Genomic DNA, 144,179 nt, shown 5'->3' with positions numbered 1-144,179 from the left:
TGCAATTTATTGCCCTGGCCACATCTCCAGTCCTCATGCCTCCTTGCAGCATGCTTAAGGCACATTCACGCAGATGAGCAGGGACCCTGGGCATCTTTCTTTTGGTGTTTTCAGAGTCAGTAGAAAGGCCTCTAGTGTCCTAAGTTTTAATAACCGTGACCTTAATTGTCTAATTGCCTAGTGTCTTAACGACCGTTCCACAGGTGCATGTCCATTATTTATGGTTCATTGAACAAGCGTGGGAAACCCTATACAATGAAGATCTGTGAAGTTTTTGGGATTTTTACGAATTATCTTTTAAAGACAGGAGCCTGAAAAAGGGACGTTTCTTTTTTTTGCTGAGTTTATTTGAAAACTATCATGTTTATCTCATAGGAAGGAAAAAGGTTCTCTCTGCTTTTAGAAATCTTGCTCTATTAAATATTGGCCTGCACTAATACACTGCTCAAAAAAATAAAGGGAACACTTAAACAACACAATGTAACTCCAAGTCAATCACACTTCTGTGAAATCAAACTGTCCATTTAGGAAGCAACACTGATTGACAATAAATTTCACATGCTGTTGTGCAAATGGAATAGACAAAAGGTGGAAATTATAGGCAATTAGCAAGACACCCCCCAATAAAGGAGTGGTTCTGCAGGTGGTGACCACAGTGTCACGCTGAATGACGCTGGAGAGACGAAGCAGGTACGGGGAGTAACATTTAATAAATGACGGACATATAACGAGACAAGCACAGCGTCAGCAAACAGAAACTTAGACAAGAAACAATCAATGCAGCAGCAGGGAACAGAGCAAGGGAACAGACAAATATAGGGGAGGAAATTAACATGTAATAAGTGAGTCCAGGTGAGTCCATTAACGCTGATGCGAGTGACGAGGGAAGGCAGGTGTGGGTGATGGATGGCAGGAGCGTGTGATGCAGGGTAATCTGGCGCCCTCAAGCGCCAGGGGAAGGGAAGAGCGGGAGCAAACATGACACACAGACCACTTCTCAGTTCCTATGCTTCCTGGCTGATGTTTTGGTCACTTTTGAATGCTGGCGGTGCACTCACTCTAGTGGTAGCATGAGACGGAGTATACAACCCACACAAGTGGCTCAGGTAGTGCAGTTCATCCAGGACGGCACATCAATGCGAGCTGTGGCAAAAAGGTGTGCTGTGTCTGTCAGCGTAGTGTCCAGAGCATGGAGGCGCTACCAGGAGAAAGGCCAGTACATCAGGAGACGTGGAGGAGGCCGTAGGAGGGCAACAACCCAGCAGCAGGACCGCTACCTCCGCCTTTGTGCAAGGAGGTGCACTGCCAGAGCCCTGCAAAATGACCTCCAGCAGGCCACAAATGTGCATGTGTCAGCATATGGTCTCACAAGGGGTCTGAAGATCTCATCTCGGTACCTATTGGCAGTCAGGCTACCTCTGGCGAGCACATGGAGGGCTGTGCGGCCCCACAAAGAAATGCCACCCCACACCATGACTGACCCATCGCCAAACCGGTCATGCTGGAGGATGTTGCAGGCAGCAGAACGTTCTCCACGGCGTCTCCAGACTCTGTCACGTCTGTCACGTGCTCATGTGCTCAGTGTGAACCTGCTTTCATCTGTGAAGAGCACAGGGCGCCAGTGGCGAATTTGCCAATCTTGGTGTTCTCTGGCAAATGCCAAACGTCCTGCACGGTGTTGGGCTGTAAACACAACCCCCACCTGTGGACGTCGGGCCCTCATACCACCCTCATGGAGTCTGTTTCTGACCGTTTGAGCAGACACATGCACATTTGTGGCCTGCTGGAGGTCATTTTGCAGGGCTCTGGCAGTGCTCCTCCTGCTCAAAGGCGGAGGTAGCAGTCCTGCTGCTGGGTTGTTGCCCTCCTACGGCCTCCCCCACGTCTCCTGATGTACTGGCCTGTCTCCTGGTAGCGCCTCCATGCTCTGGACACTACGCTGACAGACACAGCAAACCTTCTTGCCACAGCTCGCATTGATGTGCCATCCTGGATGAACTGCACTACCTGAGCCACTTGTGTGGGTTGTAGACTCCGTCTCATGCTACCACTAGAGTGAGAGCACCGCCAGCATTCAAAAGTGACCAAAACATCAGCCAGGAAGCATAGGAACTGAGAAGTGGTCTGTGGTCACCATCTGCAGAATCACTCCTTTTTTGGGGGTGTCTTGTTAATTGCCTATAATTTCCACCTTTTGTCTATTCCATTTGCACAACAGCATGTGAAATTTATTGTGAATCAGTGTTGCTTCCTAAGTGGACAGTTTGATTTCACAGAAGTGTGATTGACTTGGAGTTACATTGTGTTGTTTAAGTGTTCCCTTTATTTTTTTGAGCAGTGTATATATATATATAGTTGACGTCGGAAGTTTACATACACTTAGATTGGAGTCATTAAAACTCATTTTTCAACGACTCCACAAACTTCTTGTTAAACTATAGTTTTGGCAAGTCGGTTAGGACCTCTACTTGGTGCATGACACAAGTCATTTTTCCAACAATTGTTTACAGACAGATTATTTCACTTATAATTCACTGTATCACAATTCCAGAGGGTCAGAAGTTTACATACACTAAGTTGACTGTGCCTTTAAACAGCTTGGAAAATTCCAGAAAATGATGTCATGGCTTTAGAAGCTTCTGATAGGCTAATTGACATCATTTGAGTCAATTGGAGGTGTACCTGTGAATGTATTTCAAGGCCTACCTTCAAACTCACTGCCTCTTTGCTTGACATCATGGGAAAATCAAAACAAATCTGTCAAGATCTCAGAAAAACAATTGTAGACCTCCAAGTCTGGTTCATCCTTAGGAGCAATTTCCAAACGCCTGAAGGTACTACGTTAATCTGCACAAACAATAGTATGCAAGTATAAACACCATGGGACCACGCAGCCGTCTTACCGCTCAGGAAGGAGACGCGTTCTGTCTCCTAGAGATGAACATACTTTGGTGCGAAAAGTGTAAATCAATCCCAGAACAACAGCAAAGGACCTTGTGGAGATGCTGGAGGAAACAGGTACAAAAATATCTATATCCACAATAAAACGAGTCCTATATCGATATAACCTGAAAGGCCGCTCAGCAAGGAAGAAGCCACTGCTCCAAAACCGTCATAAAAAAAGCCAGACTACGGTTTGCAACTGCACATGGGAAGAAATATGGTACTTTTTGGAGAAATGTCCTCTGGTCTGATGAAACAAAAAATAGAACTGTTTGGCCATAATGACCATTGTTATGTTTGGAGGAAAAATGTTTGAAGGAAAAAGGGGGAGGCTTGCAAGCCGAAGAACACCATCCCAACCGTGAAGAACGGGGGTGGCAGCATCGTGTTGTGGGGGGCTTTGCTGCAGGAGGGACTGGTGCACTTCACAAAATAGATGGCATCATGAGGATGGAAAAATATGTGGATATATTGAAGCAACATCTCAAGACATCAGTCAGGAAGTTAAAGCTTGGGCACAAAAGCTTGGTCACTTCCAAATGGACAATGACCCCAAGCATACTTCCAAAGTTGTGGCAAAATGGCTTAAGGACAACAAAGTCAATGTATTGGAGTGGCCATCACAAAGCCCTGACCTCAGGGGCAGATCTGAAAAAGTGTGTGTGAGCAAGGAGGCCTACAAACCTGACTCAGTTACACCAGCTCTGTCAGGAGGAATGGACCAAAATTCACCCAACTTATTGTGGGAAGCTTGTGGAAGGCTACACAAAACATTTGACCCACGTTAAACAATTTAAAGGCAAATCTACCAAATACTAATTGAGTGTATGTTAACTTCTGACCCACTTGGAATGTGATGAAAGAAATAATAGCGGAAATAAAATCACTCTACTATTATTCTGACATTTCACATTCTTAAAATAAAGTGGTGATGCCAACTGACCTAAGAGGGAATTTTTACAAGAATTAAATGTCGAGTAGTTTTTCAGTCTTTAAATGTATTTGGTAAACTTCCGACTTCAACTGTATATATAAACCAACGTCATGCTATTTGTCCATAAAACCTATTTTGTGTGTTTCCACAGATTAAGTGTTGTAGATCCCACTGAACTTTGCCTAGCAGTGACACAGCAAAAACTACCATCCTGGCCAAGGAGGTTGCAGTCCTTAGATCAAACCCTTTGGCTCCCTGTTTCCCAACATATTGATTACAAGATCCTCCTCCTGACCTACAATGCTCTTCACCACCATCCCCCTCCTTAGCTCTCTGACCTTTGTCTTGGCTACCAACTTCCACACTCACTCCGTTCTGCCACAGCAGGCCACCTTGTCGCTCCTAGGTCCACACTAGAGAGCTTTGGTGACTGGGCCTTCTCCAGCGTTGCTCTATATTTTTTAAAAACTTTTTTTGTGAAGGTAATGGATTTGATCCAGTGGGTTGTATCTAAGGATTGCAAACACCCCTGCTCTATCACTCATACACTGACACATCACCCTTTCCCCATTTAAGCTTGACCACCTTCACCTTGTTCAAGTTTTGGTTTCTTTGTGTGTGTCAACTTTGGGTCGTTGAAAAATGCCTTTTTAAGTACCCATATATAATATTTATTACAATCTCTGCTTTAGACTGCCGTTTATCTTCAAGGATGCTGACAACCTAGGTCTCTGAAGAATCACCACATTAAGCATTATCCTCTTAACATTATGATGATATCCTGGCCTTAAGATTACTTTTCCTTTTCAGGCTCCTTTGACAATTTCATGTTCAATGTGGTAATTCTTTGGACTGGTGGCTTCAATGTCCTCCTTCCTCCGACAGGGGGGACATCCTTTCTCTGTCATGATGATGGTGCCGACCTGTAAGCGAGAGGGAGATATTAAAGAAACAACTGAGTGTCGTCTCATCAATATTAGAAATCAACAAGTGTCCAGTAACAATTGTCTTTCAAGTTTCTCTTGTTACCTACCTTTAATGAGCAATAAATGACCTCATTCTTTATCTCATGGTATAATAGTACATTGTTGAACAGAAGTGTCACATTGCAGCATATACTCTTGGGAAACACTTGCATTTTCAAATCAGAACATTTGAATAGATATTGCAATTGATATTACTGTGATGAGCTCTATTATCAAAATGTCACCATAGTTGATACATGCTCACCAACAGTAACAATGTCCTTCCCTCCACCAGAAGTGGAGGTAGATCGCCCTGGTTGAGCTGTGCAGGGTGTTGCTTGCCTTCTAAAGTACTTTGGTAAATGCCCCTGAGGTTCTAGGGATATTACAGCGTGATTTATGTTAGCTAGCCACATTGTCATGCACATCAGGCCTACTACATTGTTTTATTCATGTCTTTGTGTATATGGCGACATCTAGTGGACTGAAGTGCCTAGCAGGCAAGTTCAACAACAAATAGTACCTAATGGAGAATTCAGTAATGCATTATGCAAGCAGTACCTTTTCTGTCTTTTATCATCAACTTAAACTACGCAGCAGGAAAAAAGGACTCAATTATCTTTACTTTTATTTAAGTATCAAAAGTAAAAGTATAAATCATTTCACATTCCTTACATTAAGCAAACCAGACAGCACGGTTTTCTTGTTTAAAATTTTACAGATAGCCAGGGGCACACTTCAATACTCGGACATAATTTACAAAGCATTTGTTTAGTGAGTCTGCCAGATCAGAGGCAGTAGGGATGACCAGGAAGGTAATCTTGATAAGTGTGTGAATTGGACCATTTTCCTGTCCTGCTAAGCATTTGAAATGCAACAAGTACTTTTGGGTCTCAAAATGTATGGAGTAAAATTGACATTATTTTATTTAGGAATGTAGTGGAGTAAAAGATGTCATAAATATAAACAGTAAAGTGTAGATACCCCCAAAAAACAACTTAAGTAGTACATTAAAGTAATTTACTTAAGATCTTTACACCACTGCGTAAATGCCAGTCAGTGTTCGTCTTGCTGCTGTCATGACGTTGGCCTGGGGGTAGGTTTATGACAGTCATAAATACCTCTCCCCCCCTTTTTCCTCTCTCTACCCTACTGATGTGACATTTGAAAATCCCTTGGTTAACATAGAGATTCTGGGAACATCAGAAGGTGGGGGGAAATGAACCATGTTTTGGTAATCCGACCAGTTTAACATATGGGTTGGTACTTAATGAATATGGTGTCAGTTCGGTTGTCATCTGAGACATTCTCATCAATGACAGGATGACATAAACTCTACAGTGGAAATTGGGCAATTTAAATGTTTGAATATAAAATTATTGGTGAAAAGATGAAATGTAATTTTAGCTTCCAAATGAGAGATTTGGGTTTTCATAAGGTTAGGGCTCTGCTCAATCAGTGGCCCGCCCCTGTGAAGAGACATGGGTGATAAAACTATGAAGACACACCCTTCTCTCTCCACTATATAAAGCCTTGACGAAAATGTAGCCTCCTGTTCCAAGTACGTGAGGTCTGCAGCCTCTGCGTTAAAAGGGCAAATAACTTGCTGTTCCGGGTACATTAGGATGACGATCCGATGTCAGAATGGTTCAGATAATAACTACAGAACTAAGCCAACCTCAGCGTGAGCTTTGGTTGCGAATGGTATGAACTTTGAACTCTTATTCACTACAGAAGTGATACCTCCTAGCCGTTGAGTTAGCAACAGCAGCTGCAAACGTGGGCTAGGGAAGAACAGACAGAGTATCCCGTCTACCACACAACGACGTTACTACAACATATCCAATTTACCAGCAGAGACTTTCTTCAAAGGACTCTGTTGGGCAACACGGCCTTCCATCTACCACCAACCTACCGAAGCACAGCTCAGAGTAAATATTTATTGCATTTTCCTTTTCCAAATGGGCGGTAATTTAGAATGCATAAGATTCTGTATTTACGATAGAGTAGCGGCCTACGGCCCGATAGAGACATCGCTTCTCCCTTTGTTCTTCAGTCTTCCCGCTCTTTCACTCAAACCCAACCCATTTTCCTTTGTGTAACCAGCTGTCATACCTGCTCCGTCCGATAGGGACGTTTTCATTTATGACATAATTTGTAATCAAGGTATGATTCATTCTATGTATATGTAATTCTGTGTGATTAGTTAGGTATTTAGTAAATAAATAATTAAACCCAATTTTGTATTGCTGATTCAACTTGTTAGCCAGGGTTCGTGAAGATAACCAAGAATTTACAACTTTCAGATGAGACTGAAATAAGGTGACGATTAATATTGACTGAGATTGATGAAAAATATTACTAGGTCTTTAAGAGTTTATTCGGAAGATAACAGCTCTATAAATATTATTTCGTGGTGCCCCGACTTTCTAGTTAATTACATTTACATGATTAGCTCAATCAGGTAATATTAATTACAGAGAAAGGATTTTATAGAATAGCATGTTATATCACTTAATCCGGCAGAGCCAAAGACACGACACTGCCATCAAACTGAATGAAGAAGATCATAATAATGAAAATATGGGTAATAATATTACAATAATATCATGTAAACTATGACATAAATAAATCCAAATCTAGAGGCACATTTTTTATGGTGTTACATATGGAAAAAGTATAGCATATAGGCCAATGCATATACTGTATGTTTGCAAAGGCAGCCCACAGAAAATGTTTTGAGACTGCAATTAAGCAGAAGGCAGTAAAATCCTAAGGGGCAGGCAACAATGACTGAAAATGTTTGTCTGTACTAAGGTAACTTTTTTTTAACAAAAGTTATAAATTATCTTTACCATTTAACATGCAATCACTTCCCTTTAGTGGTGTTATGGTAGAACTTGCCTCAAAAGTCATATTATATCATGTTAATCACCAATGGCGGAAAACTGACTAAAAGGATATTTTGTGAGTAAAATACACAAAATCGTGTCAACTATTATTGAAAAAGATCCCTCATGGTTGAAATTCTCCAAATTATACCGCCATTCTGTCCTTTAGTAGTTGTATGGTAGAAATTGCCTCAAAAGTCATGTTATATCATGTTAACAAGTGGTTGAAAACTTTTGGAAATTATGTTTTGCTGTTAAAACTTGTCAAATTGATGTCCTCAAATATTGAAAAAGATCTCTGTTAGTAAAACGTTTACTGTTGACAGGAGAACAAGAGGAGACAATAGGACGAGGTGGATAATTTTATAATAAGGCCGTTTAATCACATGTAAAGATATCTTAGTAAAATCTTGCAGCAAGGCTCTTTCTGTCTGACTCCTAGTGAATCGTCCGGGAAAGAGGCCAGTTTCCAGAATTGTACAGTACTATATAGACAACAAGCAAAGTAGGTAGATCTGCGAGTCCGGCCTTCCGATTGGTCGATCTGGGTCTTGGGTAGTCCTGATCAGGCCTGGTGTCCACGTTCCATTGGTTCCTGAGAGTTCTTTGTCCTGAGGTCCAACCATGGGTTGGGTGTGTCTGTGTGATTGTCATGGGGGAGGGGAGTTGTGGGTGTCGTGTATATGTCCAATGTGTCCAGCATATGTCCAAGAGAAAGAGGGGGTGTGTATGTTGTGTCAACTATAGCTAATGTTGAGAAGTTGTTAAAACAAGTTACCAATATCTAATACAATTTCTTACAAATCCCCCTCTTCACGTCTCACAAGAGACGTGACATAAAAGTATATAAAAAGACAAAACTAAAGGATAAAATTTGTCAGAAGACAAATTTTTAATTCCCTCTCTTCACGTCTCACAAGAGACGTGACATAAAAGTATAAAAAGACAAAGCTAAGGGATAAAATTTGTCAGAAGACAAATTTTTTAATTCCCTCTCTTCACGTCTCACAAGAGACGTGACATAAAAGTATAAAAAGACAAAGCTAAGGGATAAAATTTGTCAGAAGACAAATTTTTTAATTCCCTCTCTTCACGTCTCACAAGAGACGTGACATAAAAGTATCTTAGTCCTCAAATATATAGACAGGTCCAGCTTCCCCATCCTCAAGCAATGGGAACATTTGGGCCCTTTCCTGATTAGGGTCTATGGCGGCAGTTATAACACGGCTAACAAGCGTGCGCGCACATGGAATGCAACAGCATCCACAAAGTACAAGAATGGCCGCAAAAACAGAAATTGATACTAGGATGGAAGAAACCAGCGTCTTATATTTACCAAAAGCATCCATCCATGAGTCCCACATAGTAGTGTCCACTCCAGAATGCTGTTTCATCTTACCATTAAGGGTACGAAGTCCCTCCAATGCTACAGTCAGACTCCCATCCGTAGCTGTGTTATTGGGAATGAAAGTACAACACTGTTCACCAAACATTGCACAGACCCCCCCCGTTCAGCCAATAACATATCAACCGCGATTCTATTTTGAAATGCCATCAGGGACGTAGCTGCCAATTGTCCATGGACCGCCTCGAAGCCTTGTTGAGTCCAATTGCCCAGTTTCTGGACATTAAAATGAATGTAGTTAATTCTGTCCACATTTTTATTAACTGTACACCACCAACAAAATTATGATTCAAACCCAGCTGTCACTTGGTACACCAGTTTATATTCATCTGGCACCCCCTAGGGACACCAATAGCATCAATGTAAGTTGAGTCGTAAATGAGCAAGGACCAAAAAGGAGACCACTCCAATAACTACACCTGGAGTGGCCAACCACACATTAGTAAACCAAAAAACGAGAATATGTTAAACCCTCAGGTCCATCCCTCTATACAACCTGTACCAGGTGGGCTCGTCGCCACCCGGGAACTTCAAACCTTCACAACAGGGAGGACAAACATCACCTTTTATTCATTCAACAACATCAACTACAGCAAACCAAGGGTCCTCCTCTGTCAGCCCACTCTCCTGCGGAAGCTCGTTTTCGTATCAGCCTCTCCAACTGGAGCATCAAGCAACGGTATCATACTAGAGGCCCCTTACACATCTGTAACAAACTTCTTCAAACAAGGTATGATACAGGCAACACAGGAATGAAAAACAACAACTAGTGTCAGAAATCCAGTAATCATCATTGCAGTGTACTTACCAAAACAACCACCCAGCCAGGGGAACAGTCCACTCTCCTCCACACCTGCAAGACCCTTCATCTCCACTGATAACCTTGCCAACCCACTCAGAGCTTTTGAAATGCTCCCATCCGGACTAGTATTGTTAGGAACAAACGTGCAACACTGTTCTACAATCTTTTTACATACACCTCCCTGGTTGGCCAGACTTATGTCCAGTGTTAGTCTATTGTGTCTACTGGTTTGTGAGGCAGCATCCAATTGTTCAGCCATCCCAGTAAGTCCTGTGTGGGTGTGTTTATAATTGATCCAGACCTTTTGTTTTAACATCAACAATAGCTGGGCCAATGATGGGCATCTGATGCCACAGGCCATCATTCCTGGTTAATGTCTGGAATTCGTGGGGGACCCCTATTGGGACCCCCAACAGGTTGGTGTGCATGTTATCTGTACCCTCGGACCAAGGAGCGTCACGTTTCTGCCGTCTCCTGGGTTGGTCCCAAGCCTCTGTGTCCTGTGTAGCTCCCAGAAGTTGATTAGCTATAATAATAGGCAACGGTGGTATCAGACTGGCCAAAACACATGAGCAACGACAATTTCCTTTCAAAAATGGGGTCAACCGCCTGGCAGGTCCACACATCCACCATACATCAGCAACACCTCTAGTTCCTAGTGGTATTAGTGATGCAGGTAGTAGCAGGGAGCCTTCCATAGTCTATACCGCTACCTGTGCCAGGGATACAGCTGTTATATCCCCCATATGCCTTAACTCCCCACGGTACCTTCTGGGGAGGGACCACTGGGAACACAAGACTCAGAGTTTTACACAGGGTTGAATTTGGCTCGAACTTTTCCAATATGCACATCCAACCTTCCCCATTACTTAGGACAAATGGGTGAGCAGCCAGAATAGGTCTGGCATGTCCACATACGACACAGTCCTTTCTATTAAGTGTTTTGTAGGCCAACCACATATTCTCCCTTTCCTCATAACCAGTTTCAGTCCCCAAATGTTCACTATCTGAGATGTCTTTTATATTTATTATCTGTACCAGATTGGAGAGCTTAGGTGATGGCGTGGGACTTGGTCTTGAAGTGGTGGAGGAGGCCGGCTGAACCCTGGTCCGTTGGAACTGGTGGTGGTTCTGGCAGCACTGCGATGGTATCATCCCCATCGTATCCTGATCAGACAGCTCAGGACTACAAGCAGTCCTGTAAAACCCCACCCTCTCCCAGAGAACACATCATCAGCCAGAGACCAAGCAACACTTTCACTTCTATGAACGAACACAGTGAGGAAAGGTCGGGGGCAGGGAATTCTTCATTAAGGAGTTGATCCCCGAGCTCTATTAGCAACGGTTCTTCTCCTTAACTCTGTGATCATTCGGCAGTGTCAGTGTGTCTCACCCTCCAAGTGCGATATGCCCCCAGGTCGAGTGATTCACCTTCTCCCTTAATTCACCTGCAATGTATAAACTCTTGGACATACAGGTTTGGTTAGCAAACAGTTCCTCATTTGTTCTTTCTGATTATATATTTAACTTCTATGCCTAATTTTTTTTAGCTATAAATGTTTAATTTTAAATAAGTTTATTATCCAATAGGCCCCATCCTTTCCTAGTCCACAATGTACCCTCCTTCGTTTGATACCTGGCTCTGGCCAGGTATCAACCTTACCTACTCTAAATAATAACTTAGTACATCATATTCTAGGAACGTCCCTTTTATTCCCCGCATATCCAATTCTCCCTTGGGCGTACATTCATATCTATTCTTTTCCAATTCTCTGTCAAGTGACTTATCTACTTTGAAATGTATCTGTGCTGCTTATATATGTTAACCCCTTTCTCTCCTATCTTATTTCACAGCCTACCTTGCTCATTTCCTGGTCCACCCTCCCCACTCTGCTCTCAAACCTTCAAGGTCTCAACAGTGCGGGGTAGACCCATCTGTCTGCCTTTTTCTATGTGTTCCTTTACAATATTAACTAAGTGTCTCACTGTTTTGACTTTATCTGCATGGATTTAAAAATAACAACAGGTCTTATAGTGTCAATCTTTAAAGTCCTAACATAACCTTAATTAACCTATCTCTATCTTCTAATGGACAATACAAATGCTTACCTTACGGTCAAGAGTTATAAACTCTATTATAATCAATTTACCTCAAAACTAGTATCCCAAATGACACAATCTCATTATTCTCACTACATTTCCCCGCGAGTGATCAAGTCGCCGGAAAATGCAATGGAAACAGAAAACAGGTCAAAATGTTACACCTACATTCGTGTTCCATATCTAGACATACCAAAAGAACCCTTTATCTTCTCAAAGTCCCTTGCCTAAAATAAAACTCAGAAAGTAAAACTCCTATTCCCATATGAGTGTATTCTTTTAAGATATCTTATCTCTGGGTACACGGAAACCCTTAACCTTAATGTTTACTCCAAAAAACAAAATTATGTCACCAGCATTCAACCAGGCCCCCCCGTCGGCTGGGAGACCATTGGGTGCTGCAATACTGCCATCTTCTGTCCATTCTCTGCACAGCTCTCCACCCACTCTTATTCAACCTTCTCAATTTGAGCAATGTTAGTTCCTTATTTTAACTATTGTTTTCCAAATTTTTAATTTTTTTAATTTTTTAATCTATTATTATCTAGTTAGACTAGAGTGTCCGTGACATACATCCATGGGGATCCGGTTATAGTTATTCTATTAACCATGTGAAAGTGCCCAGGGACACCCCAAATATCAGTAGGAATATCACAAATAAGGGGCCAGATATCCCTAGCCTTGCCCAGGGAGGGAGAAATATCCCTCTAACTGGGCGAGGTTCCTTTATCAGGGGAGGCGGAGTTTGATTCCGCATCACCTGAGTCAGAAATGTCTTCATTTGGAATCGAATTTAAGCTGTTTAAATCAGCTCTGACTTCTGTCAGTGTTCTAGAAGGGATTGGGGCTGGAGTGCAATGTGTAAGGTGGTGCCAAGGTGCGCCTGATTTACCTTTGACCTGGACTGAGTGTGAAGTAATCTCCCTCACTTCGTACTGTCCAGTCCACCTGGGTTCTAGCCACTTTCTCTTGTGGACATTAACCCCACCCAGTCACCAATTTTTACCTTCCGTGTGCCAGATCTCCCTTCTGCTTCCCCGTTGGACCTTGTGAATCTGTGTGGAGAGAGCTGCAGAAAGTTCCGTCAATTATCAAACATTACAATTTGTTGTACATCAAGGGCGGGCGTATGACCTCCCTTCCTTGGTGAACCCAGCATGACTCCTCCAGCCATTGTCTCATGAGGAGAGAGATGGGTGCCTGCACCTGGAGAGGCTATCATGGCCAGCAACGCCAGGGGCAGGACTTTAACCCAAATCAACTTCAAACCTGCACATACATTTGATTGGCGCGTTCCACGAGACTTATGAGATTGTGGCCTGTACACTAACCCCATCATTAAACAACATCCATTAATCAGTTGACATTTACACATCCGACCCTATTGGTACATGGAGCGTTTGTCATTACACAATACACATTAATCAGTTGACATTTACACATCCGACCCTATTGGTACATGGAGCGTTTGTCATTAAACAACACACATGAGTTCGGTTCGCAGCCACTTAATGACCTATTTTGCATCCTCCCCTGCTGTTGGTATTGCCTCAACCCATTTAGAGAACCTGTCTACCATAACTAACAGGTACCTTTTTCCATTTGTCACATTGTCTTTCCCCATATCTGTGTGTGTTGGTGAGTGGTTCGTTGTCCAGGTCAGGTCTCCGTTTCAGTTCCTGTGCAGCTCTTTCTGCACAGGAGTGGGGTAGACCTTCAGCATTGAGTGCGTCTGCCATGTTTTTGTCAGTGTTGACAAATGTGATGTGTGATTGTGTGCATTTATTCTGGATTTTCGTTTTCCTTTCAGCGCTGAACGTGAATTCTTTGCTCATCAGATATGCTGCAACCCCATGGTGGGTGTGGATTTCCAATGGATGGCCCATTATCATGTGGGCTGTTTTTCCAATAGCTTTTGCCACTGCAGCCACATACCTGGAGCATGTGGTTTGTCCTTCTTCAATGTGGTCCAGTTTGGAGGAGTGATACCTCAACACTCTACTCTCCCCCTCTAGGTTCTGGAAAAGGATGGATGATGTAAATCCTTCCTTTTCAGAAACATCCAGATGGAACTTGTTTTTTTTTAGTCAGGTGCTGTTAAGGCTACTGCCACTTAGAGATCTGTTTTCAAGAGTGCAAAAGCCTTTGATGCTTCAGTAGTCCAGGTCAATGATGAGTGTAGGTTAGTGGTGAGCAGCTTCAGGGCCATGGAGCATATTCGTCAGACATGCCCTGGAAAGGGGGAGGTGATTGCTGAGTGAATGGATTTTGAAAATAGGGAGGTGGTGCTTTTTTCTCTCCCTGAGGCAGTTCTGGGTATAGATGGGTGGGGGCCGATGGGGTTGCTGTGGTGGTAGGTGGGCCATCATTATTATTGGGCCTGCCCTCTTTGGTGTCAGTTGGTGCTCCAGTGACCACTCCCATCGTATCAGGTTTCCGGTAAGGGAGAGCTTTCCTAATTTCCTCAATTGCCCATAATCCTATTCTCATCTCAGCCTGTGCCTTTTCCCTTTGCTTTGTCCCTTCTTTTTTTAAATAAGTGACTCTTATTCTTATCAACTTCACATTCTATCCCTTGCTTCACTGCTTCCTCCAATTCTTTCTCCAAAATGAGGAGTTGCCCTTTTGATGGGGCGACTCCACTAAGGAAGCCTGCTTGAATCCATCTCAGCCTCACTTCTTCCCAAATTCTTTTAACGGGTTTATAGTGTAATTTCCCGCCTGCTCTGTCTTTCATTCTCTGATCTAAATATTCGTTGAATTTGTATTTGGGGACGATAGTCGTGGTCATTTTGTCGTTAAGCTATGTCTGGGTTTATCTTTGTATACTTTAGCCCGTCACTGATCGAAACCAGCGATGTATTTTTCTTCCTCTAACCTCCCCCAGTCTCGTGTCCGACTCGCGTGGACAAAGGATTTTATTGCCGTGTATTCGATGAATTATTTTCGTTTTCCAACAATATTTCAGCTATATCTCTTTGAAACAATATACGAATATATTCACGCGCTCCTGTTATAATTGGAATGACAGTTTTAGGTACTTATAATAAAAAATATTATTGCTTTTCGCTAATTTAATTAATTAAATACTTAGGCAAAATATTTCAGAAGTTTCCTTTGGGGACAATATACTAGTAATTCAGGCGCTCCTGATATAATTGGAATGGCAATTATATGATATATAATTCGAAAGATATTATTTCTATTAACTTTTCCGATTTAATTTGAACTTTTTCCGATTAATTAAATACTTTGCCAAAACATTTCAGAAATTTCCTTTGGGGACTATATACTAGTAATTCACGCGCTTCTATAATAATTTTCAAATTGATTCTCACCCTTAGGGATTTATCAACCGCACAAGAGGGGAAAAGCAGGTCAACTCATCAGCAGAAAATAGTTGCTTCACAGCAATATATACACATCGACACGGCGGTCACTTTAGCACAGCCTCAACTAGCATATGGCTAGTTAGTAGCAATTGGTCTCGTGGAACGTTCAATCCCCCACATTGCGACAACACAACTTACACATACAATTACAACACAACTTACACATGCAATATCACATTAGATTCCTCACGTAACACCTAGCTAAGTATAGCTACTGCACGACTATTTGAATCGTATGGATTCTTCACGGTACCCCTATCTGATCGACTGTCAAATATGGCCCGACTGTGTGAATCGTTATATATTTTTATTTGTATTTTTTATGGGTCTTCACGGTAACACTTAGCTGATTTGCCAAATCTAACTACTGCCCGGCTATATGGATCCCATCTTTTAATTGTGGATTCTTCACGGTAACCCCTATCTGATCGACTGTCAAATATGGCCCGACTATGTGAATCGTTATAAAGCTTATCCTTCACTGTACACCTACTCGATCAGCATACCGCGTAGTGCCAGACTATGTGAATAAGTCTTTGACCTATTAATACTTAGATATCTGTACACAATGCCTTAAATTCTAAACAATTCCACATAAATTTAGCAACAATTCACACTCACCACAGTACTCCTGATCATTGAATTTAGATATTGGCTATAATACAATATACAGATTTTGGTTAAACGGGCATCTGCTCACCTCTTTAGTTTCGAGCTCTCTGATCAGTTTCCTGTGTGGGTTGAATCGCGATTCTCCCTCGAAAAGGTCACCTCTCCTCTGGATAAATTTCTCCCTCTCGTCTCCTGTCCGATGAATTTTCTATTGGGCCGAATACAAATATGTTTTGACCATCCTCTGCTTCCAAGTTTGTTAGTAAAACGTTTACTGTTGACAGGAGAACAAGAGGAGACAATAGGACGAGGTGGATAATTTTATAATAAGGCCGTTTAATCACATGTAAAGATATCTTAGTAAAATCTTGCAGCAAGGCTCTTTCTGTCTGACTCCTAGTGAATCGTCCGGGAAAGAGGCCAGTTTCCAGAATTGTACAGTACTATATAGACAACAAGCAAAGTAGGTAGATCTGCGAGTCCGGCCTTCCGATTGGTCGATCTGGGTCTTGGGTAGTCCTGATCAGGCCTGGTGTCCACGTTCCATTGGTTCCTGAGAGTTCTTTGTCCTGAGGTCCAACCATGGGTTGGGTGTGTCTGTGTGATTGTCATGGGGGAGGGGAGTTGTGGGTGTCGTGTATATGTCCAATGTGTCCAGCATATGTCCAAGAGAAAGAGGGGGTGTGTATGTTGTGTCAACTATAGCTAATGTTGAGAAGTTGTTAAAACAAGTTACCAATATCTAATACAATTTCTTACATCTCCAAGGTTGAAATTCTCCATAAGACATTTCCTTTCAGTCTTGTTGTAAGTCTCTCCAAGATGGCGTAGCAGTCAGACGTCTTTGTCCTTTGTCTTGCCGTGTCCCATGTGTATATATCTTTTTAGATATTTTTCTTCGTATATCTTTTTATATTTTTCTAAACCTCAACTTCAAAATACTCTCCTGCAACCCGCCTCACCCAATGTGGTGTGGATCTGTTTTTTCTAAAGTATTTTTATTTACCTCGGAACCGGAATCCCCCAACAGAAGCTAGCCAGCTCACTAGCTACTAGCTAGTAGTAAGCTAACCACTGCTAGCGGTCATCAACTTACCTTTAGCTCGGAAAGCTCTAGCCAGTTTGTGCAACGCGACTCAAACCAGAGCATACCGGACCTATTTTCTCTCCATATCCCTGGATTCCTACCGCAAGCTCTGAACCTTTTCACCTGGAACATCGCAGCTAGCTAGCTGCAATCCGAGTGACTACTCCTGGCTAACATATGTCCCGAAGCAAGCACCAATTAGCCTGGAGCTAGCCCATGCTAGGCCCATTCTCCCGGCTAGCTGAAGAGGCCCATCAGCCACTCCTGGGCTACAATACCCGGACCCCTTCTACTGCCGGTACGGGGCACGGAACTCCGCTGATCCTTCACGACTGGACTACCAACGTAATCTGCTCAAGGGGGTACTCAACTGGCCTCTACGTCGCGACGTCCCCTGAATTTCCATCTGCTAGCCGCGGCCCGCTAGCTGTCTAGAGAATATTGGACTGTTAGCTGAATAGATCCACTGGCAAATTTCTTGGGCCACTATACCTATTTTGCCAATTGGACTTGGACCCCTCCGCTACTCGGAACCCTAATAATCCATCACGACTGGTCTATCGATGTCACCGCACGAGGAGGCTAAAACAGACTTTCCTCCACCGCGACATCCCTCCAAGGCCCTTCTGCTAGCTTGCTAGCCCCGGCCTGCTAGCTGTCTGAATTGCCGTGACTCCAGCCAGCCCAACCACTCACTGGACCCCAATGATCACTTGGCTACGCATGCCTCTGCCTAATATCAATATGCCTTGTCCATTACTGTCCTGGTTAGTGATTACTGTCTTATTTTACTGTAGAGCCTCTAGCCCTGCTCAATATGCCTTAACCAACCATTTAGTTACACCTCCCACATATGCGGTGACATCACCTGGTTGAAAGAACTCTAGAGACAATATCTCTCTCATCATTACTCAATGCCTAGGTTTACCTCCAATGTACTCACATCCTACCATACGTCTGTCTGTACATTATGCCTTGAATCTATTCTATCGCACCCAGAAACCTGCTCTTTTACTCTCTGTTCCGGACGTACTAGTTCTGATAGCCTTTGGCCGTACCCTTATCCTACTCCTCCTCTGTTCCTCTGGTTATGTAGAGGTTAATCCAGGCCCTGCAGTGCCTAGCTCCACTCCTACTCCCCAGGTGCTCTCATTTTTTGACTTCTGTAACTGTAAAAGCCTTGGTTTCATGCATGTTAACATTAGAAGCCTCCTCCCCAAGTTTGTTTTATTCACTGCTTTAGCCCACTCTGTCAACCCGGATGTCCTAGCCGTGTCTGAATCCTAGCTTAGGAAGACCACCAAAAACCCTGAAATTTCCATCCCTAACTATAAAAAGGTAAGTGTATGTGTGGCCGGTGGACATGGAGGGGTTGAAAAGGGATCCAATTGAACATTTTTTAAAAGGGGGGATAATACATCAAAGGCAAATGTATTAGCCAGGGATCAGACCCCAATTCATATCAGATGGGATCAAATTCCATGTCAAACAAAGTCAATTCATGAATTGAATGAAACGTGTCTTACAGCCATTTTACACTGTTGTGCTACCCAATCCGAAGGACCACTTCTGACCACTGAGGCACAGATCCCCTATTTTTAGAATGGAGCATTTGGCCTGCCATGTATGGGGAGAGTTGAGGGAGGGGCAGAGGTAGGGAGGTTCAGGAAGCATGGCCCATGAAACACACATTACAATGTATTTAATATAATAAAGCCTTGAATAAGGCCTACTTATTCATCTTGAAATATCAGTAGAAAATATATAGTTCTGTTCGATATGTTATTGGAAACAGATCCAGATGAGAATGTTCTTTAAAAGCATGCACATAATGGAATGGCATATTCCCTTTAGTATGAAAAATATTACAGCTTATAAGTAAACATGTTAACTGTGACAATAGAGTTACGAGACACATAAAATCATCATGGCCTTGGCCACATCTGAGTCAGTCACTCGTGTGACTATTGTCCTGGTCCACAATAGTCATTGTAAAACCCATGGGGACGTTCAGTGTATACATTTTGGGATAACAGCAACACGAGGCAGGAGAGAGACCATGGACACATGATAGGCTACCCGGTAATTATCTATCAATAAATTATCCATCAATAAAATCACTTACCTCTTGGTATCGGTCATTCTAACCCTTGAAGTGTAAACACACGTTACTGAATGACTCTTCTTGCGGAGTTTGCTTGAGTCGCAGACTCCTTTGAGTCGCTATGGAGTTTAACATTTTTTTAATGATTATTATCGTATTTACAATGACGGCCTGCCAGGGAGCAGTGGGTTAACTGCCTTGTTCAGGGGCAGAATGACAGGTTTTTACATTGTCAGCTCAGGGATTCGATTCAACAACCTTTCAGTTACTGGCCCAACGCTCTAACCACTAGGCTACATGCCACCCTACTGTCGATGCTTCAAAATGTAAATTCTTAAACCCTTACGTGTACCTATGTTAGCTCTCTGTTGTTGCGTGCCTTTCGTGTGCCTTTCGTTTGATTACATTTTTATAATAAACATGTAATCAAATACAAACACAGACTGTTTCCTTGTTGAGATTCAATTGACACGTGTATTAGCGCTGATTAGGAAGCAGGTGGTTGCATTTGATTAAGGATTTATTAAACAATATGGATTTCGGCAAACAAAGAAAGTCACGTAACAACAGTGGACAGACATAGGTACATGGTAAAGGTTAATCAAAATGTGCATTTTTAAAGTATCGACTGCATAGTGACTCGAAGGAGCCAGAACTGGAATCTGCGCTCAAATCCGTGGATGAAATCATCGTGGAGTTGAGGTACCTGGAAAGATTTTTTATGTGCTTTACATAATCTCCAGTTTAGATCTTTTTTTTTCTGTAGGCCTAAATACCCTTAGTGAACCTTTTTAAAATAGCCATTTTAAAATTGTACTTTATCAGATAGATAGGATTTTTGACCGTATACAAGAGTGCATTTACGATTTTAATCCACTAGAGAGAGATGTAGATCTATTCAAGATTGAGTCAATGTGATGGAATGGATACCACTCCTCGCTTTCGACACAGAATGATTCATAATTCAACTTCAGATAACAATGGGCAATTTTCACACTTTTGGAACGTTCACTTGTTTGTGTAAGATGTTTATAGTATAAAAAAACCCATGCATAAATGTTTTAAGTTTCACTATTCAGACGCAAATAACATAACGTGTAGGCTTTAATAGCAAACAAAGTGAATGATTAAGTATTAAAACTAAATGCACAGGCACCACAAAGGTACAGAGCTTCATTAGTTTATCATACACAAAATATACAATGGAGATGAACACTATGAGATGGGAACAGGGGCATCGTTCCCCCATTATTTTCTTTTTATGTGGGGTCTCTGCGTCAGGCTCCATCTTTGCCATGATGATGTCACTATTTACTCCTTCATTAGCTGTCAACCTGACCTCTCTCTATTTTTCTCTGGGGAGAGCAGGGGACCATTGGAACAACAGGCACTTCTTCCGGTTGGATCTGTAGCAGGTCGATATGTCAACCATTACTCCGTTCTACCTCACTGTGCTTTGGATGTGGAACAAGACTATCTGTTTACAGAGACGTTTCACGGCCAGGAGCATGGATAATGGAGGAGCCACTGTTTCACAACCCACTTATCGGGACCAGAGTGGTGACCTCTGCCAGCTTGCTGGCCAGGCTTGTGAGAGCAGGGCTCACTGAGGGGTGACCTCTAAGAAATGGCTGGGTGGAAATCTGCCGGCGACATGGCTTCCGCCATAAAGTCGACCAGGCTGCTGCAGCAGGTGGTTTAATGGGTACTCGCTGCACTGCCAGGATCGTTCAGAGAGCTGCTGAGGAGTAGGCAGAGACTGATGGCGCCAAAGAGGATGGCTGACATTTTACATGCTCCTAACCAACTGTGCTATTTTGTTATTTGTTTTTGCATTGTTTGTAACTTATTAAAACATTTATTTTGCACATAAAGTTGTTGCTACCATCTCTTATGACCGGAAAAAACTTCTGGACATCAGAACAGCGACTACTCACCTTGAACTGGAAGAAGTTTTTTACTTTAACGAGTTCGACGAGAAGGATATACTGCTTTCCTGGGAACAAGCCCAAATCCCTGTCATTTGCGTGAAGAAAAGACGGAACAAAAGGGGGCGCAGGTCGGGCTGCCTTCTGAGAATCCGTAGGGGAACGAGTAAACTCCCACTGCCATCCGTTCTACTGGCAGCATGCAATCATTGAAAAATACAATTGATGACCTATGATTACGATTATCCTACCAACGGGACATTAAAAACTGTAATATCTTATGTTTCACCGAGTCGTGGCGACGACACGGATAATATAGAGCAGGCGGGATTTTCCATGCACTGGCAGAACAGAGAAGAAGTTACGACTGGTAAGACGAGGGGTGGGAGTGTGAGTCTATTTGTCAATAACAGCTGGTGCGCGATGTCCAATATTCAAGAGGTCTCGAGGTATAGATCGCCAGAGGTAGAGTATCTTATGATAAGCTGTAGACCACACCATCTACCAAGAGAGTTCTCATCTATATTATTCGTAGCCGTCTATTTACCACAACAGATCAATGCTGGCACTAAGACTGCACTCAACCAACTCTTTAAGGCAATAAGCAAACAAGAAAATGCTCATCCAGAAGTGGCGCTTTTAGTGGCAGGGAACTTTAATGCAGATAAACTTAAATCAGTTTTGCCAAATTTTTACCAGCATGTTACATGTGCCATCAGATGAAGAAAAAAAAACTCTAGACCACCTTTACTCCACATATACAAAATCTCTCCCCCACTCTTCATTTGGCAAATCTGACCATAATTCCATTCTCCTGATTCCTGATTATAAGCAAAAACTAAAGCAGGAAGTAGCAGTGACTTGCTCAATACGGAAGTGGTCAGATGATGTGGATGCTACGCTACAGGACTGTTTTGCTAGCACAGACTGGAATATGTTCCAGGATTTATCCAATGGCATTGAGGAGTATACCACCTCAGTCATCGGGTTCATCAACAAGTGCATCGACGACATCGTCCCCATAGTGACCATACGTACAGAACATATCCCAACCAGAAGCCATGGATTACAGGCAACATCCGCATCGAGCAAAAGGATAGAGCTGCCGCTTTCAAGGAGCGGGACACTAATTAGGACGCTTATAAGAAATCCCGCTATGCCCTCCGACAAACCATCAAACAAGCAAAGCGTCAATACAGGATTAAGATGGAATCCTACTACAATGGCTCTGACGCTCGTCGGATGTGGCAGGGCTAGAAAACTATTACGGACTACAAAGAGAAACGCAGACGCGAGCTGCCCCGTGACGTGAGCCAACCAGACGAGCTAAATGCCTTTTATGCTCGCTTTGAGGCAAGCAACACTGAAGCATGCACGAGAGCACCAGCTGTTCTGGATGACTGTGATAACGCTCTCTGTACCCGATGTGAGCAAGACCTTAAAAAAGGTCAACATTCACAAAGCTTCGGGGCCAGACGGATTACCAGGACGTGTACTCAAAGCATGCGCGGACCAACTGGCAAGTGTCTTCACTGACATTTTCAACCTCTCCCTGACCGACTCTGTATTACCTACATGTTACAAGCAGACACCATAGTCCCTGTGCTCAAGGAAGTGGAGGTAACCTGCCTAAATGATTACCTCCCGTAGCACTCACGTCAGTAGTTATGAAGTGGTTTGAAAGGCTGGTCATGGCTCACATTAACAGCATCCTCCCGGATACCCTAGACCCACTCCAATTCACATACCGCCCCAACAGATCCACAGATGGCGCAATCTCAAATCGCATTCCACACTGCCCTTTCCCAACTGGACAAAAGGGTTACATATGTGACTGCTGTTCATTGACTACAGCTCAGCGTTCAACACCATAGGGCTCACGAAGATCATCACTAAGCTAAGGACCCTGGTACTAAACACCTCCTTCTGCAACTAGATCCTGGACTTCCTGATGGATGGCCCCCAGGTGGTAAGGATATGCAACAGCACGTGTGCCACACTGATCCTCAACACAGGGGCTCCTCATGTGTGTGTACTTAGTCCCTTCCTGTACTCCCTATTCACCCACGACTGCGTGGCCAAACACGACTCCACCACCATCATTAAGTTTGTTGACGACACAACAGTGGTAGGCCTGATCACCAACAACGATGAGACAGCCTATAGGGAGGAGGTCAGAGAACTGGCAGTGCGGTGCCAGGACAACAACCTCTTCCTCAATGTGATCAAGACAAAGGAGCTGATCATGGACTACAGGAAAAGGCGAGCCGAACAGGCCCCCATTAACATCGTCAGGGCTGTAGTGGAGCGGGTCGAGAGTTTCAAGTTCCTTGGTGTCCACATCACCAACGAACTATCATGGTCTAAACACACCAAGACAGTCGTGAAGAGGGCACTACAAAACATTTCCCCCATCAGGAGACTGAAAAGATTTGGCATGGGTCCCCAGATCCTCAAAAAGTTCTACAGCTGCACCATTGAGAGCATCCTGACCGGTTGCATCACCGCCTGATATGCCAACTGCTCGTCATCTGGCCATAAGGCGCTACAGAGGGTGGTGCGTGAGGCCAAGTACATCACTGGGGCCAAGCTTCCTGCCATCCAGGACATACAGTTGAAGTCGGAAGTTTACATACACACATACACATCATTTTTCCAACAATTGTTTACAGGCAGATTATTTCACTTAATCACAATTCCAGTGCATCAGAAGTTTACATACACTAAACTGACTACCTTTAAACAGCTCGTAAAATTCCAGAAAATTATGTCATGGCTTTAGAAGCTTCTGATCGGCTAATTGACATCATTTGAGTGAATTGGAGGTGTACCTGTGGATGTATTTCAAAGCCTACCTTCAAACTCGGTTTGCAACTGCGCACGGGGACAAAGATTGTACTTTTTTGAGAAATGTCCTCTGGTCTAATGCTGGAGGAAACAGGTACAAAAGTATCTATATCCACAGTAAAATGAGTCCTATCGACATAACCTGAAAGGCCGCTCAGCAAGGAAGAAGCCACTGCTCCAAAACCGCCATCAAAAAACCAGACTACGGTTTGCAACTGCACATGGGGACAAAGATCGTACTTTTAGGAAAAATGCCCTCTGGTCTGATGAAAGAAAAATAGAACTGTTTGGTCATAATGACCCTCGATATGTATGGAGTTAAAAGTAGGAGGCTTGCAAGCCGAAGAACACCATCCCAACCGTGTGAAGCATGGGGGTGGCAGCATCATGTTGTGGGGGTGCTTTTCTGCAGGAGGGACTGGTGCACTTCACAAAATAGATGGCATCATGAGGATGGAAAATTATGTGGATATATTGAAGCAACATCTCAAGACATCAGTGATGAAGTTAAAGCTTGGTCGCAAATGGGTCTTCCAAGTGGACAATGACCCCAAGCATACTTCCAAAGTTGTGGCAAAATGGCTTAAAGACAACAAAGTCAAGGTATTGGAGTGGCCATCACAAAGCCCTGACCTCAATCCTATAGAAAATGTGTGGGCAGAACTGAAAAAGTGTGTGCTAGGAAGGAGGTCTATAAACCTGACTCAGTTACACCAGCTCTGTCAGGAGGAATGGGCCAAAATTCACCCAACTTGTTGTAGAAGGCTACCTGAAACGTTTGACCCAAGTTAATCAATTGAAAGGCACTGCACCAAATACGAATTGAGTGTATGTCAACTTCTGACCCACTGGGAATGTGATGAAAGAAATAAAAGCGGAAATAAATCATTCTCTCTACTATTATTCTGACATTTCACATTCTTAAAATAAAGTGGTGATCTTAACTGACATAAGACAGGGAATTTTTACTAGGATTTGAATGTCAAGAATTGTGATAAACTGAGTTTAAATGTATTTGGCTAAGGTGTATGTCAACTTCCGACTTCAACTGTATATAATAGGCAGTGTCAGAGGGAAGCCCATAACCTTTGTCAGAGATTCCAGTCACCCAAGCCATAGACTGTTTTCTCTGCTACCGCATGGCAAGCGGTACCGGAGCGCCAAGTCTAGGACCAAAAGGCTCCTTAACAGCTTCAACCCCCAAGCCAAACAAATGCTGAACAATGAATCAAATGGCCACCGGAATATTTACATTGACCCCTCCCCTCCATTTGTTTTGTACATTGCTGCTACTCACTGTTTATTATCTATATATAGTCACTTCACCTCTACCTACATGTACAAATTACCTCAACTGACATGTACCCCCGCACACTGACACAGTATCGTTAACCCCTGTATATAGCCTCGTTATTGTGATTTTATTGTGTTACTTTTCATAATTTTTTACTTTTGTTTTTTGGTAAATATTTTCTTCACTCTTTTTGAACCGTATTGTTGGTTAAGGGCTGGTAAGTAACCATTTCACGTTAAGGTCTACACTTGTTGTATTCGGCACATGTGACAAATACATTTTGATTTGATTTTGACTCGATTGTCTAACCCTGAATGACACTGACCTACCTACCTCCTTTCACCATAAGGCGTGGAAGACCAGGAAACATGAGTGGTGTACAGCTCCATACCTCAGTGCTCTTAGCTAGCTCGGCAAATAGCCTTCCCGTCGACTGAGCCGTCCGCATGGTCCTAAAACCAACCTACCAATCACGCTAAACTTCATTTGCCTTCTAATCGGGATTCGATTGTTTTTAGTAGCCAGTCAAATTAATTCAGAAATTATTGCACTCACACAAATACGCTTCCTCCCCACACAGATCTCTCTTCTCCCTCTCACACCAATTTTTCAGTTTACTCTCCATAATGGTTGTCACTAGTTCAAACAGCCACAAAGTCATAATTATAGCTAAACCCTGCCCATTTCTACAATTTCTTCTTAAAATCAGATTGTAATCCTAACCTTAAATTAAGACCAAAAAGCATTTTTGTTGTTGCCAGTTTTTACTTTGTGGCTGTGACATCTGACTTTGTGGCTGTGATATCTAGTGGAAACCCTCCAAAATCCAACTTGCTCTCTCAACTGCTGACTGTCATCACAGATGATCCATTATATTGACCGGACACTTGTGGCTGCTCTAACAACTATATCGTTAAAAAAAACATTTAAACCAAAATTTGCTTTTAAGGTTAGGCATAAGGTTGGCAGTGTGGTTCAGGTTAGGGGTAGAATCACATTTGAAGAAGATCAATTGCAGAAATAGGCTTATAGGTTTATGAATTTGTGGCTGTGGTAACTACGTAGTGACGATCAGGCACTCCGTTATAAAATGTTTTTTCTCAAAGTTGCCTGGGATGTTACGTGTCCTACTTATATCAGTACACTCATAACAACCTAATCATTACGAAACTTCTATTCGATCAAATTAGCCACACTTAGAAGATAAGGCATGCCTTTTTTTTTGTTAACCAAATTTGACACTCATTGTCCTCCATGCAAAAAATGCCACCGGCTGGAGAAGACGGATTTTGGTCTCAGTTATGCCTCTCGCTTCGCCTCGTCCTGTCTGCCATGACTTTATAACAGGGGGAAATTCTAGCTAATGAACATACCCAGTAGCAGCAGTCTACTGAAACACAGTTGGTCAGGCTCTCTTACAGGATTTTTGACCACAGAAGATGAAAGGGGTCGTTGAAAGGTGAACAATCGCTGACAATACAGAGGTAAGTTCGATTGCGTTTAAGTAGAGAAACCAACCAACTAGCTAGCTTATCAACTATGATTTCAAAGTTGAAATTGAAGTAGGTAGATATTTATTAAAGCAGGCTATTGATTAGGCAAGCTAGGTGAACGTCAGCTAGCTAGGAAGCGAACTAGGTAACGTTTAACTGGATAAAACCTGTGGTTTAACCAAAGATGGTTTTGTTTGCTATACCGTCTTTGGTTGAACTAATAGCATTATAGCTAGGTCAACGAGGAGTTTAGTAGAGGAATACTACTGGGAAAGAGTGGCAGAGGAAGGGGGAGGTATTGTGAAAATAGACAGGGAAGGCAGTCACTGTGGAAGAGGGCCGTGATTGAGGAGGGGGAGCCAAGAGATGTCAGGCTCTGACCCAAATAATAGCCAATATTGTAAACTGGTAACTGCATACTTTGGAATAGTCATATTGAAATACAGATTTGATCACTTTTACTGTGTCAGTTTTTGTGCAGCATTTTGTGTATGCCAGTGACCCAAAATCTCAAATAATCTATTTTAAATTCAGGCTGTAGCACAACAAAATGTGGGTAAAGTCAAGGGGTGGGTCTACTTTCGGGAAGGCACCGTAAACTGAAGGGCGGTAACTGGGTCTCCCCTATCCTATTCTTTCCTATTCGGATGCACTGATGACAGAGTTCACCTAACAGGATGGCAATACCCTGGTAATGGAAACCCTGGAGAACAGAGCTCCATTAGGGAACAGCAGGAGATACCTCAGAAATGAAGCGACCAGCCTGTGGCCCTTGACGCCAAATCCCAACTGCAACATTGAGTCAATTGCATTAGCGTGTGTAGCATCTTGCAGGGTGTGTACTGTCAATATCAATATAAGGGTGTATTGTCAGTCTCTAGACCCACCTGCAAAGGTTTACATGACTGTATTACAATCTATACACTAAATATATACATAGATTTATTCAGAGAATTACAGGGATATGCCAAAAATATAGAGCATCAATTTATAAAGATTTTTTATTAATTTTATTTTTGTGGAGTGCATTCTATATAGTATTTATTACAGAGTACATAACATGCATAAAACTTATGTTGTAAGTTATTCTGTAAAATACAAATCACCTTTACCTATAATAATCACATTGTAATAAGAAAGTTATATTTCTACACAGTATTAGAAAATACATTTACATTATGCCGTGCAATATACTGTATATTTTGATATTTATTGCTCTCTTAGTGGTGAACATGAGAGGGTACACCCTGAGAAAGATGTCTTGAAACTCTATATTTGACAGGACTGGCTCCAAAAGCACTGCAGAAGTGAATTAAAGGCTAAAGTAACTTGACATGCTCTGGAGTATACGTCTACCCACATACTGGCTATACCGTGTAGGCCTGTGTAACTTTGAACTGTATAGAGGTACAGAAGTTCATTTCTGGAACCTCACATACAGTTTCAAAGAAGTGTGAAACGGTGTATCTTAGTCAGAATAAGACATATTCATATGCAAAAAAATGCATTGCATAATTAATTCAAAAGGATCAAGGCACAAGGCGAAACAGTGTTTATTCATCCAAAGGGGTAGGCAAGAGAACGGTCGTGGACAGGCAAAAAGGTCAAAACCAGATCAGAGTCCAGGAGGTACAGTGGCAGACAGTCTCGTGGTCAAGACAGCCAGAATGGTCAGGCAGGCGGGTACAAAGTCCAGAAACAGGCAAGGGTCAAAACCGGGAGGACTAGAAAAAAGAGAATACAAAAAACAGGTAGAATGGGGAAAATGCTGGTTGACTTGGAAACATACAAGACGAACTGGCACAGAGAGACAGGAAACACAGGGATAAATACACAGGGGAAAATAAGCGACATCTGGAGGGGGTGGAGACAATAACAGGAACAGGTGAAACAGATCAGGGTGTGACAAAACTAGATTTTTCCACCCTGAAAAAACCCTGGTCCTATCATTAATTGAGCCAAATTGAAATAACTACAGTATATTAGTATTTTTCATATCTACAGGGCACAAGGAGAGCAAAGCATATTACATTTCCCACAAGAAGAAGTTTTATTTCTCAAGTGACCACGAAGTTGATACAATAGTCTAAAATCACTACAGACAGGCTGTCCATTTTAAATCGCTAAACACATTTCTGTCCTGAACCACTATGCAGACAAATTATAACAATGCTGGGAAACTTGTAAACCAACCAAAATGTACAATACCTGGTCAGGTCTGTTTCAGAGGAAAGTGGTCTAGACTTTTCTTCTTCACTTGGTCTCTTTCTAGTCTCTTCCTCACTCGAGACTGCTCCTCAGGTTAGGTGGTGGTTGTGCAACGCTACCACCAAACAGTGGGGCCGGTAGTGAAAACCTATTCCCCTCCGAGCTGGGCTGGGGGGCAAGGCAAAGCGCTGAAGCCTGAGCTTTGAGGTTCAGTGACAAACAGGGGCGGAGGTTGGGAGGGGTAGACGGTAAGAGGGTTGTTAGGGGGTTAAGTGGTTTGGGAAGGGGTTCTGGGTGACATATGACCTCGTGTTCATGGTTATCAAGGCACATTCCTCTGCCCCAGTCTCACATGCTGAGGTGCTTTCTAGTGGACAAAGGAAGAAGAGTAGGGCAACTGATTCTGACGAGCAAAGTGCACATGTCTTCGAACTGTGGCCAGTAAAAACAGAGAATAATATTGACATATGCTATAAACGTACTGCAGCCAAATGTACAATGCATGCAGACATTTTGACTACATGTACTCTCTGAAGAGAAAGCTGATACATAAGTAGAGGGACATATTAAGGAACTAACAGTTGTATTTTTTTAAAATAGTTTTTATTTATTTGGTCCATCGGAACCTGAGATGAAAAATTAAACATACATCGTTTTTTTTTATTTTTAGATATAGATTTCTCCTCAAAATCAATAAAATACTCTATACAGTATATAACATTCCTGCCCAAATAAGAAGTTTTTTTGTTACAGCAATATGTTGGATTAAAACGGTCGGTTCACTGTATCAGTTGGTGTGGATTATAGCGTTGAAGTCTGTACAGTTTACAACGAAAGAACCAGATAGATAGACAGAGACTGTGAATCGTCAAAGGGTCGGTATTTCCACATAGTCCACACCACTGGCCATAGCCTACAGAGAACACCAGGGTCACCCCTTCTGCAAGGAAGAGTCACTACGCCCACAACTCAACACGAGGCGAATAGAATGATCCAATGGAACAACACAGAGACCGAGAGAGAAAAAGCGAGAGAACACAAACAATAAAAACATTTATCAACAACAACAAAAACATGTAAGCACACAACATGTAAAGTGAAGTCACAGAGCTTCATGACGCTGACATTTGAGGTGCCTTTGATTTCAGACATTTTTCAGTGCAGCTTTCAGTTTCTGACAAAAGCCAGTCCCACTCGGCTAAAATATATAAACATTCATTTTTCTGTCACCTATCAATCAATCAATGGCTGTACTCGTCATATCCACAGATTACGCACTCATGCATGTACAGTATGTATCCCATCTTACTTGCACACGTTTTACATTTGCGATACAGCAGGTTCTCTTGTGCTTTGATCAAATCCGTTCTTACTATAATAAATGAACACACACAGAATGGAAATCTACACGGCTGAAATCACAGAGAGCGAACCAACATGATCCTGAAAGTGTTCTGATACATGTTAGAATTTGACTAAAACAGTGGACTACATGAACTATAGTATGGTCATAATGCCTACAGTACTGACAATGTCATGAGTACGCTATTTAGGCAACTAGTTGGCTATGCAACAAGTTAGAAGTAGTTTTATTGCACGAGACAGCATGTATCATGATGACGTTGTCAGGCTATTTATTTGCCATGACTGGTGTCAAAACAGCCATATTGTTAAATCACGGTGAAGACTTGGTCAGCTCAAGATCTTATTCCATAATTCCATTATTTCCTGGGACACTACATTCGAACACATGCAAAGTTTATAGAAATCATTACCCCCCCCCCCCCTGTTTTAGAATTTCTCCTCTTTCAACCTCTGGCAGGAGAAGGAACAATTGAATTGTTTCAGCTTATAATGTGGGATTTCTGTTGTGAAGTCTGATAGCCTGGTTAAACCAAAGTGAACACTGTACAGTGTCAAACAGGCTAGAAGTCTGATGACTACAGCGTAAAACAGGAATAATAGTTGTGACATCACATTGTCTCACATCCCTCACTGCTCCCTGTGCATCCTGGGAATTATGGCACACAACGCACCAAGATTGCCGGAGAGGGAAGAAAACACTACATTCCGCCATTGCATCACCATTTTGCAGGGGCCTATTCAGTGTATGTGTGTGTGTGAGAGAGAGAGAGAGAGAGAGAGAAAGTGTGTGTGTGTGTGTGTGCATGTCCAATAAAACATCTAATTTGTTATTAAAAAGCAACATCTGTTCTCTAATGTGTTGGCGCGTCCCTTAGGGACAGCAGTGCAGATGCTCTGTTATCGGAGGTTGACGCACCAACCTAACTAAACGCTCAAACAACTCCCCCAACGCTAAAACAAACTCACTTCCTCTTCAAGATCCTGTTCATTAGAACGGGCAATGAAAAACGGAAATGATCATTCCTTATTGGACAAGTCCAGGTAGTCCCTCCCCGTTTCAGTACATTTTCTTCCATCTGATGCCTACTAATTATATATGTATGTTAGTACGTCTTCTCCTTAAACTGGAGACTAGTAACAATTCAGGAAGACCTACAATGGAGACTTGAAATATGACAATGATCCATTGACCTCCACAGTTGTATTTTCCCAACGGGACTTTAAACTAGCTTTGTGTATCTGAAGAGTTGGATGTTAATGCCGGAGCGAGACTTGATGTACATGTACCAAATGTGAGCAGACAGGCGGACTGAATCTGCAAAGTCAATCAACCTCGGGGAGACAGAGCAGGAGATTGGGAAAATTATCTTGCCTCCTCCGACATTGATTGCTTAACCGAGGGAGAAAGTAAGACGAGGAAGAAAGAGAGAAAATAGGAGGCTAAGAGGTTACATTTCCTCTTTTCCACGACACCCAGATAGACTCGATTTGCTGATCTGTACCATAAGCTCTCTCTCTACCTCTCTTCCCCTGTACTCAAAACTAACAGCTAACACGGATGAAAAGCAGCTACCTTCCCAAACCCGTCGCCTCATCCGGAGTGACGGATGGCATGGATAACGAACGGCAGTGTGTCTGAGTTAAAATAGCGAGGTCCCAACAACTTGAAGGTTCCAGCCATGCTATATGTACTGTACAGCTAACTGTACGTGGAAAACTGCACATGAAACACATTGATTCTGTAAAATGTCAAATCAAAGTCCAGCTTTTATGTGAAGTGGATGGGATTAGCCTTGCGTTTGAGAAATAATAACGGAGCATTTCAACAGCAGAGAAACTGGGGAGGGATCGGATAGATGGCCGTCAGACAGACAGACAGGAAACAGAGAGATGGGACACAAGATGGCTTGTTAAACGATTCAAGCACACATACAAAATACAGTAAAAAAAAAAAAAAAAAAAAAAAGACACTGGCAACGACAACATGGCTTCTAAAAAATGTAAATGATTATGGTAAAATTGGTAGTCGGGTATGGCTCACGTAGTACCAGAGTGTAGAATAGAGGATCAGAATTGTACCCCGTCCCCATCCTGTTGATAGTTGTCAGCTCCACAGGTGCAGGGTGCAGGAGGCAGGACAGGAGCCTGGGGGAGAGAGCACCTAACCCTCTACCTCCCTCCATCCCAAACCAAACCGCACACAGCAGAACCTATTGGGAGTAGGACACAGTTTCCCCTAGGCCTAGACGCTGATCTAAGGTACATTTTTGCAGTTCTTCCGCCAATGGTAAAGGTTAGGCTATAAAGAGGGGAAGCTGATCCGAGATCAGCTCAAGGCAACTTCTACCTTGAGTATGGTGAGTTGGGTCCATAGACCAAGAACAGTGGGTTCAGGTGGTCAGGTCACGTAGTGGATTGGCTCAGTGGGGGATCAGCCCCAAGGTGGCTCAGTAGCTACATCCCTCCACCCTCACCTCTGAATGACATTTAACCTTTGAGATGTGGGGTCAACAGTCAGTCTTCCTGGGCATTCATTGACATCTGTTGGGGGGTTAGGGAAGGAACAGGCGCAGTTCTGGGCTGGTTAGGGTGTCTGTCTGTGTAAAATACAGTTGAAGTCGGAGGTTTACATACACTTAGGTTGGTGTCATTAAAACTAGTTTTTCAACCACTCCACAAATTTGTTGTTAACAAACTATAGTTTTGGCAAGTCGATTAGGACATCGACTTTGTGCATGACACAAGTAATTTTTCCAACAGTTGTTAACAGACAGATTATTTCACTTATAATTCACTGTATCACAATTCCAGTGGGTCAGAAGTTTACATACACTAAGTTGATTGTGCCTTTACACAGCTTAGAAAATTCCAGAAAATTGTCATGGCTTTAGAAGCTTCTGATAGGCTAATTGACATAATTTGAGTCAATTGGAGGTGCACCTATGGATGTATTACAAGACCTACCTTCAAACTCAGTGCCTCTTTGCTTGACATCATGGGGAAATCAAAAGAAATCGGCCAAGACCTCAGAAAAAAATTGTAGACCTCCACAAGTCTGGTTGATCCTTGTGAGCAATTTCCAAACGCTTGAAGGTACTACGTTCATCTGTACAAACAATAGTACCAAGTACAAACACCATGGGACCACGCAGCCGTCATACCGCTCAGGAGGGACAAGCGTTCTGTCTCCTAGAGATGAACGTACTTTGATGTGAAAAGTGCAAATCAATCCTAGAACAACAGCAAAGGACCGTGTGAAGATGCTGGATGAAACAGGTACAAAAGTATCTATAGCCACAGTAAAACGAGTCCTATTGACATAACCTGAAAGGCGGCTCAGCAAGGAAGAAGCCACTGCTCCAAAACCGCCATAAAAAAGCCAGACTACGGTTTGCAACTTTTATGAAAAATGTTCTCGGTTCTGATGAAACAAAAATAGAACTGTTTGGCCATAATGACCATCGTCAAGCTGAAGAACACCATCCCAAACGTGTGAAGCACGGGGGTGGCAGCATCATGTTGTGGGGGTGCTTTGCTGCAGGAGGGTCTGGTGCTCTTCACAAAAAGATGGCATCATGAGGGAGGAAAATTATGTGGATATATTGAAGCAACATCTCAAGACATCAGTCAGGAAGTTAAAGCTTGGTCACAAATGGGTCTTCCAAATGGACAATGACCACAAGCATACTTCCAAAGTTGTGGCAAAATGGCTCAAGGACAACAAAGTCAAGGTATTGGAGTGGTCATCACAAAGCCCTGACCTCAATCCCATAGAAAATGTGTGGGCAGAACTGAAAACGCGTGTGCGAGGAAGGAGGCTTACAAACCTGATTCAGTTACACCAGCTTTGTCAGGAGGAATGGGCCAAAATTCACCCAACTTATTGTGGGAAGCTTGTGGAAGGCTACACAAAACATTTGACCCAAGTTAAACAATTTAAAGGCAATGCTACCAAATAATAATTGAATGCATGTCAACTTCTGACCCACTGGGAAGGTGAAATAAAAGCTGAAATAAATAATTCTCTCAACTATTATTCTGACTAACTGACCTAAAACAGGGAATTTTTACTGGGATTAAATGTCAGGAATTGTGAGAAACTGAGTTTAAATGTATTTGGCTAAGGTGTATGTAAACTTCCCGACTTCAACTGTAACTGGTTCATAGTTAGACATACGTACAGCGTTGTAGTTGACAAGGCTAGATATATCGTTCTTCATTGTTGGTTGGAGGTTGAAGGATCTCAGGCTCAGGACCCCTCTAGTCACCCAGAAATGCCGATTTAACCAAAATGGCACATCAATCCACCCCCTTCTCCTAATTCCCAACTGGATCCAGGTGCGTTTGGCAGGGTTGAGTCCTCATCCTTCAGGGATCGAGGAATTCGAGGAAAAGGTGGAGGAGGAAAACCACCCGTACTCTGTCCAGTCATCCTCCCCAGCCATGTCTCCACAATTACCCCCTCTCTCCAAATGTTATGTGTGTATTCCAGCTTGATACAGCCCCCTCTTTCCGCACGTGTTCACGTACGCGTGTGTGTCATTAGCTTGTGTGTGTGAGGGGGGAGGGGGGGGGCCTTGGTCATAGGGGCCGTGGCCGGTGCAGGCCGTCAATGTCGGGGGTGAGCTGGGGGCTGTGCGTGGCCTTGGTGGGGGTCCAGTCCCCTAGGGATGCCTGTGCGGCCTTGCGGTGGGCCAGCCGGTGGGTGATGGAGAAGCCTGCGTTACCCTCCAACTGGGATAGCACCACCAGCACCTGCCTGCAGGGGGAGACAGTCAGAAAACACAGTCAGAAAACACGGTCAGGAAACATGGTCATGCATGACCGTCTTCAACAGGAAGATGTGGTATAGGAATAGTGGAGAATATGACCGGGAGAGAACATTGGCCAGAAAACATTGCAATCATTCCGTGAACAGTGAGATGGTATATAACGAAGTATGGATTCTAAAAATGTATCTCTAAGGAATGAAGAAAACTATAGGCTACTCATTTTTAGGAGGTACAGTTCTTTGGAAAGATAACTGCCCCGTGCTTCCCCGCCCATGCATAGCCAGCCTACTCTATTTCATTGAGACCACACATATACTAGGTGTACTTGATGTCACGCGCCCAACTAAGAGAAGAGAGGTAGGCTACTTAACTTGAAGCGGTGAATTCGGAGTGTGTGAATGTGACAAAAATGTGTTTTTAATACAATCGGCTAACGCACACAAAGCAGAAAGATGACTATTTTCAAACAATCTGCAGGACAACTAAAATATTTGAATCTCAAAAATGGTCTGATCTGACCTTCCGCTCCCAACGCCGACCACACCGACCTCTGTCGGGAAAGAAGGTCTACACCTGGGGCCTCATTTATAACCATACATTTACCACTAAATATCCGCGTGCACCATTTCTGAAAACACTGCACACGCACAGAAATATCCGATTTATAAACTTGGCGAACCCCATACAGAACATACCCATGTATCCATTATAAATTAGACCTGCACGCGTGAACGAGCATTAGATCTCAGCCAGAAAACGCCCATCATTCACCTTTTATGGTGTATAGTTTGAAAGTATTGGAATTAGACAAAGACAGTATCTAAAGGAAATAGCAAAGGCAAACTTGATCAAATGTCTTTGGAGGTCATGGCAGAATGTTTTCTTTTGCAGTGTCCACTTCTGAAAGACAAAAAACAATTGCAAATTGTTGTGGACCTGTAAACAGATTCTTTGAATGCAATAATGTTTTGCATCCATTTTTTCCCGAACCTAAATATGCCTCACTGCCCGCGAATTCTGAAACATTGTCTACTCTAAAAGAAAAAGAGAAATACAGTAGGCCTACTTACAGTGGTAGCCTACACACTTCAATGAAACATATCAACTGTCTGTTCACCTGCTAAATTCTACTGTATGTTATAAACTGTGCTCCCTGTCGGATGCATAGAGCAAAAACGTGAAAATATAATAGCCAAACTAATAGTACCAATTAATTGAGAGATGCGCATGGTAATTTGGTGTATGGCTACTATGGGAATATCAACTCATGGCCAGAACAGGGGAGGAATTTATTCTGCAATGGTTATGATATACAGTGGGGAGAACAAGTATTTGACACACTGCCGATTTTGCAGGTTTTCCTACTTACAAAGCATCTAGAGGTCTGTAATTTTGTATCATAGGTACACTTCAACTGTGAGAGACAGAATCTAAAACAAAAATCCAGAAAATCACATGGTGTTCAGAGCAGCGTTTGGCAGTGGCAACAAGTTGACCCTGGGCCGGCTGCTGGCCCACAGCCGGCCCACAGACCTCTACATGCTTTCTAAGTACGAAAACCTGCAAAATCGGCAGTGTCTCCAATAGTTTTTCTCCCCACTGTATGTATTATGTTCATAAATGAAATATTGCTTATGCTAGAAATTAACTTACATTTACGTCATTTAGCAGACGCTCTTATCCAGAGCGACTTACAAATTGGAAAGTTCATACATATTCATCCTGGTCCCCCCGTGGGAATTGAACCCACAACCCTGGCGTTGCAAGCGCCATGCTCTACCAACTGAGCGACACGGGACCTTGACAGTACTCATATGTAGCCTACAAACATCAATGGAAAAGGTGAACCGTCTGTTCTACCATTAAACTGCGCTTAAGATCGGATCGCATAGAGCAAAAAAGACTACTTGAAATAGATGATCTATTTACTACTGTGAAGTGGGTCGAATGGGAGATGGGACGAATGCTAACCTATCCTAACTTGTGTGCCTATAGGCTATTTTGCGAGTAGCCTATGAAACCATCACAGTCCGAAAAGGTGAGGAATTTATTCTGCAATGATCATGGACATGAAATAAATAGTAGGAAATATGCCTATTTAAAATGATTTTAGAATTCAAAGATAAATCGATTTGCTTTTCTCAATAATGACGAATGATTGAATCTTGTGATTTAGCTAGGCCTACCTGTTCTTTTGTTATCAATAAGAGTGTCATCTTATATTCCGCATTTACACAAGGACACTTTTTTTGCCTTCTTGCAATGCAATACTTCAACCACGAGAAACTGTGCATACCCATAGTCTAAAGTTTGCGGGAGGATAAACACATTCTCACGTCAAGTTAGTTTGATATAAATGCCAACTTTTGTGTGAAAACTGGTGCACGCATGTTTTGGGGCCGCTTCTGATTTCATTGATCCTTTTCATATTTCCGATAGGTCTAGTTTGGGTGAGTTAAAATTATATACTTCAGTGGTGATACTGGCTATATGTCTAAAGATGGCTGTAACATCGCACAACCTTCAATACTTATGGGATGAAGATGTAACATTCTGGCGAATTAATGATATTATTTCTGAGGAAGAAAAAGTCTACAGACAGATCACGTTTCCCATCCGATCCTGCAACCTCCGCTGCACAGGCCCACAGGTAGGCCATATGATCCTGTTTGCTCTGGACTGACAACGTGACATGATATTCCTAGTTGAAATTGACTGCTAACATCAATGACTTTCTACTCAAAACGCAGGTGTAAAACGCAGTTTATTTTTTCTCTATCTTGCTTTTTGAAAATGGTTTACCGTTTTATGGCTGCTACATTTGGGCAGCGATTGCATGCGCGTGATCGCCCTGTGCACGTGTGCGGGGGTCGCAAGCTTTGAACCACTCCTTTTTGGGGGGTTTCGGGTCAGAAAGCTTTAAAACCACTGAGCTAATAACCAGATTGCTGATTTGATGACCAGTTATAGGATCAGATGAAGCGCAAACATCAAATTGTAGGGAGAGAGGATTACCATAAATGAATATGCAGCTCCAAAAATGGTTTGGTGATCAAGAATATGAACCGTTTACTTTGCTAGTTCACCAGCAAATGGGGCATCAAGCAACAATTACTAGCACAGGTCTACTGATCATTTGCTATGTCAAAATTGCTTGAAATTGATCATTTACTTATGATGCTTGCATTTTGAATTTGTTGGTAAAATGTATTATTATATAATCAAAATGTGTTGTCGACAAAATAATGAAAAGGGCCGTCTTGTAGCCTCAATACATAGACACAGATTTGTAGTTGAATAAGTCATTGCCTGTAGCCTATAGTTTTTTTAACTTGACTTGAAAAAAACTTGTGACTCGACTCGATCTTAGAATGCACGACTTGGACTTGACTCGAGACTCGACCGGTTGTACTTGGGACTCGACTTGAGACTTGGACCTTGTGACTTGAGACTTGCTTATGACTCGAATAATAGTGACTTGGTCCCACCTCTGCCTACTAGCACCTGTGTAAGCTTACATTCTAAAAATGCCTATATAAACAATGTACTGTGTGGTGTACAGTAGTACCTGTGTAGAGGCGGTACACTGTCGATGGTCTTGAGGCTGCCGCGGGTGGACACTACATTGAAGCTGTCTGTACAGTCACATGACACGTGGAGGTAGTACTTGGGGTGGCGGTTCTCCACCACTACGATCAGTCCCGCCCAGCCGTGGGTCAGGTAGTAGCATGTCATCCCCTCGCGACCCTGCAGAGACATACAGAGACAGAGAGACAGCACGCACACAGGAACAGAGAGGCAGACACACACAAAAAAAAATGCAGACAGACAGAAACAAAGATACGGACAGTAACACAAACAGACAGACACAAATACATTGTAAATAGTACATACATAAGATGCCATTTGAGTTACACATAAGCCTGTGACACAGTCTCTCTCTATTAAATCCACCTACTATGTTTAGGTAATGCCCGTTTCTGATTTCTATAACTGGACGTGTTTCGTCTCCAGTAGGGAAATGCCCTCTTTGCCGTCGCTGTGCGAGTGTGAGTGTGTGTCTGTTACAGAGTATGTGTATGTGCGGTATGCTACTCCCTCCTCACCTCGTGTCTCTCCCCCTTGTTCTCGGTCAGTAGGATGATGGCGTCGGCCAGCGTGGTAGCGGTAGCCTCCACCTGCTCCACCATCACCTGACGGGAGCTGTAGATGGCCAGAATGTAGCCTGGGAAGTCTTGGCTGGGACGCCGTGCACTTGTGGGGCTCGACACTAAAAGAAGACGCGAGAAGATTCCATTTTGTTTCCCATTGTGATTGGCTAGGTTCAATCCGCAAGCTAGCAGGTTAACTACAGGTGTAAGCATTAGCACTTATGGAATGGACAACATAGCTTGTTTTTGACAATACATGGTCCTTGGGAGTCTATAATAGATGAATCAGTCCATAGGCATATTCTCCCTATTCGGAACGTCTATGTTGATTTTGAATATGTGTGTGTGAATGTTTGTGTATGTGAAAATGGAAATGTATGCGAGAACACAAATTTGTGTGTGTGTGCGTTAGCTTGTGTGAACCTAGTGTGGGCAGTACTCCTCCACCATCCAATCATGCTAATCTGTAGAGGGATATACTGTATGTATGTGTGTGTGTACCTGGTGTGGGCAGCCCCACTCCGCTGATATTCATCTGCCAGTGGTTAAAGGCGCAGCACACCATGGCGTACTCGCCCGGCTCCAGCATCACTTCACAGCCCACAAACTTCTTAACGGCCCGCTTGCTGTGGGCCAGCAGCCGGCCCAGGGTCAACTTGTTGCCACTGCCAAACGATGCCCTGAACACCATGATACACAGGTCCAACAGGTGGCTGTCTGCTGTGTCCGACCGCCTAGAGGACGGAGGGAAATAGAAATTCAGAAGTTTAAAATATGTAATTTTCATTCCAACAGGTGCCTGTCGAGAAAGAGAAAAAGAGAGAGAGAGAGAGTAGAGAAAGAGAGAGAGCGAGAGTACCTGCTGCCCTCCTGGAAGAGGGCGAACTCCAGCGCGGTCCTCTCCAGCACGGTCAGAGCCGTGACCGTAACAGGACCAAAGGCTCTGCTGGGGAAACAGCCCTGTAACCGCACCTCCTGCCAATCCGAATGGATCTTACAGATGTCCACCGAGTCAAAGTACCTGTGGGGAGAAACAAAAAAAATACACTGTTAGACAGGATTAGAATCTCTGACTGTGTAACAGAGTCAGTTCAATCCTGACCAGGACGTGATCTTACAACCTTATGCACACACACGTCGCTCAAAGCCAATTGCGCTGTTGTTAATGGCGCCAGAGGGGATGGCTGCCGTTTTACTAGCTCCTAACCAATTGTGCTATTTTGTGTTTTTTCCCCGCATTGTTTGTAACTTAGTTTGTACAGAATGTTGCTGCTACTGTGTCGAAAAGAGCTTCTGGATATCAGAACAGAGACAAAGATTTTTTTTCTTTAATGAGTATGATGCAAAGGATATACTGTTTCTCCCGGACCAGGCCCAAATCCACGTCACTTGCATGAAGAAAAGACAGAGGTACTGTGGGCGCAGATCCGGGTCCCTTGTGAGAATTCATCCGCGCGTGGGTGGCCCGTGTCTACCTTCCGTTCTATTAGCCAACATGCAATCACTGGAGAATAAACTGGATGAGCTTCGTTTGAGACTATCCTACCAACGGGACATTAAAAACTGTAATATCTTACGTTTCACTGAGTCGTGGCTGAACGACGACACGGATAATATACAGCTGGCTGGGTTTTTCGTGCATCGGCAGGACAAAACAGCTGCGTCTGGTAAGACGAGGGGTGGTGGTGTGTGTCTATCCCTCTCTCTGGTTTCAAAGCTGAAAGTAAGCGCAAGGGCACATGTGGAGAGATTTTGATCTCTTTCACCTCCTTCCATCTTATCCCTCACTTCTTCTGGGAAAACGAAAAAGAAAAGCAGACAGATGACTGACTAAGAGGAAAATAGGGAGAGATACCTCCTCCTCTTCTAAATCATTGTTCTCTTCTGGGCATCTGAAAAAATCTGATGTATGACTTGTTGGGCACTGAAACGTGCACTCATGGCTTCAGCAAAGAGAGAACTGGGGGGACTGTCATCTGCAGCACCTATATAGCCTTTGACTGCATTCTCCATTAGTAAACAAGAAATATTTATTTGGTCTGAAATTGTTTTTATTTTGTCTGTGAACTTGAGTCATGTGTGGGGTCGTGGAGGGGTCGTGGAGGGGAGATGCTGCACATGCACAAGAAAGTTTTAGGTTTTGTCTGAGTTCAATCAGTAGCACAGAGTCTCAATTTCTCATTGTGTGTGTGTGTGTGTGTGTTTTTGTGGTGTGTAAATGATTTTAACTACCGGGTCAACAATGACCCTAAGCCAATCTTTATACCCTGGTGGTGTAAAGCTTTCATGGAAATATGAACAAAGGCGATGTTTCACTTTTTCTAATGTTGGGGTCACTCTAGGAAAAGATGTCAAATTTCAAGTTGAAAAAAATATAATTTAGGGGGTTTTGTCTGCTGTTTAACATAGTGGGTCATTTTTTACCCTTAAGACAACACAAAGGTTAATCCTATCAGTCCCGAAAGCCCAGCAAAAATCGGGTTTTCATTTATCTGCATGTCCAGCCTTTACAGTTGAAGTCGGAAGTTTACATACACTTAGGTTGGAGTCTTTAAAACTCATTTTTCAACCACTCCACACATTTCTTGACAGCAAACTATAGTTTTGGCAAGTCGGTTAGGACATCTACATTGTGCATGACACAAGTAATTTTTCCAACAATTGTTTACAGATAGATTATTTCACTTACAACTCACTGTATCACAATTCCAGTGGGTCAGAAGTTTACATTCACTAAGTTGACTGTGCCATTAAACAGCTTGGAAAATTCCAGAAAATTATGTCATGGCTTTAGAAGCTTCTGATAGGCGAATTTACATCATTGAGTCAAATGGAGGTGTACCTGTGGATGTATTTCAAGGCCTACTTTCAAACTCAGTGCCTCTTTGCTTGACATCATGGGAAAATCAAAAGAAATCAGCCAAGACCTCAGAAAAAACATTGTAGACCTCCACAAGTCTGGTTCATCCTTGGGAGCAATTTCCAAATGCCTGAAGGTACCATGTTCATCTGTACAAACAATAGTATGCAAGTATAAACACCATGAGACCACGCAGCCGTCATACCGCTCAGGAAGGAGATGCGTTCTCCTAGAGATGAACATACTTAGGTGCGAAAAGTGCAAATCAATCCCAGAACAACAGCAAAGGACCGTGTGAAGATTCTGGAGGAAACAGGTACACAATTATCTATATCTACAGTAAAACGAGTCCTATATCGACATAACCTGAAAGGCTGTTTAGTAAGGAAGAAGCCACTGCTCCAAAACCGCCATAAAAAAGCCAGACTACAGTTTGCAACTGCACACGGGGACAAAGACCGTACATCTTGGAGGAATGTCCTCTGGTCTGATGAAACAAAAATAGAATTGTTTGGCCATAATGACCATTGTTATGATTGGAGGAGGGGAGGCTTGCAAGCCGAAGAACACCATCCCAACCGTGAAGCACGGGGGTGGCAGCATCATGTTGTGGGGGTGCTTTGCTGCAGGAGATACTGGTGCACTTCACAAAATAGATGGCATTGTGAGAAAGGTAAATTATGTGGATATATTGAAGCAACAGCACAAGACATCAGTCAGGAAGTTAAAGCTTGGTCGCAAATGGGTCTTCTAAATGGACAATGATACTTCCAAAGTTGTGGCAAAATGGCCTAAGGACAACAATGTCAAGGTATTGGAGTGGCCATCACAAAGCCCTGACTTCAATCCTATAGAACATTTGTGGGCAGAACTGGAAAAGCGTGTGTGAGCAAGGAGGCCTACAAACCTGACTCAGTTACACTAGCTCTGTCAGGAGGAATAGGCCAAAATGCACGCAACTTATTGTGGGAAGCTTATGGAAGGCTACCCAAAACGTTTGACGCAAGTTAAACAATTTAAAGGCAATGCTACCAAGTACTAATTGAGTGTATTTCAACTTCTGACCCACTGGGAATGTGATGAAGGAAATAAAATCTGAAATAAATAATTCTCTCTACTATTATTCTGACATTTCAAATTCTTAAAATAGAGTGGTGATCCTAAATGACCTAAGACAGGCAATTTGTACTTAGATTAAATGTCAGGAATTGTGAAAAACTGAGTTTAAATGTATTTGGCTAAGGTGTATGTAAACTTCCGACTTCAACTGTATATTTACCTCTCTTATCCTACCTCATTTGCACATGCTGTATGTCACGCCCTGACCGTAGAGAGCTTTTTATGTCTCTATTTTGGTTTGGTCAGGGTGTGATTTGGGTGGGCATTCTATGTTCCGTTTTCTATGATTTTTATTTCTGTGTGTTTGGCCGGGTGTGGTTCTCAATCTGAGGCAGCCGTCTATCGTTGTCTCTGATTGAGAACCATACTTAGGTTGCCTTTTCCCAAATATATATGTGGGTAGTTGTTTTCTGTTTTGTGTCTTCACCAGACAGAACTGTTTTCGTGTTGTTCTATTTTTGGTTATTTTGTCTGTGTTCAGTTTTAATAAAAAAATCATGAATACTTACCACGCTGCGCTTTGGTCCACAACTTCTTCAACAGACGACCGATACACTGTATATAGATTTTCCTACTGCATTATTGATTATGTTTTGTTTATTCCATGTGTAACTCTGTGTTGTTGTATGTGTCGAACTGCTTTGCTTGATCTTGGCCAGGTTGCAGTTGCAAATGAGAACTTGTTCTCAACTAGCCTACCTGGTTAAATAAAGGTGAAATAAAAATAAATAAATCAATTTAGCCTGACAATTACATTTTTTATAATTTTCTTTTCATGACCAGGGCCAAGTAGAACCGAAAACAATTTGACATGAACAGTTGCATTGATGAGTTTTATTGACAAAGCAAATCCCTGATCAAAATGAATTTTTATGAATGCTGTAAGTACAGAAACTGTTTGCTCAGTGGGAAATGAATATCCAACTAGTCAGTGACAAATGTGCAGAGTTTGGCGTTTGTGACAGCAACAATATTACAGTATTATAGAGTCTATGGAACTAGGAACATAAGCATTTCGCTACACCCACAATAACATCTGCTAAATATGTGCATGTGACCAATAACATTTGATTTGATTTTATGTCCTTGGATTTCCTATTATCTGTCACGCCCTGACCTTAGAGAGCCTTTTTATGTCTCTAGTTGGTTTGGTCAGGATGTGATTTTTTGGTGGGCATTCTATGTTTTGTTTTCTATGTTTTGGCTGGGTATGGTTCTCAATCAGGGACAGCTGTCTATCGTTGTCTCTGATTGAGAACCATACTTAGGTAGCCCTTTTCCCTCCTTTCAGTGTGGGAGGTTATCTTTGTTAGTGGCACTTAGCCCTGTAAGCTTCACGGTTGTTTTTCATTTGTTATTTTGTTGGCGACATTTTAAATAAAAAGAGAAATGTACTTTCACCACGCTGCACTTTGGTCCACTTCTTTTGACGGCCGTGACATTATCTTCTATGTTGAAGAACCCCTTACCTTCCAATTACTTTTGTGTAGCTTGTGAGCGTCATGTTACGTGTGCGTGTTCGTCAGAGTCTCAGCTTTTCATATATGGCTTGGAATAGTTCTAGCTCAAATTATTCGGACTCAATAGACTTTTTTTGTAAAAAGACCCAGCCCGGGGCCCTTTGGGATCTGCCCTCGTCTCACAAACACTGATCTACCTCAGCTCTCGTTAATCACACAGACGAATGGTTGGTACCAACGGACGCAGAAGAAAAAGACAAATCCAGTGGTACAGTGTGTTTCAAAAGGGGTTAGAAGTCCAAATTGCGCCGGGGTCGATGTGGGACTCATTGAGTTAAACGCTGCGAGGACTTCACCTTGCTTGTCCGCCATTTATTCGTCTGTCAAGTACTCTTTACCTTGCTGTATGCTGAGCAGAGTTACTGGGTTCTCTCTCTCTCTCTCTTCTTTCAGATACAGTATATAGACAGACTCTAGATTCCATTGCTCATTTACTTAACGGAGAAGATGAATTTAACAAAGACAGGCAGACAGACAGCACAGAGCATTGGGCCTTGTACCCTACGTTGCAACGTTCCCTTAATTGACAGAAAGGAAAACAAGCTGAGAGTCAGGTGCATCCTTGTTGCACCATTCACTTGTTGGACTACCAGGCACTAAGTTCAACTCATGCTACTCAACAAGCTAGCTAACCACACCAAAAAAACTGAATCAACCAACCAAATAAAACAAAAACACTTGGCATTAACAAGGCAAGCAGGACAGGAGTGGGTCAGTGCCTCTCAGTTTAAGTCTTACACACTAATGATTATCTGCTGAGCCAGCTAATTAACTACCAATTCGTCCATTACCTGAAATACCGTCTAATTGACTCTTGTGAACGGCACTTGTTGGTTTTAGTGAGAGCACGCCCAGTGGGTCTCCAACATCGTAGACAACCATCCCTGACCTCGTCCTGGGGTGATTGGCACATTAAGACGGGACCTACTTGATGAAGTCTCCGTACTCCATCCAGAAGACGCCCTCGCTGCTGCCGTGGGCCATGAGCTCGTGGCGGAGGAGCTGCGGCCAATCCGGCCACTCGTCTGACCAGCTGCCGTTCCACGAGAAGCGACCCCACGGGTTCCTCAACCGCAGAAGTCTGAGAGGGAGAGCGAGAGCATGTCGTCAGCTGAAGCAATTAAAAGGAACGCAATTGGGAAGGACTCTTATCAGGGTTTGATAAGGTTCTTACAACTACCCGTGGTAAAAATGTAAAGTATAACAATAACGGGATTACCCGAAAAAGAAAGACACATGGCCCTTTTCAACAATAACGTATTAGCCCCACCCCCTTATCACGTGTGACCAATTAGCCACACGCCGTCCCACCAATAACCCAATCAGCTCTCACCTGTAGCCCTGTACGTCCCGCACGTCCAGGATAGAGTAGGCATGGCGAGGGCGGAGGCCCAACGACTCATACACCACATCATCCACCTTCATGTTCCCTCCGCCGCATGATGCCCCCATCAGAAACCTACCCACCACACACACCACATAGATAGAGACGCATTCGAATAAGTCAGAGTCCATTTCCATCACCTTAAACTTGGGGCAGTTGCCAAAGTGGACCCAGATATAAGCCTACTCTTGGACTAAAAAAAGTATTCTCCATTGAACATGCTTGTTAGTCAAGGAGTAAGCGTAATCAGGGCCCATTCAATAAGCCTCTTCATGTCTTTTCAAATGAATGATTTGTTATTGACCGAGACCAGGGATGGGCAACTCTTTTATAGGCACGCGGACCAATAAAACACCGACCGGCATGGGGCCCATAATTCGAATTTATTAGGGATCCCCATTAGCCGTTGCCAAGGCAGCAGTTACTCTTCCTGGTGTCCAAACACATTAAGGCACTTACATTTCCTATAGAACAAAAGATAAAACAGTACATCATATAACATTATTACACCACTCCATATCTACAATGCAAAATGCATAATACCACCATGCAACAACATTACAATGTACGTGTGTGTAAAGTGCGTGTGCTAGCAGTTGTGTGCGTATGCGTGTCTGTACCTTTGTGTGTGTCTCTTCAGGTGTATTTTTCCCCTGATTCTACTGTTTGCATCAGTTACCTGATGTGGAATAGAGTTCCATGTAGTCATGGCTCTATGTAGTACTGTGCACCTCCCATAGTCTGTTCTGGACTTGGGGACTGTGAAGAGACCTCTGTTGGCATCTTCTGTGGGGCATGGGTGTCCGAGCCGTGTGCTAGTAGTTTAAACAGACAGCTCGGTGCATTCAGCTTGTCAACCCTTCTTAAAAAAACAAGTAGTGATGAAGTCAATCTCTCTTCCACTTTGAGCCATGAGAGATTGACATGCATATCATTAATGTTAGCTCCCCGTGTACGGTTAAGGGCCAAGCGTGCTGCCCTGTTCTGAGCCAATGACCACACGACTGAACAGTAGTCCAGGTGCAACAAAACTAGGGCCTGTAGGACCTGCCTTGTTGATCGTGTTGTTAAGAAGGCAGAGCAGTGCTTTATTATGGACTGACTCCTCCCCATCATAGCTACTGTTGTATCAATATGTTTTGACACCAAGCAGTTTAGTCACCTCAACGTGCTCAATTTCCACATTATTCATTACAATATTTAGTTGAGGTTTAGGGTTTAGTGAATGATTTGTCCCAAATACAATGCTTTTAGTTTTAGAAATATTTAGGACTAACATATTCTTTCCCACCCATTGCAGTCATTTCAGTCGCTGTAGAAGCTGACCTCTGTGTTTTGTTAGACAGGTAACTCTTTATCCACAAAATAGCAGAGGGTGTAAAGCCATAATACATATGTTTTTCCAGCAGCAGACTACGATCTAAGTTCCAGCAGACTAAGTCTAACAAAACTGCCCTGACAATCTTTTAATCATCAATTTCTCTCAGCCAATCATCAGTCATTTGTCTAAGTGCTGTGCTTTTGAACATCCTTCCCTACTGGTAACTGATTGGTATACTATTTGAGCCAATAAAGGAGGCTTTACTATTCTTGGGTAGCGGAATTACTTTTGAGGGCACACACTTTATATTAGGCTTAAATTGAAGATATGGAAAATAGGAGCGGCAATTTCGTCAACTATTATCCGTTGTAATTTTCGATCCAGGTTGTCAGACCTCTGTGTCTTGTCATTGTTGACAATAACGATCATTTGTTCACCTCTTCCACACTCACTTTACGGAATTCAAAAGTACAATGCTTATCTTTCACAATTTGGTCAGATACACTTGGACGTGTAGTGTCATTGATAATCAGTTACATAAAAAAACTGCAAACATTTGCCTTCATCCTATGGCAAAATGTGTAGAATTGCAGGAAATGTGCTTTAAAACTGCGTAATTTTTCTCTCCATGGGGGGGGGAGTATGGATATGGGTACACAGACACACAAGCCACTACAGCCCCCCATGATGAGTTCCGAGTAATTACTTCTTTCCTTGTCCCATTTGTGCACATCATGATACATCTCAGAGAATTATTGACTTTCTCCAAAGACAAATCTCCTCTATTCCACTCACCCGGCCTCCTTGGAACTGAGCATCTTGGCCCAGATGAGGTCCGTGTCGATGGGCTCCTCGCGGGGGTTGGTGGAGCTGACCTGCAGCATGAGGGAGTCGCACGGTGCCCCTGTCAGCGTGGCCAGGCCCTCGATGGCGCGCCCTGCCTGCAGGGCAAAGTAGGAGCCGTGGAGCTTGGCAAGGGCCTTCTCTATCAGGGCCACCCAGAGTTGCTTACGCTGGGCCTAGGAAGGGAGAGAGAAAGGAGCGAGGGAAGGAGAAAGGAAGAAGGAAATAGAAAGAGAAGAAAATAGGGATAGTAAGAGGGAGAGGGGGATATAGGTGGATAAGAAGGGAGGATGGAGAAAGGAAGGTGATAGAGGGAGGGTGGCGAAAGGGAGGGAGAAAGGTAGTGAAGGGGATAGAGGGAAAGGAGAGAGAAGACAGAGGGAGAGAGAGAGAAACAGAGAGAGCAAGATAGAGAAGGATAGATAGAAGGAAGGATTGGGATAGAAGGAGAGAGTAGGATGAGATAGAGAGAGTAGGATGGAGAAAGGGTGGGAAGGGGATAGAGAGAGAGAGAGAGAGAGAGAGAGAAAGGGAAGAGGTCAAATGTTTGTGTAATGAATGAACATACAGGGAAGAAAACATTCAGAGTTCATAAAAGCTGTGAAGGTCTATTCCATTTCTGTAGCCTTAGGTCAAATGTCATTAAATAGAGAGAAATTATCTTCTCCAATAACAATAATAAGACCTTCAGTGGTTCATTAAATGTCCCTACATTTACATTTTAGTCATTTAGCAGACGCTCCTATCCAGACTGCATTCATTTTAAGATTGATAGGTGGTTGTCCCACCTAGCTCAGTCATACACTATCGTTCAACAGTTTGGGGTCACTTAGAAATACCCTTGTTTTTGAAAAAGCTATTTTTTGGTCCATTAAAATGACATCAAATTGATCAGAAATACAGTGTAGACATTGTTAATGTTGTAAATGACTATTGTAGCTGGAAACGGCTGATTTTTAATGGAATATCTACATAGGCGTACAGAGGCCCATTATCAGCAACCATCACTTCTGTGGTCCAATGGCACGTTGTGTTAGCTAATCCAAGTTTATAATTTTAAAAGGCTAATTGATCATTAGAAAACCATTTTGCAATTATGTTAGCACAGCTGAAAACTGTTGTTCTGATTAAAGAAGCAATAAAACTGATTAAAGAAGTAATAAAAAGTCTATGTAGATATTCCATAAGAAAATCTGCCATTTCCAGCTACAATAGTCATTTACAACATTAACAATGTCTACACTGCATTTCTGATCAATTTGATGTTATTTGAATGGATGAAAAATGTGCTTTTCTTTCAAAAACAAGGACTTTTCTTAGTGACCCCAAACTTTTGAACGGTAGCGTAGCTACTTTATTGAAGAAATAATGACCTACTATCAGGAAAAAAGTAAAGTGGGAGTGTTAGTTTACGAGGGGGGTGACGTGGGATTATTAAAATGCTCTTTGAAGAGGTAGGGTTTCCCCTCTCTTCATTATTTCCTCTAGGACATTTCTGAGAACCTCTGTCTCCACCACAGGTGATATTTGAAAACCTTGGAATGAACTGAACGAGTGTGTGCGTGTGTGTGTTTACTCACCAGTTGGAATATCAGGTTGCTATATTCACTGCATAACAGTGTGTGTGTGTGTGTGTGTGTATGACTAATGACAGTGTTTGAAAATCTGTGTGTGTGTGTGTGTGTGTGTGTTTTCACTCAACCATAAAAGTATTAGGTTGCTATAGTCACTACATGACAATTCACTGCATGATCATTTGTTTGTGTGTGAGTGTGTGTGTATGCGAGTTTGAGAGAGACAGAGAGTGAGTGACTAGACTAGATATAGTTATGTGTATGTATACAGTGTGTCTGCGTGCATACTATAGCCATAACCCCCTACCCCCCCCTCACCTGGGAGAAGAGCAGGTATCCATACTCGTCGCAGGGCAGCATGTCGTCCACTAGGACGGTTATCCAGGTACCATCCTTACACAGCCTGACCTGGTAAGCCCCCTCCTGGCAGATGCCCCTGGTGATCATCACCCTCTCCACCAGCTCTGGACGCTCTGCCAGCACCGCCAACGCACTAAGGAACCTACAGGGCGGGCAATAAGATAGACAGTCAATTAAACTAGGTGATAGGAGAAAAAAAATCGATCCAGTATCGCAATATCATTTCCTCCCGATATTATAAATCAATTCTATGGCTCCGTTTAATGTTAAAAAGCACTAGTCGGCTGTACCTGGGACAAAACTCCAATATTTCTCCTTCTATAGCTTGTTCTCCATCTTCTTCTCGAAATGGTGAGCCAACATGTTTTCAGCACTTTTCTTTTCATGACTGATCAAAACTCGTTTTCTCATGGCTCTCTATGGTCCCTCTGCAGCAAATATATAGTGAGCAATATGTTTGCAATACATATATAAATCAGAATGTATACAATCGCAATACATATCATGTCGTGATAATATCGTATGGCGAGGTCCCTGGCAAATTCCCAGCCCTACAATCATTCAATCAGTCAGTCATTCAATTATTAAATTAATCAGTTAGAAAGTTCATAAATATCAAGTAATTCTGCAAATTGTATTCATAGCTATTTGTAGTGGAGGTAAGCTGGTCTCACCTTCTGTACATCACCTTCCGTGACAGAACCACTGACCTTTTATGTCTCGTCATGTGGTACTGATGGTGGACTTAACAGCAACTGTAAAGGGCAAGTGGAGGCGACAGTAGCCAGAAGAAACCTCTACATGTCGGAAGACAACAGTCTGAGGAAGCAGACTAGAGCAGGCCTGGGCAAAGGTCGATTCAACGCGGCCCGCGGAATCAAGCTCAGATCACATAAAGAATTTGCGATAGTAAAGTTTTGAAAAACGTATTTGTTATTCAAATTAAAAGCCCAATGAATACTCGCCTTTGTGTAATGATTCAACTCCCACCGCTTGTGGGACATTTATTTTGAAGGAACGCATAAATAACAACGGCACGAGGACAGAGTGACTGACAGGCTGACACACACACGTCACAGTTACAAATAGTACTGTCCCACAAGACAGGAAAAAACATTGGCCTTTTGAAAAGGATACAAGATCAAGTAGCTGAACGATTATTTTCCTGCATTGCATTATTCATCAGGAGATGCTCTGTAAATGTGTTCTGAAAATGAGCCATGTTGTGGATACAGTCACTAAAGTGGTAAACTTCATAAGAGCAAAATCTTTAAACCACAGGCAGTTTGTCTCACTGTTGGAGGAGACAGAGTCGGGTCATGCAGATCTCCCTTCCCACACAAATGTGAGATGGCTGAGTTTTGGGAAGGTGCTTAAAAGGGTGTGGGACCTGAAGTCGGAGATTGCTGAGTTTTTGCAAATGAAAGGAAAATATGTGGATTTCCCTCAACTGCAAGATAAAGAATGGTTGGCTGATTTTGCCTTCACCGTGGACATCATGGCCCTCATGAATGAACTGAATTCCAAACTATAAGGGAAGGGCCTTTTTGCATATCAGACGTACAGCCTTGTCAAAGCCTTCAAGGGACAATTACTCCTCCTTTTCCGCCAAGTAGAAGCCAACAATCTCACCCACCTTCCGACACTACTAGTCTGTTCTCTATCAGATGACCAGCAGGAGAAATATACATCGCTGCTGCGTGCTTTGAACGATGAGTTTTCTCAACGTTTTGAGGATTTCAAGGTGTTGGAAAATGACATGCTGTTGGTTTCCTCTCCTTTCACCTTCAATGTGGATAACGCTCCCACTGACCTGCAACTTGAGCTTATCGATCTTCAGTCTGATGCAGTGATTGGAGAACTCTTCAAAACAATGTCACTGATGAGGTTCTATGCATCTCTCGATGAACAACATTTCCATGCTCAGAAGATGTTTGTACTGTTTGGGTCGACCTATGCATGTGAACAGACATTTTCACTGATGAAATATAACAAGTCAAGGCACAGATCATCTCTTACTGACTCTCACCAATCCTGCGCATAGCGACGTCAGAAACTATACCTGACTTCACTGCTCTAGTCAATGCCCATCGAGACTTCCCTCCTCACACTGATTGACTAGTTTAAATGTAATGTTGAGCTCTCTCTCTCTCTCTCTTGTGCTTTTGTGCATACCCGTTAACAAGAGCTCTGTCCGTGGTGCTGAATGCACAGTGTACTTTTCCCTCCGTTTGGCTCACTGCATGTTTAATAATGAAAATACCTACCAAAAGGAGACCATGGATGTGGTTTATTTCTGTGCATGTTAAAACAGTAAAATAAGTAGCATATCTGGACGTGATTTACAGTAGATATATCTGTCAACACAGTCATACACGATGTACAATTCTGTAATATGATTCTGGCCCGGGATGGCAAAAATATATTCTAATGTGGCCATCCATGGAAAATAATTGCCTGCTCTAGACGGAGGTTCGGGGAAGCTGAAAATCTCTTTGCAAATCTCTCCTTCCTAGTGCAAAGCTCCATTTATTTGAGGCCTTACTCAACACCTTACTGAACAAGCACCTCGCCACATGACCTGAGATGTTTGTGTGAGAATTTGTGTGTGTGTGTGTGTGTGTGTGTGTGTGTGTGTGTGTGTGTGTGTATAGGGATGATGACAAGGCCCAAGGACAACCAAAACAAGTACATGGAGAGAACTGTCTGTGTCCAGACCTACATTCTTCTGAATAATCCCCCAGTCAGGTGATGTATCAGTACATCTGGCCGCCTCACCCCTCCTCTCTCTCTTTCTCTTTCTTTCTCTCCCCAGTTCTTTCTTGGTTTATTCTCTCTGTCTCTATCTATCTCGCTCTCCCTTAAACCTTGGCTTACAATGGCCCGAGGAAATCTAATTAACATAATACAAAACAAATCCCCATAAAAATCTTTTTAAACTAGACGCAGTATGCAGGTACAGAGGACACAGAGCGGGTAGCCTCGTGAGGATCCGCAGAAGGCGAGTGGGAAAGCTGCCGTTACCGTCAATATTACTCGCCAACGCGCAATCATTGGACAATAAATTAGACGAGGTACGATCACGAATATCCTACCAACGGGACATCAAAAACTGTAGTATCCTATGTTTCACGGAATCGTGGCTGAATGATGACATGGATATTCAGCTAGGGGGATATACGCTGCACCGGCAAGATAGAACAGCACACTCCGGTAAGACGAGGGGGGGCGGTCTGAATGTTTGTAAACAACAGCCGGTGCACGAAATCTGAGGAAGTCTCTAGACTTTGCTCGCCTGAAGTAGAGTATATTGTGATAAATTGCAGGCCACACTACTTGCCTAGAGAGTTTTCAGCTATACTTTTCGTGGCTGTTTATTTACCACCACAGACAGATGCTGGCACTAAGACCACACTCAGTCAGCTGTATAAGGAAATAAGCAAACAGGAAACCACTCACCCAGAGGCGGTGCTCCTAGTGGCCGGAGACTTTAATGCAGGGAAACTTAAATCAGTTCTACCAAATTTCTATCAACATGTTAAATGTGCAACCAAAGGGAAAAAAATTCTACATCACCTGTACTCCACACACAGAGATGCATACAAAGCTCTCCCTCGCCCTCCATTTGGCAAATCCAACCACAACTCTATCCTCCTCATTCCTGCTTACAAGCAAAAATGAAAGCAGGAAGCACCAGTGACTCAGTCTATTAAAAAAGTGGTCAGATGAAGCAGATGCTAAACTACAGGACTGTTTTGCTAGCACAGACTGGAATATGCTCCGGGATTCTTCTGATGACATTGAGGAGTACACCACATCAGTCACTGGCTTTATTAATAAGTGCATCGAGAACGTCGTCCCCACAGTGACTGTAAATACATACCCCAACCAGAAGCCATGGATTACAGGCAACATTCACACTGAGCTAAAGGGTAGAGCTGCCGCTTTCAAGGTGCGGGACTCTAACCCGGAAGCTTATAAGAAAATTCCATTCCTGCTATGCGCTGCGACGAACCATCAAACAGGCAAAGCGTCAATACAGGGCTAAGATTGAATCATACAACACCGTCTTATGTGGCAGGGCTAGCAAATTATTACAGACTACAAAGGGAAGCACAGCCGCGAGCTGCCCAGTGACACGAGCCTACCAGACGAGCTAAATCACTTCTATGCTCGCTTCGAAGCAAATCAACACTGAGGCATGCATGAGAACAACAGCTGTTCCGGACGACTGTGTGATCACGCTCTCCGTAGCCGACGTGAGTATGACCTTTAAACAGGTCAACATTCACAAGACCGCAGGGCCAGACGGATTACCAGGATGTGTGCTCCGGACATGTGCTGACCAACTGGCAGGTGTCTTCACTGACATTTTCAACATGTACCTGATTGAATCTGTAATACCAACATGTTTCAAGCAGGCCACCATAGTCCCTGTGCCCAAGAACACAAAGGCAACCTGCCTAAATGACTACAGACCCGTAGCACTCACGTCCGTAGCCATGAAGTGCTTTGAAAGGCTGGTAATGGCTCACATCAACACCATTATCCCAGAAACCCTAGACCCACTCCAATTTGCATACCGCCCAAAAAGATCCACAGATGATGCAATCTCTATTGCACTCCACACTGCCCTTTCCCACCTGGACAAAAGGAACACCTATGTGAGAATGCTATTCATTGACTACAGCTCAGCGTTCAACATCATAGTACCCTCAAAGCTCGTCACTAAGCTAAGGATCCTGGGACTTAACACCTCCCTCTGCAACTGGATCCTGGACTTCCTGACGGGTTGCCCCCCAGGTGGTGAGGGTAGGTAGCAACACATCTGCCACGCTGATCCTCAACACTGGAGCCCCCCAGGGGTGAGTGCTCAGTCCCCCCCTGTTCACCCACGACTGCATGGCCAGGCACGACTCCAACACCATCATTAAGTTTGCAGACGACACAACAGTGGTAGGCCTGATCACAGACAATGACGAGACAGCCTATAGGGAGGAGGTCAGAGACCTGACCATGTGGTGCCAGAATAACAACCTATCCCTCAGCGTAACCAAGACTAAAGAGATGATTATGGACTACTGGAAAAGATGGACCGAGCATTCCCCCATTCTCATTGACGGGGCTGTAGTGGAGCAGGTTGAGAGCTTCAAGTTCCTTGGTGTCCACATCACCAACAAACTAGAAGGTGATTGACCGTCATCTTGACCTTCTTCCATTTTCTAATAATTGCGCCAACAGTTGTTGCCTTCTCACCAAGCTGCTTGCCTATTGTCCTGTAGCCCATCCCAGCCTTGTGCAGGTCTACAATTTTATCCCTGATGTCCTTACACTCCTCTCTGGTCTTGGCCATTGTGGAGAGGTTGGAGTCTGTTTGATTGAGTGTGTGGACAGGTGTCTTTTATACAGGTAACGAGTTCAAACAGGTGCAGTTAATACAGGTAATGAGTAGAGAACAGGAGGGCTTCTTAAAGAAAAACTAACAGGTCTGTGAGAGCCGGAATTCTTACTGGTTGGTAGGTGATCAAATACTTATGTCATGCAATAAAATGCAAATTAATTACGTAAAGGTCATACAATGTGATTTTCTGGATTTTTGTTTTAGATTCCGTCTCTCACAGTTGAAGTGTACCTATGATATGAAGTACATACCTCTACATGCCTTGTAAGTAGGAAAACCTGCAAAATCGGCAGTGTATCAAATACTTGTTCTCCCCACTGTATGCATAGTCACTGTAACTATACATTCATGTATATACTACCTCAATTGGTCCGACCAACCAGTGTTCCCGCATATTAGCTAACCGGGCTATCTGCATTGTGTCCTGTCACCCGCCACCCACCACCCCCTCTTCTACGTTACTGCTACTCTCTGTTTATAATATATGCATAGTTACTTTAACTATACATTCATGTACATACTACCTCAATCAGCCCGACTAACCGGTGTCTGTATGTAGCCTCGCTACTTTTATAACATCGCTACTGTATATAGCTTCGCTGCTGTTATTTTTCACTGTCTTTTTACTGTTGCTTTTATTTTTTTACTTACCTATTGTTCATCTAATACCTGTTTTGCACTATTGGTTAGAGCCTGTCAGTAAGCAGTTCACTGTAAGGTCCTGTTGTATTCGGCGCACGTGACAAGTAAACTTTGATTTGATATAGATGTGTTTTTTTGCATATGCGGTGAAAGGTGGCAGAGCTAGAGGGGTGTTTGTCAGACAATGACACATCCCGAAATTCGGTCTTCTCACAAAAATGTCTGTAGCATCCGAACGGTGTAGCCTACAAACTATTGTGACAGCTCTCGCTGAGACTCTCATGAACACCATGGTTTTGCTCTTCGTTTTTCACTAGGACACACACAAGACTCACCTGAAGGTCCCCGGTACCAATTGAAAAAAATTATGGAAGTATTTATGGAGATAGTTAGTGCCTAAAATAAGGGGATAAATACATGTAAAACAAACAAACAAAAAATGTTTCCTGATCTTTCTTATACTGTATCTCAGATATAGGGCAGACCTTAGGGTCTTAAAATTTTAAATCAAATGATCCTTGGAATGCCCATCTTAAAACAATTCCCCCCCCGGCTTAGACTCTAGAGGGTTAAACTCCCCCTTTCCCTCTCCCTCTTTACCTCTCTCTCCCCCCCTCCCACCTTCTCCCATCTCTATCTGCTTTAGGCCCAGAGAGTACATCTATAGTCACTGCTCAATGATAAACTACACGGGCCACCAATATGCTTGGTCATTCCCCCTGACCTTTAAGACAAGGGATGAGAGATCACCTCTCATATGCAGAGTGGAGTTGGTTTATTCGTTCAGAAACCCATTAGGAATAGCCCAGGGAGGACGGAGACAAACACTGTGTCCAAGAAGCACAGCAGGCACACTGAACACACATGCCACGTGGATACACTTCTCCACACAAGCCACAGACACACACGCATGAACACGCGCTGCTTAAGGTAGATTGTACACGGTTTGGTACCCACACAGACACGTGCACGCGGACGCACGCACACATAGCTGAGCTACAGATACTACGACACTGCACGCGTTCAGTGACGACAACTCACCAACAGTTTCCCAGCAGGCCTTGCAGGATGTCCGAAGGCCGCGGGGTGCGGAAGACGGACCATTTGACACCCCGGTCCTTGAAGTTGTTGCAGTTGATCTCGTGGGGGCGGAGCCACTTTTTGATTCGCTGCTGGACGCTGTCACCCTCGGGGAAGCCCACGGAACACGGGCCTGGGGGGAAGCTGTCGTCCACGAAGTTCACCACGTTCTGAAAGAACGAGAGATATACAACTCTGAGACAGAGGATTCATAACAGTCCAGCTGAGAAACACTCAAAGATCAGTAGTGTCTGATGAAATACTGCCCTGGCATGAAACATTTGCTTGGAGAGGAGAAGGCTGAACAATGGTAACATCATACTGGCATCAAGACTAGTCGAGACAAGACTAAGTCACCACACTGAGAGAAAATGTGTATGTTGGCTGCACTCTGGAAATCCCACAATATATTGGAAATACAGTATGTGTGAACGAACAACACGTCAAATAGCCTAAACATGACACTCTCAGGGATCTAAGGTTAGGCCTATAAGCCATTATAGCCCCTAGCCTACAGTTTTCTGTCTGATGCCTGTGTTAAACGAATGATGATTCATTTGGAGCCCTGCAGGCCACTGCAGGAGTCACGGGTTGCTGAGACAAGCACAAGGACAACCACCAGCACTGGAGTGTTCATGTGGCTAAAGGAGCCTCCCCCTGCTGCACACACATAAAGACGCACACGCAGCATGGAATGTGCTGTGCGATCATATATCAAAACGCATCTCCCGAGATCAACAAGACGGCACACTGAACTACACCGTGGCGCTTCGAAACACGCGGACCCGCGCTCCCCGCGAAGAACTTTCAAGCGCTCACTCGGGCTAAACATTGCTTCGTTGAAACACACCAAAAAAATGTCTACTTCAACATAAACGTAAGGGATCCCTGTTCAACATAACAGTTTGCGTCTTTTGGCTAGCTGACCTACAGTACACACCCTGTGTGTCACACTATGTCACTGCCAAAACCCTGCTCGACAAACCCGCGAGGACACATACAAAGACTAGTCTATCCTATTTCCTCTGCTCACTGGCGGCAGCAGTTGGATCCCGCATCCTGAACCAGTGGAAAGTACTGTAAGCACCCCCGGCGTTGCACAGTCGGCGGAGGGAAATTCATTCGTCGCCCAACACAAAAGCCACTTCTGTCGCCCTCGACACTGTGCCAGACATCGGCAGCAGCACTTTGGGCCCCTGTCCCCATTTCCCATCATGCTCCAGCAGATTTATCCCCCCCCCCGGGGGCTGTCAGTGACTCAGTGGCTCTGTAGTTCAGAGGTATACACCGCCTTGTTTGTTGTTGGGCTTAGCCAGCAACCGATAAAGTTTTCTTTGCTTCACAGCAGTTGGGAGAGCTTTAAGCGTTTGGCCCTACAGACCTGCAAATAGAGAGGCCTTTTGTACTTTAGTTCCAAACACCACTCGCCGACAGCTCCGGACCTCGCAGAGACGGTAGGGTATAAGAAATTGGATAAACATGTATGAGGAGCGTGTTCACTTTCTGCACACGTCGAAATCAAAGGCAAAACGAGGACGAAGAACACGAGTCATCATGACCCGTGTAAAAAAATAGGACAGACTGCCACAGCAAGCAAGTCAGACAGACAAGACACAAACAGTCACATGCCGCGTTAGTGTCCCTTCACCTATTCTCGCCAGGTCCAGCTGTCTGAGACCTGTTGTCAGTAACACAGTGCTGGTCTGACTGACTGCCTGACTGTCTCCGATGGAACTGCGTTGGGTAATTCTCAAGGCTGGGCCAATGCCTGAGAGCACTCACAGTTCATGGCTAGACTATTCCGGCTAACAAAGCAAACAGCACTCCAGCTGTCTGAGTCTCTATAGAAACCTGAATCAGTACTGGGACGTTTGAATGCGGAGAGGGAGTGACTGGCACTCACTGCAACCCGGTTCGACGCTACAGCCAACCTATTGATCGCGGTAACAGTAGTGACGGATGGCTATTGAGCCGACGTGACAGTGGCACACCGCCATCACATAAAAAGAGCACCGATAACCGGCGTCGTCGTTTACAGTGGCTTATTGTAAAACACGAGCCGCTATGACCAGTTCAATCGTGTGACGGTTGAAATTTGTCCAAGTGGAAAGTGGTGGCGCGCCTTGTCGCTGTTGCTTTCAGCTCAAATCCACATGTAGGCCCTACTGTGTGAATTGTGCTGTTATAAAGCCTTATAAAGCTATTTCATGGAAAACACAAGGGACAAGAGGAACATATGATGTCGTCAACAGGACACAATTCATATGTTCAGTTTACTCTGCACGCTCCACAAGTTGTCGGTGGTAGCCGAGAAACAATGTCTTCACCACACAGGGCTTTACAGGTTAGAGAGTCTACCAACCTGTATCAGTGTCGTTCCCTCTGTATTAAATCATACAGTGGATGGGCACACTTGGGGCTATTTCTTTATTGCTTAAAACCTCAAGTGGAAGACCATGGAGGGATATTGTCTATGTGGATTGTTGCCTTAGTGTAAGGACAATCTATCTCAACACCGTCTTTGCTGCACTCTCATTTAGCTTCCGTTCTTGATCTCCTCGTCTGTGACTGGAATGGCTAGACAGGAGATATGCCTCCACAGCATTGTACTCATCGAAAGCTCTCTTCTCTTTGACCAAGAAGGACACAAGACCACGTCAGGGAATCCAAGACGAACCGTTACATCCTGTATCTATAGAGTGGCTTTGGAGTGGCCTGTGGCGCTCTGTGCATGCCAACTTCTGAGTGGTAGCCCTATCGCCTATATACCGGAGGAAGTATTTTATCATCTTGTGTTAGGCTGAGGCAGTCATGACGCACCCCAGGGGAGATAGATGCACTGCACGGGGGGGGGGGGGGGGGGACGACAGAGTGTGCTTAGCCGACTTCACCCTCCATAAACTGAGATGTGCCGCTCGATGCTCCCCGCTGATTACATTCGCTTTAGGGAAGTGGATAATTGCTGTTACTCTACTCCCCCGTTTCTAAAAATAGAATGGCCCGTGTTCACCTTTCGTGTGCACATGGGTAGTGCCACAGCCACAGAGGAAAGGGGGGGGGGAGTTATGGTGCACAGGAGAATAGAAGTGAGAGGAGGAAGAGGAGGGTTATGATATTGGAAGTGAGGGATGAGAAAGAACATATGAAGGAATACAGTTGAAGTCGGAAGTTTACATACACCTTAGCCAAATACATTTAAACTCAGTTTTTCACAATTCCTGACATTTAATCCTAGTAAAAATTCCCTGTCTTAGGTCAGCTTGGATCACCACTTTATTTTAAGAATGTGAAATGTCAGAATAATAGTAGAGAGAATGATTAATTTCAGCTTATATTTCTTTCATCACATTCCCAGTGGGTCAGAAGTTTACACATACACTCAATTAGTATTTGGTAGCGTTGCCTTTAAGTTGTTTAACTTGGGTCAAACATTTTGGGTAGACTTTGACAAGCTTTTCACAATAAGTTGGGTGAATTTTGGCCCATTTCTCCTGACAGAGCTGGTGTAACTGAGTCAGGTTTGTAGGCCTCCTTGCTCGCACTCGCTTTTTCAGTTCTGCCCACAAATGTTCTATAGGATTGAGGTCAGGGCTTTGTGATGGCCACTCCAATACCTTGACTTGTTGTCCTTGTGCCATTTGTTGTGCCATTTTGCCACAACTTTGGAAGTATACTTGGGGTCATTGTCCATTTGGAAGACCCATTTGCGACCAAGCTTTAACTTCCTGACTGATGTCTTGAGATGTTGCTTCAATATGTCCACATCATTTCCCCTCCTCTTGATGCCATCTATTTTGTGAAGTGCACCAGTCCCTCCTACAGCAAAGCACCCCCACAACATGATGCTGCCACCCCAGTGCTTCACGGTTGGGACGGTGATCTTCGGCTTGCAAGCCTCCCCCTTTTTCCTCCAAACATAACGATGGTCATTATGGCCAAACAGTTCTATTTTTGTTTCATCAGACCAGAGGACATTCCTCCAAAAAGTATGATCTTTGTCCCCATGTGCAGTTGCAAACTGTAGTCTGGCTTTTTTATGGCGGTTTTGGAGCAGTGGCTTCTTCCTTGCTGAGCGGCCAGTCAGGTTATGTCGATATAGGACTCGTTTTTATTGTGGATATAGATACTTTTGTACCTGTTTCCTCCAGCATCTTCACAAGGTCCTTTGCTGTTGTTCTGGGATTGATTTGCACTTTTCGCACCAAAGTACGTTCATCTCTAGGAGACAGAACGCTTCTCCTTCCTGAGCGGTATGACAGCTGCGTGGTCCCATGGTGTTTATACTTACGTACTATTGTTTGTACAGGTGAACGTGGTACCTTCAGGCATTTGGAAATTGCTCCCAAGGATGAACCACACTTGTGGAGGTCTACAATTTTTATTCTGAGGTCTTGGATGATTTCTTTAGATTGTCGCATGATGTCAAGCAAAGAGGCACTGCTTTTGAAGGTAGGCCTTGATATACATTCACAGGTACACCTTCAATTGACTCAAATGATGTCAATTAGCCTATCAGAAGCTTCTAAAGCTTGTTTAAAGGCACAGTCAACTTAGTGTATGTAAACTTCTGACCCACTGGAATTGTGATACAGCGAATTATAAATGAAATAATTTGTCTGTAAACAATTGTTGGAAAAATTACTTGTGTCATGCACAAAGTAGATGTTCTAATCGACTTGCCAAAACGATAGTTTGTTAACGATACATTTGTGGAGTGATTGAAAAATGAGTTTTAATGACTCCAACCTAAGTGTATGTTAACGTCCGACTTCAACTGTACATTTAGCCTAATTGTTCCAGAGGAAGAGAGGATCTCTCTAACATCCTTCCTCGATAGCCTGCTTCCCACACACGCTTCCAAAGGTGAACCTGCAACTCACAGAGTAGCATTTGACATGAATAATGCAAGGTCGAGCCAACGTTTTGCCATGATGAACACGATACCCTCCACATGGAATGAAATGTGTGAGCGACTATGTTGCAGTTTCAATCGCCCCCCCCCCCCCATGACGATTTAGGCCTAGGTAAACTTGTAAACACTTCATGCCGCATTCATGATGGAATTATGTGGCTTTTTTCAATGCCGATTTAACGGTGTCCTCCTGTACTCTCTGTTCACCCATACCGCGTGGCCATGCACGCCTCCAACTCAATCATCAATTTTGCAGATGACACAAAGGTAGTGGGCTTGATTACCAACAACGACGAGACAGCCTACAGGGAGGAGATGAGGGCACTCGGAGTGTGGTGTCAGGAAAACAACCTCTCACTCAACGTCAACAAAGGAGATGATCGTGGACTTCAGGAAAATACAGAGGGAGCACCCCCCCATCCACATCGACGGGACAGTAGTGGAGAAGGAGGAACGTTTTAAGTTCCTCTGTGTACACATCACAGACAAACTGAAATGGTCCACCCACACAGACAGTGTTGTGAAGAAGGTGCAACAGCACCTCTTCAACCTCAGGAGGCTGTTGATATTTTGGCTTGTCACCTAAAACACTCACAAACTTTTACAGATGCACAATCGAGAGCATCCTGTCGGGCTGTATCACCGCCTGGTAAGGCAACTGCACCGCTCTCAAGAGCAAGGCTCTCCAGAGGGTGGTGTGGTTTGCACAACGCATCACGGGGGGCAAACTACCTGCCCTCCAGGACACCTACAGCACCCGATGTCACAGGAAGGCCAAAAAGATCATCAAGGACAACAACCACCCGGAGCCACTGCCTGTTCACCCCGCTACCATCCAGAAGTTGAGGTCAGTACAGGTGCATCAAAGCTGGGACCGAGAGACTGAAAAACAGCTTCTATTTCAAGGCCATTAGACTGTTAAACAGCCATCACTAACACAGAGAGGCTGCTGCCTACATACGGACTCAAATCATTGCCCACTTATAGAAATGGATCACTAGCCACTTTAAATAATGCCACTTCAATAATGTTTACATATCTTACATTACTCATCTCATATGTATATACTGTATTTCATACCATCTATTGCATCTCGCCTATGCCGCTCGGCCATCACTCAGCCATATATTTACATGTACATATTCTTATTCCTTCCCTTTACATTTGTGTGTATAAGGTAGTTGCTGTGGAATTGTTAGATTACTTGTTATAAATTACTGCACTGTCGGAATTAGAAGCACAAGCATTTCGCTACACTCGCATTAACATCTGCTAACCATGTGTATGTGACCAATACCATTTGATTTGATTTGGTAAAAAGTTAAAAAGTGAGCTAGTAACAGATGCTGCCATCTTCCCTCTCCCCCTCTTTTGTGGGGGTCGTTCCATGTCATTTCATCAGCCATGACACCTACCATCTCAGATTGTTCTGAAGTCCTTTTTGTAGTTGGAAATATATAAGATTAGCATTCCTGAAACATTATTTTGTTGAAATATAATTTGAGCTGAGTAATTAAGCTAAATGATCGCACACAAATTGGGCATTTTAATTCATAGGATTCATTTAATATTCGAAAAATATAGTACCTGACAATTGACTTGGAGCAAACTTTTTTTTAACACTAGCTAGGTTTCCATCGAAATGGCGACCTATTATCATGTGAATATTCTAAAATCTGCATTTTAAGTATCGATCATCATGTCACCAGGATCAGACACTCGATATGTATTGGAAAGGAGCATCAAGATCAACGTGCACTTTCACCACCCTGTGAAGTTCATAAGTTATTTCATTTGTAGCCTAATAAACACTGCAATAAACTGTATGGTTTTCCCGAGTCATAGTGGGAGGGTCACACACCATATCATCGCGGGACTCCAAGTTTACTTTGATATGATGGTTATTATATCAATATTTGTGCATAAATGTGTTTCCACAATCATTTCTTGCGCAATACATTTTACCAACACAAAAAGATCCAACCATGTCAAACCAAAAAATTATCTGTCAGCATTTATAAAATTGTACCAAAAGTCGTGTTTCCATCACAGGTGTCTTGATTTTTGTATTTTTTTTTTTACACAGAGTTTCTGGATGGAAACGTGGTTAGTGAGTAAGACATGAGAAATCCACAGAAATGGTCAAAAGCCACATATGGACCCCAAAACCAGTTCTCTGACAAAGAGTATGAAGCTGCGGCTCTGAGTTTAGTTTTTTTCATGCTATGTAATGTATTCTCAGTGAATTTGGTGTTGTTTTTTTCCTCCTGTTCAGAGAAATTAGTCATCGAAGTTGATAGGTTTATGTGCCATCCTAAACTCAGCAAAACAAGAAACGTCCTCTCACTGTCAACTGCGTTTATTTTCAGCAAACTTAACATGTGTAAATATTTGTATGAACATAACAAGATTCAACAACTGAGACATAAACTGAACATATTCCACAGACATGTGACTAACAGAAATGGAATAATGTGTCCTGGAACAAAGGGGGGGTCAAAATCAAAAGTTACAGTCAGTATCTGGTGTTGCCACCAGCTGTATTAACATTTTTACATTACATTTTAGTCATTTAGCAGACGCTCTTATCCAGAGCGACTTACAGTAGAGTGCATACATTTGATTACATTTTACATACTGAGACAAGGATATCCCTACCGGCCAAACCCTCCCTAACCCGGACGACGCTATGCCAATTGTGCGTCGCTAACGGACCTCCCGGTTGCGGCCGGCTGCGACAGAGCCTGGGCGCGAACCCAGCCCAGCCTGGGCGCGAACCCAGAGACTCTGTTGGCGCAACTAGCACTGCGATGCACTGCCCTAGACCACTGCGCCACCCGGGATTAAGTACTGCAGTGCATCTCCTCCTCATGGACTGCACCAGATTTGCCAGTTCTTGCTGTGAGATGTTACCCCACTCTTCCACCAAGGCACCTGCAAGTTCCAGGACATTTCTGGGGGGAATGGCCCTAGCCCTTACCCTGGCCCTAGTCCTCCCAGACGTGCTCAATGGGATTGAGATCCGGGCTCTTTGCTGGCCATGGCAGACACTGACATTCCTGTCTTGCAGGAAATCACGCACAGAACGAGCAGTATGGCTGGTGGCATTGTCATGCTGGAGGGTCATGTCAGGATGAGCCCGTAGGAAGGGTACCACATGAGGGAGGAGGATGTCTTCCCTGTAACGCACAGCGTTGAGATTGCCTGCAATGACAACAAGCTCAGTCCGATGATGCTGTGACACACCGCCCCAGACCATGACCAACCCTCCAACTCCAAATCGATCCTACTCCAGAGTACAGGCCTCGGTGTAACGCTCATTCCTTTGACAATAAACGCGAATCCGACCATCACCCCTGGTGAGACAAAACTGCGACTCGTCAGTGAACAACACTTTTTTCCAGTCCTGTCTGGTCCAGCGAAGGTGGGTTTGTGTCCATAGGCGACGTTGTTGCCGGTGATGTCTGGTGAGGATCTGCCTTACAACAGGCCTACAAGCCCTCAGTCCAGCCTCTCTCAGCCTATTGCGGACAGTCTGAGCACTGATGGAGGGATTGTGCGTTCCTGGTGTAACTCAGGCAGTTGTTGTTGCCATCCTGTACCTGTTCTGCAGGTGTGATGTTCGGATGTACCGATCCTGTGCAGGTGTTACACGTATTCTGCCACTTAGAGGACGATGAGCTGTCCATCCTGTCTCCCTATAGCGCTGTCTTAGGCGTCTCACAGTACGGACATTGCAATTTATTGCCCCGGCCACATCTGCAGTACTCATGCCTCCTTGCAGCATGCCTAAGGCACGTTCACGCAGATGAGCCGGGACCCTGGGCATCTTTCTTTAAGTGTTTTTCAGAGTCAGTAGAAAGGCCTCTTTAGTGTCCTAACTTTTCATAACTGTGACCTTAATTGCCTACCGTCTGTAAGCGGTTAGTGTCTTAACGACTGTTCCACAGGTGCATGTTCATTAATTGTTTATGGTTCACTGAACAAGCATGGGCAACAGTGTTTAAACCCTTTACAATGAAGATCTGTAAAGTTATTTGGATTTTTTATGAATTATCTTTGAAAGACAGGGTACTGAAAAAGGGACGTTTCTTTTTTTAGCTGAGTTTACATCCTGATATTACCAGGTTCTGACCACTAGATGGGGCTGTTTTTATGATCTCACTTATGATCCCCTCAATTTTCAAGGGATAGTTCACCCAAATTACAAAATGCCAAATTGGCTTCCTTAGCCTGTAAGCAGTTTATGGACCAGGTATGACAGCATCCCATCCAAAGATGGAACCTATATTCGTATTTTCACGCTTCACATCCAAATCATCGATAAGTAACAATACTTTTTTTTTTAGATACTTTAGGACAGTGGTATTCAAAGTCGCCCCCCCCCAAAAAAGTATATATTGTATGGGACAATATACAAAAGTTTGAGAAAGATCATTTGAAAAATACAATTTTATTGAGTAAATGTATTTATTGGTTGAAGGTTATTTATTGATTTGAAAATTAAGTTTGTTTCATTAGATTTTGCGTGGGGTTGCGAGAAATTATAGGAGAAAAATGCTAATATAGGTTCCATTGACTTGTATTGGATTTGTGCCACAAATGCTAAAACGAATGCTAAAAAGTGGACAACAAAACCAAAGCATGGATTGCTGTCATACCTTGTTCATAGACTGCTTAAACCAATATGATATTTTGTATTGATTATTTAAAATAAATCACCTAATTGCAGGAACAGCACCATCTAGTGGTCAGACAGAATATATACTATATACTCGTTGTTGGGGTGGGTTTGGCGTGGGGTGTGGGGGTCGGTGGGTCACTCTTTACCATTTCTTTGGATTCCTCATGTCTAACTTATTGTTAAAAAAATTGTGCCATTTATTGAAAATTATGAATCCTATACATTAAAAAAATGGCTGCAATCAATTACACTGAACATAAATATAAATGCAACATGCAACAATTTCAATTACTTTACTGAGTTACGGTTCATATAAGGAAATCAGTCAATTGAAAAAAATCATTAGGCCCTAATCTATAAATTTCACATGACTGGGAATACAGATATGCATCTGTTGGTCACAGATCAATCAATCAAATGTATTTATAAAGCCCTTCTTACATCAGTTGATGTCACAAAGTGCTTATACAGAAGCCTAAAACCCCAAACAGCAAGTAATGCAGGTGCAGAAGCATGGTGGCGTCGAAAAACTCCCTTGAAAGATACTTTAAAAAAAATAGGGCATAGAAGTTGCTGGATATTGGCGGGAACTGGTACACGCTGCTGTACATGACGATCCAGCTAATCTGGTGAGTATGCAGGCCATGGAAGAACTGGTACATTTTCAGCTTCCAGGAATTGTGTACAGATCCTTGTGACATGGGGCCGTGCATTATCATGCTGAAACATGAGGTGATGGCGGCGGATGAATGGCACGACAATGGGCCTCAGGATCTTGTCACGGGATCTCTGTGCATTCAAATTGCCATCGATAAAATGCAATTGTGTTCGTTGTCCGTAGCTTATGCCTGCTCATACCATAACCCCACTGCCACAATGGGGCACTCTGTTTACAATGTTGACATCAGCAAACCACTCGCCCACAGGACGCCATACGTCTGTCATCTTCCTGGTAGAGTTGTAACCGGGATTCATCCGTGAAGAGCAAACTCCTCCAGTGTGCCAGTGGCCATCGAAGGTGAGCTTTTGCCCACTGAAGTTGGTTACAAAGCCAAACTGCAGTCAGGTCAAGACCCTGGTGAGGACAACGACCACACAGATGAGCTTCCTTGAGACGGTTTCTGACAGTTTGTAAAGAAATTCTTTGGTTGTGCAAACCAACAGTTTCATTAGTTGTCCGGGTAACTGGTCTCAGACGATTCCACAGGTGGAGGTCCTGGGCTGACGTGGTTACATGTGGTCTGCGGGTGTGAGTCTAGTTGGAGGCACTGCCACATTCTCTAAAACAACGTTGGAGGTGGCTTATGGTAGAGAAATTAAAATCTCTGGCAATAGCTCTGGTGGACATTCCTGCAGTCAGAATGCCAATTGCACACTCCCTCAAAACTTGAGACAGCTGTGGCATTGTGTTGTGTTATAAAACTGCACATCTTAGAGATGCCTTTTAATGTCCCCCAGCACAAGGTGCACCTGTGTAATGACCATGCTGTTTAATCAGCTTCTTGATATGCCACACCTGTCAGATGGATGATCTTGGCAAAGGAGAAATGCTCACTAACAGGGATGTAAACAAATTTGTACATTTGTTTACATCATTTGAGAGAAATAAGCTTTTTGTGAGTATGGATTACTTGGATATTTTATTTCAGCTCATGAAACATGAGACCAACACTTTACATGTTGCATTTATATTTTTGTTCAGTATACTAAAAGGCCCAACGAGTCGTTTTGGGTCAGTGCTCGTGCATAAGCACTTTGATTGGTCGGATTTAGTCACACAAGAAACTGACTGGTTCTGTGACTGGTTCACCCCTGCCTTTATAAAAAATGTTTTACCCCCTTTCTCGATCGTCTCATCGCTGCAACTGCCCAATGGGCTCGGGAGAGGCGAACGTTGAGTAATACATGGTCCGAAACATGACCCGCCAAACCACGCTGCTTAAGCCAGCTGCACCAATGTGTTGGATGAAACACCGTTCAACTGACGACCGCTGTCAGCCTGCGGGCACCCGGCCCACCACAAGGAGTCGCTAGAGCACGATGAGCCAAGTAAAGCCCCCCGGCCAAACCCTCCCCTAACCTGGACGACACTGGGCCAAGTGTGCGCCGCCCTAAGGGACTCCCGCTGTGTCACGGCCGGTTGTGACACAGCCTGGGATCAAACCCGGGTTTGTAATGACACCTCAAGCACTACAATGTAGTGCCTTAGACCGCTGCGCCACCTGGGAGGCCTCCCCCTACGTTTTTTAAAAGGTATCTGTGACCAACATCTGTTTACCCCGTCATGTGAAATCCTTTGTTTTGGGCCTAATGAATTGATTTCAATTGACTGATTTCCTCATATGAACTGTAATTCAGTAAAATCATTGAAATTGTTGCATGTTGCATTTATATTTTTGCTCAGTATTGTTAGGTTCTAAATAACAGAGTAAGACAATTGACGGACACTATAAAAGTTCAAACATCTGAACAGACAAAGAACATATTCACACACTCACTGATATTTAACCCTTTCTCTTGTTGCGGAGCCCCTCCTTACGCATCTGAACGGCCAATAGCCCTTTGTTGCTATCCAGAACATTAGTGATATATGTTCTTCCTCACTTCATATAACCTGACCTCTGTCCGAATTCCTCACTCCTCCCCAACTCACGGGCTGTCATGGTGACTTGTATCAGACCGTGTCTCTGCTCCTCCCATAGGACCCCCGATGGCTAACAATAACACATCCTGACATAATGTAAACTTTACACATGACCCTTTCTCCCGCAGTGAAATTAATAAGTAGATTTCATGATTTTAACGTTTAAGAAATCAGGAACCCCTCAGTATATTTAACAACGAGTGGGGTGGGGAAAAGGGACGCCAATCTACATTAGGATATTTTAAACTGGAGATTAGGTTGTAATTAGGTTTTCTCCATTTAAGAAAATACCTTGATTCATTTTTCCAGACTGACATTTATGTTGACCCCTTGATAAACGGTCAATCCTCCTGTAATAGTTCATTAAACATGTCATATCAAAGTTTAGTTCGAAAAATTGAAAGTGAAATGCAATTGAACTGACCAATGTTGACTTGCATGCCACCATCTCACCATTCTAAAAACCTCACCTCCAAATTAAAAACGAATTATGATTCATGTTTCCTTGTGTGAATTGAAGACTGAAACCGACTGGTAGTGTCTATGTGAGAGAAAGTAGAGTCAGAGAGACATTATGCGGATCAGAAAGTGTACCAGGGGCAGCATGGTGTAATAGGTTGAAGTTGCCCCTAGATGCTGACCTAGGGGAAACTTCACTCTAGCACAGGTCTAGGAAGTTAGGACAGTGTAGATAAGTGCTACGCTAACTTAGGCCAATATCAGTAACAGGACACAGATGAAGTCTGACTAAATTAGGCTATATGGGCTTACATTTGGGTAGCGCACTTAAACACCAGCCTGGACGTGACCGACAGATCCTTTATGGGCTTTATAACCCCCTCATCGCAATGTTATGTTGTTGCAGCGGTAGCCTATATGCACTTATTGCAACAATAAATATGATCCACACAAGACTCTGGGCTTGCGAGTAACTTGCTCATCGACAAACAGAACACCTTCCCTTCGGAGCATTTTTAGGACAAACAACAAATAATTGGAATCCATTATGAGACGAGCAAGCTCATCTGACTTGGAGCTTTCCTCTGGTTTCGGAATGACTTCCCTCTGACGGGAGGGATTATTTGGGATAAACAGAGACCCCAGTTCCCCCTTCGAAATGTACTAACGAGCAGACGAGCGCAAACAGAAACAACAACAATAGCATCAGCAGCCTATGAGGGTCTCTTGGTAGCATCTTTAAAAACGAGGCTGATCGCAGTAGCGGGTTGATCGCTGGAAGCATGGTAAAGAAGCCGGGGTGTTACTATTTCTCTGCCATTGGAATCCTTAGGCGAGCCGCCTAAGCGTTTTTTTCGGGTCGCCTAAGTTAAAAAAAATATAAATGATGATTCACGTCTCATTGCGTGAACTAAAGACTGAAAACGACTGGTAGTTTTTATTTTCTGTGTGGAAAAACGCTTTCAGTGTAAACTTAAATGAGTAAAAACAGATATAAAGTATGTAGAAAAGATAATGGACCTATATATTTTGTAATGATATAACCTTTGAGAACTAACAATCACCATAATAAAAGCAAAACACTTAGGGATAATTGAAAATGCCAAAAACAATTCATTTAGCAGTATTCATTTTGTTACTATGTTTGAGCAAAAGAACACAGCATTATCCATGGAAAAATGCAAATAATAATTGCAGGAAACTATCTTTAAAACTGCTAAATTCTCTGTACATGTACATCGACCTGCCTCACGCTCACAGAAAAAGGAGATAGGCTCCTGCACTGTGAGCTGTTCCGGCTCGCACAAGCCAACGCTCGTTACTTAATTACTGTCACGCCAACCACCTAAGCCCCTTTTCCATCCAGAAAAAACCCTGTGCTGTATGGCATTTCAGTGTTGCAGTGTGACGCATGTAAAACAACCCTAACGGATTCACTCTTCATGGCACAATGAAACATGCTGTTTGGGAAGCTTCTTGACTATTCATCTCCAATGAAAGAGATGCTGATGTGTCAGTGGTGAGCTCTTAAGAAACAAAATGGCTACCAGCCACCACCCAGCAGGGGAAAAATGGTGTTCTGTACTTGGAAACTGATTTAAGTTGCTAGCGTATTATGTCAGTTGTCTTGACCCATGCTCTTTAGTAAGAAAACTATTAGCTTTTGAAAATCATAAAACACAATCAATTTCCCAACGTCATGTTTCCAGATGGCTTACCTCTCGACAGAAGGTAGTGATGTTCTCCCAGAGTTCCTTGGCTTCGCCCTCGTCGTTGCGTCGCCTCGCCTCCACGTGCATGCTCTCCCTCCTCCTAAGCGGCTTGGCCACCTTGCGCAGTGTCAGGTACTGCTGAGGCGTGTGGCATGCCGCGCAGTTCTTCGATTTGGTGTCGTTGAGCAGCGTACACGCCGGACAGCCCCACTGCTTCTCCTGCAGCAGTGTGCACGAGGAAGAGAAGGACGAGGATGAGGGAGAAGAGGAGGAGGTGTTGGTGGCCGAGGGCGAGGGGTAGACCCGGGCCTGTTTTCTGGCTTTGTGTCCAGAAGACAATGTGGAGGAGGCTGAGGAGCAGTAGCAGGGGCCGGTGAGCCTGCAGTGCGGGCAGCAGTGAGAACTAGGCTCCTGGAAGCCGTGCAGTTTGGAGGAGCAGCAGGCCGAGCACTTGGTCATCCCGGTGGGGTTGCGTAGGGTACACTTGGAGCAGGCCCAGGTGCTGGAGTCCGGACTGGAGGGGTTTGCTGGCGTGAAGCGCACCGACTCGCAGCCCACCAGGTCGATGAGGTCGGCGCCGGCCCGCGACGAGTGGCATGCCTCGCACTTGGACGAGTCGCTCAGGTTGGGCAGGGAGCATCCATGGCACTTCCAGGTGGGTGGCGATGTGACGGGGATGTGGGAGGTGTGATAAGGAAGAGGGTGGGTGTCGTCACCTTCCTCCAGGACGCTGTGGCGCTTGTTGGGGAAGGAGGGCTCCTGGGGCTGGGCGTGCTTGGGCTTGGCAGGGCAGTGCTGGGGCAGCACGTAGGCCGTGGAGGGAGAAGTTGGGCTTGGGGCACTGGGGTTAGGATTGGGCGGACGCCCCGGTGGGGGCACCTCTCTCCTGCTGCGGGGCACCGGGTTGTTCTGGAGAGAGGAGAAGGGCGTGAAAGGGGAGGAGCGTGGCGGTGGGGGCAAGTGGCTGTGGGGGGGCTCCTGGGGTTGGCAGGGGGCGGCTGCAGTGGATGAGTCATCTGTCAAGTCAATGAGGAGCGGGGGGACAGGTGCCACGTGGACGGGAAACCCTAGCCCGGGCGTGCGCACTTCGGGCACCACCAACGCCTCAGGGGGGATCTTGGGCAGCGACAGTTTCCTTGGTCCCCCGCAGGCCGAACACGACAGTGCAACAGGAGTATTATGAAGTGTGCATCGCGGGCACGCCCAGCCCAAGTGGTGGTGTTGCTGCCCCTCGGGTCCACCCGGGCCACTCAGGCCCCCCACCTCCCCGTTGCTCTCTGACCTCCTCAGAGCCTCCTCCTTGGACGGCTGCTGCCCGCGGGGCTCCATGAGAACCGTGGGAGTCATAACAGGCGTGGGAGTCTCCGGCGGCACGAGGCCATTGGCGATGGCGGCCATGGTTGTGGTCGGTGTGGGGGTGCTTGGCGAGGGTCCAAAGCCACAGATGGTGCAGGCGCCGGAGCCCTGGGGGTTGTTGAGGGTGCAGCGGGGGCAGGCCCAGCGTTGCTGCTCTTCGGTGCTGCTCAGCCTCAGGATCTGGTTTAGGTCAGGCTTCTGGCGAGGCGCCTCACAGATGGAGCAGCGCGGCGCCGCCCCCGCGTTCAGGAAGGTGCATCGGCCGCAAGACCATTCGCTGCCTTGCACCGCCGCCGCCATGGAGCCCGGGGAGTGAGAGTGGCTGTATGAAGGTGAGGGGGGGGGAGAGATATAAGGAGCAGACGGTAAAAAGAAGATTTGAGATAAGTAGTAGAAAAAAGAAGAGAGAGTAGCGAGAGAGAGAGAGAGCACGAGAGAGAGAGATAAAGAGGGGAAGAGAGAGGAGACAGAGATTAGCCAGTGCAGTGGAATCAAATCTCCCTCCTGGGGGCATTGAGGGCAGTAAATCCATACACAATGCCCCTGTGATGAAAGGAGCCAGACAGAGACAGAGACAGCAGAAGAAGCTGCTGCTTCTGTTGCAGGAGAACACAGAGTGAATCCTCTCACAACCATATACAAACCCTCTCACAACCATCCACCTGACTGACACTTATTGGAATGGAGAAACACCGGGACCTTCTAATCTAACCCCTTCTATCATCCTCCCTCTGGCCAATTCTAATGGAGAAGACAGAAGGGGAGGGCCAAATAGAGTGAGTTAGAATCAAAGCACTACATTTATTTAAATAGGCACTGACGGTTGTGTTCCCATCTTGGATTGGGGCTCTGGCCTTCCTGGTGTGTTTAGGCCTATTCTGAAAGAAAGTGCTGATTTTCAAAACTAGAATAACTAGGATGTGTTCCAACTAGGAACAGGAAGTGTGTGTGTTCCAACTAGGAACAGGAAGTGTGTGTGTTCCAACTAGGAACAGGAAGTGTGTGTGTTCCAACTAGGAACAGGAAGTGTGTGTGTTCCAACTAGGAACAGGAAGTGTGTGTGTTCCAACTAGGAACAGGAAGTGTGTGTGTTCCAACTAGGAACAGGAAGTGTGTGTGTTCCAACTAGGAACAGGAAGTGTGTGTGTTCCAACTAGGAACAGGAAGTGTGTGTGTTCCAACTAGGAACAGGAAGTGTGTGTGTTCCAACTAGGAACAGGAAGTGTGTGTGTTCCAACTAGGAACAGGAAGTGTGTGTGTTCCAACTAGGAACAGGAAGTGTGTGTGTTCCAACTAGGAACAGGATGTGTGTGTGTTCCAACTAGGAACAGGAAGTGTGTGTGTTCCAACTAGGAACAGGAAGTGTGTGTGTTCCAACTAGGAACAGGAAGTGTGTGTGTTCCAACTAGGAACAGGAAGTGTGTGTGTTCCAACTAGGAACAGGAAGTGTGTGTGTTCCAACTAGGAACAGGAAGTGTGTGTGTTCCAACTAGGAACAGGAAGTGTGTGTGTTCCAACTAGGAACAGGAAGTGTGTGTGTTCCAACTAGGAACAGGAAGTGTGTGTGTTCCAACTAGGAACAGGAAGTGTGTGTGTTCCAACTAGGAACAGGAAGTGTGTGTGTTCCAACTAGGAACAGGAAGTGTGTGTGTTCCAACTAGGAACAGGAAGTGTGTGTGTTCCAACTAGGAACAGGAAGTGTGTGTGTTCCAACTAGGAACAGGAAGTGTGTGTGTTCCAACTAGGAACAGGAAGTGTGTGTGTTCCAACTAGGAACAGGAAGTGTGTGTGTTCCAACTAGGAACAGGAAGTGTGTGTGTTCCAACTAGGAACAGGAAGTGTGTGTGTTCCATCTAGGAACAGGAAGTGTGTGTGTTCCATCTAGGAACAGGAAGTGTGTGTGTTCCATCTAGGAACAGGAAGTGTGTGTGTTCCATCTAGGAACAGGAAGTGTGTGTGTTCCATCTAGGAACAGGAAGTGTGTGTGTTCCAACTAGGAACAGGAAGTGTGTGTGTTCCATCTAGGAACAGGAAGTGTGTGTGTTCCATCTAGGAACAGGAAGTGTGTGTGTTCCATCTAGGAACAGGAAGTGTGTGTGTTCCATCTAGGAACAGGAAGTGTGTGTGTTCCATCTAGGAACAGGAAGTGTGTGTGTTCCATCTAGGAACAGGAAGTGTGTGTTTCAAAAACAAAAAATCTAGCTGGGATGTGTTCAAACTAGGATGTGTTTTTAACTAGGATTTGTTCTAACTAGACGTGTTCATACAGTCCTAGGGGACTGGCGCGGTTGACCAACTCTAGAATGTGCCAGGCTGATGGAGGCGAGGGACCGGGATGCCCCTGGGGACACTCGACACGGGGTGTTGTTCGAGCCGGAGCCCATAAATGTCATCGTCAATCAAAGCACTCATGTGGGAACACGGACATGTGGAGGGAAATGGATCAGGTGCTACGAGCTAGCACCACTAGCACCGACTCCGGCACTCGCTAGCCAGGGTACATCTGTCACTATTAATAATAGAGCGTTATGCAATTTCAACGTGTGTTACAGTGGTGCAACACAGTAGGAAATACATCCATCTCGGGCTTTGTCCGTGTAAAAGTGTCGTAGAATTGACTGGATTCTACATTCTTTCGCATTGCTGATGAAACGTAGCCTATTTTTAAGAGTGGTGGAAAATAAATAACAGAGTATGTCCGTTCCGTTCATTGTAAAGGCATATGGAGCAGAACTGACTACATCCTAAGAGGTGTGTATCTCCTTTTAATATGATTCGGTGCGCTCTTTTGAAAGGCATTGTGAGTCTATATACCTTATGCCTTGTGCTGTGTGCTTCTACGTAGTACGGGAATATGAGAAGCCTTCTCTCTGAGATTGACGGCGATTGGACTGGCCCGGGTAAGTCCCACTGCTCCACTGGAGCACCATGTGTCCCGGCCAGCTAACTGCCCTTAGTTCAACTCCATTAAACCCTTTCAGGCAAGAACACAGCTACAACCGAAGAGGTCCTTTAATAGACCAAGACATATCTCTCTACTTCTGTTCTAGCCATGGGTCCCAGAGGTGAAGGGTCACTTTGATCTGCGGAGGAGGTGAGAGAGGAGGAGTGACAAGAGGGAGGAGTGCAAATGCTGCTGTCGTGCTGTGTATGTGTGTGTGAGATTGAGAGAGAAAGAGAGCGATACAGCAGGCATAAAAGAGCCAATAATGAGCTACTGTCGCCTGCCATTGAACATCTGACTGACATGTTGTGATACCGCCGCCTGCATCTTACAAAATAGCATTGATCTACACTACCTGTCAAAAGTTTTAGAACACCTACTCATTCAAGGGTTTTTCTTTGTTTGTACAATTTTCTACATTGTAGTATAATAGCGAAGACATCAACACTATGAAATAACACATATGGAATCATGTAGTAAACCAAAAGTGCTAAACAAATAAAAATGTATTTTATATTTGAGATTCTTCAAAATAGCCACCCTTTGCCTTGATGACAGCTTTGCACACTCTTGGCATTCTCTCAACCAGCTTCATGAGGTAGTCACATAGAATGCATTTAAATTAACAGGTGTGCCTTCTTAAAAGTACATTTGTGGAAGTTCATACCTTAATGCGTTTGAGCCAATCAGTTGTGTTGTGACACAGTTGGGGTGGTATATAGAAGACAGCCCTATTTGGTAAAAGATCAAGTCCATATTATGATAAGAACAGCTCAAATAAGCTAAGAGAAACGACAGTCCATCATTAATTTAAGACATGAAGGTCAGTCAATCTGGAACATTTCAAGAACTTTGAAAGTTTCTTCAAGTGCAGTCGCAATTAACATCAAGCACTATGATGAAACTGGCTCTCATGAGGACCACAACAGGAAAGGAAGACCCAGAGTTACCTCTGTTGCAGAGGATAAGTTCATTAGAGTTAACTGCACCTCAGATTGCAGCCCAAATAAATGCTTCACAGAGTTCAAGTAACAGACACATCAACAGTTCAGAGGAGACTGCGTGAAATCAGGCCTTCATGGTCGAATTGCTGCAAAGAAACCACTACATCAATAATAAGAAGAGACTTGCTTGGGCCAAGAAACACGAGCAAAGGACATTAGACCGGTGAAAATCTGTCATTTGGTCTGATGAGTCCAAATGTGCGATTTTTGGTTCCAATCGCTGCGTCTTTGTGAGACGCAGAGCAGGTGAACAGATGATCTCTGCATGTGTGGTTCCCACCGTGAAGCATGGAGGAGGTGTGATGGTGCTTTGCTGGTGACACTGTCTATGATTTATTTAGAATTTAAGGAACACTTAGCCAACACGGCTACCACAGATGACCTGTCCTCCAGAATCACCCAACCTCAACCCAATTGGGATGGTTTGTAATGAGTTGGACCGCCGAGTGAAGAGAAAGCAGCCAAGTGCTCAGCATATGTGGGAATTCCTTAAGACTGCTGGAAAAGCAATCCTTATGAAGCTGGTTGAGAGAACGCCAAGAGTGTGCAAAGCTGTCAATACAAAGGGTGGCTACTTTGAAGAATCTCAAATATATTTTGATTTGTTTAACACTTTTGGTTACTACATGATTCCATGTGTTATTTCATAGTTTCGATGTCTTCACACAAATAACTGGTACTGTATATTATATATATTGTGAGGGAATTGTGAGGGATCAGCCGGATCAGGTGGTCCGACTGCGCCCTCCCCTGGATGTGGGCCGCAGTACAGCCACTACTGATGAGCTCACCTTAAGCCAATTGACTGATTTTTGTACCTGACTGAAGGGGCAGAGGGGGAGGAGTGATGAGCCGGAGTCTATTCCTTCAGAGACGCAGAGTCACGTCTCTGCGTCTCATTTCGTGCTGTCCCGCCTAGGATTTCGTCAGTGAATAGGTACGGCCCTTTCACAATATATACATACACAGTCCGTGGCCAAAAATATTGGCAACCTTGCACTTTTTTTCAAGTAACTCACAATTTTCCCGAAAAATTAGTTGAAATTTAACAAAGTATTTGGTCTCCACAATTCTTTATTTCACTGTTAATATTACAGAACCTTTGTTTTTGATTCAGAAGTTAATATATACAGTTAAAATCATAAAATAAACAAATGGCATTGACAAAATTGACACCCTAGACTTAATATTTGGTAGCACAGCCTTTGGTCAAAATAACTGCAATCAAGAGCTTCATATAACCATCAATGAGCTTCCTGCACCTCTGTACTGGCAGTTTGGCCTACTCCTCTACTCCTCCAGTTCACCCAGATTAGAAGGGTGCTGTTGGGGTGGGATTTAGATCTGCTGGCCACTTCTGGGTGTGTTTGGCGTCATTGTCCTGCTGGAAGAGAGACCCAGCTTTCTGACACTGGGTATGACATTGCACTCCAAAATACCTAGCTCTAATTTGGTCTCATCTGTCCACAGGACATTTTCCCAGAAGGATTTTGGCATGTTCAAGTGTGTTTTGTCAAATTGCAGTCGGGCTTTCTTATGTTTTTCACTCAGCAGTGGGGTCCTCCCGGGTCTCCTACTGTACCATATAACCCCCTTTCATTGAGTTGGCGACGGATGGTGCGAGTTGAAACTGTCGTACCTTGTGTCTGAAGGTCAGCTTGAATATGTGTAGCAGTTGGCCGAGGTGCTTATCCACCCTTCTAACAATCCTTCGCTGCAATCTTCCATCGAGTTTCCTCTTGCGGCCACGTCCAGGGAGGTTGGCTACAGTGGCATGGGCCTTAAACATCTCGATAACTTTACGTACGGTGTAAACAGGAACATCAAGGTCTGTGGAGGTGGACTTGTAGCCTTGAGATTGTCCACTCTTGGCTACAATTTTGTCTGACCTCAGATAATTCTCTGGTTCTTTCTTTTGTCCATGCTCATTGCGGTACACACTGTGCCAGAACACGGAATAATGAGTCCTTTTCTCTATTTAACCTGGTTGAATACGTGATTTTTATATTGCAGGCACCTGCAACTCGCCACAGGTGAGTTCAATTACAAAGTAAATGAGAATCACCTGCTGAAATCGAATTATTTCCAACTACTTCTAGATGGTGCAAATAATATTGTCCGGGCCATTTTAGGATTTCTTTGTGGAATTAACTAAGATTTAGTCAAATTATTCAGGCATTGAAAACATACATATGTGGATACCAAAATTTCAACCGTTTTCTAGAAGAAATGCTGCATTATTTGAACAAAGTGCAAGGGTGCCAATATTTTTGGCCACGACTGTGTGTGTGTGTGTGTGTGTATGTACTACACTGCTCAAAAAAATGAAGGGAACACTAAAATAACACATCCTAGATCTGAATGAATGAAATCTTCTTAATAAATACTTTTTTTCTTTACATAGTTGAATGTGCTGACAACAAAATCACACAAAAATTATCAATGGAAATCAAATTTATCAACCCATGGAGGTCTGGATTTGGAGTCACACTCAAAATTAAAGTGGAAAACCACACTACAGGCTGATCCAACTTTGATGTAATGTCCTTAAAACAAGTCAAAATGAGGCTCCGTAGTGTGTGTGGCCTCCACGTGCCTGTATGACCTCAATACAACGCCTGGTCATGCTCCTGATGAGGTGGCGGATGGTCTCCTGAGGGATCTCCTCCCAGACCTGGACTAAAGCATCCGCCAACTCCTGGACAGTCTGTGGTGCAACGTGGCGTTGGTGGATGGAGCGAGACATGATGTCCCAGATGTGCTCAATTGGATTCAGGCCTGGGGAACGGGCGGGCCAGTCCATAGCATCAATGCCTTCCTCTTGCAGGAACTGCTGACACACTCCAGCCACATGAGGTCTAGCATTGTCTTGCATTAGGAGGAACCCAGGGCCAACAGCACCAGCATATGGTCTCACAAGGGGTCTGAGGATCTCATCTCGGTACCTAATGGCAGTCAGGCTACCTCTGGCGAGCACATGGAGGAAAAGAAATGCCACCCCACACCATGACTGACCCACCGCCAAACCGGTCATGCTGGAGTATGTTGCAGGCAGCAGAACGTTCTCCACGGCGTCTCCAGACTCTGTCACGTCTGTCACATGTGCTCAGTGTGAACCTGCTTTCATCTGTGAAGAGCACAGGGCGCCAGTGGCGAATTTGCCAATCTTGGTGTTCTCTGGCAAATGCCAAACGTCCTGCACGGTGTTGGGCTGTAAGCACAACCCCCACCTGTGGACGTCAGACCCTCATACCACCCTCATGGAGTCTGTTTCTGACCGTTTGAGCAGACACATGCACATTTGTGGCCTGCTGGAGGTCATTTTGCAGGGCTCTGGCAGTGCTCCTCCTTCCACAAAGGCAGAGGTAGCGGTCCTGCTGCTGGGTTGTTGCCCTCCTACGACCTCCTCCACGTCTCTTGATGTACTGGCCTGTCTCCTGGTAGCGCCTCCATGCTCTGGACAGAGACAGCTGACAGACACAGCAAACCTTCTTGCCACAGCTCGCATTGATGTGCCATCCTGGATGAGCTGCACTACCTTAGCCACTTGTGTGGGTTGTAGACTCCGTCTCATGCTACCACTAGAGTGAAAGCACTGCCAGCATTCAAAAGTGACCAAAACATCAGCCAGGAAGCATAGGAACTGAGAAGTGATCTGTGGTCACCACCTGCAGAACCACTCCTTTATTGGGGGTGTCTTGCTAATTGCCTATAATTTCCACCTGTTGTCTATTCCATTTGCACAACAGCATGTGAAATTTATTGTCAATCAGTGTTGCTTCCTAAGTGGACAGTTTGATTTCACAGAAGTGTGATTGACTTGGAGTTACATTGTGTTGTTTAAGTCTTCCCTTTATTTTTTGAGCAGTGTATATACACACACACACACACACACACACACACACACACACACACACACACACACACACACACACACACACACACACACACACACACACAACAAAAATATAAATGCAACAGGCAACAATTTTTTATATAGTTCATATATGGAAATCAGTCAATTAAAATGAATTCATTAGTCCCTAATCTATGGATTTCACATGACTGGGAATACAGATATTCATCTGTTGGTCACATATACCTTAAAAATAAAAAGGTAGGAGTGTGGATCAGAAAACCAGTCAGTACCTGGTGTGACCCCCATTTGTCTCATGCAGCGCGACACATCTCCTTCGCATAGAGTTGATCAGGCTGTTGATTGTGGCCTGTAGAATGTTGTCCCACCCCTCTTCAATGGCTGTGCGAAGTTGCTGGATATTGGCGGGAACTGGAACACGCTTTAGTCCAAGTCGATCCAGAGCATCCTAAACCTGCTCAATTAGTGACATGTATGGTGAGTATGCAGGCCTTTGAAGAACTGGGATATTTTCATCTTACAGGAATTGTGTACGGCTCCTTACAACATGGGGCAGTGCATTACCATGCTGAAACATGAGGTGATGGTGGCAGATGAATGGAATGACAATGGGCCTCAGGATCTTGTCACGGTATCTCTGTGCATTAAAATCGACAAAATGCAATTGTGTTCATTGTCCGTAGCTTATGCCTGTCCATACCATAAGCATACTGCCACAATGGGGCACTCTGTTCAAAATGTGACATCAACCGCTCATCCACAAGACGCCATACACGCGGTCTGCCATCTGCCCAGTACAGTTGAAACCGGGATTCATCCTTGAAGAGCACACTACCCCAGCGTGCCAGTGGCCATCAAAGGTGAGCCTTTGCCCATTAAGTCAGTTACAACACCGAACTGTATTCAGGTCAAGACCCTGGCGAGGATGACGAGATCGCAGATGAGCTTCTCTGAGAAATTATTCGGTTTCACAACCCACAGTTTCATCAGCTGTCCGGGTGGTTGTCTGGGTGGCTGATTCTGCAGGTGAAGATGCCGGATGTGGAGGTCTGGGCTGGCGGAGTTACACGTGGTCTGCGGTTGTGAGGCTGGTTGGACATGCTGCCAAATTCTCTAAAACAATGTTGGTGGTGGCTTATGGTAGATATATAAACATTAAATTCTCTGGCAACAGCTCTGCAGTCAGCATGCCAATTACACGCTCCCTCAACTTGAGACATCTGTGGCATTGCGTTGTATGACAAAAGTGCACTTGTGACTCAGATCAGGAAACTAGGCGTATGTCGCAAGTCACGACTTCACAGGAAAGCCGTTTGAACATAAAACAAACCTGTATGCCCTCTGTAAATACAAATACAATTGTTAAATTACAAAACACAGAAAAAGGTAGCAACCTTCCCACTAGCCATGAGTGGGCTGGACATGCAGAGAGATGATTTCAGATTGGTCTGCCATATTGAATATATTTTGACAGAAAGCGGTTTCATTTCAAGCTAAAGTGTACTGTTAGCTAGCTAGCTAACGTTAGCTAGGGACCCAGCCAGCTGACATTATTTGTTTCCTGGAGCTGTTTGCTTTTCTAGATAGCTAGCAAACATTACTCTAACATTGGACCTGGTTGGTTAGCTCCCAGCAATGTGGTTTTGTTGGCACTTTGTTCAATGTTGTTGAACTAGCTAACGTTAGCTGGCTGGCTCATTCGCTAACGTTACGTGACGTGATCTTAAACATTGTTTATCTAGTTAGGTTCATTGTTTACCTAGCTAGCTAGCTATATGTCTTAAGCTAAAGTGTACTGTTAACTAGCTAGCTAACGTTAGCTGGCTGGCTCCCTAGCGGACGTCATTATTCGTTTCCCAGAGCTGTTTGCTTTTCTAGTTAGAGCCTAATGTTAGGCATTTTTGGCACTTTGTTCATTATTGTTTATTATTGTGTTCATTATTGTTCATTATTGTCTAACGTTAGCTGTCACAGCATCATCGGACTGAGCTTGTTGTCATTGCAGGCAATCTCAACGCTGTGCATTACAGGGAAGACATCCTCCTCCCTCATGTGGTACCCTTCCCGCAGGCTTATCCTGACATGACCCTCCAGCATGACAATGCCACCAGCCATACTGCTCGTTCTGTGAGTGATTTCCTGCAAGACAGGAATGCCAGCGAAGAGCCCAGATCTCAATTCCATTGAGCACGTCTGGGACCTGTTGGATCGGAGGGCTAGGGCCATTCCCCCCAGAAATGTCCGGGAACTTGCAGGTGCCTTGGTGGAAGAGTGGGGTAACATCTCACAGCAAGAACTGGCAAATCTGGTGCAGTCCATGAGGAGGAGATGCACTGCAGTACTTAATGCAGCTGGTGGCCACACCAGGTACTGACTGTTACTTTTGATTTTAACCCCCCCTTTGTTCAGGGACACATTATTCCACTTCTGTTAGTCACATGTCTGTGGAACTTGTTCAGTTTGTCTCAGTTGTTGAATCTAGTTATGTTCATACAAATATTTACACATGTTAAGTTTGCTGAAAATAAACGCAGTTGACAATGAGGACGTTTCTTTTTTTGCTGAGTTTATATGTCTTAAGCTAAAGTGTACTGTTAGTTAGCTAGCTAACGTTAACTGGATGGCTCCCTAGCGGACGTTACTATTCGTTTCCCATAGCTGTTTGCTTTTATAGTTAGAGCCTAATGTTAGGCATTGTTGGCACTTTGTTCATTGTTAACGTAGCTAACGTTGGCTGGCTCGTTAGCTAACATTACATGACGTGTGTACTACACCAGTTGAATATGGTAGGTGTCAGTAAACGTCTGCAAAAAAGCATAATGAAATTGTTGCCAGCAGAGCTGGTTAGGCTGTTTTCATGTTATCCAGAGGCAAACAAATAAAATCGGCCAGAGAGTCAACTGTGCGCTCTGAACGCTCCGAGAGTGAAACGAGATGGGTGGGGCTAAAGCTTAAGAGGGTGTGAATGATGCTGAATGGGTGTAGACAAAGAAGAGCTCTCCACTAGATACCAAAACATTCAAAAGGCCATTTTCTCAAAAGGGAGTTTACAAGTTGATCAACTTTCAAAGCAGATTTACTTTCCCATTGTTCCTCAAATGCAGTGTATGATATACAATTTTGTAGCTCCGAGTCTCTACTTTTATTCAATGTAGAAAAAACACCAATTCACAATTTTCTACATAAGAACTAATCCAGGTGGTGAGTCACATTTTAGAGTGGCCTTTTATTGTCCCCTGCACAAGGTGCACCTGTGTAATGATTATGCTGTTTAATCAGCTTCTTGATATGCCACATTTGTCAGGTGGATGGATTATCTTGGCAAAGGAGAAATGCACAATAACAGGGATGTAAAATAAATTTGTGCACAACATTTGAGAGAAATCTGTGAGTATGACACATTCTAGGATCTTTTATTTCAGTTTACAGCCCATATATAATCTGTCAGTCAGAGAGAGGCGCTGCTGTCAAACAGCTGGAAAAGTTGGTGGCACCGGTGGGAAAAGTTATAGAACCCTGATGTGTCTCTGTGTGTGATCGTGGCCATGTGAGTGTGCCCACTAGTAACCCAGAGCAGTGAGAGGGAAAGGAAGTCACATTGCTTTCAGAAGCCATTAGTGATAAATTCTCACTGGCCCGGCCAGCACTCCACTCTCCAACGGGGAATGGACTTAGCTACTGTCCGGTAGTTAACACTCCAACACTAACACAGAGAAGTTAGGAAAAAGCTGCCCTTAGAGAAGAGAAGCAGAGTAACAGAGAGAGCCTGGTTAAGTCATCTTAACCCTCAAAACACTAACAATCAGGCAGTAAGTACTTGAAGGCCATTGCTCAAACATTCACAGTATTCATCGTTCATACGCATAAAACGAATCAGAAATAAGTATCCATTATTAAAAAAACAAGAGGAATTAGGTCCATCTCTAAAACCACTCTGCTAACTCAGAGTCCAACTCCAACCAAAAGAGAAATTGTGATCTGGGCACTTCTCCCTAAAACAATGACAGCAGAAACTGTCCTCACACGACCCTACCGTTACACTTGCAATTTGAAGTGAAGTGCATTTTCCACGGTACTCTGCTGTTCACTCAATTCTCTATGGCTTAGTGGAGCAGCCCACTGCTAGGGAGAGAGACCATGTTCTCTCTCTCTCTCACACACACACACACACACACACACACACACACACACACACACACACACACACACACACACACACACACACACACACACACACACACACACACACACACACACACACAAAAGGGTAAATCCATTTGAATTCAATCAATTTTGACAGCACCCCTTTCGATTTGAACAAAACCGTCCATACATATTTGCTTATTGTAGAAGTGCTCAGAAATTGACTTTTTTTAAAATCTTGACTGCCAAAACATTCAAGAGATAAAGGCAGTGCCTAAAACAAAACAAAAATCGTCTACCAGCTACTGTGGTAGATAGATTAAAAAATATATTTATTTTTTTACCAACCACTCAGATTTTCTACCAATCAAAATATTTTGGTTGCATTAATTACACCAAAAAAAAAACGAAACAAAATGGATGATGTATTCTAAAACAAGGAATGTATTACTATTAAGATGCAATGTGGTATATTGCTAATTTAAGAAAAATATCACGGATGAGACAAATTTTCAGCAGCCCCTTTAAGGTTACTGTGGTAACAGGGCCACTCGAGTCAATGAGTGCCTGTGAGAAGCTGGCTAGCAGAGGCTACTATGTGACTACAAACAATTGTCTCAAGGCTTAAAAGCTTATTTAACCAGTCTCCTCCCCTTCATCTACACTGACTGAAGTGGATTTAACAAGTGACATCAATAAGGGATCATAGCTTTCACCTGGTCAGTCTATGTCATGGAATGAGCTGGTGTTCTTATGTTGTGTATACTCAGTGTATCCATATAGGGTTGTCAAACTATATAAACATTTTCACCCCCAAAAATGTTTTAATGGAAATCAAGAATGATTTTTGCCCTTAACGTCAATGATAAAAAAACAACACATTAAATTCCGTAAATAAATCATATTCGCATAATGTTGTAGCTTAGTGCCTAATTTACATAATGAGGTTTTGTGTTGTGCTCGTCATCGGCTGAGACACAACATGCTCTTGAATACATGTTGGCTGATAAATGTAGCCTACTAAAATGGGTATAAAATGTACATTTCTACCTTCAAATGGTACCACCAAGATGGTTGGAGGTCCTCACATCGGAGAAATGTTGACTTGAATGGGAACATCTGCTGTATTAAATTATACTGTCAATCCTCTTTCAGAAAGTATTCATACCCCTTGACTGACTCCACATTTTGTTGTGTTACAGTCTGAATCCAAAATGGACTAAATCCATTTTTTTTTTATCACCCATCAACACGTTAGAATCACGTCATGGCAGACAGGATACATGTTTTATAATATTTTTATTCTGTACATGCTTCTTTTCACCCTGTCATTTAGGTTAGTATTGTGGATTAACTACAATGTTGTTGATCTATCGTCAGTTCACAGCCATTCAACTTTCTGAAGGCACTGTAAATTGACAAATCGACACAGGGTGGGTTAGTAACTTAAAGTAAAAATACTTTTTTTAATGGTGTACCAGCTAAATTGCAGTGGCCTGAAGGGATAGTTCCATTCTATGAATTATACTTCTTGATTGAAATGACAGCCACCATGTATTCAAGAGCATGTTGCGCCTCAACCGATGGCGAGCACAACACAATATAACCTCAGATTATGTAAAGTAGGGTCTAATCTACAACATATGCAAATATGAAAAAAAATAGTAGTTTACACATTTTTTGATAACTGACATTAAAGGGCAGAAAAATGTCTTAATTTTTATTAAAACATTTTTTGGGGGTGAAAATGTTTATGTAGTTTGACAACCCTGCTTGTAAACTTAAATGATATCAAACTCGACCGATTATCTTTGCCAGTGATGAAGACATGGATGTCTCATGGTATGGTGGGGTATGCAAAATAGATCAACTTTGAGCACCTTTATCTCCTGAATGTTTTGGCATTCAGGTCCAAAAAAGTCACTTTCTGACCATTTCTTCAAAAGGGCAAACATGTATTGGAAGTTTTTTTTTAAATCAAAAGGGATGCTCTCAAAAAGTGATTGAATTCGAATGGATTTACCTTACAGACGGACACCTCTCCACAGCCCTGTATGCTGTGGAGAATCGAGGATGACAAGACAACCACAAAAAAGGGACACTTCATGTCTTTCAAACAGAATTTCCCCGGCAGCTATTTTAATAACTTTCAGACCTCCTTCATCACCAAAAGTAAAACCAAACTGTTCGCAAAGGAAGGCCACTGTAAAATCTATTGTTTTGGTGCTCGCTGAAGCACCATGATGAACTCATTCAATGTTACTGGTCCGTAGCAGCCATTGGCCGATTTGTATCGATTTGTTATTTTATTCTGTTCATTTGTATTAAATGTTTTACTTTCGTTTATTTGATACATATTTTCTTAACTCTATTTCTTGAACTGCATTGTTGGTTAAGGGCTTGTAAGTAAGCATTTCACGGTAAGGTCTACACCTGTTGTACCAGGCTGTATCACATCTGGCGGTGATTGGGAGTCCCATAGGGCGGTGCACGCTTGGCCAACCGTCTTCCGGGTTTGGCCGGGGTAGGCCGTCATTGTAAATAAGAATTTGTTCTTAACTGACTTGCCTAGTTAAAAAGGTTAAAGAAAAAAAAAAAAATATATATATATATATATATATATATATATATAAATTGTATATAAATTCGGCGCATGTGACATAACATTTTATTACATTTTTTAAACAGTAATCCATTTCGGTATGCATAATAGTAAAAGTATTTTGCATCGAATCATTATTTAATCTAATTAATGAAGAGATCATCATCTGTGGTACCAACTATCACTTCTTTCCTGTATGCTTGCAGGAACCCCCACCCACCCACACACACCCACCTTCTTCTGTCCTTGGCCTTGTGTTCTGTGGAGCTGCTCAAAAAGGGCCCACTTCAGCTTCTTAGTGTGGCAGACCAAGGCTTGGGGCCAAGAGCTCTCAGTGGCAATGAAATGCAAGAGAACCACTATCCTGCACAAAACCCTGCTGCGTTCACATTTGTTTCCACTAGCCACCCTGCAGCCAAGCTGCCCATTATACTCCTCCTCATCTTCATTCGCTGTAGCCCTGAGGAGAGGATGCTACTGTATCACCTTAACCAATCACTGACAAAGCCACTGGGTTCCGAACCGATCACAGAGCATGAAAGTGAACTAGGAATGTCAAAGAGCAGAGGGCTCCCCTCCTGTCATGAAGAGAGGGAAAGGTAAATAGATTGAGAGCTTAGGGTTACTGGTTAGGAGTAGGGGAACAGAGGAAGGGAGCATAAGGAATAGCGGGGGGTGATTATATCCAGAAAAGGTAGTGAACACTATGAATAAAGGGAGGAACAAAGAGGAGAGCAGAATAAAACCGGCAGTGGAAGGACCAGATAAGAGGGCAACGGTTAAGGGACAGAGGGCCAAGTTAGAGGCGGTCTGGTCAGTGCTGCAGGCAGTGATGATGGAGTATGCCATCATGGCCGGCTGGCTGTGCTCCACATTCTGAGCGCCGGTGTGAGAGCCGTGAGCCAAGCCGCCGCCGGCTTCCCCCGCCTCGCCGTTAGACATTTGGCCTTTGTGTGACAGTCATTAGTGCTGCCTTTCCAAGGTCGGCCCACAGCCCAGTGCCTCAGTCTTGGGAGCGATCTTACCCCCCTTAGCCACCGGGGGCACTGTTTGTTTTTATTATTCACAACATAAAGCGACAAACGCCACTACTCACACCGAAGGACTGGGCTCATCATACTATCTTTGCCAAGTCAGAAAAAAAGGCATAGGGTAAGTGTACATACTAAGCCTTCCAAAATCTAAGTTTAGACATTTACTATCCATATTTCTGTAAGATAAATTGAGATAAAATGAAAGAGTAATCTCTCGTGTGAAGTTTTACGACTTTACTTACAAAAATGTGTTGTCAGATAAAAACATTTGATAAAATACGTGAAAAGTCCGGACTGGGCTTAATTGGTACCGAATGTACCCTTCAACCTTGTCATACGTGAGTTCTAATATCTCTAACGGTCGCCCCAGCAGGAGTTGTTTATGCACGTGATGTCAGAAGGCACTCACTGTTCCAAAATGTGATTGTTACGCAACAGGACAGTTAACGCGCACTGCCTGCTTATTAGCTATAGGCTGTTTCAACCTGTCAATTTCTAATTATTTTCTTACCATTTTTCTTTTCTAACAGTTTGAATTGAGGTGTGTTCCTCCTCCTCATTGATTCACATAGAAGTAGCCCATTTCAGTGTTGCGGACAATTTATGTTTGAGGCTTTATTGAGACGGACAAACTTCTCTCTTCGAGGAGAGCCCACGCGCTAAACTAATGTTTGCGCAGATCAAGTATGCAGATATTTGCGGTCTTGCAAGAATCGGAACATTTTCTTACTGGTGCTCGCTTTGCCTTCTTTGTTGTTTTCCTTACAAACAATAATACACCTAGTCAGTTGTACAACTGAATGCCTTCAACTGAAATGTGTCTTCTGCATTTATAACCCAATGGTTATTCTGTACCAAATATAAAGTTATGCTTTTCTGATGTATCAAATACTTATGTCATGCAATAAAATGCAAATTAATTACTTAAAAATCATACAATGTGATTTTCTGGATTTTTGTTTTAGATTCCGTCTCTCACAGTTGAAGTGTACCTATGATAAAAAATTACAGACCTCTACATGCTTTGTAAGTAGGAAAACCTGCAAAATCGGCAGTGTATAAAATACTTGTTCTCCCCACTGTATATACACACACACATATAAATCAAAAAAAGAGGGCTTAATGAGTTACATGGGCTTAATATGTATGCTTACCCTAGGCCTAGCCCTAGATAGAGAACAGTTTGCAAAGTATTTCTCACATACTTCAGCATATAATGTCCCCCTCTTCAACAATAGGGATTCAGTTTTGCAAATAGGCTATTATACACTGTATACAGTGCCTTCGGAAAGTATTCAGACCCATTTGACTTTTTCCACATTTTGTTATGTTAGAGCCTTATTTTAAAATGGATTAAATACAAAGAATCATCCGCAATCTACACACAATACCCCATAATGACAAAGCGAAAATAGATTTTTAGAAATGTTTGCAAATTTATTAAACATATAAAATAGAGACCTTATATACATAAGTATTCAGCCACTTTGCTATGAGACTCGAAATTGAGCTCAGGTGCATCCTGTTTCCATTGATCATTCTTGAGATGTTTCTACAACTTGATTGGAGTCCACCTGTGGTAAATTCAATTGATTGGACATGATTTGGAAAGGCACATACCTGACTATATAATGTCCCACAGTTGACAGTGCATGTCAGAGCAAAAACCAAGCCATGAGGTCGAAGGAATTGTCCGTAGAGCTCCGAGACAGGATTGTGTCAAGGCAGAGATTTGGGGAAGGGTACCAAAACGTTTTGGGGAAGGTCCTTTCCTGTTTTAGCATTACAATGCCCCCGTGCACAAAGCAAGGTCCATACAGAAATGGTTTGTCGAGATCGGTGTGGAAGAAATTAACTGACCTGCGCACAGCCCTGACCTCAACCCAATCGAACACCTTCGGGATGAATTGGAACGCTGTCTGCGAGCCAGGTCTAATCGCCCAACATCAGTGCCCGACCTCACTAATGCTCTTGTGGCTGAAGGGAAGCAAGTCCCCGCTGCAATGTTCCAACATCTAGTGGAAAGCCTTCCCAGAAGAGTGGACCAATATCATATTAATGCCTACGATTGTGGAATAAGATGTTCGACGAGCAGGTGTCCACATACTTTTGGTCATGTAGTGTATTTATTTACTTTACTTAGAATTTAAAGTTAGTGTTTGTAACATCTTCATACTCGCATCTTCCAGAGAGATGGTTATTTTCAGGTTCTCAATCAATATATACTTTCCCACCCTTTTATACTGGGTGAAATATAAATTAAATTGGATAACGCTTCTTAAATAGCTCCATGTACTACATTCTGGAAGAAAGAGAGAGCATAGTCCGTTTCTGCCGTCAATTCTCCAAGCCTCTATTATTCTACGAAACAAAAAAGAAAGAGATGGAGAAATCGCAGACGCAATTTCAAAGTTAATATGCACAGCAGTATAAGCCTCCTCTCCAGTTTTACAGGTTCCACTTGCTGCAAAAAAAATGATATTATCAGACACAAAGAGAAGGAGGACCAGGCAAACAATAACAGCGAAAAGGCAGTCATTCTTCCGAGGCTTGTGTTTATCAAGAAAGAATAAAGCTTGGGGAAAAACATGATTGATGTTTCATAAATCAGCGTCTTGTTCTGAGAGCCCTCACCTGTGCCACTTGACAGTTCATTTGACATTACGGTCTTGAAAAATAATGACATTGGCTTCTACTACAATAACACTTGAGAATAAAACGAACATCTAGGCCTAATTCCTCATGGTGTCATCTATTTTGTGAAGTGCACCAGTCCCTCCTGCAGCAAAGCACCCCCACAACATGATGCTGCCACCCCCGTTCTTCACGGTTGGGATGGTGTTCCTCAGCTTGCAAGCATACCCTTTTTTCCTACAAACATAACTTATGTCATTATGGCCAAACAGTTCTATTTTTGTTTCATCAGACCAGAGGACATTTCTCCAAAAAGTACGATCTTTGTCCCCATGTGCAGTTGCAAACCGTAGTCTGGCTTTTTTATGGTGGTTTTGGAGCAGTGGCTTCTTCCTTGCTGAGCTGTCTTTCAGGTTATGTCGATATAGGACTCATTTTACTGTGTATATAGATACTTTTGTACCTGTTTCCTCCAGCATCCTCACAAGGTCCTTTGCTGTTGTTCTGGTATTGATTTGCACTTCACACACCAAAGTACGTCCATCTCTAGGAGACAGAACGCATCTCCTTGCTGAGCGGTATGCCAGCTGCGGAGTCCCATGGTGTATATACTTGCGTACTACTGTTTGTACAGATGAACGTGGTACCTTCAGGTGTTTGGAAATTGCTCCTAAGGCTGAACCAGACTTGTGAAGGTCTACAATTTATTTTCTGAGGTCTTGGCTGATTTCTTTTGATTTTCCCATGATGTCAAGCAAAGAGGCACTGAGTTTGAAGGTAGGCCTTGAAATACATCCACAGGTACACCTCCAATTGACTCAAATGATGTCAATTAGCTATCAGAAGCTTCTAAAGCCATGACATCATTTTCTGGAATTTTCCAAGCTGTTTAAAGGCACAGTCAACTTAGTGTATGTAAACTTTTGACCCACTGGAATTGTGGTACAGTGAATTATAAGTGAAATAATCTGTCTGTAAACAATTGCTGGAAAAATGCCTTGTCATGCACAAAGTAGATGTCTTAACCAACTTGCCAAAACTATAGTTTGTTAACTAGAAATAGTGGTTGAAAAACGAGTTAAGTTTATGTAAACTTCCGACTTCAACTGTATAAAAGTACCATGTGTGTAAAATGTATATGTAGCAAAAAAGCTGTAAAAAAACAAAGATATTTGTCCTCCAAAGAAGGGGAGTGGTGGAGGGGTTACATATTATTTTTTAACTCAGTAGAGAAAAGATTGTGTGACCACTGCACTGCTAAAAGAGTTTCCTCCTAGGTTCCCCTGTGGCTAGCTACAATTCTACCTGGCCCGATCATTGGGTGAATATGGTGGTGTTGTTCCCAGCCTCACTCCCCTGGGGGGCTGGCTGCCAGTAATAATGCAGGTAATCTATACAGCCCCGGGGTCTGACATCAAGGATCCTGGAGTTGGGGATTTTTTGTGTGAAATGTAGAATCAGGGATGAGGTGGGACAATGGCGTAGAGGCAAAATAAGAGGTTTATCACAAGGAGGTTTACCTAGGAGGTAGACAGCTAGGACAAATAGAGGCATACTAGGCTACATCATCTCTGAAGACAGCAGGCATGACTTCGGTTTCTATTCCTTCAGTCTATCAGCATGCTAGATACTACTTTAGTATGGCACTTTAGCATTGGTGGGCACAATATATTTCACAAATGACACAGGCCTTTTTTCTGGTGCCCATGGGGGCTAAGTCGGACAGCAGAGGCACAGTCATGGTGAGCTGTGCCCAGATAAGACTGGCGCTTCAGCAAGTAATTAGCCCGAGTTACCTTTGCTTAGCGTAGCCTCCTCTGGAGGAGACACTAAGGTCACACTCACAGGGAACTGATGGGTACAGCTACAATCTGCCAGTTACACGCAAGTTACCTGGGTGTTAGAGGGTAGCTTCCCTGAGAAGATGAACTTGAAGACGTGGTAGGAGTTTCTTTCACACCTCACAGCCATGGAATGAATCCCTTACACTTACAGCACACTGACCAGTAAGCTTTTCATGATTTCTGCTTTACAGATGAATAAAGCAAGGAGTTAGAATATCCTTCGATCCAGAGAGTGTGTAGATCATAAATCGAAAGCAGCGGTTCTCAACTGGTTTTGCCTAAGGACCCAAATTGAACCAGGCCCTCCTAGTAGGCAACCCAATATTAACATTGCGAAAAAGAATCACCAAAATAGAATCTGTATTTTTTTTACTGTTATATTGATGTACATGTAACAATTATATGACAAGAGAAAAACTTTCCCACATCTTTCTTTGTCAATAATACAATTCTGCCCATATTCTTGATGAAGAATGTTAATAAACGAACTGGTTTGAGACCACGAAAATCAACCAAAATAGCGCTGCTTATACTGCGATTGAAGAACATGATTTTTTTTTTATTTAAATTATTTAAAAATGTTAGTTCATTATAAGTTCTACCAACTTTCTACCTGGTTTAAGTCATTTTTTAAGTCATAAAAAAAACTCAGACAGTCGCGACCTACCAGTTGAGAATTGCTAATCTAAAAGATTAAACGAGTGTTCAAATAAAGGGATGTGTTGGAATGCAAACTTTACTGAAAAAGTTGTTTTAACACTTTTTTTCAAAATTATTTTCTACATTATAGAATAATAGTGAAGACATCAAAACTATGAAATAACACATATGGAATCATGTAGTTACCAAAAAAAGTGTTAAACAATTCAAAATATGTTTTACATTTGAGATTCTTCAAAGCAGCACACTCTTGGCATTCTCTCAACCAGATTCATGAGGTAGTCACCTGGAATGCATTTCAATTAACAGATGTGCCCTTTTAAAAGTTAATTTGTGGAATTTCTTTCCTTCTTAATGCATTTGTGCCAATCAGTTGTGTTGTGACAAGGTAGAAACAGCCCTATTTGGTAAAATACCAAGTCCATATTATGGCAAGAACAGCTCAAAAAAGCAAAGAGAAAGACAGTCAGTCAATACGGAACATTTCAAGAACTTTGAAAGTTTCTTCAAGTGCAGTCGCAAAAAACATCAAGCGCTATGATGACACTGGCTCTCATGAGGACCGCCACAGGAAAGGAAGACCAAGAGTTACCTCTACTGCAGAGGATAAGTTCATTAGAGTTACCAGCCCCAGAAATTGCAACCAAAATAAATGCTTCAGAGTTCAAGTAACAGACACATCAATAGTTCAGAGGAGACTCTGTGAATCAGGCCTTCATTGTCAAATAATGCAAAGAAACCACTACTAAAGGACATAAATAATAAAAAGAGACTTGCTTGGGCCAAGAAACACGAGCAATGGACATTATACCAGTGGAAATCTGTCCTTTGGTCTGATGAGTCCAAATGTGAGATTTTTGGTTCCATCCGCTGTGTCTTTGTGAGATGCAGAGTAGGTGAATGGATGATCTCTGCATGTGTGGTTCCCACCGTGAAGCATGAAGGAGGAGCTATGATGGTGCTTTGCTGGTGACACTGTCTGTGATTTATTTAGAATTCAAGGCACACTTAACCAGCATGGCTACCACAGCATTCTGCAGCGATACGCCATCCCATCTGGTTTGCGCTTAGTGGGACTATCAGTTGTTTTTCAACAGGACAATGACCCAAAACACACTTCCAGGCTGTGTAAGGACTATTTAACCAAGGAGAGTGATGGAGTGCTGCATCAGATGACCTGGCCTCCACAATCACCTGACCTGGACCCAATTGAGATGGTTTGGGATGAGTTGGACGGCAGAGTGAAGAAAAATCAGCCAACAATTGCTCAGCATATGTGGGAACTCCTACAAGACTAATTCCTCATGAAGCTGGTTGAGAGAATGCCAAGTAGGTGTGTCCAAACTGGTACTGTATATATATATATTTTTTTTCTTCTTTTGAACAGCGTTCCCTCCCTTCCACTCCCTGTCTATCAGAGAAGAGATGATGAGTGAGGAGAAATGAAGAAGTACGGCTGTCCAGAACGAGGGTCCAGCCTAGGGCTCTCTAATGTTTTGATGCGCGCGACCTGAACGCGCTTTCTTTGTTTTCCTCCGGTATTGAACACAGTTTATCCCCTCTTATATTTTATCGATTATTTACGTTAAAAAATACCTAAAGTTGTATTAGGAAAGTTGTTTGAAATGTTTGGATCAAGACTACAGGTAACTTATAAGATGTTTTGTAGTCATGTTGCGCGAGTTGGAACCGGTGTTTTTTTTAATCAAACGCGTCAAATAAATGGACATTTTGGAGATATAACGACGGAATTAATTTGTGATGTTTATGGGACATATTGTAGTGCCAACAGAAGAAGTTCTTCAAAGGTAAGGCATGAATTAAATCGTTATTTCTGACTTTTGTGTCGCGCCTGGCGGGATGAAATATGATTGTCTGTGTTTGTTTGATGGGGTGCTATCCTCAGATAATAGCATGGTTTGCTTTCGCCGTAAAGCCTTTTTGAAATCTGACACGGTGGCTAGATTAACAAGACGTTCAGCTTTAATTTGGTGTATTGCACTTGTGAATGTATGAAAGTTAAATATTTGTAATAATTGTTTTTGAATTTGGCGCTCTGCCAATTCACCGCAAGTTGTCAAATAGATGCCGTTAACGGGATTGAGCCATAAGAAGTTAATAAGAATGATAAACTACAAAGTTAATGGAGTCTATATTCATTCCATCATCATTTAAAGATCCAATATCACATCAAACCTCAATTCAAACTTTGTTTGAAGTGCATTTAAAATGGCAACACGCTTAAAACAATATAAAGATAAAACAAGCACGGCAATAAAATAGATCCAATGTTTGCATGCTAAGCTTAATATTTCTTAGTATTCCAGTATTCATCCAGCTCACCAATATTCTTCCAGACAGTAAATACGTCTTTTGCTGTCCCCAGTAAAAGATTATGCATTGGGTCCACTACTGCCACGTCTATGGACATGCAATTTGGGACACGTTTCAGGAAACTAGGCATATGTCGAGGGTCACTACTTCACAGGAGAGCCGTTTGAACATAAAAAAAAATAGTTTAGCAAAATGTGTTTTTTGGCAGAAATGCCATCTCAAACGTGTGAACTTTTATGTGCCTTATTAATAACAAACGTGTATGCCGTCTGTAAATATGAATAAAATGGTTAAATTATGAGCCTAGTTGGTTAAGCCAAAAAAAAGCGTAATTCAAATTGTAGCCAGGAGCACAGTTACAGTCACCAACGCTCTGGATGACATGAAAACAGCCTAACCAGCTCTGCTAGGGCGAGTAAAATGGTCAGAGTTTGGGTGGGGGCTAAAGCTTAAGATGATTATTATGGCATTGCACACGGTCAGTGTGAACCAGAGTGACTTGACACAACGAGCCAAGCAAGCTGTACAAACAAAACAACACAGGACGTCTTATTTAATGAAAGGGGTTGCAGTCTGCCGAGAAGCGTTCATCCACGTATACGGGTAAGAGTCTAGCTACAAATTCAGACATTATACGTTCCTAATTTTGTCAGAAAGTTGTTTTTTGTTAGCTAGCTAGCTGACATTACGTTTATGATCTGTGTGTAGTAATGTTCTCAGAATGCCATTTGCATTGCTAGCTATAGCCTAATGTTAGCTAGCTAACTAGATAACATTGAACCTATTTGGTTAACTTTAGCTAGCTATGACAATCAGTTTGTAATGCTAGTACTCTATGGATTAGGATTATGGTTCAATGTTCAGCTAGCATGTCTAAACGAAAGACTCCACTTCGCCAGATGATTACATGACCCATCAAGTTAGCCGGGTCTGTCTGACGGTGATTACGGCTATCTATTGTATAATAACGCCAAAATATTTGTATCTGGAATTTGTCTTTCAGCATCAGTACAACACGCGCCTGACTCTCCTCCACCAGTCATACAAGGAGAGTGGTCTAATGCCTCCCATCAAAAAGAGAGCTGGCCCAAGCAAGCACAGGTTACACCCGAAGCATGAGGACTTGCAGCGAGTGGTGAACTTCAACAACTATGCAGAGGATAATGCAATAGTATTACCAGGACGCCACCCAGAGGATAATGCAGTAGTATTACCAGGACGCCACCCAGAGGATAATGCAATAGTATTACCAGGACTCCACCCAGAGGATAATGCAATAGTATTACCAGGACGCCACCCAGAGGATAATGCAATAGTATTACCAGGACGCCACTCAGGACGCAAACACTTGGTGGAAAGCTGCTGCCATCCCATGTGACAAAAGCAGCAGTGTGGCATCTTTTTAAGGAATCGATGACAACACTTAGTATGTATGTAAAGCATAAACACGTTTTGATTATTTAATTTACCACCAACATGATTGGCACTACTTTTATTGATCTCACATCATTTTGGGGGTTATTTCCTGTTTTACAGCTTCGATGCTCTGGAGCCTAGTGTTGTCGCTAAGGAGCTTTCGGACTCAGTCGGGACCAGGTTTCAGCTGCTGCACAACGCTGAGATCCTTCCTCCCATAGATGGTCTGCCTGTACAAGCACCACCTGGACTGGACACAGCTAGACAAATGTATCTTTTTGAGAAGATCGGGGAGTTTTGTGATGAAGAGGCTATGGACATCACATGCCCTGCACCAAAGTCAAGGACAGGACAGAAACAGGCTCTCCGAATATAGATTCTCTTGTTCATGCGTGGTTCGGACGGACCAGTTCATCACTGGGGGCGAGTTCCCGATCATCAGCACTATCTGCAGTGCTTTGTTTCAAATGTCTCTCCCCTAATAAATCAAATCTAATTTTATTGGTCACATACACATGGTTAGCAGAGGTTATTGCGAGTGTAGTGAAATGCTTATGCTTCTAGATCCGACAGTGCAACAGTATCTAACAGGTCATATTTAACCATTCCACAACAAAACCTAATACACACAATCTAGTAAAGGAATGGGATAAGAATATATAAGTATAAAATATATGGATGAGCAGTGACAGAGCGGCTAAGATGCAATAGATAATAAAGAATAGATAGTGAAGAGTATATACATATGAGATGAGTAATGTGAGATATGTAAACATTCATAAAATGTAATGTAAATGTAAATAAAGTGGCATTATTAAAGTGACTAGTGTTCCATTTATTAAAGTGGCCAAATGATATCAAGTCTGTAGGTCGGCAGCCGCCTCTCTGTGTTAGTGATGGCTGTTTAACAATCTGATGGCCTTGAGATCGAAGCTGTTTTTCAATCTCTCTGTCCCAGCTTTGATGCACCTGTACTGACCTAGCCTTCTGGATGGTAGAGGGGTCAACAGGCAGTGGCTCGGGTGGTTGTTGTCCTTGATCTTTTTTGCCTTCCTGTGACATTGGGTGCTGTAGGTATCCTGGAGGGCAGGTAGTTTGCCCCTGGTGATGCGTTGTGCAGACCACTCTACCCTCTGGAGAGCCCCGCAGTTGTAGGCGGTGCAGTTGCCATACTAGGTGGTGATACAGCCCGACAGGATGCTCTTGCTTGTGCATCTGTAAAAGTGTTTTCGGTGACAAGCCACATTTTTTTCAGCCTCCTGAGGTCAAAGAGGCGCTGTTGCGCCTTCTTCACCACACTGTCTGTGTGCGTGGACCATTTCAGTTGGTCGGTGATATGTACGTCGAGGAGCTTAAAACTTTCCACCTTCTCCACTAATGTTCCGTCGAAGTGGATAGGGGGGTGCTCCCTTTGCTGTTTCCTGAAGTCCACGATCATCTCTTGTTTTGCGGACATTGAGTGAGAGGTTATTTTCCTGACACCACACTCCGAGGACCCTCACCTCCTCCCTGTAGGCTGTCTCATCATTGTTGGTGAATGGGTCTAACACACACGCCATACGTTGCTGCTACTATTTTTTTTTTATCCTGCTGCTCAGCCACTTTACCCCTGATAACCTAATCTATCACTGACATCTTTACTGATATTGTTATTGTACATAGTGTCAATATAAAGAAAATAATTTACAGTATCTATTTCTAATATTGCTACTATGCAAGTAACCATTTGGCTGTACCGTTTACACCTTCTGTAGAGACCCATCCACTTGGCAAGATGTGGCAGGGGGATATAACATTTCTTTCACATGACCCATCAATTTAGACAAGTGAGTCTGGGTACGCGTCATCTAATATTTATAAAATATTTTTATCTAGACACTTTGTTTACCTGGAATTTTTCCTTATTGTAGGCTACCACTTTTAGTCTTAATCTTTGCAATACTACTCACTGTTTAGCACGTGACCTCACATGTGAATCCTTAAAGAGATGGGTGGGGCTGGCATAAGAGGGTGTGAACAATACTGAATGGGTGTAGACAAAAGGAGAGCACTCCAGTAGGTATCAAAACATTCAAAGGCCATTTTCTCAAAAGTGAGTTTACAAGTTTATCAACTTTCAAGGCAGAATAACTTTCCCACTGTTCTTCAAATGCAGTGTGTGATATACCATTGTGTAGCTCCGTGTGTCTGCCTTTATCCAATGTAAAAAACACAATTTCAAATGTTGCTACATAAGACCGAATCAAGGTGGTCGGTCACATATGGCACTTCAAATAGCTCAGAGAACCTTTAAAAAAGGATTTCATAGAACAAAAATAAAGTAGCCGACTTAATAAATGGTTAAGATATATTATCGACGTAAAACAGAGGAGACACAAACAACTCTGTAATAATAAACCCACAAGTACAATGTTCATCCTGCCAAAATATCTCCTGCCTGGGTCTGTTCTTGTTGCAATGGCAATTCCTCTGCAAACGTGGCTGTGTCTTGCCAATTCCTCTGCAAACGTGGCTGTGTCTTGCCTTTCAACTGTCCATTGATTGAGTGAATTTAATGCAAACATTGTAGTGAACATGATCATGTTACATGGATCTTAGTTGTATGAGTAAGGAGGACTGCTACCGCACGGCAAGCGATACCGGAGCACCAAGTCTAGGTCCAAAAGGCTCCTTAACAGCTTCTACCCCCAAACCATAAGACTACTGAACAATTAATCAAATGGCCACCTGGTCTATTTACATTGACCCCCTCCCCTTTTGTTTTTAAACTGCTGCTACTTGCTGTTTAGTATCTATGCACAGTCACTTTACAAATTACCTCGACTAACCTGTACCCCCGCACATTGACTCGGTAGCGGTACCCTCTGCATATAGCCTCTTTATTGTTACAGTGGCAAGAAAAAGTGTGTGAACCCTTTGGACTTACCTGATTTCTGCATAAATTAGTCGTAACATTTGATCTGATCTTCATCTTAGTCACAACAATAGACAAACAGTGTGGTTCAACTAATAACACACAAATGATTGTATTTGTCTATATTGAATACATCATTTAAACATTCACAGTATAGGTTGGAAAAAGTTTGTGAAACCCTAGGCTAATGACTTTTCCAAAAGCTAATTGGAGTCAGGAGTCAGCTAACCTGGAATCTAATCAATGAGACGAGATTGGAGATGCTGGTTAGAGCTGCCCTGCCCTATAAAAAAACTCTCAGAATTTCAGTTTGCTTTTCACAGGAAGCATTGCCTGATGTGAACCATGCCTCAAACCAAAGAAATCTCAGAAGACCTAAGATTAAGAATTGTTGACTTGCATAAAGCTGGAAAAGGTTACAACGACCCAAAACACAGAAGTAAATCAATAACAGAATGGCTTCAACAGAAGAAAATATGCCTTCTGGAGTGCCCAGTCAGTCCTGACCTCAACCCGATTGAGATGCTGAGGCATGACCTCAAGAGCAGGTCACACCAGACATCCCAAGAATATTGCTGAACTGAAACAGTTTTGTAAAGAGGAATGGTCCAACATTCCTCCTGACCGTTGTGCAGGTCTGATCCGCAACTACAGAAAACATTTGGTTGAGTTTATTGCTGCCATAGGAGGGTCAACCTCTTATTAAATCCAAGGGTTCACAAACCTTTTCCACCCTGCACTGTGAATGTTTACACTGTGTGTTCAATAAAGACATGAAAACGTATAATTATTTGTGTGTTATTCGTTTTAAATCAGACTGCGTTTGTCTATTGTTGTGAATGAGATGAAGATCAGATCAAAATGTATGACCAATTCATGCAGAAATCCAGGTAATTCCAAAGGCTTCACATACAGTACACTGTACCATGGCATGTCTCTGGCTGGACACATCGGCAGCCTGGACCTCTAGTCTCCACGAGTGTCGTTAACACTCCGAGGCTCCCCTTATCCAACAGTCGGTGTAGAAACCAGCTTTTGAGTGTTCAGAGATAAAACACCTAAGTTCTTCTGACTGACACGGAAGTGGCTAGTCTTCAGAGGTGTCAGGATAATTAGGAGTCTGAAACTAGGGTATTTGGTGTGGTGCAAACACTAGATAGAACAGCAACCTTGCAGAGTTGCAAGGCCCGAGCATGTTCCTGCCGGATGAGAGCTTGACGAGCTGGACGGGGAATCTGTGGCTTTCGAACACAACATTGAGAGAGAAAAAAAAAAGCACCTGACCTCTGGCTGTACCCTCTGAATATTTCATGACCGGCGCTCATATTTGATGGGTGAATCTGTCAGTGGGGAAGACAGCTGCAGACGTTTGAATCTTTAAAACAGAGGAAAATGTCCCGACTGGGTTTCCAGCAGATAAAGTGTTGCAGAGACAGAGAACCATGCGGGGACAGATGGGGCAATATGCCCTGGCTTTCGGGAGAAAGAACAGGTGACAGGGGCGTAGGCATCGCGTGATGCCGCGCTGATGATGTCTCTAACGGGTACTCGAGCCTCACAGGCAGTGGCAGTGCTGACACAGCACCTTCCTGGTCGAAGGACACGCTTCGGGAATGGGGAGTAGCAAAATAGAAGCTTTATTCACAGCTATTACCCCCCCCTGAATTAAACATTTATCGAAATGATCAGTGAAAATAATTTCCCCATTAAAAAGTCTCCACACTCCACACTCCATACCTTCTATCCAGCAATACTGGAGATTGAGTTGAACTGAGTAGCTGGACAAGGATATTCTGAGAGTGGTGGCAGTTTGTATCTCTAACACAAACAGGGATAAGCAAACAGTCATTTATCTACGGAACATACAGTACCGGTCAAAACTGTGGACACCTACTTATTCGAGGAATTTTCTATATATTTTTTTACAATTATTTTCTACATTGTAGAATAATAGGGAAGACAAACTATGAAATAACACATACAGAATCAAGTAGTAACCAAAAAAAAAAGTGTTAAATTAAAATAGATTTTATATTTGAGATTCTTCAAAGTAGCCGTCCTTTGCCTATCACGTGCGCTGAATACAAAAGCTGTAGACCTTACAGTGAAATGCTTACTTACAGGCTCTAACGAACAGTGTAATTTCTAAGAAAAAAAAAAGGTATTAGGTGAACAATAGGTAGGTAAAGAAATAAAAACAACATTTAAAAGACAGTGAAATATAACAGTAGCGAGGCTATATACAGCGAGGCTATATACATATACAGGCACCGGTTAGTCGGGCTGATTGAGGTAGTATGTACATGTAGATATGGTTAAAGTGACTCTGCATATATGATAAACAGAGAGTAGCAGTAGCGTAAACGTGAAGTTGGCAGGTGGCGGGACACAATGCAGATAGCCCGGATAGCCAATGTGCGGGAGCACTGGTTGGTCGGGCCAATTGAGGTAGTATGTACATGAATGTATAGTTACAGTGACTATGCATATATGATAAACAGAGAGTAGCAGCAGCGTAAAAGAGGGTTTGGGGGGGGGGGGGGGGGGGGCACACAATGCAGATAGTCTGGGTAGCCATTTGATTACCTGTTCAGAAGTCTTATGACTTGGGGGTAGAAACTGTTGAGAAGCCTTTTTGTCCTAGACTTGGCACTCTGGTACGGCCATGCGGCAGTAGAGAGAACAGCTTATGACTGGGGTGGCTGCAGTCTTTGGCAATTTTTAGGGCTTTCCTCTGACACCGCCTGGTGTAAAGGTCCTGGATGGCAGGCAGCTTAGCCCCAGTGATGTACTGGGCCGTACGCACAACCCTCTGTAGCTCCTTGCGGTCGGAGGCCGAGCAATTGCTGTACCAGGCAGTGACGCAACCAGTCAGGATGCTCTCGATGTTGCAGCTGTAGAACCTTTTGAGGATCTGAGGACCCATGCCAAATCTTTTTAGTTTTTTAGATCAAATAAGCAAATAGAAACAACAGTCCATCATTACTTTAAGACATGAAGGTCAGTCAATTCGGAACATTTCAAGAACTTTGAAAGTTTCTTAAAGTGCAGACGTAAAAACCAAACGCTATGATGAAACTGGCTCTCATGAGGACCGCCACAGGAAAGGAAGACCCAGAGTTACCTTTGCTGCAGAGGACAAGTTGATTAGAGCTACCAGCCTCAGAAATTGCTTGGGCCAAGAAACACGATCAATGGACATTAGACCGGTGGAGATCTGTCCTTTGGTCTGTTGAGTACAAATTTTTGATTTTTGTTCCAACCGCCGTGTCTTTGTGAGACGCAGAGTAGGTGAACAGATGATCTCTGCATGTGGAGGCGGTGTGGTGCTTTGCTGGTGACACGGTCTGTGATTTATTTAGAATTCAAGGCACACTTAGTCCCACTATCATTTGTTTTTCAACAGGACAGTGACCCAACACACCTCCAGGCTGTGTAAGGGCTATTTGATCAAAAGGGAGAGTGATTGTGCTGCATCAGAAGACCTGTCCTCCACAATCACCCGACCTAAACCCAGTTGAGATGGTTTGGGATGAGTTGGACTGCAGAGTGAAGGAAAAGCAGCCAATAAAAGCTCAGCATATGTGGGAAGTCCTTCAAGACTGTTGGAAAAGCATTCCAGGTGAAGCTGGTTGAGAGAATGCAAAGATGTCATCAAGGCAAGGGTGGCTACTTTGAAGAATCTAAAATACATTTCAATTTGTTTAACACTTTTTTGGTTACTACATGATTCCATATGTGTTATTTCATAATTGTGATGTCTTTACTATTATTCTACAAATGCAGAAAATCATAAAAAAATTAAGAAAAACCCTTGAATGAGTAGGTGTGTCCAAACTTTTGACTGGTACTGTATGTCATGATCTCCATGGAAAGAGGGAGGAAACTCTAGAATCATAATACAGATGGCGTTAATGAAAATATACCAACACTTCAGGTGTGTCAATCCACTTACAACAATGCATCACAAAACTGTGCATGTGCGACACATCCATTGTGATCACTTCAAGACCAGTGTCCCGGTGTGGCCTGCCCATCAGACAGGCAATAGACCTAATTGGGAAGATACACTGAAATAAGTCCGACATAAAACACAGACACAACGCATGTTAGCCAAATCCACGTGGGATCAGTTTTAATCCAATTAGAGGGAGAACAGCCAATGGAATGGAGCCATGGTAAACGCGCACATCCATCATGCTTGGACAAACACAGACGCTTGCAATAGGAAACAACCACGGACCAGCAGACAGGAACTCCAGGAGGGGCCGGGGGAATTGGCCATAAAGTCAGTACAGCATATAACCACCTAGTTGAATTTATGGGAAATAATGGGAAAAAAAAGGCTGGCCCTGAGATTATGTGAAACTACCCTGAAAGATCAGCCTGGCATCAGGCTTTATTCCTAGATAACACACTTTAGCATTTCCTGGAAGCATCATAAAAAAGAGGAAAAACATTCTTCACACCTGATATAGGCTACAGACAATGGTAAATGTTCACGTTTCGTTAGAGACCCGTTTCCATGATAGACACAGTCTAGAGATACAAACAGAATATCTACGGGACAAACAGTACCAGTCAAAACTTTAGACACACCTACTTATTCAAGGGGTTTTCTTTATTTGTATTATTGTCTACACTGTGGAATAAATAGTGCAGACATCAAAACTATGAAATAACACATATGGAATCAAGTAGTAACCAAAAAAAAGTGTCAAACAAATTAAAATCTATTTTATATTTGAGATTCTTCAAAGTAGCCATCCTTTGCCTTGATGACAGCTTTGCACACTCTTGGCATTCTCTCAACCAGCTTCATGAGGTAGTCACCTGGAATGCATTTAAATTAACAGGTCTGCCTTGTTCAAATTTTATTAGTGGAATATATTTCCTTCTTAATGTGTTTGAGACAATCAGTTGTGTTGTGACAAGGTAGGGGTGGTATATAGAAGATAGCCCTATTTGGTAAAAGTCCATATTATGGCAAGAACAGATCAAATAAGCAAAGAGAAACAACAGTCCATCATTACTTTAAGACATGAAGGACAGGCCTAGCTAGTTTACATGTTTGGTTGCTTTCTTGAGCAAGCCTAAAACTGTGAAGTGAATAAATACTGATTCACTACACAGACCCTTCCCAAGGCCAATGAGTCACTGCTGGGAGAAGCTGAATAAAAAAAATACACAAGGACATACTGCCAGTTTCAGGGGCTGGGAAAAACAGCCGGAGAAAGAGTTCAGTGTGGTGCAACAAGACACTAGGCCTATATTAAGGGAGTAAACCCTCACCATGAATCACCAAACTTAAACTGAGCTCACAGCAGTCTGTTGTTTCTATATTTCATGCTCTGTCACGGCTCAGCTAGGCTTGCCTAACCTCGTTAGGCTCATGCAGAAGTGTGTATGTGTGTGGGGTGAGAGTGTGTGTGTGACAGTGAAAGAGAGAGCGGGGGTTGCGCTCAAAGCATCATTGCACATCACTCCTAAAAGACGTGTCATTAGAGGATCTGTGTGTGAGTGCGTTGTGTGTGTGTAAGCAGACCCTCGCCGCTACCAAAAGCAGTGGTTGTACGTGTGGTGAGATGTGCATTCATGCATTTGTGTATTATGAGCTCAGCTGACTGAGGCTGGAGTCTGATTGGTGATGGAGACAGAGGCTTGTTGCTATGGGGATGCACATGAACCCAGCGGAAGAGGGTCTCCCAAAACAATAAAAGGAGTTCAAAACTAGACTTTCTATCATTACTCGTATAAAATAGGCCTACTAATAATAAAGACAGACACTTCCTTCAGCCCAAGCAGGCACAACCTACCTTATGCACAGTTAAAATCGGAACCCTACAAGACCTCTCCAAGAGATTCTCAAGTTTGACTGTTAACTGAGGGGCAATTGCAAAGTAGTGGCAAGCACAGACAACAGTAGCAAGAGATGAGAGATAGAGGAGGCCCACGCTGAATAAACAATGACATCCATTGTAAGGCTACTTGATAGGCTTTCTGAAACTCAATACCTAACAACTGGACTTGATGCCTGTAGTGACTCAGCAATAACCTCAGTACAGGTCAACCGATTATGATTTTTCAACGCTGATACCGATACCGATTATTGGAGGACCAAAAAAGCCGATACCGATTAATCGGCCGATTTGAAGAAAAAAAATGTGTTTGGAATAATGACAATTACAACAATACTGAATGAACACTTATTTTAACTTAATATAATACATCAATAAAATAAATTTAGCCTCAAATAAATAATGTTCAATTTGGTTTAAATAATGCAAAAACAAAGTGTTGGAGAAGAAAGTAAAAGTGCAATATGTGCCATGTAAGAAAGCTAACGTTTAAGTTCCTTGTTCAGAACATGAGAACATATGAAAGCTGGTGGTTCCTTTTAACATGAGTCTTCAATGTTCCCAGGTAAGAAGTTTTAGGTTGTAGTTATTATAGGAATTATAGGACTATTTCTCTCTATACCATTTGTATTTCATTAACCTTTGACTATTGGATGTTCTTATAGGCACTTTAGTATTGCCAGTGTAACAGTATAGCTTCCATCCCTCTCCTTGCTCCTACCTGGGCTCGAACCAGGAACACAACGACAACAGCCACCCTTGAAGCAGTGTTACCCATGCAGAGCAAGGGGAATAACTACTCCAAGTCTCAGAGCGAGTGACGTTTGAAACGCTATTAGCGCCACCCCGCTAACTAGCAAGCCATTTCACATCCTTTACACCAGCCTAATCTCGGGAGTTGATAGGATTGAAGCACAGCGAAGAGCTTCTGGCAAAACGCAGGAAAGTTCTGTTTGAATTACTGCTTACGAGCCTGCTGCTGCCTACCACCGCTCAGTAAGACTGATCTATCAAATCATAGACTTAGTTATAACATAATAACACACAGAAATACAAGCCTTAGGTCATTAATATGGTCGAATCCGGAAACGATCATCTCGAAAACAAGACGTTTATTCTTTCAGTGAAATACAGAACCGTTCCGTATTTTATCTAACGGGTGGCATCCATAAGTCTAAATATTCCTGTTACCTTCAATGTTATGTCATATTTACGTAAAATTCTGGAAAATTAGGCGGCCCAAACTGTTGCATATACCCTGACTCTGCGTGCAATGAACGCAAGAGAAGTGACACAATTTCACCTGCCTCCCGGGTGGCGCAGTGGTCTAGGGCACTGCATCGCATTGCTAGCTGCGCCACCAGAGTCTCTGGGTTCGCGCCCAGGCTGGGCTGGGTTCGCGCCCAGGCTCTGTCGCAACCGGCCGCAACCGGGAGGTCCGTGGGGCGACGCACAATTGGCATAGCGTCGTCTGGGTTAGGGAGGGTTTGGCCGGTAGGGAAATCCTTGTCTCAGTATGTAAAAAAAAAAAAAATGTAATAAAATGTATGCACTCTACTGTAAGTCGCTCTGGATAAGAGCGTCTGCTAAATGACTAAAATGTAAAATGTTAATATTGCCTGCTAACCTGGATTTCTAAATATGCAGGTTTAAAAATATATATACTTAAACATACTTCTGTGTATTGATTTTAAGAAAGGCATTGATGATTATGGTTAGGTACACATTGGAGCAACGATACACACAGCATCGATTATATGCAACGCAGGACAAGCTAGATAAACTAGTAATATCATCAACCATGTGTAGTTAACTAGTGATTATGATTGATTGATTGTTTTTTATAAGATAAGTTTAATGCTAGCTAGCAACTTACCTTGGCTTCTATTGCATTCGCGTAACAGGCAGGCTCCTCGTGGAGTGCAATGTAATCAGGTGGTTAGAGCGTTGGACTAGTAACTGTAAGGTTGCAAGATTGAATCCCCCGAGCTGACAAGGTAAAAATCTGTCGTTCTGCCCCTGAACGAGGCAGTTAACCTACCGTTCCTAGGCCGTCATTGAAAATAAGAATGTGTTCTTAACTGACTTGCCTAGTTAAATAAAGATTAAATAATAATAATAATAATAATAATAATAATAATAATTCGGCCAAATCGGTGTGCAAAAATACCGATATCCGATTGTTATGAAAACTTGAAATCTGCCCTAATTAATCGGCCATTCCGATTAATCGGTCGACCTCTAATCTGCACAGAGGCGGCCATCTGTTAGCGGACAGCACATTGACAGACATCAAACAACAGAGCCCAGTGTATCACGTGTTCCTCAAGCGAAGACGATGGCATGGAATCAAAAGTCTTCTGGTCTGGTCGCCCTCCAAAGTATTTGCCATGATACAAGCTCCCCAATCAACCCAGCGAGAGAGTTTGCGCCTGGGTCACCCGTGCCTAGGTCCATGGGTGCAATCAACTTGGTACACCAATCCAATTCGGCACATAGAGCTCTTGGATATGATATTGGATATCAAAATATCAAAGTCGAACTTTGTTTAGATCAAATTTGGAACAATACTTTTGATTTAATAATATTTTGAAAAATGTAATGATACTATACTATCGTCAGTGCATATAAAGCGATTTCATTGAAAAGGCATGAATATGACATAATAGTCTACAGTAAATATTGTCTAAGGGAGCGGCTGGTGTCCGATTTAAAGTGGATCTGAGAGCTCTGAGAATTGCCACACAAAATGTCAAAACACCCTTAGGATACCCCTCAAATAAAACACAAAACAAAGTCATCTGTCCTTTATGCTCGCTCTAACTGCTCCCAGTGACGTCAATCCCCGTGTAATACAACCCCTCGTGTTGCAGAGCATGGCCCATTTCTCTGCATGCTGGCCATCAACAGGCCTGACTAGTCTGGCCCTGTCGCCCAGGTGCAGTGGACTAAAGTGTTGACTCTTACCTGCGCTCTCTGTATGGAAGTGGTGGCTGCTGCTGGCGTGTAATGAAGGTGGTGGCCCACACCGGGCTGCTGTGGCTGTTCCTAAGCCAGCCCATAGGAGGCGACGACGGGTACGGGGTGCTCCGGAACCCGTGGTCCGACTCGGTCTCTGCGGTGAGAGAGGAGGCAGAACTCCCCATCACCACGGCGACAACTTTTTCAGTCTACTGGGGTTCTCACCCTTTGAACCCCCAAAGTGTGTGGGACAGGGAGTAGAGGAGTGACAGTGCCTTATGTCTCAGTCTCAGGATTACAGTTTGAGGTTGGGGATAGGAGAAAAATGTAGTCTAGGCACGATGAAAACCCTGCTCATGTGTTCTTAGTCCTGCCAACCTTCCAACTGGTACGATTCGAAACAACCCCTATTTTTAAAAAAGGGACAGATTTCATCCTGTTATGTGACTCCAAATGTGCTTGAAGATGGCTATATCGAAAAATATCGAATGGGAAAGGCAATAACGAGTAATCAAAAAAACAAGTGGAATACGACAAAGTCTCAAAGTCCAGATCAGGGTGGATTTCCCACAGCGAGCAGGAAGAAGTGTTCAATCAAAACTGTAATTGGTTGCCCCGAGCACTGATTCCAATGTGGCACTGAGTCTGTGGGAAAATAACTCACATACTCCTCTCTTCTCTGAAGTGTGTAGTAATTCTCTCTGTCATAGCCTTCTTAACGAACTATGTGGGCCATGTTGTCTGCACTACCTGCAGTGTTCCTCCGTGGCATGTGCAGTCTCATACCTGGTCCAACATGCTTGAACCGTTTGTCACGCATGGACACAGGAAGTGGAAGGGGCACACACAGAGATGACGTGGTCCTCCGTCAATCAACATCTCTGAGATAATATGGCACAGTTGAGGCACTCGACTGTTTTTTGTTGTGCTGGACAAAACAGGAATAAAAAATAAAAAAAACAGAACCAAATAGGAACTGAAAAGTGACTGGCAGATGTCTGGGGCGTTTCTTCTTTAGCACTTGAGCCAGAATGAGTTTGTCAAATTCAGACCAAACCATGACATGGATAACCCATTTTGTTTTGTGCTATTTTCAAATACTTTCAGACTTTTAATATGGCTTTAAATAAGCTTTTAACTCAATACATATCTGAATACACTAAAATAAAAAACGAATTTCGTTTTGTATTGTTTTTTTACTGTAATGTTTATCTGAGAAGCAGTCTCATTTTTTACTGTAATGTTTATCTGAGAAGCAGTCTCGGAATGTGAGTGATTCTGTGTGCAGGCACTGCTGCCACACTGACTTGAAGCTCTGAATCGAATATCCAAGGCTCATCCTTCAAATGTTGACACTTGCCTACAGCTGCTACAGCAGAACACTCGAACCACCATTTCTTGGTGGCTGAAAAGTCGCACTATTCACAACTGACAACTCTGATTGAGGCAATGTCCCGAATAGCTTGCTACTTTAACATTAAAACAAACATGAACTTCGAAAATGAACACAACCCAAAGACAACGTGTCTGCGCATAGAGCGCAGTGTAGAACACGAACGGACCACAATGAAAATTGGAATAGGCTACTGCTCCCAGTCCCAACTGACAGAGAAGTTCTAATAAATACTCGACAAGTGCAACCTTTTTAGCAGACTGTCCACTTATGGTCTGCAGTCCTTTGCCGGTGCGGGCCTGTTACAACACGGGAGATGTCGGGTAGCCTATTCGGAGCTTTACTTCATTCTGATAATCCCGTTGATGACAGGGCCGGGTCTGGTGGTTCATCTGTGTGTACAGTAGACTTTATGTGTGCCAACCTGTCATAGCGAGTAGGTATGCCAGGGGAACTACGATGGTGCATTCCGGGTGAGGAGTCCAACGAAGGCGTGAAGTCTAATTATATGCACGTGCATGTTTTGTTCCAAAGAAGACAACAACACGCGAAAATATTACAATAGGCTATTTCACTTATATTATTCAATCTCCCTTATATTAATTATCGACCTAAAAAAAAGCTCAAGTCTCTACAATGGCTCATAGGGACGGGTAGCCTATAACTATCAGACGAGCCGCGCCAATATTGATAATGACACATATTTTGTTAATGCCAATACAGCCTTGCTCATTAAAATGTAGCGAACTACAATGTGGCAAAGCTTTGCCAACAAATGCGTGCAGAAACATTTAACAATGTATCGAATTACCGTCGGTGCCAGAGCTGCAAAACGGGCGAATTCAGAATAAATCTTGTAGGCTACAATTGTAGAAATCTGCCAGTTTCCAGTGACTAACTAAATGGTATTGAGGGAAGGGACTGAGCCGACATAACAGGCTATTAAAAACATGAAATTTGAACTAAACAGTCTCATCCAGAGTGGATATTAAACGCAAATTCCACTCTCTTCCTCCCGGTCCATTCTCGTGTGCTCATCTCATAATTCCGGTGTTTTATGACGCTGATCCTCGTTGACTTCTATGAGACATCCTCGTTTCGGCCCCGTTGTCGCTTCAGAAATAAATGACTACCCATACTGCAATGCTCTATCCTGGGCCCACAGTATGTCTTTGCACCGGGGGCTGTTTTCCATTATATTTATATATTTTTCCCCATGGGATTTAATTCTCCCTCTCTGATAAATGCAGTGGAGGCAGATGCAATCTCTGCCTAAAAGAGGAATACAGAGTCAGCAGCGCGCATGCGCATTGGTATGCTGGGCAGAGAACGCGAAGGGCTGCATTCAAGAGATCAAAACTGATAAATACTATACAAATACTGTAGCCTATTTGTATTGTTCTAAGTAAATTGCAGTAGGCCAGGCTACTCATGACTGGCGGTCTGCCCAACGCATCACCGGAGGCACACCGCCTGCCCTCAAGGACATCGAATCCCAGAGCTGACATGGTAAAAATCGGTTGTTCTGCCCCTGAACAAGGCAGTTAATCCAGGCTGTCATTGTAAATAAGAATTTGTTCATAATTGACTGGCCTAGTTAAATAAAAAAAAAAAAAAAAACACACAGCACCCGATGTGACAGGAAGGCCAAAATGATCATCAAGGACATCAACCACCATGGCATCATCCAGAAGACGAGGTCAGTACAGGTGCATCAAAGCTGGAAACAGGAAGACTGAAAAACAGCTTATATCACAAGGCCATCAGACTGATAAATAGGCATCACTAACTGGCTTCTGCCCTGAACTTAGTCACTGTCACTAGCCGGCTTCCACCCGGTTACTCAACCCTGCAACTTAGAGGCTGCCGCCCTATGTACATGGAATCACTGGTCACTTTAATAATGTTTACACACAGTTTAATACTAATTCCGTATGTATATACTATGTGTTATTCAAGTATTGCTGTATATTCTATGTATTCTACAGATATACTAAATATTCGATCCACATATTGTCCATAATGTCTATGCATCACATACCAGTCCAAAGTTTGGACACACCTACTCATTCAAGGGTTTTTTCTACATTTTTACTCTTTTCTACATTGCAGAATACTAGTGAAGACATAAACTATGAATTAACACATATCGTGTATTAAGAAAAAAACACAACTGATTGGCTCAAATGCATTAAGAAGGAAATAAATTCCACAAATTAACTTTTAACAAGGCACACCTGTTAATTGAAATGCATTCCAGGTGACTACCTCATGAAGCTGGTTGGGAGAATGCAAAGAGTGTGCAAAGCTGTCAAGGCAAAGGGTAGCTACTTTGAGGAATCTAAAATATTTTGATTTGTTCAACACTTTTTTGGTTACAACATGATTCCATATGTGTTATTTCATAGTGTTGATGTCTTCACTATTATTCTACAATGTAGAAAATAGTCAAAATAAATAAAAACCCTTGAATGAGTAGGTGTGTCCAAACTTTTGACTGGCATTGTATATATACATATTTTTTTCTTCTTCATAGTTTCAGATCAAATCTTATTGGTCGAATACACATATTTATCAAATCTTATTGGTCGCATACACATATTTATCAGATCTTATTGGTCGCATACACATATTTATCAGATCTTATTGGTCGCATACACATATTTATCAGATCTTATTGGTCGCATACACATATTTATCAGATCTTATTGGTCGCATACACATTTATCAGATCTTATTGGTCGCATACACATATTTATCAGATCTTATTGGTCGCATACACATATTTATCAGATTTATTGGTCGCATACACATATTTATCAGATCTTATTGGTCGCATACACATATTTATCAGATCTTATTGGTCGCATACACATATTTAACAGATCTTATTGGTCGCATACACATATTTAGCAGATCTTATTGGTCGCATACACATATTTAGCAGATCTTATTGCGGGTGTAGTGAAATGCTTATCTATCAATATCTATCAATTCACAACAATACTCAGAAATCTAAAAGTAAAATAATGGAATTAAGCAATGTATAATATTTGGACGAGCAATGTTGGAGTCTGGGGTATAAATAAGTAAATAAATATATGATATATACATATACTGTGGACTCCGACATTGCTCATCCTAATATTATATTTTTGGCTTAAAAGAACAGGGAGTGGTGACTCGGCTTGTCTGATGCTGACAGCAATTCTCTCAATCTCTCTGTGTGTGGGCCTCTGTGGAAGGCCTCTTCCTGTTGCCACGTGTTGAAGAACCCAACCTGGTCCGACTTGTCAAATACTGGATCATTTACATAGCAAAGCCCTACTGTATGAAAATGTAAAACATGATACTGACATTTGTGTCGATCAAAAGCTATAGCCTACACAACACACTTCCCCAATGGCACAAAGATAAACTCTGAGAACACATTGCATTGTGTGTTGCCTACAAGTCTGTTGCAACATTACATTGACACTTAACAAATGACAAGTTATCTACAGCATAGCTGAGCAGGCTTACTGATTAGAAGAAAGGAACCCCCCCCCCCCCACACACACACACACACTCACACCCCCCAGAACTGTAACCCTTTGTTACAATGCACCTGTTCCTGTAGACACCTGTCAGTGAGGCAGACCAGCTGGGTCCCAGACAGAGACAGAGCAAGACAGAGAGAGTGTGCATTTGAGAGAGAGAAAGAGAGAGTCAGTGCCAGCCAGAGATTTTGTTCATTCAGTAGTCACAAACGAAAGCACAATCTGTCCCCACCCAGTGAGGCAAATGACATCAATATGATTTTCATGTTCCCTAAAGCAAGGAGTGCTTTCAATCCTCATCTCCCAAGCACACAACCAGAAAGCTGCTTTCAGTAGACAAAGTATTATGGCTACAGAGCAGTCTTTAAACATCACTTTTAAAGTGCAAGACACATATAGATTGGGAAAGCATTACAGTCATTTATTTGACAACGTTTCTTCCATAGGCCATGTCATATTTTAGTTCCATTTAGCATTTAAGAATGAATTACAGGCTAGTCTATTCTACTCTTCTCTATGGCATGCTAGACTTGCCATACAGGGCAGGCAGACAGACAGTCAGTCTAACCATATCCTATGTTGCTCACAGCCATGAGGGTTAGCTAGAGAGCAATGGCTAGTTCAACTGTCATCATGTTCCTACCGCGGCAAAATAAAACAACTCGCAACAAAGTTCCACAAGAAAGCAGCACGAGTTTGTCAGTTTATCTACAATGTAACAACAAGAAATCACATACTGGGATGACGCGGGACAGCGGGAGACAAGGAAGCCGGGGGACAATTGTAAACAAAGACAACCGTATACCGCGAATATATATTGACATAATCGATAATGTCACAGGCTTTCTATTTCTGATTCTACAATCTATGTCGAAAGGATTCTTACCTCAAAACACGTAACTGGTGATGTAAGGTTGAGGACAAGCTGGTCCTTTCTTGATTTTCGAACGTGTTTACTTTTCTGTATTAGCCAAATGAGAAGTTCTCAGAAATTGCACTTTGGCGAGCGTTAGCTGCCGACGACAGTACATTGTTCAATATTACCTTCTCACTCCAGTGCATCCTTGAGCTATTTGTTTTACTAGCTCTCATTTATCATTCATTGAGTTAGGTTAGGTACTGAATGCAGTCACCATGTAGCCTACGTTACATCAAACACTCCAGGAAGGGAATCTCCAAGGGGCCAAAGCAAGTTCAGTATGCGTATAATTCATTCGGGAATATGGCCATAAGAACTACGTTTCCCAGGGTGCACTGCAAATCTATTGTAATTGTTTTACACAACTGTTATCAGTTGAAATTGACAACCTTTTATTTAAAAAAATAGCACTGTATATTTTCTGAAATTGTTTATTAAAGACAAATAAATCAATTTATATCTCAAAAATATGGTTTTCTATTATTGTATTAAGCACATTATGCATACTGATATCACTTATTCTTGTTTTACATTTTATTTTATTCTATATGACTATTGATACAGGTAGCCTACATCTAATTTATTAAGCAACAACAGTTTACACAACCTATCAATATGCACGCAAAACAATCAACAACAAACACATGTTTTATGAATACCAGTCAAATGTAGAATTTATTTTATTTTCCATTGTTTCTATTCCATTTATTGTATGTTATATGAATATAACAGCGTCGCAGAAACAAGCCAAAATAAATTGTCCCGCCTAATCTTATTATTTTGCAGACATTTGCTGTCATCTAGCGGCACTACGCAAACGTGCACCTTTCGAAAAAAACAACTGATCTGGTGGGTAAAGGACATTAGATTTAAGAAATACAAGGCTTTTCCCAACTCAGTAAATGCATATAGAATACAATAGAACAACTTTTTTTTCCAGCAGAAGGGACTTCCGTTCTGGCAAGATGAACATATAGCCTCTACAAGAAAAACCTAAACAGAGCATAACTTTAACTTTGAATTTCTTAGCGTCATATTTTTCAAAACAAATCTAATCAAATTGTATTTGTCACAGACACGTGTTTAGCAGATGTTATTGCATGAAATGCTTGTGTTTCTAGCTCCAACAGTGCAGTAATATCTAACAAGTAATATCTAACAATACACACAATCTAAAGTAAAGGAATGGAATTAAGAATATAGGAGTATTTGTATGAGCAATGTCAGAGCGGCATAGGCCTATACAGTAGAATAGGATAGAATACAGTATATACATATGAGATGAGTAATGCAAAATATGCAAACATTGGAGTATGCTTGGGGTAGACTTAATGTTCGTGGGTGTAGTTTATACTTTATTAGGCCTACGCAGTGCCACATGTTTCATATTATGTATTTGTTTTTACAATATATTAGAGGACATCTAACATAAACAGTTTATATACATCAATAATGCAGGGTATTCTAAGCTATCAACATTTGCCAAAATCTGGGAAAAGGTTAATAGCATCATATACCAAAGAAATGCCTTGCATAAACTACTGCACAAAGCTTTTGCATTGACATGTCACTCGGTGTGTCTGAACCATGGAGAGTTCAAACATGTCACGTTCCTGACCTGTTTTCTGTTGTTTTGTATGTGTTTAGTTGGTCAGGACGTGAGCTGGGTGGGAATTCTATGTTGTGTGTCTAGTTTGTCTGTTTCTATGTCCAGCCTAATATGGTTCTCAATCAGAGGCAGATGGTAATCGTTGTCCCTGATTGAGAATCATATATAGGAGGCTTGTTTTGTGTTGGGATTTTGTGGGTGTTTGTTACCTGTCTCTGTGTTTGTGTTCTGCACCAGATAGGTCTGTATCGGTTTTGCACATTTGTTATTTTGTATGTTGTTTGTAGTGTTTCACTTGTTCTTTTATTAAACATGTTGAACACTAGCCGCGCTGCACTTTGGTCCTCTCCTTCACCTATGGAAGAAAGCCGTTACAGAAACACCCACCAAACCCGGACCAAGCAGCGTGGCAACGGGCAGCAGCAACAGCAGCAGCAGCAGTACAAGGAGGAATGGACATGGGAGGAGATTCTGGACGGAGAAGGAACCTGGGCAGAGCCAGAGGAGTGTCGCCGTCCCAAAGCGGAGCTGGAGGCATCAAAAGCGGAGAGGCGGCATTATGAGGCGCTTGCAAGGCAGAGTGGCTGGAAACCCGAGAGGCTCACCCAAAAATTTCTTGGGGGGGGGGGCTAAAGGGGAGTGTGGCGAAGCCGGGTTGGATACCTGAGCCAACTCCCCGGGCTTACCGTGGAGTGAGAGGGCGTCGTACTGGTCAGACACCGTGTTATGCGGTAAAGCGCACGGTGTCCCCAGTACGCGTGCTTAGCCCAGTGCGGGCTATTCCACCTTGCCGCACTGGGAGGGCTAGGTTGGGCATCGAGCCGGATGTCATGAAGCCGGCCCAACGTATCTGGCCTCCAGTACGTCTCCTCGGGCCGGCGTACATGGCACCAGCCTTACAGGTGGTGTCCCCGGTTCGCCTGCATAGCCCAGTGCGGGTTATTCCACCTCGCCGCACTGGCAGGGCTACGGGGACCATTCAACCTGGTAAGGTTGGAGAGGCTCGGTGCTCAAGAGCGCGTGTCCTCCTTCACGGTCCGGTATATCCGGCGCCACCTTCACGCCCCCAGCCCAGTACCACCAGTGCCTACACCACGCACCAGGCTTCCAGTGCATCTCCAGAGCCCTGTTCCTCCTCCCCGCACTCGCCCTGAGGTGCGTGCCCTCAGCCCGGTACCTCCAGTTCCGGCACCACGCATCAGGCCTATTGTGCGTCTCAGCCGGCCAGAGTCATCCGTCTGCCCAGCGCCGTCTGAGCCATCCGTCTGCCCAGCGCCATCTGAGCCATCCGTCTGCCCAGCGCCATCTGAGCCATCCGTCTGCCCAGCGCCATCTGAGCCATCCGTCTGCCCAGCGCCATCTGAGCCATCCGTCTGCCCAGCGCCATCTGAGCCATCCGTCTGCCCAGCGCCATCTGAGCCATCCGTCTGCCACGAGCCATCTGAGCCGCCCGTCTGTCCCGAGCCGCCAGAGCCGCCCGCCAGTCAGGAGCCGCCAGAGACGCCCGCCAGTCAGGAGCCGCCAGAGACGCCCGCCAGTCAGGAGCCGCCAGAGACGCCCGCCAGTCAGGAGCCGCCAGAGACGCCCGCCAGTCAGGAGCCGCCAGAGACGCCCGCCAGTCAGGAGCCGCCAGAGACGCCCGCCAGTCAGGAGCCGCCAGAGACGCCCGCCAGTCAGGAGCCGCCAGAGACGCCCGCCAGTCAGGAGCCGCCAGAGACGCCCGCCAGTCAGGAGCCGCCAGAGACGCCCGCCAGTCAGGAGCCGCCAGAGACGCCCGCCAGTCAGGAGCCGCCAGAGACGCCCGCCAGTCAGGAGCCGCCAGAGACGCCAGCCAGTCAGGAGCCGCCAGAGACGCCAGCCAGTCAGGAGCCGCCAGAGACGCCAGCCAGTCAGGAGCCGCCAGAGACGCCAGCCAGTCAGGAGCCGCCAGAGACGCCAGCCAGTCAGGAGCCGCCAGAGACGCCAGCCAGTCAGGAGCCGCCAGAGACGCCAGCCAGTCAGGAGCCGCCAGAGACGCCAGCCAGTCAGGAGCCGCCAGAGACGCCAGCCAGTCAGGAGCCGCCAGAGACGCCAGCCAGTCAGGAGCCGCCAGAGACGCCAGCCAGTCAGGAGCCGCCAGAGACGCCAGCCAGTCAGGAGCCGCCAGAGACGCCAGCCAGTCAGGAGCCGCCAGAGACGCCAGCCAGTCAGGAGCCGCCAGAGACGCCAGCCAGTCAGGAGCCGCCAGAGACGCCAGCCAGTCAGGAGCCGCCAGAGACGCCAGCCAGTCAGGAGCCGCCAGAGACGCCAGCCAGTCAGGAGCCGCCAGAGACGCCAGCCAGTCAGGAGCCGCCAGAGACGCCAGCCAGTCAGGAGCCGCCAGAGACGCCAGCCAGTCAGGAGCCGCCAGAGCTGCCCTACAGTCATGAGCTGCCAGCCAGTCAGGAGCTGCCAGAGCTGCCCTACAGTCATGAGCTGCCCTACAGTCATGAGCTGCCCTACAGTCATGAGCTGCCAGCCAGTCAGGAGCTGCCAGAGCTGCCCTACAGTCATGAGCTGCCCTACAGTCATGAGCTGCCCTACAGTCATGAGCTGCCACTCAGTCATGAGCTGCCACTCAGTCATGAGCTGCCACTCAGTCATGAGCTGCCACTCAGTCATGAGCTGCCACTCAGTCATGAGCTGCCACTCAGTCATGAGCTGCCACTCAGTCATGAGCTGCCACTCAGTCCGGAGCTGCCACTCAGTCCGGAGCTGCCACTCAGTCCGGAGCTGCCACTCAGTCCGGAGCTGCCACTCAGTCCGGAGCTGCATCTCTGTCCTGAGCTGCCTCTCTGTCCTGAGCTACCTCTCTGTCCTGAGCTACCTCTCTGTCCTGAGCTACCTCCTAAATCATGTGGGGGCCTTGGGGAGGATTCTTAGGCCTAGGTCGTGGGCGAGGGTCGCCACTCAAAGGACGCTAAGGAGGGGGACAAAGACAGTGGTGGAGTGGTGTCCTCGTCCTGCGCCGGAGCCGCCACCGCGGACAGATGCCCACCCAGACCCTCCCCTTGAGTTTTAGGGGTGCGCCCGGAGTTCGCACCTTGAGGGGGGGGGGGGGGGGTTCTGTCACGTTCCTGACCTGTTTTCTGTTGTTTTGTATGTGTTTAGTTGGTCAGGACGTGAGCTGGGTGGGAATTCTATGTTGTGTGTCTAGTTTGTCTGTTTCTATGTCCAGCCTAATATGGTTCTCAATCAGAGGCAGATGGTAATCGTTGTCCCTGATTGAGAATCATATATAGGAGTCTTGTTTTGTGTTGGGATTTTGTGGGTGTTTGTTACCTGTCTCTGTGTTTGTGTTCTGCACCAGATAGGTCTGTATCGGTTTTGCACATTTGTTATTTTGTATGTTGTTTGTAGTGTTTCACTTGTTCTTTTATTAAACATGTTGAACACTAGCCGCGCTGCACTTTGGTCCTCTCCTTCACCTATGGAAGAAAGCCGTTACAAAACAATTATTTATGTTCGTCAGAGTTATGACTTTAATAAAGTGTACCGCGAGAGAGATTGAACAGGGGCTATAATATGAATTCTACATTAATTAAGCATTTTGAACTATAAATAATCTGACGTACATCTCTTGACCCTCTCTCAATACTAGAAATGGCACCGTGGGCAAGGTAATTAAAATATTTAAATAAGGGTTTGAGATCATGTGCATATGGTGACCCTGAGTTGTGGGAATTAAACACGTTCAGGGGTGAAAGGTGGCCTCAAGAATAGCGGGATATACTGTGCTGAGAAAGTTAGACTGTTGATTTTCACATGTCGGTTATGTTAAATGTACTTTTTTGGGACTAATATAACAGCTATTCTACAGTGGCTATTTATTTGACTTGTACAGTCTTTTGAATAACAGTCCTAGAATCTTTCGGCTTCTGTAAAGTAGACTACATAAACGAACATTCTAAAATGGTCTGGAGTTAGCTACTTGGATTGGAAGACCTCTTTGTAAAGAAGGTATGTGATGAAATCGGATTTGAACGTTCTTTATTGTGCTTGTCACTTGGAAAGACAGTGAACTTGTTCGACAATCCAGAGCTATAGCTATGCCTCGCTTTTCATACATTTAAAATGTAGCCATTGCTCCAATGTTTTTTAGACCAAACAACAAAACACAGCAATAATTTATTTCGGATTTTATTGTGTGTATGGTCTTCAAAGGCCAGCAGTTCTATGTGCACACTGTTGTCATGACAATGCCACGGGAAAAAGCGCATGGCAAATTGGTTAAGGGAGTCCTGCGTGGAACTTCTATTAAACTATTATACTACAGAGAGTTTACAAGTCCATTCTCACTACAAAATAACTCTACTTACATTGGCTATGAAGTCTAGAATGGCATGGTTCATGAAGCCAAATATTTTACATACGAATGTTATATTGGGTTTACGTGTGACCCGGCTAGTCAGGAAAGGGATGCTTTTCGTCAGCACACGTGGAAGTGACAGCCTCTACAATAAATCCAGGAGAGAGTTTAGGCTAGCTGCTTGGAGGAAAAAGGAAATCCAGGGGTCTGTTTGTGAGTGTGTGTCTGTGTGTGTTTGTTTGTGTGTGTTTCTGAGTTTCAAATGAAATCTAATTGTATTGGTCACATACACATATTTAGCAGATGTTATTGCTGGTGTAGCGAAATGCTTATGTTCCTAGTTCCAACAGTGCAGCAATATCTAACAATACAAACAAATCTAAAAGTGAAAGTACAGAAATATTAGGGTGAGTAGTGTCCGAGTCCAGAGTATTAAAAAATGATATACAGTACCAGTCAAAAGTTTGGACACACCTACTCATTATAGAGTTTTTCTTTGTTTTTACTATTTTCTACATTTTAGAATAATAGTGAAGACATCAAAACTATGAAATAACAAATGGAATCATGTAGTAACCAAAAAAAGTGTAACAAATAAAAATATATTTTATATTTCAAATTATTCCAAGTAGTCACCCTTTGCCTTGATGACAGCTTTGCACACACTTGGCATTCTCTCAACCAGCTTCACCTGGAATGCTTTTACAACAGTCTTGAAGGAACACTTTTTTGGTTACTACGTGATTTTATATGTGTTATTTCATAGTTTTGATGACTTCACTCTTATTCTACAATGTAGAAAGTAATAAAAAATAAAGAATAACCCTGGAATGAGTATGTGTGTCCAAACTTTGACCGGTATTGTACACACACACACACACACACACACACACACACACACACACACACACACACACACACACACACACACACACACACACACACACACACACACACACACACACACACACAGTCCATTCGGAAATTATTCAGAACCCTTGACTTTTTCCAAATGTTGTTACATTACATCCTTATTCTAAAATGTATTAAAATTGTTTTTTTCCTTCATCAATCTACATACCCATAATGACAAAGCAAAAACAGGTTTTAGAAGTGTTTGCAAATACATTACAAATAAAAACTGAAATATCACATTTACATAAGTTCAGACCCTTTACTCAGTACTTTGTTGAAGCACCTTTGGCAGCGATTACACCCTCGAGTCTTCTTGGGTATGACACTACGAGCTTGGCACACTTGTATTTGGAGAGTTTCTCCCATTCTTCTCTGCAGATCCTCTCAAGCTCTGTCAGGTTTGATGGGGAGCGTTGCTGCACAGCTGGGTTCAAGTCCGGGCTCTAGCTGGGCCACTCAAGGAAATTCAGAGACTCCTGCGTTGTCTTGGCTGAGTGCTTAGGGTTGTCGTCCTGTTGGAAGGTGAACCTTCGCCCCAGTCTGAGGTCCTGAGCACTCTGGAGCAGGTTTTCATCAAGGATCTCTCTGTACTTTGCTCCGTTCATCTCTTCCGTCGATCCTGACTTGTCTCCTAGTCCCTGCCGCCAGTGCTTCATTTGAGCCGGCAGGATCCGGCACCTCTCAGATTTGACTTTGTTTGTTCCGGCACCTATGCCCAGATCCGGCACCTCTCGCGGCATGATTTATTAATTGTTTAACTGTTCGCACTGTAGACATTGTAATAAAAGCGATCAGCGTTAAATCAAGTTGCCTCCTCGTTATTTCTCCCGCCCCCCAGAAAGACCATCATGTAAAGCGCGGTGATCTTTCTGTGTAATCATCCTATCCTGCCACACTGATTCCAGACCTGCTCTCTTATTTGTATATTGAGGTGTGGGGTAATTAACTGATCTTGACACAGGTCTTGGTAATGGTGGTCAGCTGGTGAAGAGGTCCCTACTTAATCACGTCACGTAGCCCAGTCTAGTCGTCTCCCAACTGAATTTGAATTGTTGGAAAGTCACATTATAAATGGATAAGAAAAGGCAATCGATTTTGATATTTTTTTTTAAAATCCACAGAAATATGTTGAATCGAACCCAGAACGAGCCAGAGAACTGTCAGTGCCAGAGGAGAGGAGTGAGGGGCAAACTGCTCCCAATGGCGATGCCTTAGCTAGCAAAGATGCTAATCCCTCCAGTTCAACATCACCACCGGCACCTCCACTAGCAGAGTCAGACTCAGCAGGAGACGGGGAGCTGGGGGGGGAGGGGGGCAATGCATCCACCGATGAAGTGCAAGGAGCAGGTGCAATTTGCAGTTCAAGAACAAGCAAACGTATAACCCCTGGCTTGTCATGCAAAATTCCAAGTTGGGCTGTACAACATGCAAAAAGGTAGTGAGCTTAGGTCTAGAAACAGCTGGTGGGATTAAACTAGTAATAGAGTGGGTGGAATCCACAGTAATTTAATATCCTATGCCGCAGGCGTAAAAAACAACAGCAACAGAGCCGTAAGAAAAAAGGTTTTGAACATGCCCGAACCAAGGCGCATTTAGTGGCAAGCCTTGTAGACAGGCTAAAGAGGACACCCAGGTTATAGTTAACACTTCAAATAAAAAAAATAGACACTACAGCCAGTCTTCAGAACAGCCTTAGAAGGAGGCAAACATCACAGCCACAGGCCCGCTCATGGCTTTGAGCAAGAAATTGAATCTCATGAGTTAAATGGACTTGACATGGGGAGAGTAATTGTGGGAGGTTTTGAAAACTAAGGTACGTCCCCCCCCCCCCCCAAAGTTGTTCTGTACGGTGAAGGTAATTTGAACATGTGTGTCATGCGCTGACCTTTGAGATCCTTTTTATTCTCTATTTTGGTTGGGTCAGGGTGTGCATAGGGTGAGCAATATATGTTCTATTTCTTTGTTGGCCGGGTATGGTTCCCAATCAGAGGCAGCTGTCTATCGTTGTCTCTGATTGGGGATCATACTTAGGCAGCCTGTTTTCCATCTGAGTTTGTCGGATCTTGAGTTTGTATAGTTACTGTGTAGCCTGCAGAACGTTACGTTTGTTTATATATATTTGTTTTTTTGGTGTTCATCAAATAAAGAAAGATGTACACTTACCACGCTGCACCTTGGTCTAATTCTTCCAGCTCTGGACTGGGGACTGTCGCCGGAAGCTCTGGACTGGGGACTGTCGCCGGAAGCTCTGGACTGGGGAGGCGCACTGGAGGCCTGATGCGTGGGGCCGGTACAGGTGGCACCGGGCTGGTGACATGCACCTCAGGGCGAGTGCGGGGAGGAGGCACAGGGCGTACTGGACTGTGAAGGCGCGCTGGGGACACAGTGCGTAGAGCCGGCGCAGGATATACTGGACCGTGGAGACGCACTGGAGGTCTGGAGCATAGAGCTGGCACAATTTGTCCTGGCTGGGTGCTCACTTTCGCACGGCAAGTGCGAGGAGCTGGCACAGAACGTACCGGGCTGTGGATGCGCACTGGAGACACATTGCGTATCTCCGCAAAACATGGTGCCTGACTGGTCCCACGCTCCTCACGGCGACTGTCTTCATACAAAGCTCTCCCCCACCCTCCATTTGGCAAATCTGACCATAATTATATCCTCCTTATTCCTGCTTTCAAGCAAAAACTAAAGCAGGAAGTAGCAGTGACTTGCTCAATACGGAAGTGGTCAGATGACACGGATGCTACGCTACAGGACTGTTTTGCTAGCACAGACTGGAATATGTTCCGGGATTCATCCAATGGCATTGAGGAGTATACCACCTCAATCATCGGCTTCATCAATAAGTGCATCGACGACGACGTCGTCCCCACACTTACCGTATGTACTTATCCCAACCAGAAGCCATGGATTACAGGCAACATCCTCATCGAGCTAAAGGCTAGAGCTGCCACTTTCAAGGAGCGGCACACTAATCTGGATGCTTATAAGAAATCCCGCTATGCCCTCAGATGTACCATCATCATTCAATTAAGATTGAATCCTACTACACCGGCTCTGACGTTCGTCGGATGTGGCAGGGCTTGAAAACTATTACGGACTACAAAGGGAAACCCAGACACGAGCTGCCCAGTGACACGAGCCTACCAGACAAGCGACACTGAAGGCAAGCAACACTGAAGCATGCGCGAGAGCACCAGCTGTTCTGGATGACTGTGTGATAACGCTCTCGGTAGCCGATGTGAGCAAGACCTTTAAACAGGTCAACATTCACAAGGCCGCAGGACCAGACGGATTACCAGGATGTGTACTGTTAATTTACTGCTGCTCTTTAATATTTTTTTAATTTTATTTCATATTCTTATTTGTATTTATTATAATTTTTTTTAAACTGCATTGTTGGTTAGGGGCTCGTAAGTAAGCATTTCACTGTAAGGTCTACACCTGTTGAATTCGGCGCATGTGACTAATAACATTTGATTTGATTTGATTTGGATCCTGGACTACCTGACGGGCCACCCCCAGGTGGTAAGTGTAGGCAACAACACGTCCGCTACGCTTGCCCCTCCTGTACTCCCTGTTCTCCCACGAATGCGTGGCCAAGCACGACTCTAACACCATCATTAACTTTGCTGACAACACAACGGTGGTAGGCCTGATCACCGACAATGATGAGACAGCCTATAGGGAGGAGGTCAGAGACCTGACAGTGTGGTGCCAGAACAACAACCTCTCCCTCAATGTGAGCAAGACAAAGGAGCTGATCGTGGACTACAGGAAAAGGAGGGCCGAACGGGCCCCCATTAACATCAACGGGGCTGTAGTGGAGCAAGTCGAGAGTTTCAAATTCCACATCACCAACAAACTATCATGGTCCAAACACACCAAGACAGTTGTGACGACAACACCTTTTCCCCCTCAGGAGACTGAAAGGATTTGGCATGGGTCCTCAAAACCTTTAAAAAGTTCTACAGTTGCACCATCGAGAGCATCCTGACTGGTTGCATCACCGCCAAGCTTCCTTCCATCCAGGACCTATATACTTGGCGGTGTCAGAGGAAGGCCCAAAAAATTGTCAAAAACTCCAGTCACCCAAGTCATAGACTGTTCTCTCTGCTACCGCACAGCAAGTGGTACCGGAGCGCCAAGTCTAGCTCCAAAAGGCTCCTTAACAGCTTCTACCCCCATGCCATAAGACTGTTGAACAAATGGCCACTCGGAATATTTACATTGACACAACCCCCCTTTGATTTCATACTGCTGCTATTCGCTGTTTATTATCTATGCATAGTCACTATACCCCTACCTACATGTACAAATTACCTCGACTAACCTGTAACCCGCACATTGACTCGGTAGAGGGGGTACCCCTGTATAAAGCCATGTTCATTTATTGTGTTAATTATTGCATTTTTTTATTTGGTTTATTGAGTAAATATTTTCTTAATAAGGATTTGACCCTTTTTTCCCAATTTTCTCCTAAAATGACATACACAAAATCTAACTGCCTGTAGCTCAGACCCTGAAGCAAGGACATGCATATTCTTGGTACAATTTGAAAGGAAACACTTTGACGTTTGTGGAAATGTGAAAGGAATATAGGAGAATATAACACAATAGATCTGGTAAAAGAAAATACAAAGAAAAACCAACCGATCTTTTGTATTTTTTTTGTACCATCTTTGAAATGCAAGAGAAAGGCCATAATGTATTATTCCAGGCCAGGTGCAATTTAGATTTTGGCCACGAGATGGCAGGAGTGACTGTGCAAAGTTTTTTTTAGACTGATCCAATGAACCATTGCATTTCTGTTCAAACTTTTGTATCAAGACTGCCCAAATGTGCCTCATTTGTTTATTCATAACTTTTCCTGTTCAAAACTGTGCACTCCTCAAACAATAGCATGCTATTATTTCACTCTAATAGCTACTGTAAATTGGAGTGTGCAGTTATATTAAAAAGAATTTAAGCTTTCTGCCAGTATCAGATATGTCTATGTCCTGGGAAATGTTATTGTTACTTACAACCTCATGCTAATCACATTAGCCTACATTAGCTCAACCGTCTAGTGGACAGGATACCGATCCCGAAGAAGCTAGCTGGTGAGGCTTTAATTTATTTCACAATTAATTAAGCTGAAGCTGGATTTCCCAAGTCATTCGGTGCTTTCTTCTTATGCCCATGAGCAATAAGAAGAAAGCATTATTTTAATTTGATTTAACCTTTATTTAACTTGGCAAGTCAGTTAAGAACAAATTCTTATTTACAATGACGACCTATCAAAAGGCAAAAAGCCTCCCGCAGGGACGGGGGCTGGGATAAAAATAAAAATAAAATATAGGACACACACATCACGACAAGAGAGACAACACAACACTACATAAAGAGAGACCTAAGACAACAACAGCAAGGCAGCAACACATGACAAATTCCTGTGATTTGCGTGAAGAGGAGGCGGAGAAAAAGGGGCCAAAGGGCAGGCTGCTTTCTGAGAATTCCTAAAAGATCGAATAAACCCCCACTTCCTTCCATTCTGCTAGCAAACGTGCAATCTTTGGAGAATAAAATAGATGACCTACGCTCAAGATTAAACTACCAACTGGACATTAAAAACTGTTATATCTTATGCTTCATGGAGTTGTGGCTGAACGACAACACTATCAATATACAGCTGGCTGGTTTTACACTGCACCGGCAGGATAGAACAGCGGCGTCTGGTAAGACAAGGGGCGGCGAGCCATGTATTTTTGTAAACAACAGCTGGTGCACGATATCGAAGGAAGTCTTGAACTATTGCTCGCCTGAGGTACAGTATCTCATGATAAGCTGTAGACCACACTATCTACCAAGAGAGTTTTCATCTGTATTTTTTGTAACTGTTTACATACCACCAAAGTCAGAGGCTGGCACTAAGACAGCATTGAATGAAAACTCTCACCCAGAGGCGGCGCTCCAAGTAGCTAGGGACTTTAATGCAGGGAAACTTACGGGTGTTGTATGTGGAGGATGAGGGCTGCAGTAGATATCTCAGATTGGGGGGAGTGAGGCCTAAGAGGGTTTTATAAATAAGCATCTGACTTTATACACTGCACTCTTTGCCAAAGTCCGCTAAGAGACACCAATACTCCTTAGCCGGCCCACAAGAATGGAATAGTCTACCGTATCAAAAGCTTTGGCCAAGTCAAGAAAAATAGCAGTACATTGCTTAAAATCAAGGGCAATGGTGCCATCATTGAGGACCTTTAAGGTTGCAGTGACACATCCATAACCTGAGCGGAAACCCAATTGCATACCAGAGAGAATAGTATATACATCAAGAAAGCCAGTCAGTTGATAATTGACAAGTTTTTCGAACAATTTTGAAGGCTAAAGCTAGCTAGCTAACCTCCTCTCCTCCTGATAAGCTGGAGCTGGACAATACAACAAGTGAAAATTTACCCAAGGCTGAAAAACTGCCAAAGAAAGTTGGCTGAGCTGGAAGAGTAGCGTGAGGCCATAGCCAATTAATTGAAATGAACCTTCAGTGCGCCTCTTCTTACTGGAGTGAAGCTTATAATTCCATTTTCCCCAAATGCACCAAAAAATGTCTCGCTTTTTTTTTTACCACGACAATTCTTTTTTTTGTACGAAACAAAAAAATTACCTCGATTGTGTCAAGTGTGCAACTTCTGACTGTTTCTGGTCTAGCAGTCAATGACAGCAGAGTACCTTATATACAGTACATTTGGAAATTATTCAGACCCCTTGACTTTTTCAAAAATTGATTAAATAGATGTTTTTCCTCATCAATCTACACACAATACCCCATAATGACAAAGCAAAAACAGCTTTTTAGGAATACTTAAAAAAAAAAAAAAAAATGAAATATTACATCTACATAAGTATTCAGAACCTTTACTCAGTTCTTTGTTGAAGCACCTTTGGCAGCGATTTCAGCCCATGATTATGTTCATATGAAACATGTCTAGAACATTCATATCTTAAATTCTGAGAACATGGTAACCATGACAGGTGTGGCATATCAAGAAGCTGATTTAAACAGCATGATCAGGTGCACCTTGTGCTGGGGACTATAAAATGCCACTCTAAAGTATGCGGTTCTGTCACACAACACAAGTTTTGAGGAAGCGTGCAATTGTCATGCCGACTGCAGGAATGTCTACCAGAGTTGTTGCCAGAGAATTTAATGTTAATTTCTCTACCATAAGCCACCTCCAATGTCGTTTTAGAGAATTTGGTAGGACATCCTACCGGCCTCACAACCACAGACCATGTGTAACCACGCCAGCCCAGGACCTCCACATCCTGCTTCTTCACCTGCAGGATCATCTGAGACCAGCCACCCGGACAGCTGATGAAACTGTGGGTTTGCACAACCAAATAATTGTTGCACAAACTGTCAGAAACAGTCTCAGTTTTAAGCTCATCTGCGTGATCGTTGTTCTCACCAGGATCTTGACCTGACTGCAGTTCGGTGTTGTAACCGACTTCTGTGGGCAAATGCTCACCTTCGATGGAGAAGTGTGCTCTTCATGGATGAATCCCGGTTTCAACTGTACTGGGCAGATGGCAGACGTGTGGGTGAGCGGTTTGCTGATGTCAACATTGTAAACAGAGTGCCCCATGGTGGCAGTTGGGTTATGGTATGGCAGGCATAAGCTATGGACAACAAACACAATAGCATTTTACCTATGGCAATTTGAATGCACAGAGCTACCATGACAAGATCCTGAGGCCCATTATCGTGCCATTCATCCGCCTCCATCACCTCATGTTTCAGCATGATAATGCACAGCCCCATTTCACAAGGATCTGCACACAATTCCTGGAAGCTGAAAATGTCCCAGTTCTTCCATGGCCTGCATACTCACCAGACATGTCACCCATTGAGCAAGTTTGGGATGCTCTTGATCAACGTGTACGACAGCGTGTCCCGGTTCCCACCAATATCCAGCAACTTCGCACAGCCATTGAAGAGGAGTGGGACAACATTCCACAGGCCACACTCAACAGCCTAATCAACTCTATGCGATGGACATGTGTTGCTTTCCATGAGGCAAATGGTGGTCACACCAGATACTGACTGTTTTTCTGATCTGTGACCACCTCAAATTTCAGCTTGTTTTGGTAGGATGGAGTTTTGGCCTGCCTGGTGACATCACCTGGCTGGTGACATTTAGCCATGCCTGGTGATATCACCAATTAGTTAATATACCAATAAGACAGAGTTCCAAACCTCTCTGCCAATAACAGCTAGTTTTCAGTTTTCCCCTCCCCACTCAAACCACTCCTAGATAGTCCTAGCAAAATTCTTGCTTGAGAAATTGCTCTTCCTTAGAAGCAATTTTTTTTATTTTTTATTTATTTAACCTTGATTTAACTAGGCAAGCTACTGTTGATTCCTTTGGACCATTTTGATTGAAAATAATCACAGTAAGGTACTTCATTTTTACCCAGAAATGATTTGATAAGCAGATAAAAAAAAACTGATGCATTGGGCCATAAATTGTTACAAAGAAATAATTTGAAATTGAGATAAAAATGTCTGCGTTGGACATTTATAAGTACGTAGCAATTGGGATAAATGGGGAGTTCATGTGGTGTTGGATTTATCGGAAATACGAGATTACGACTGGGAGGTATCACTTGAACGACCCTCCATGTTGTAGTTAGAAGTCGGAAAGTCAGAAATCATTTTGTTACCAGAGCTGCCGAGTTGTGACATATCATCAACTGAACTTTATCTTTTCAACCTAAAAATGACAAATCCGTTTTTGACATTTACAAACTGATAATGTTGGTAATGTTAATATTGTAGCTAGTTTGACCATATTGTCAATGTTAAGCAAGGTAGATAACTTTATTATTAGCAACATTAGCTAGCTTATCTAGCTAGTTAAAATCTTGTATGATGAACACTTGTTAGGATTTATCTTTATGCACTATAGCCTGTTAGCATATTGTTTGAAGATGAATATTGTTTTGTTACACACAAACAATACAGATGGGTGTGTGTGTAGGTGTGTAAGGACTGACCAACACAGGCCATAAAAGCTGTGGTCAGTCTGGAGAGGGGAGGGGTGCATCACTCTAGGCCAACCAGGGAGGTTGGGAGACTGTTCAGTACCATATTAGGAATTGTTTGAGTGAAGAATCAAGGGGAGACACAAGACGGAGCTAATCTACCCAAAATCTAAAGCTCCAAGGGGCTTGGACAAGTCCGAGGGCCAGCAAAGGTGGGGCAAAGTCTAAACCGCGCCCAGCCTCTACTGTGATAGGCCAAAAGACGCGTTGGAACTACGTCATCGCGGTATAAGAACAGCTGTCTACGTCCTTCCTGCCAGTTCCCTGTTTACCCTGCGCGGTGATACAGCGAACCCGTATATACGAAAATTGCATTTGCCATTCATTGCTTGCGGTAATTAAACACAATTAAAGAAAGTTAGCAGACCTTGCTTTTTATTTATCCTGATACCAGATGTGTTACACGCAGAGTTCACACACTTGAACACAATTATGTGGGACTTAAAACTTCCTGACCAGCATGTGAATTTACCTTACTCACCCTCAATCTAACCTCAAGGCTGCCTGCCGCCCATATAGTATCTATTCATCTAAGTGGCTATAGGAGTGTTTGCTGAAAGACCATATTATTGTATTGTTATATTACTGATTATCTGTTATTGATTCGTCACACCACCAGGTCTTTGGAGAGGAAGCTGCAGAGGCCTTTATTGGCCAAGTCCCGGACACTAACCAGCCTCCGCCAGTCGCCTACAGTGGCCAGGGTCCACCACTCAGACCTGATTGGTGGGAGTCGTCTTCGTAGGAAGTCTTTGGCCAGCACCAGCCACCAGCCCAAGGCCTGCACACTGCCCCCCGTCAGGTTAGAAAACACATTACTGAGAAAGGGCACAAGAACATGTCTATTTTCTCTGTCTCTCTCTCTCTCTCCCTCCCACACACACACAATTGCCAGATACAAACAACCACAGGATAAACCTGCTTCTCACAATGCTTGAGCTCCTGGGAGCTTTTTTCAATATCCATAAGTAGCCTACCATGTAACCTTGACCCCAGGCATAATTGTGCATAGGTGGAAGTGTCTGGTGAATGCGACACCTACTTTGAGAACATAAGTATTGAGATAGTAGCTAATAGTTTTTTGTAAGTGTCTTTTGTATAAAAATACACAGCGACTTCGAAGCATTTCGGCACTTAAAGCATTCTGCTCGTGGCACAGCAGGCTTTAGATGCATTTAAATGTAGCCCCTTTGTCGAGATGACCCGCTGGTTCCCAGGTCTCTCGCACATTCCCGCCAGTGACGCACACCAGGCTCAAGTACATCATACCATGAGCTGGTATACAAGCGAACGGGGTGCTGAATACTGATAGAAAACTGCTGCTGCTGTGTATATTTGGTAGCCTGTTAGACGGTTGTCCATCAATTCAGAGGGGAGCCAGAGCTTAACAAAGCCTTCTGATTCCCGTCAGATATGCAGTGAGACACGCCTTCCCATCTCTTCCGCCGCGCCTGCCGAGACAGGGAACATGTCTGACTGTCGTGGATATATTCTATTTTTATATAAAATGCGTATTTCCTTCACCTGAGCCAGTATCGCTAGACTGGATAGATGATAAGATGGATGATGACACATGGAAGTTCAAAAAGCAAGCACTGTGGACATAGATAGGCTATCTTTTGTATGTATGGACATTAAGCTATTTCATGGTTAGGCAAGTCTTATCTGCTGTTAGCATAGCTAAGGCTGACATACTTTGCAAATGTTTGACCTACACTCTTAGAAGAAAAGGTTCCTGATAGAACCTAAAAGGGTTCTATTGCTTGCTTCATATTTGGAACCCCTAAAAGTTATATATAGAACCATTTTATAGGGTTCTTCAATAAGAACCCTAGAGGTTCTTCTTCCCTGACCCAAAATGATTCCATATAGAACCCTACATGGTGCCATTTATCAATTGTGGCTACTACTATTAAATTATATTTGATAATAATATAATTTAATAAACAATTAAATAATGGACAAAATAATACCAGCATAGTTTTTTAAATGTATGGTCATTATATGCAAAAATTGTTTAGAAATGTGCACTGGTGGCCCAGGGAGGCATCTCTTTGATTGAACAATGCCCCACGTCAACGCTGAATACAATGCAACTATTCCATTAGTTATAGCGAACAACAATATGTGTGCCTTCTGCTCCATTCTCAACCCACCCCCCAAACAGCACACATACAGTTGAGACAATTACAGGTTCAAGCTGCAGTGCAGCACCCCTGGATGGAGAGCATGTTGTGGGGTTAAGGGACTTGGTCAAGAGTCCAAATGTAGGGGAATTTTTTGAGAATGTGAACCATCCAGTTGTCAGATCAATTCCACCCATTTTTTCGTCCGGAATAACTTTCCCATTGTTCCTCAACTGTAGTTTATGATATACAATTTCTATACAGATTCTCTACTTTTAAAACTTCAAATTTTGCAGCATAAGAGCGCATCAAGTCGGTCACATTTTAATGCATTAAAATTGAAATTAATTAAAATTGACATTAAAATTGGTTCTTTGAAGATTCTGCCTACAATAGAAACGGAACTATGAGGATATTTCCGTAGAGAACAACGGTTGTTATTTTAAGCTAGGGAAAGAGAGGGTGACTGAGGTTTCGAACATGTTACATCAACGCTTGTGAGTTTTGTTTTCTCATTGAAAGTCATTTATTTTCTCTGTCATCCACGTCCTCGTCTCTCACTCTTAATTGCATTCTCCACAAAACCCAGGCATGCAGCCTGTTCAGACAAACAAAACCTGCCATTTTGGTTTCAGATACAGACTGAGCAGTAATAACTTCTGCTGTGTTTGTTGTTCTGTTAACATTTTGCAGCTCTTTCTCTTTGTGAGCTCTTCAAAACAACAACAACAACATCAACAACAGCTCATTATACTGCAGTCAATCATTTAATGTACACTTTGCACATCCCAGGCATTTTGAGAAAGGCAAATGTTTTCACAATGACAAGCGAAGTGACATATCAATGAGGAGAAATTATTTGAAATGGTGGCCATTTAGTTTCGTACAGTAGGTGCCTGTGTCTGTGTGTGTGTGTGTGTGCGTGCGTGAGCGTAAAATCGTGTGCGTCTGTGTACTGCAGTCCATTAGTATGTGCAGCAGCTGTCTGTGAAATGTGTTAATTTTTTCTCTCTAATTTCATCAATCAGGGCTGACAAAAGCATAGCGATCGGTTGATTGAACCATCTTCAAACAACCGCTTACAACACATGTTATATCATACTTATAACAGCAACATTAAGGCACTACGTTTTCTGATGAGATTTCATGACTGTTTTTTCAACCCAAGCCATCTCATCCCTGTCCAGAAGAACACTTTCCACCACCTTGACATTAGTCAGGTGTGTATATCGTTGATGTTTTGCCTCCTCTCTATCTCTCTCATCCTCTCTCTCTCTCTCGCTGTCCCACCCATCTCTCTCTAGCTTCCCCCCTCTCGCTCTCCCGCTCTCTTACTCACACTCCCCCTCTCCCTTTGAGGCCTTCTTAAACTGTCTAATCTCCCCCTCTCCCTCTGTCCTCCACTCCTCCTCACCCTGTGAAGTGTCATTGTTGGAGGGTAGCATAGCCAAGGTGTTGGCGCTGTTGAATCTGAAGATGTTGCCTCTTTAATGGCCAAATGTCCCTCTTGGCTTTGTTTCATGTTCATTTTGTTCTCCTTTCTGAGGAACCAGGTATCATGGCAGGTTACACAGTGCTCTGTTGATGATATGAGGTAAAGGAGAAGTGAGGGAGAGAGAGAGAGAGAGAGTTGGAGATGGAAAGATAGAGGGGGAGTGGAGAGATGAAAGAGAGAGGCAGGGAGAAAAAGATGGGCCAGACAAGCATGTTTTTTCAGAGCTGGCAGCAATCAGAGGTAGAGCAGTAAATTAGAGGTAGAGCAGTAAATTAGAGGTAGAGCAGTAAATTAGAGGTAGAGCAGTAAATTAGAGGTAGAGCAGTAAATTAGAGGTAGAGCAGTAAATTAGAGGTAGAGCAGTAAATTAGAGGTAGAGCAGTAAATTAGAGTTGTGTATGTTTGGGCAGCACATGAGACAGGCAACTGCAGTAGATTTGACTCTAGATTGATTTGACTCTCTAGTGCTAGATTGATTTGAGTTGCCATGGCACCCCAGCATGGCGCTGTGCCATAGCGTTTGTGTGTGTGTGTGGAATAGAAGAATAGTAAACAAACAAACATTTTACCAACTGGGGACATTTTGTTAGTCCCCACAAGGTCAAATGCTATTTCTAGGGAGTTTAGGGTCTGTCTGGATCAGGGTCTCGCAGTGGTGCCCTTCGTCCAGTCAGCTGATTGATATTCATGGTGCGTATGTCAAAGGGTCCCTGCTAGGCTGTGAATTGGTTAAATAAGACTGTTCTCTCTCTCCTCTGGAGGATCACCCTGTCTCTCTCTACCCGTCCTCTCAGCCACACAGGAGACAATGGGCCATGCTCACACACAGAACACCACACAACAGGGTCACACAGGGATAACATTGAAAGAACGTTACTAGATACATTACAGGATAGCCTCAATGTTTCAAGAATGTTTCCAGCAAAGTTACTGTGGACCAGAGCTCTGACGTGGACCATGTTAATAATTCAATGAAACAGCTCCTCAAAGACCATGCTAATTGTTTAATTCTAAACTCAGCAAAAAAAGAAACTTCCCCTTTTCAGGACCCTGTCTTTCAAAGATAATTCGTAAAAATCCAAATAACTTCACAGATCTTCATTGTAAAGGGTTTAAACACTGTTTCCCATGCTTTTTCAATTAACCATAAACATTTAATGAACATGCACCTGTGGAACGGTCGTCAAGACACTAACAGCTTACAGATGGTAGGCAATTAAGGTCACAGTTATGAAAAATTAGGACACTAAAGAGGCCCTTCTACTGAATCTGAAAAACCCCAAAAGAAAGACGCCCAGGGTCCCTGCTCATCTGCGTGAATGTGCCTTAGGCATGCTGTAAGGAGGCATGAGGACTGTAGATGTGGCCAGGGCAATAAATTGCAATGTCCATACTGTGAGACGCCTAAGACAGCGCTACAGGGAGACAGGGCGGACAGCTGATCGTCCTCGCAGTGGCAGACCACACGTAACAACACCTGTACAGGATCGGTACAAATCCACCCTCGCTGGACCAGACAGGACTGGCAAAAAGTGCTCTTCACTGTCGCGGTTTTGTCTCACCAGGGGTGATTATCGGATTCGCGTTTATCGTCGAAGGAATGAGCGCTACACCGAGGTCTGTACTCTGGAGCGGGATCGATTTGGAGGTGGAGGGTCCGTCATGGTCTGGGGCGATGTGTCACAGCATCATCGGACTGAGCTTGTTGTCGTTGCAGGCAATCTCAACGCTGTGCGTTACAGGGATGACATCCTCCTCCCTCATGTGGTACCCTTCCTGCAGGCTCGACCTGACAATACCACCAGCCATACTGCTTGTTCTGTGCGTGATTTCCTGCAAGACAGGAATGTCAGTGTTCTGCCATGGCCAGCAAAGAGCCCGGATCTCAATCCCATTGAGTACGTCAGGGACCTGTTGGATCGGAGGGGGAGGACTAGGGCCATTCTCCCCAGAAATGTCTGGGAACTTGCAGGTGCCTTGGTGGAAGACTGGGGTAACATCTCACAGCAATAACTGGCAAATCTGATGTAGCCCATGAGGAGGAGATGCACTGCAGTACTTAATGCAGCTGGTGGCCACACCAGATACTGACTGTTACTTTTGATTTTGACCCCCCCCCCCTTTGTTCAGGGACACATTATTCAATTTCTGTTAGTCACATGTCTGTGGAACTTGTTCAGTTTATGTCTCAGTTGTTGAATCTTGTGATCTCCATACAAATATTTACACATGTTAAGTTTGCTGAAAATAAACGCAGTTGACAGTGAGAGGACGTTTCTTTTTTTGCTGAGTTTACATTTTTCGTCATCCACTTCGTAATATGGTACACTTATCATAGCTCTGTTGAAATCTAGAGGATAGAGAATTTATCTAGATCCTCTGAGGCTATGCAGGGATTCAGATTGCAGATGTTAAAGAACATGAGTTGTTGATACGTTATATGAATGTTCTTCAGGCATCAGTACATGTGAAATCCAATAATGGTATTTGATGATAGTGGATTTGTATGTTCAAAGTAACAGACATATAGCGAGGACAGCATTATTCATGCTTATCTGATTTATTCGTTTTATTTTAGGTATGAATAAGACAGGTATAAGAATGTATTTGGATTTAGAGGATAACACCATAGTCTGTACTTTTACTTTCGATGCTTAAGTATATTTTTGCAATTACATTTACTTTGGATACTTAAGTATATTTAAAATAAAATACTTTTAGACTTTTACTCAACTAGTATTTTACTGGGTGACTTTCAATTGTCTTGAGTCTTTCTAATAAGGTTGCTTTACTTTTGCTCATGTATGACAATTGGGTACTTTTTCCACCACTGAAGTCAAGGTCGTGCATAATATACATTCATTCTGCCATTTCTTTAAAACACTTCTTCTGCCCTCCTTCCCGTCTCCTCAATCAGTTACAACATTGGCCACATGATGGAGGTATCGCACCACACAAAGCCCTGTGGGCCCTGCTGATCCCTGTAAGCCTTCTGAGCCCTGTAGGCCTTGCTCAGCTGAGACTGTGTGACTGTGTGTGTGTGTGTTCTTTCAATGTCAGCCTCTATTGGATTCTGTCTACAGTAGCGCTTACCTCAATGGTGTGAACCCCCTTTAGGTCTTGACTGTCACTCACGCCCTAGGTGACTCCCTAGGTGACGGCAGGTAGCCTAGTGGTTAGAGTGTTGTGCCAGTAACCGAAAGGTTGCTGGATCGAATCCCCAAGGCAAAAATCTGTCGTTCTGCCCCTGAACAAGGCGGGGGCCGTCAATGTAAATAAGGATTTGTTCTTAAAACTGACTTGCCTAGTTAAATAAAGGCTATATAAAAACGAACACTTAGATGTAGGACTGGACCACAAACAAACACAAAATTGCCCTTGCTGTTACATGATTATTATGTTATTTTTTTAATAAACAAAAGACAAAAGACAATTTAACATGTCACATGAATTCAAAAAGTGATGGGTCATATGTTTGCTCTACCCTTGAGTCACACATTCTACCTCCTCTTCTCATTTAGTTTCACCCTCCTTCTCCCATCCCTCTCTCCGGCTCTGTAGCTTATGCCGAGGGGCAGTGTGTGAAAGGAGTTTGCACAAAGAGGTCTTCAGATGGCCCAATACAGCCCTCGCCCTAGACCTGACAACTACAGCCAGAAAGCAAGAAAAGAAATGGACAAATACGTGTGTGCACATTCCGTCAAACTCACACGCACACACACACACACACACACACACACACACACACACACACACACACACACACACACACACACACACACACACACACACACACACACACACACACACACACACACACACACACACACACACACACACACACACACACACACACACACACAGGGGACTAAGAAAGAACGACATGAGAATGTTTTCTGTGGCCACTTTGGTTGCTGATGGTAACCCATTGAAACAGTGTTCATTAAGTATGTAGATGCTGGGTACCCCCCACCCTCTTGTTCTCCTTTTCAGCTCTTGTCTTCTTTCGGCTGGGGGCAGGGGCAGAGTTTTTTTATATCTCGAGGATCATTGAGATTGGATCGGAAAAATAACTAAGGAGAATTGTTAAATGACTTTCCTAGCCTCACCTCGCCTCCCGTCTTCCATCTCTTAGATCCAAATCAAAACGGTCGGATGTTGTCTTTGATTATTTTACTTCTTTGGCTTCTATTCCTTTTTGGAAGAAACTAACAGTCAATATTCATTGTATCCGAGGTTTACTGTAAACAAGATCGTGTGTGGTATCATTGTCTCTTCTCCTCTCCTTTCCTTTCCCAGTTGATAGTGGTCAGTGGCAGAGCGCAGATTTGTGGGGCCCCACCGCAAAGTCTGAGCAAGGGTCCCTCCCCACCAACCCCACAAAATATACAGTACTTTTTAACCTTTATTTAACTATTTTAACTAGTACCTGTCAAAGGTTTAGACATATCTACTCATTCAAGTGTTTTTCTTTATTTTTACAATTTTCTACATTGTAGAATAATAGTGAAGACATCAAAACTATGAAATAACACATGGAATCATGTAGTAACCAAAAAACTGTTAAACAAATCAAAATACTGTATAACTTCAAAGTGGCCACCCTTGCCTTGATGACAGCTTTGCACATTCTTAGCATTCTCTCAACCAGCTTCACCTGGAATGCTTTTCCAACCATCTTGAAGGACTTCCCACATATGCTGAGCACTTGTTGCTGCTTTTCCTTCACTCTGCGGTCCAACTCATCCCAAACCATCTCAATTGGGTTGAGGTCGGGTGATTGTGGAGGTCAGGTCATCTGATGCAGCACTCAATCACTCCCCTTGGTCAAATAGCCCTTACACAGCCTGGAGGTGTGTTGGGGCATTGTCCTGTTGAAAAACAAATCATAGTCCCACTAAGCCCAAACCAGATGGGATGGCATATCGCTTCGGAATGCTGTGGTAGCCATGCTGGTTAAGTGTGCCTTGAATTCTAAATAAATCACAGACAGGGTCACCAGCAAAGAACCCCCACACCTCCTCCTCCATGCTTCACTGTGGGAACCACACATGCAGAGATAATCCGTTCACCCACTCTGCGTCTCACAGACACGGCGGTTGGAACCAAAAATCTCACATTTGGAATCAACAGACCAAAGGACATATTTCCTCCGGCCTAATGTTCATTGCTTGTGTTTCTTAATTCCACAAATTAACTCTTTGGCACACCTGTTAATTGAAATGCAGGTGACTTCCTCATGAAGCTGGTTGAGAGAATGCCAAGAGTGTGCAAAGCTGTCATCAAGGCAAAGGGTGGCTACTTTGAAGAATCTCAAATGTAAAATATATTTTGATTTATTAAACACTTTTTGTGATACAACATGATTCCATATGTGTTATTTCATAGTGTTGATATCTTCACTATTATTCTATTTTCTGTAGAAAATAGTAAAAATAAAGAAAAACACTTGAATGAGTAGGTGTGTCCAAACTTTTGACTGGTAATGTATATTTTTCTAATGTAAATCTACTAACAAAAAACATGCTAATTTCTTTTGATTTTCCCATGATATCAAGCAAAGAGGAACTGAGTTTGAAGGTATTTCTTGTAATACATCCACAGGTACACCTCCAATTGACTCAAATGATGTCAATTAGCCTATCAGAAGCTTTTAAAGCCATGACATAATTTTCTGGAATTTTCCAAGCTGTTTAAAGGCACAGTCAACTTAGTGTATGTTAACTTCTAACCCACTGGAATTCTGATACAGTGAATTATAAATGAAATAATCTGTCTGTCAACAATTGTTGGAAAAATTGGAAAAATGCACAAAGTAGATGTCCTAACAGACTTGCCAAACTATAGTTTGTTTACAAGAAATCTTGGGAGTGGTTTAAAAAAAGAGTTCTAATGACTCCAACCTACGTGTATGTACACTTCCGACTTCAACTGTACATACAAAAACAATAACTTCTTGTCAATAGGGGGGGCGCTGTTTTCACTTTGGAAAAAATCGTGCCCAATTTAAACGGCCTCGTACTCTATTCTAGATCATACAATATGCATATTATTATTACTATTGGATAGAAAACACTCTCAAGTTTCTAAAACTGTTTGAATTATATCTGTGAGTAAAACAGAACTCATTTGGCAGCAAACTTCCATACAGGAAGTGAAAAATCTGAAAACGAGGCTCTGTTTCAGGGCCTGCATATTCAATTGCCTTATATTTATCGATATGCATGCACTTCATATGCCTTCCACTAGATGTCAACAGGCAGTTTAAGGTGAAATGGGGTGTCTAGCTTGATCTGAGGTCGAACAAGAGCTTTTGGAGTGACAGGTCAGCCATTTTGTCAGTTTTCCAAGGCGCGCGAAGGACCTCGACATTGTCTTCTGATAAGCGTTCGGTGTACACGGCGAATATCTCCGGCTCTGATTTTATTTGATACATATTAGAAAAACATCATAAAGTAGGTTTTTTCAACCGAGTTTTATCAGTTTATTCAACGTTTATTGGGACTTTTGGAGTTTTATTTCGTATTTCTGTGTAAAATGTTGACTCCTATTCTCCGCCGTTTTGGTGAGCGCTGTCTCACAATAACGCAAGCTGTATGTTATGGTAAAGTTATTTTTTTAAATCTAACACAGCGGTTGCATTAAGAACCAGTGTATCTTTCATTTGCCATACAACAAGTATTTTTATGTAAAGTTTATGATGAGTTCTTTGGTCAGATTAGGTGTGTCCAAAATATCTCCGGACATTCTGGGAAAATGTTGCTACATGTTCACAATGTATAACCACGATTGCAGCGCTAAATATGCACATTTTTGAACACAACATAAGTGTATTGTATAACATGATGTTATAAGACTGTCATCTGATGAAGTTGTCCAAAGGTTAGTGATTAATTTGATATCTTTTGCTGGTTTTTGCGCAAGCTACCTTTGCGGTGAATAAATGCGTTTGTGTGTTTGACTATTGTGGTAAGCTAATATAATCCTACATTGTGTTTTCGCTGTAAAACACTTAACAAATCGGAAATATTGGCTGGATTCACAAGATGTTTATCTTTCATTTGCTGTACACCATGTATTTTTCATAAATGTTTTATGATGAGTATTTATGTATTTCACGTTGCTCTCTGTAATTATTCTGGCTGCTTTGGTGCTATTTGTGATGGTAGCTGCAATGTAAAACTATGATTTATACCTCAAATATGCACATTTTTTCAAACAAAACATAAATGTATTGTATAACATGTTATAAGACTGTCATCTGATGAAGTTGTTTCTTGGTTAGTGACTAATTATATCTCTATTTTGTCGGTTTTGTGAAAGCTACCTATGCGGTGGAAACATGGTGAAAATATGCGGTTGTGTGTTTGGCTATTGTGGTTAGCTAATAGAAATACATATTGTGTTTTCGGAGTAAAACATTAAAAAAATCGGAAATGATGGCTGGATTCACAAGATGTTTATCTTTCATTTGCTGTATTGGACTTGTGATTTCATGAAAATTATATTATATGATATCCCTGTCCCGTTAGGCTAGGCTATGCTAGTCAGCTTTTTTGATGAGGAGGATCCCGGATCCGGGATGGGTATCACTGAAAAGTTTTAACATTGACATACATACATTTTCACAAACATTAATGACATCGCACTCTGACCCACATGTTCCCACCCTATCCACACCCAATGTTGTTTCTCATACTTTTTAGACTCCACCCAATATGACTTCAAATTGTGATATGTTATTTCTGTCTGTAGCAAGATTTTTTTAATATATATTTCAATAATAAAGCATTTGATTCTTCCTTTATCTTAACGTTGGAGTATCATTTGGCTTCCATTATATAAGTAATATCTTCAGTATAAGTAACAGAAATAATATTACATATATGTTTTGATGTACCAACGTATCAGCTATCACACCATGTAAAGGAACAGCCTCCCAAATGTAAAAATCTTTATTCATGAAATGCACTGGTTTCACAGTGCTTTTAGAAAGTCCTTGACTTTTTAAACATTTTGTTGTGTTACAACCTGATTACCCCATAATGTCAAAGTGGAATTCGTTTTTTATTTTATTTTTCACATTGTATTATGAAAAACTGAAATGTCTTGAGTCAATAAGTAGTCAACCCCTAAAATGAATTTCAGGAGTAAACATATGCTTAACAAGTAACATATTAAGTTGCATAGACTGCAATAATAGTGTTTTACCAGATTTTTTAATGACTATCTTATCTCTGTAACCCATCCATACAATTATCTGTAAGGTCTCTGTCGAGCAGTGAATTTGGAACACAAATTCAACCACAAAGACCAGGGAGGTTTTCCAATGCCTTGCAAAGAAGGGCACCTATTGGTAGATGGCTGAGGTCCTTGATGATCTTCTTGACCTTCCTGTGACTCTAGATGTTGTAGATGTCCTGGAAGGCAGGCAGGGTGCCCCCGGTGATGTATTGGGCTGACTGCAAGTTATTTTCCTGGCACCACTCCATCAGGGCCCTCACCCCCTCCCTGTAGGCTGTTTCATCGTTGTTGCTAATCGGGCCTACCGCTGATGTGTTGTCTGCAAACTTGATGATTGAGTTGGAGACGTGCGTGGGCACACAGTTATGGGTGAACAGGGAGTACAGGAGGGGGCTGAGCACACACCCTTCTCGGGCCCCCGTGTTGAGGATCAGAGTAGAGAAGGTGTTGTTGCCTTCCTTCGCCAACTGGGGTTGGCCTGTCAGGAAGTCGAGCACCCAGTTGCACAGGGCGGTGTTCAGACCCAGGGCCCCGAGCTTTAGTGATGAGCTTAGAGGGCACTATGGTGTTGAAGGCTGAGCTGTAGTTGATGAACAACATTCTTACATATCTACTCCTCCTGTCCAGATGAGATAGGGCAGTGTGCAGTGTGATGGCGATTGCGTCGTCTGTGGATCTGTTGGGGCGTTATGCAAAATGTGGCGGGTCTAGGGCAGAGGTCTCCAACCTTTTCTGAGTCAAGATCACTTTCGCGGTCTAAACGCAAGCAGAGATCTACCGCTCTATTTAAAAAAAAAAACATGACTTACATTATTTTACATGAACTTAATAAAAACTGTTCTGTAGGAATGAGGTTTGTGTGGTAGGCCTAATACATTTTCACTGCATATAGGATATATGTCTGGCCTGCCAATATTGTTCTTCTCAGACCATATTATATTTCAAACTCGGGCTTTGGTCACAAAATAGATCAGTTGGTGTAGCACTTGCGAGGCAATGCTGACATACATTTTACTGGCCTGATGGTACCTGCATCTGATGGTCATAGTGCTATCAAGAACAACTGTGAATTCCGGGAAAAGAAATGAGGTAAAATCATGACCAGTGATCTTCAGGTTGGAAAGTTGGAGTTCTAG

At 43.4% G+C, this 144,179-nt stretch overlaps 1 protein-coding gene across 2 annotated transcripts; it reads right to left on the bottom strand.

Moving 5' to 3' along the window:
* Positions 1-27,780: 27,780 nt before the first annotated feature.
* LOC129860391 (calpain-15-like) lies at positions 27,781-115,521 on the bottom strand. Of its 2 annotated transcripts, none has more exons than XM_055930760.1 (12): positions 115,208-115,521; positions 71,815-73,486; positions 57,359-57,567; positions 50,233-50,416; positions 48,293-48,516; positions 46,126-46,251; positions 45,721-45,873; positions 40,153-40,314; positions 39,795-40,027; positions 39,249-39,412; positions 38,711-38,889; positions 27,781-35,129 (listed from the first exon to the last, which is right to left on the bottom strand). In XM_055930760.1, exons 2-12 carry the CDS (start codon positions 73,462-73,464, stop codon positions 34,952-34,954), a joined length of 3,462 nt encoding a protein of 1,153 aa, XP_055786735.1. In that variant the 5' UTR covers positions 73,465-73,486; positions 115,208-115,521; the 3' UTR covers positions 27,781-34,951. The 2 variants fall into 2 exon arrangements, with proteins under 2 accessions (XP_055786735.1, XP_055786734.1); XM_055930759.1 differs by lacking the exon at positions 115,208-115,521 and adding an exon at positions 109,396-112,065.
* Positions 115,522-144,179: the final 28,658 nt, after the last annotated feature.

Source organism: Salvelinus fontinalis, chromosome 8 (assembly GCF_029448725.1).
Source record: "Salvelinus fontinalis isolate EN_2023a chromosome 8, ASM2944872v1, whole genome shotgun sequence".
NCBI classification, from domain to species: domain Eukaryota; kingdom Metazoa; phylum Chordata; class Actinopteri; order Salmoniformes; family Salmonidae; genus Salvelinus; species Salvelinus fontinalis.
This window is presented reverse-complemented; position numbering and strand designations above follow the sequence as displayed.

Excerpts from the sequence above, each read along its gene's own strand:
- LOC129860391 (XM_055930759.1), bottom strand. The coding sequence starts at position 109,574 with ATGGGGAGTTCTGCCTCCTCTCTCACCGCAGAGACCGAGTCGGACCAC. Across the intron at positions 48,517-50,232 it reads GATACCTGCTCTTCTCCCAG|GCCCAGCGTAAGCAACTCTG; the intron begins GTGAGGGGGGGG and ends CTCCCTTCCTAG. Across the intron at positions 39,413-39,794 it reads AGTGGGGCTGCCCACACCAG|TGTCGAGCCCCACAAGTGCA; the intron begins GTACACACACAC and ends GTCTTCTTTTAG.